The sequence below is a fragment of the Lissotriton helveticus genome, chromosome 7, assembly GCF_964261635.1.
Source record: "Lissotriton helveticus chromosome 7, aLisHel1.1, whole genome shotgun sequence".
NCBI lineage: Eukaryota > Metazoa > Chordata > Amphibia > Caudata > Salamandridae > Lissotriton > Lissotriton helveticus.
The window spans coordinates 338417785-338561963 of NC_136068.1; positions in this window are offsets into that span (position 1 = coordinate 338417785).

The window sequence follows — 144179 nt, forward strand, 5'->3', positions numbered from 1 at the left end:
TTACTTGTATTTAACTGTTTTTTACTTGTTCTCATCACCTCAAATAATGTAGTGCGGGAGTGTTTGTTGTAGCACTTCTATTCTACTTTATCTAAAAGTAACTGATGCCCTCTTACATTATCAAAAATATGTGGCAACACTTTTACAAACTATAGCAGAAAAAACGAGGGTATGGCCACGCTTAACTGATATTTTATGAAATTGCATTTTTTATTGTAATCCCTTTCATATATACAGCATCAGTTTCTGGAGAAAGTTTATTTGTATTTGCTAAATAAAAACTGTTTCAAACCTAGACTGAAATTTTTGCTGCGCAACCACACCTCCCCATCAGAAAAGTAAACACCACATTATTAGTAAATAGTGCTCCTGGGAAGTATCCTACCGGCACACTTGATAAAAAAACACCGCAAGGCACTGTAGTTTTTCGGGAGTGATTGGTACACCACACAGCAATTATATAAATGGCCCTTTAAACATATAAAAACAATTTTTACCTTCATAATCCCTGTCCACCACCTTGTGACTACTGTACAGAGTTAATACTGAACCTAAACTCCCCTCTACTACTTTCTTTTCCCCTACTCCTTTGCAAGTGCGTCACAAAATCACTAACAACAGTGAACCGTTCCCACCCAATAAGAAGCAAACTTGTGCTCAAAACACTTTAGCCAATAAAATGTCAATGTTGTTCCGCAGCGGAGAACGGAAAGACTGCCAAAACTTCTACTTTTAATGCTTCATGTCCAATGAACATTAAGCTTTGTAAGGTCCTGCTTTGAACACGTTACCCAATGAAATGTCCCTAATACTCCGCGAAGAGGGAAGGAATCGCTGACAACAATTCTACGTTCAACAGTTTTCAGCCAATCAACATTAAGCTTAGGAAAGTCCTCCTTACAACATGTAAGCCAATTAGATGTCCCTGCTACTCTCCGGAGCACAAGTCAATTGCAGAAAACACTTCTACTTTCAATAGTTCGCACCCAATGAACATTAAGCTTGTTGTTGGAACACGTTAGCCAATTAAACATTACATTTGTTCCATGCACACATACAGAACACGCCGTCCTACATATTAATACATTTCCTGTAACAAAGTGACTCTATCCATAACAAAAGTGAACACTGCCTAATAAATAAACATTATTCCGCATTACATTAAAGAAAAGCTGCATTGTTATTTTCCCAATATAATTTAAACAGCCTACTGCACCCCCTTCCCAACATGAGTGAAGCCCCGGGACTGTGGGGCCCCAGCGAACCACTGCTATTATTTTTATTATATTTTCCACTGGCTTCTTCTACAACTAACGATTCCTATGGAAAACTTTTAAAACTCCAGCACAATAACTTTTTTTGATTAGCAACATAGTGTGGTGAACTTCTAACCTCTGTGCTCCCTTAAGCGTTCCATGAACTGTTACTATGGTAACAGGCAGAAAGCCGTTTGGGGGTAGGGTTGAAAGGTACTGGCTGTACAGAAACCGTTATATTTACCCAGGATCCTCTACATGACAGAAAGGAAAGCAAAGTAAAACAGAACACTGTGTACCAGATTTACAACCCCCTTGCGCCACTTTCGCGTCACTTTTCACATCTTAAAAGTAATGCAATAGTAACACAATGAACTTGTAAATCTGCCCCTATGCACATTACGAGCAAAATAAGTACACAACTCATTCAATTCTTTATCGATCAAAATTAGACAGTGTTGCTTCACGATTCACAAGGAACTTCAATAAATACTTCCTGCCTATTTAAATGGAAGACAAGATTGTCGACATTACAAAACTTAGTGGCATATTTACAAAGACTGAGTTAAAATTGTCATCGCTTTAATGCCTGCAAACTACAACAAAAACACAGAAAATGGACTTTAAAATCCTTTGTTATCTTACCGGAAGATTTTCTCAACATTGCTGTTTCCTAAAGACTGAGAGCCACCCCCGGAGCTATAAACAATTGGTTGTGGGGGGTTCCAAGGCCCCCCCTGCAAAATACGAAGTGTGGGGACCTCAACGACCCCCCTCAAGCCCCGGGAACCACCACCCCCGGGTATTTGTATATTATGGGAAGCAGACTGCGTGGTCCTACGCCTGGACCCCTCGAAGGCCCTGGAGACCGCCACGCCCCAGGGCCGACTCCTGCAGTGTCCCGGGGTGCCTACCCCCGGGACACTGCTGTTTGCTATGAGAGGGCGGGAGTCCGCAGGGGCAGCGGCGGTCCCTCTGTGCAAATTAGGATGTGACCGCCACCCTGGCGTTCACATCCTGTATTTTTAACATTGCGGCGGGTGCTGCTTCAAGCAGCACCTGCCGCAATGTTAAAAAATGCATGTATTACATTTACACGCACAAAGCGGCAGGCATCGTGCGGTGCCTGCCGCTTTGTGCATGTAAATGTTGGGGCGTACCATGGGTACCCCCCATGTGCACCCCCCACCCCTGACACCCTGGGGGCCCGCAACGGGCCCCCAAAGCCAAAGGCCACATGCTTTTCCATGGCGGAAAAACCGCCGCGGAAAAGCATGTCTCCGTGAACATCCTAATTTGGCTGACGGTGTCTTTCAGACACCGTCACCAAATGGCCCTTCCCACCTAGCGGATCAGCGGAGGAGGGACCTGCCGTCCGCCGCTGGTCCAACCGCAATCCTACCGCCATCCTAATCTGGCGATAGGTGTTGTATGTGGCTGCGGCGGTTAATCCGCATCCTCCAGGCCGGCGGTGGCTTCCGCCGGCCCGGGGGATGCGCATTAACCGCCATCCTAATCGGCCCCATAGTTTGCATTTTGAAAGGCACAGCAGTGAAATCTGTTCTCACTTTCAAAATTCAAACCAGATTGCTTTTCCACATGCAAGTTAGCATCTCCCTATGCGGAAAAGCAATGCCAGCTCCCAAAGAACGCAGGGAGCTGGCGGGACCGTGGGGGCATTATGGCTCCCCCCACAGTCCCCAACATTTTTTATAAGACCCGGGGGATAGGGTCCCCAGGAATATTAGAAATTACTGATAGGGGCCATTTTTTACGGTAAAATTAAAAGTCGCGCACCCAGCGCAGCGCTCAGTGCGGCCCCCTGGTGTGCATGCGCTGGATGCATGACTCATAATCTGTGGGGTGGGCGACTCCAGTGCCTTTGGTGCACAACTTCTACGCGTTTGGGAGCCGGCATTGCTTTTCGACATGGAGACCTACTAACATGCAGCTCTCCATGTGGAAAAGCAATCTGATTTAGATTTTGAAAGAGGGAACAGATTTCCTTGCTATGGGAGGGCAGGATGGACACCCCAGGACATTGCAAGAGCCTGCCCTCCCACAATACATAAAGCCCCAGGGAGTGGTGGTCCCCGGGACTTTGGAGACCTTGCAGCCCTCCAACTAACTGAGCCCTCCAGTGCTCCAGGAGGGGGGCCATGCAGTCCCCCTCCCACAATACATAAAACCCCGTGGGTGGTGGTCCCTGCGGCTTTGGGGACCTTGGACCCCTCCCCCACCATTTTTTTCTTTTTAGCCCAGGGGGTGACGATCCCCGAGGCTGAGGAGCTCCTCTGGGCCCCACATAAAATTTAATGATTTTGCCAATGGTATTTAACCCCCGGGGACTAATTATAAAAAAAACTCTGTTTTATTTTATTTATTTTATGGCACAGTCCGCGCACCCTACACGCATCTGCCGGGTTTAAAAAAAAAATCGTGGGACCCCCCAAGCAGGTCTAAAGGGTAAAATAATTTCTACCCTGCCCCTTTCTCTGTTTTACACACATATTCCACTGACTTCCTCAGCCCCGCTTCTACCGAGGCACAAAATGGCTGCCAACAGTTCCTGGTTTCAAATGTTGACAACCACTTGACAGCCAATTAGCATTCAGCGCGTGATCGGAAGGGTGCGCTTATGGTACGATGACAATCTTCGCACACTCCGCGGATCCACCGCGCCCATAGATATGTAAATGACTTTAACTGTAATTTTCTCACGAACTACTGAACCGATTGACACCATTTAAACAAAAGGCACACGTCTGAACTGAGGACTACCTCTTTGCCAAATTTGATGTAATTCCTTTCAGCCGTTCGGGCTGTAGCTGTGGCTACAGATCCCATGGGAAAGTGCATGGGGAAAACACGTTTTGGGACCCCCAGGGCTGGCCAAAAGTTTGGAAAATTTCGCAAAGATTCATCAATCGGCGCCAAAGTTATTGGGAATAGAATGTTGCGGATTTTGTATGCATAATAGATCCTAACTATAACTACCTACTTGCGACCACCAGTAGGTAATATATATCTTAAGCTTTATTCGATCGAAAAAACAAACCATAAAAGCATCACAATATTACATATAGCTCATTTAACCATTCCATTCCATATTAGAAACACATAACACTAAACTAAATTAAGAACCAGTCAAATTATGCATTAAATAATGTTTCAGTGAAGATCACATACTTGGTATATATCCAAAGTTAGGAACTGAATAATCTTAAACAAATTCATTATGTTTCCTATGTTATTCATAGTGTCTCTGAGATTGTAAACAGAAGAAAAAAACATGGCAATCCTAAAACAAATATTCTCATCAGTCAGATCATACAGGTACTTAAGCCTGCCAATAATAAAAAATTGTTTAATCTAAAAAAGAGGTCTGAGTTGAGCCGAATAAAACCTGCAGAAAAGTACAATCTATCTATCTATCTATCTATCTATCTATCTATCTATCTATCTATCTATCTATCTATCTATCTATCTATCTATCTATCTATCTATCTACAATAAGGACAAAAAAGGGCATACACAGTGTATTACGTATTGCATGATGCATGTTTTGTGATCACATAAGGTTTACACTCAGCTGATAGTTTGCATTCCCTTCTGTTTTTGCAATTTTTGCAAGCCTTACAACTTTTACATGTATAAAATCCCTGTATCCCTGTCATTCTGGATGCTGTTGGTTCTACTGCATTACAGAGGATGTCTTTCAGGGATTTGGCTCTTTTATAAGTGATCTGTGGGAAACTTCCTATGCTGCTTGCCAGATCTTTATCAGTACTTAGTACTGGCCAAAATCTATTAAGGCTTTTACGAACCTTGTGTGCCTGTCTGTTATTTATTGTTATAAACCGTATAGTCTGCGTCTATTCCTTCTCTTGTATTTTGAACTTTTCAACAAGTAGCCACTTCATTTTTAGCTTTATTGATGTTTGATTGTGCATAACCTCTTTCTAAAAATCTTTTTGTCATGATAGTCACTTCTTTTTGATAGTTGTCCACTGTGCTACAATTTCTCTTCGCTCGTAAGAGCTCTCCTAATAGTATACTCTGGATCAGTGCACTAGAGTGGCAACTTCTGGCATGCAGGAGACTATTTCCTGCTGCGCTTTTCCTAAACAATGAACTTCCCAGTTTATTGTTTTGGATGATTAATTGTAAATCCAAGAATTCAAGTGTATCTTTAGACCATTTAAGTGGATAACAACACCCGTACTGCTGTCCACTGTGTAGTAATGGACAGCATGTCCCAGAATGCACTGTTCCGGTTCCGGGAGATGATGGGATGAGGAGAAACCAGGTAGCTAGATGGATCTGTGCAGGCGAGTCAGGGAGATGGACACTGCTGATATCCTGATGCGTCCAAAGAAACAAAGCACCCCCTCGAGTCCCCTCTTCGCATCAACCTTGCGTCCGAGAGTCTATCAAGCGAGGGCTCAAATGACAGTACAAAAGGCACGGTGTGAGGCAGAATAGCCTCAGCATCGCTTCTCTTCTTCCCGGATTGTGAAGGTGGGGTCTGGTTAATCCGATACCTCGGCAGACACCACAGGAGCAACCGTATTTGCCCACGCCAATGAAAACCAGAGCCAACTTGTGATGTAGGGGCTTCCGAATACGTGTCACTGGCCAACACGTTGAAGAAATCCACAAATACCTCCTATGCAAGAAAAGAGCGGAAGCTGCAGTGGGAGAACATCAAGGAGGTCGCTTTATTTCAGGAAATCACAGATGGCAAATGCATTTTGGCCGTTAAGCCTTCTTCAGTGACAGGTAAGTATTGCAGGAGGCATGCCCATATATAAATTCCTTTACTCCACACACACACACATATGTATATGTGTGTATATATATATATATATATATCCAAGGCGAGATTCACTCCAACAGGAAAGAACCGGAGGGACACAAGCGGGGATCCAAGGAGAAAACCTTTATTCCAGCACAGGCGGCATTTTTGCAAGCCCTGCGCTGTTCCGGCGTACGGCAGACCAGACCCCTCCACTAACGCTCCGAGGGGGAGCCTCATTGCTACCGGTCGCAGGCGTACTCGTTGGTGGTGTGCAGGTCACTGGTCTAGTTGTCAGCATGTCACAGCCACTCCCTAAGGGCAGGTTTGAACGCCCACCGCACCCATATGGCACAGGCGTCACATGCCGTGTGACCCCTCAAATATGATGGGCCGACAACCTCACATACCCCTCTGCCGGTGGTGACTGGATGACGGACCCGAGGCCTTGAGGCCGGCACAGGCCTACCACCACTTGGCGCTGACTGGGGTTAAACAGGGTTTATGGCACACACTGCATTGTGGCCGGCACAGTCACCCAGTCTCTGGAGGGTGACTTTGGGTGCACTGAGTCATTGGCACCTTAAGCTGCTGAGCGGGTGTGCAGCCTGCGTTGATGCCACGTCCCGGCGGTCTGGACTGCTCAGGATTTGTGTGCCTTGCTGGACCGCAGTGTAGGCTGAGCAAGCGGGCTGCGTGGGCCTACCGCCACGTGGCCTCACTTCGGGGATCACAGAGTGAGTGGCACCCATTGGGCTGAGTGGGTTTGCAGCCCTGGTATGTCCTATGCCATGGAGTAATCAAGACCCAGCACCAGACGTGAGACCTGGTGGCCTGCGCAGCGTGGCTGCATGGTGTGGAGGGTGCCATGTCCACAGGCTCTGGGATTGTGGCTTGCAGCAGCACGTGGTGGGACATCCTGTCTTCACGACAGTGGTAGAAGGTGAGCTGTGAGGCCCGGTGTGCATGGACGGGCATGCTCCTATGTGTCGCGGGAGGAGCTGGGGTGCCTCTGCCTGGGTGTGCATCAGCAGGTGGGCGATGTTGTCTTGTGCAAGTGTGTGTACTGTGCCAGTCATGTATCTGGACTCTGTGTCAGATGACGGTTCTGACTCTGATGTGTGACCTAGTGTAGTGCTATACATACCGGCAAGTGGTTGGAGACATACTAGTGACAGCAGGTGAGCAGTGCGGCCGGGGTGCGCAGGGGCGGCATTCTCTCTTTCTCTACCCCTCTCTTCTTCTCTCTCGCCCCCTCTCTTCTTCTTCTCTCTCTCTCTCCTCCTCTCATCTTCTCTCTCTCTCTCTCCCCTCTCTTCTTCTCTCTCTCCCCCTCTCTACTTCTCTCTCTCCCCCTCTCATCGTCTCTCTCTCTCCCCCTCTCATCGTCTCACTCTCTCCCTCTCCCTCTCTTCTTCTCTCTCTCTCCTTTGCTCTCTCTCTGTCCTTTGATGTGTGCAGGACACACCTTTTCATCATGTTGTTTGTCTTGCAGGCCGTGACCTACTGATTGTGTCGAGGAGAGCTGCCATGTGTCTTCATTTCATTTCAGTGTTCATTTCGAAAAAGTTTCATTGGTTGCTTCGAAAGTGAATGTGTGATTCCGTGATGACACATGCATGTCACTAGTTGTGATTGTGCGATATCAGGCAGAATATTTCGTACATGTTTAAGTGTAGCTATGTGGCATGTCATGTTTTTGGGGGGTCCCAGGGAGGGGTGGTCCTGGGTGTGGTATTGGTGGGTGTTGTGGCCCTCTTGGGTGTCCGTGCTGCATGTTCAGTTGCTCCATGTCATTTGTTTGTCTTCAGGTGTGGCTCTGGGCTGTGCTCCCTTTTGTGGTGCAGACGGTGGTCTGACTTTACACCAGGCCAGAGCAGGTGCTAATGTGCCTTATCACGTGTTTTGTGTTCTTATAGACAATCTGGCTGGTCGTTGTGAATGTTGAGGTGTTGTGTTGTCGCGGCTTTTGGCACAGGAACGCCTACTCTGCATCTCATTAGTGATAGTTGCGTGGGTTCTCCATGGCGATGTTTTTTAAGGCTGCTATCGCGGATAAACTGGTGCTGTGGGCTGTTAGCACCAGCTTGCGAATGGGGCGGTAAATTTATCATGACTTTGGCTGCGATAAAGTGCTGTTAATTCGGTGATAGCTCCTTGTGAATATGCCCCTAAGCGTGCTGCCAATGTGACTTTCATTACTAGCAGTTTGTCTCCTGTAGGTGTATTCCCTTTATCACAAAATGTCCTTTTTGTGAAGTCATCTATATATTTCAGTTTCTAATGTTATGACTGTGGATTATAGAATTATGAAAATATAGGTTATATATTATTTATAATACTAATTAATGTTATATATGTTATTTCATTTATAACATATATTTTACTTTATGTACTAGAACTTTATTTTTGTTTTTTTATTCTTCTTTGGGTTGTTGGTTCTTCTGGTGGTTGAAGATTTTAGTTTTCCCTTTTTTTTGTCTTATTGTTAGTTTTACAGTTGAAAAGAATATGTACATTTGTTTCTGTTGTTTATAGTTATTGTTTTATTTTATTGTGATTTATGCAGTCAATTTTTCATTTTCAACTTAAAAAAGGTTTGCAATTATTTTTGTATGTATACGTTTTATAGTACACACAAGACGCACCATGACACAGACCCTCATTACCAGCCAACTGGACTACATCAATACCCTCTATGTAGGGATTGCCAAAGATCTCCTACAGAGACTTCAGACGATATAGAACACCGCAGCCAGACTCATCCTCTGCCTTCCCTGATGAACCCATATCACAACCTACTTCAGGCAACTGCATAGAGAAGAGATGGCAATTCTAGCTGCTGACCCATTTACACAAGGTTCTACACAACTAGGGACCTACCTATTTTATCATAACACCTATAGAGAACCGGGGGTCTTATCAAAAAGCCAAATGTGCTAAACTATATAGCAGGCGCACTGTTATCAAATCAGTTGAGGATACAAAATTCCAGTAAAGCCTTTATATGAAGAACACAACAGTGAACCATAATAAAAATCACAAGTGATTGCTAGTTAGAAAATATCTAAGTGAGTAATGGATTCCCATCAAATGTCATATAATGATCTATTTTCTCATGTGGTCATCCAAAGTCATGGGGCGGTCTGTCTCTAGATCATTGATACCTTTTTCCACACCCAATCTATAGAATATTCAATGAGTCCAAGCTCCCAAACACTGTGCTGACCATGAGGAAGATAAAGTCATATGGGAATATGTGCAGTGCAAAAAATGAAAAAGTGGTGAAATAAAATAGAGTGGAGAGACAAGGAAAAAATGTTTTATTGAAAATGTTGTCTTTCCCTCTAATTAAAATCAAGAACAGTACAATAAGACAGTCGCAAACAAACATTCATCTGTCACCAGGGGGCCCCCTGGTGACAGTTGAATATTTGTTTGAGATTTTTTTGCACTGCACATATTCCGATATGACTTTATCTTCCTCATGGTCAGCACAGTGTCTGTGAGCTTGGACTCATTGAATATTCTATAGATTGGGTGTGGAAAAAGGTCTCAATGATCTAGAGACAGACCGCCCCATGACTTTGGATGACCACATGAGAAAATAGATCATTATATGACATTTGATGGGAATCCAGTACTCACTTAGATATTTTCTGAGTCTCACTAGCAATCACTTGTGATTTTTATTATGGTTCACTGTTGTGTTCTTCATATAAAGACTTTACAGGAATTTTGTATCCTCAACTGATTTGATAACAGTTGCGCCTGCTTTATAGTTTAGCACATTTGGCTTTTTGATAAGACCCCCGGTTCTCTATAGGTGTTATGATTTGATTGTTGGGGATACGAACCAGGGCAGGTCTGAAAATATCCCTTGGACCCCATTCTCTCTGTGGTGTTATGGTACCTACCTATTTTAACCATCGCCTGAACTTCCACCAACAGTCGAGAAGACTATGCTCTGCCTCCCTCTCACTTGCACATACTCCCTGCATCCACCGAAGCAAACGTGGATGACAATCCTCTCACATCACAGTCAAGACCTGGAACAGCCTCTCCAGGCACCTCTGGACCATCACCTCACTTCAGTAAATTCTAAATGGCCCTCAAGACCTGGCTGTTCCAATAAACCTCCGGGACCTGCAAGTGCCTGGATACCCTATTGAGTGATTAGCCATGCTTTATTAATCCTGATTGATTGGTTGATTGACCATACATCTGTGGCTCTAAATTTCATACCATGCTCCAGTCAAGTCCATTACAGATGTTCCATTTCCATCATACTAACCCTCTTTCATACTCTGGGTATTCACTTGAAAATGGGTTTCCATCTCCATTACTGAGCTATATTGGGGAGAAAGTTTGGGATTAGCATTGAAGATCTGAATGCAAAACACCAATCCTGACACCAAGCAAGTTAGGTTCAGTACAATTTGCAGAGTAGCAAAAAGATTTTTTAAATAGTGCAAAACCCTATAGAGTGGGGAGAAAAAAAGGCATGTTCTAGATTGAGCGATGTTCCACAGGTCAATGTTGTATAATCAATAGATGATAGAAAATCTGCAGTATTGGTGGCAAAAGGTTCACTAGTAAACAAGACCATTGAATTGTCATCTGTATTGCCAAGAGAGTGATTCATTCCCTTTTTGAAAGCTTTTTAAGACACACGCCAGGACTAGGAAAGTAACAGAAATACCAAGAACGAATGCAAGTTCCACAAAGATAAAAGTACATGAAGGTAATCCAGGAATTAATATTATAAAAGAAGACCAACTTGGCCTGCTTGATAAGTGAAGTTTCCAAATGTGCCAGTCTACGACTAGATAATTTTTAGATAAAAGACACATAAAAGCCTCCTGGAGAAGGGGCTTGCTTATTCCAATTTTCAAAAGGGGAATACTGGAGACTTCTGGACTTAGAGATCAAGCACATTAGTAGCTATTGCTAATAAGAGGTACTCCAAGAGGATACTGGGCTGGTTCAAAGTGAAAAGAGGTATATCTTTAGCTTTCATCAACAAGGTTTCTCAGAAAGCATTCTCACCTTAGACCACTAAATAAGTCAAAGGACTCTGGTAGAAAGAAATATAAAATAAAAAGAGAATTGCAGCTATGCTGCATACCTTTGACTTGCATATGCTTTCAAACCAAAAAGACAAACTCCATTATATAATGACATCGTCATGACTGTCAAACTTGACCTAGGGGCACACTCAACCAGCCTTTTAAAGACCAGTATATGGTAAATGAAAAGTGCCTACTTCCCATTGTTCATTTTATGTTGTATATTATTGACTTTCCTAGTGGCAAGCATAAGTGGAATAATGCTGTGCCAAAGCTCAGCAACCAAAAAAGCAGATTCTTGTATACGTATTTATGGTGTGCATTCTGAATATTGAAACATAACAATATTGATGGCACCAAATATGGAGAACAAAGCATGTAAAATAAGAAATCGACAGATAAGTACGTTTTCTATACCTAACCCCGTACATAGGTACCTCGATGATATATCAATGTTCAAGGTACGTAGATATGGGGTTAGAAAAAGTAAATCAATACTTCCCTTTATGCACTTACCTTCCGATATTTTACCCATTGTATTCTGTCTTCGACATCCTATCAGCACAATATTCTGTTGGTCGATATTCAGTAGTACAATCCATATTGATGAACACAGGTGCATGCAATTCGCTTAATTTGCTTGTGCCTACTTATGTAAAATTTGTGCACAATTACATAAAAACAGATGTAAGTATGTGAAATGCAAAACTCATATTTGGCACCATATTTTAGAGTGAAATGCGTCCTCGTATTCACTTTGGTCGCAAGCACTCTTTTTGCGCTTTAAAAAAAGCGGAAAAAAACAAAAGCATCAAGAACAGCTGCTTGTGCTCTGTCATTCGTATTGGTCTTTTCAATTTACAGTATATTTTTACATTAAAAGGCACATAATTACATGATGGATGCTGTAGCATATTTTCTGGACTGTAGTGTAACAAGAGTGATGCGAAATTAACACCTGCATAACGGAAAGTTTGCTCTGGCCTACTGATTGTACATCAATGAGGGACTACAAATGTACTGAATAAACATGTATTAGTATTTGAGGTAAGTCTATTCAAATTTCATTCAAACATTTCCAACCACAAAAACGTCAAAGTGAAAACTTAGAGATACACAACTCAGCTAATTTTTCCTTTGAGGATGATTAATACTAAAAAGAAGAAGAACTTGAATAGAATAGAGCTTTTGAATATAATTGCTTGGGTCAAATGCACTGATAGGTGACCTCGCCAGATTTTATTCAAAGCACAGGGGACGAATGCGGTTAAAATCCTAGCTGATGTTTGACAATAAGCTAAAAGAAGTTACTAATTGTAGTACTGAGGCTTAGGATATGGGATAGAATTAGTGTTTAGAAAATGATCAGAATAGGTTTTTACTAACATTGTAGGAGTTCCATATCACAACAATGCCATTTTAAGACTCAAAACTTATATAAGATCCAAGACCTTGTGTATCCAGGGTTTTACAACCTTAAGTTATCTGATTATCCTAGCTAGGGAAGTTGTATTAAAGAAGTGGAGTCCTCATACAGATATGTGTTACAAATATTAGAGTTGTAGGAACAACACGAAATTCTGGCTTATGGTTTTAAAGTGTAATTGATTAAGTTGCCCTCTGAGAGCTAAGGGAATTCCACAAACAACTTCTTCTTACAAATGATTCTGAAAAGTAAGAGGTCAGAGATACAAGTAATTTAGCCCACGTGTTCCAGACGTGTTCCAAGTTTGTTTAAAATTGGCAAATTATTTTTGCTATTTTAAATACCATGTTAAATACAGGCATTAGGTATAGACCATCAGTCTTTATTCTTTAAGTTTCACAATTTGAGATTAAGTAAAAACCATGTACAGTTATGCTAATCTCAGTGGACTTCATGACCCGTTGTCACAAAGAGTAAAGATGTATAAGAAACGTCACCAGTTTCTGGTTTTGAGTCTGTTTCCCCCTTTTGCTCATTTACTGTGAATATATATATTATAATTTTCACAGTCATGATCTCAGAGGAGTTTATGACCCGTCGCCACGAAGATCAAACTTTTTGACCTACTGGAGAAAAGAAGCTGAGAAAATAATTACCACTCGAAAGTATTTCGTTATGGATGTTCTGTTAAATAGATAACTTTATTTTCCTTTTCTTTTTACTGTAACAATGGTATCAATCGTTATATTGTAATAAATGGTCCTATTGTTACATAAGAGGAATAGGAGATTTTTCGGCGCCATCTGTAATACAGCTTAGAAAACATTACAACGTACTTGATCAGATATTTTTTTCAGGCAGCATATTTTACAAAATTGCAGAATAAAAAATATAGCTTGCATACATACTTTGTTACTTTAAATATTTGATTAACCCTACATTTCTGAATGTTATTTTCTAATTTCTATTTTTCTCATTTGCGGTTCCTATTCACCTTCTCCCTAAAGAATATAAAGGACCAGTTCTGTATATTATAATAGTATCATCCTATATATTCTTAAGTGACTATGTGATTTGTTAGCGGAACAGTGGGCGACCTCTAAGCACTACGACAGAACATTCCTGAATTCTACAGAATACAAATTTGAAAAATAATAATGCATACATTTCTATGTAATATGAAGTTACTTGTATTTAACTGTTTTTTACTTGTTCTCATCACCTCAAATAATGTAGTGCGGGAGTGTTTGTTGTAGCACTTCTATTCTACTTTATCTAAAAGTAACTGATGCCCTCTTACATTATCAAAAATATGTGGCAACACTTTTACAAACTATAGCAGAAAAAACGAGGGTATGGCCACGCTTAACTGATATTTTATGAAATTGCATTTTTTATTGTAATCCCTTTCATATATACAGCATCAGTTTCTGGAGAAAGTTTATTTGTATTTGCTAAATAAAAACTGTTTCAAACCTAGACTGAAATTTTTGCTGCGCAACCACACCTCCCCATCAGAAAAGTAAACACCACATTATTAGTAAATAGTGCTCCTGGGAAGTATCCTACCGGCACACTTGATAAAAAAACACCGCAAGGCACTGTAGTTTTTCGGGAGTGATTGGTACACCACACAGCAATTATATAAATGGCCCTTTAAACATATAAAAACAATTTTTACCTTCATAATCCCTGTCCACCACCTTGTGACTACTGTACAGAGTTAATACTGAACCTAAACTCCCCTCTACTACTTTCTTTTCCCCTACTCCTTTGCAAGTGCGTCACAAAATCACTAACAACAGTGAACCGTTCCCACCCAATAAGAAGCAAACTTGTGCTCAAAACACTTTAGCCAATAAAATGTCAATGTTGTTCCGCAGCGGAGAACGGAAAGACTGCCAAAACTTCTACTTTTAATGCTTCATGTCCAATGAACATTAAGCTTTGTAAGGTCCTGCTTGGAACACGTTACCCAATGAAATGTCCCTAATACTCCGCGAAGAGGGAAGGAATCGCTGACAACAATTCTACGTTCAACAGTTTTCAGCCAATCAACATTAAGCTTAGGAAAGTCCTCCTTACAACATGTAAGCCAATTAGATGTCCCTGCTACTCTCCGGAGCACAAGTCAATTGCAGAAAACACTTCTACTTTCAATAGTTCGCACCCAATGAACATTAAGCTTGTTGTTGGAACACGTTAGCCAATTAAACATTACATTTGTTCCATGCACACATACAGAACACGCCGTCCTACATATTAATACATTTCCTGTAACAAAGTGACTCTATCCATAACAAAAGTGAACACTGCCTAATAAATAAACATTATTCCGCATTACATTAAAGAAAAGCTGCATTGTTATTTTCCCAATATAATTTAAACAGCCTACTGCACCCCCTTCCCAACATGAGTGAAGCCCCGGGACTGTGGGGCCCCAGCGAACCACTGCTATTATTTTTATTATATTTTCCACTGGCTTCTTCTACAACTAACGATTCCTATGGAAAACTTTTAAAACTCCAGCACAATAACTTTTTTTGATTAGCAACATAGTGTGGTGAACTTCTAACCTCTGTGCTCCCTTAAGCGTTCCATGAACTGTTACTATGGTAACAGGCAGAAAGCCGTTTGGGGGTAGGGTTGAAAGGTACTGGCTGTACAGAAACCGTTATATTTACCCAGGATCCTCTACATGACAGAAAGGAAAGCAAAGTAAAACAGAACACTGTGTACCAGATTTACAACCCCCTTGCGCCACTTTCGCGTCACTTTTCACATCTTAAAAGTAATGCAATAGTAACACAATGAACTTGTAAATCTGCCCCTATGCACATTACGAGCAAAATAAGTACACAACTCATTCAATTCTTTATCGATCAAAATTAGACAGTGTTGCTTCACGATTCACAAGGAACTTCAATAAATACTTCCTGCCTATTTAAATGGAAGACAAGATTGTCGACATTACAAAACTTAGTGGCATATTTACAAAGACTGAGTTAAAATTGTCATCGCTTTAATGCCTGCAAACTACAACAAAAACACAGAAAATGGACTTTAAAATCCTTTGTTATCTTACCGGAAGATTTTCTCAACATTGCTGTTTCCTAAAGACTGAGAGCCACCCCCGGAGCTATAAACAATTGGTTGTGGGGGGTTCCAAGGCCCCCCCTGCAAAATACGAAGTGTGGGGACCTCAACGACCCCCCTCAAGCCCCGGGAACCACCACCCCCGGGTATTTGTATATTATGGGAAGCAGACTGCGTGGTCCTACGCCTGGACCCCTCGAAGGCCCTGGAGACCGCCACGCCCCAGGGCCGACTCCTGCAGTGTCCCGGGGTGCCTACCCCCGGGACACTGCTGTTTGCTATGAGAGGGCGGGAGTCCGCAGGGGCAGCGGCGGTCCCTCTGTGCAAATTAGGATGTGACCGCCACCCTGGCGTTCACATCCTGTATTTTTAACATTGCGGCGGGTGCTGCTTCAAGCAGCACCTGCCGCAATGTTAAAAAATGCATGTATTACATTTACACGCACAAAGCGGCAGGCATCGTGCGGTGCCTGCCGCTTTGTGCATGTAAATGTTGGGGCGTACCATGGGTACCCCCCATGTGCACCCCCCACCCCTGACACCCTGGGGGCCCGCAACGGGCCCCCAAAGCCAAAGGCCACATGCTTTTCCATGGCGGAAAAACCGCCGCGGAAAAGCATGTCTCCGTGAACATCCTAATTTGGCTGACGGTGTCTTTCAGACACCGTCACCAAATGGCCCTTCCCACCTAGCGGATCAGCGGAGGAGGGACCTGCCGTCCGCCGCTGGTCCAACCGCAATCCTACCGCCATCCTAATCTGGCGATAGGTGTTGTATGTGGCTGCGGCGGTTAATCCGCATCCTCCAGGCCGGCGGTGGCTTCCGCCGGCCCGGGGGATGCGCATTAACCGCCATCCTAATCGGCCCCATAGTTTGCATTTTGAAAGGCACAGCAGTGAAATCTGTTCTCACTTTCAAAATTCAAACCAGATTGCTTTTCCACATGCAAGTTAGCATCTCCCTATGCGGAAAAGCAATGCCAGCTCCCAAAGAACGCAGGGAGCTGGCGGGACCGTGGGGGCATTATGGCTCCCCCCACAGTCCCCAACATTTTTTATAAGACCCGGGGGATAGGGTCCCCAGGAATATTAGAAATTACTGATAGGGGCCATTTTTTACGGTAAAATTAAAAGTCGCGCGCCCAGCGCAGCGCTCAGTGCGGCCCCCTGGTGTGCATGCGCTGGATGCATGACTCATAATCTGTGGGGTGGGCGACTCCAGTGCCTTTGGTGCACAACTTCTACGCGTTTGGGAGCCGGCATTGCTTTTCGACATGGAGACCTACTAACATGCAGCTCTCCATGTGGAAAAGCAATCTGATTTAGATTTTGAAAGAGGGAACAGATTTCCTTGCTATGGGAGGGCAGGATGGACACCCCAGGACATTGCAAGAGCCTGCCCTCCCACAATACATAAAGCCCCAGGGAGTGGTGGTCCCCGGGACTTTGGAGACCTTGCAGCCCTCCAACTAACTGAGCCCTCCAGTGCTCCAGGAGGGGGGCCATGCAGTCCCCCTCCCACAATACATAAAACCCCGTGGGTGGTGGTCCCTGCGGCTTTGGGGAAGAACCGGAGGGACACAAGCGGGGACACAAGCGGGGATCCAAGGAGAAAACCTTTATTCCAGCACAGGCGGCATTTTTGCAAGCCCTGCGCTGTTCCGGCGTACGGCAGACCAGACCCCTCCACTAACGCTCCGAGGGGGAGCCTCATTGCTACCGGTCGCAGGCGTACTCGTTGGTGGTGTGCAGGTCACTGGTCTAGTTGTCAGCATGTCACAGCCACTCCCTAAGGGCAGGTTTGAACGCCCACCGCACCCATATGGCACAGGTGTCACATGCCGTGTGACCCCTCAAATATGATGGGCCGACAACCTCACATACCCCTCTGCCGGTGGTGACTGGATGACGGACCCGAGGCCTTGAGGCCGGCACAGGCCTACCACCACTTGGCGCTGACTGGGGTTAAACAGGGTTTATGGCACACACTGCATTGTGGCCGGCACAGTCACCCAGTCTCTGGAGGGTGACTTTGGGTGCACTGAGTCATTGGCACCTTAAGCTGCTGAGCGGGTGTGCAGCCTGCGTTGATGCCACGTCCCGGCGGTCTGGACTGCTCAGGATTTGTGTGCCTTGCTGGACCGCAGTGTAGGCTGAGCAAGCGGGCTGCGTGGGCCTACCGCCACGTGGCCTCACTTCGGGGATCACAGAGTGAGTGGCACCCATTGGGCTGAGTGGGTTTGCAGCCCTGGTATGTCCTATGCCATGGAGTAATCAAGACCCAGCACCAGACGTGAGACCTGGTGGCCTGCGCAGCGTGGCTGCATGGTGTGGAGGGTGCCATGTCCACAGGCTCTGGGATTGTGGCTTGCAGCAGCACGTGGTGGGACATCCTGTCTTCACGACAGTGGTAGAAGGTGAGCTGTGAGGCCCGGTGTGCATGGACGGGCATGCTCCTATGTGTCGCGGGAGGAGCTGGGGTGCCTCTGCCTGGGTGTGCATCAGCAGGTGGGCGATGTTGTCTTGTGCAAGTGTGTGTACTGTGCCAGTCATGTATCTGGACTCTGTGTCAGATGACGGTTCTGACTCTGATGTGTGACCTAGTGTAGTGCTATACATACCGGCAAGTGGTTGGAGACATACTAGTGACAGCAGGTGAGCAGTGCGGCCGGGGTGCGCAGGGGCGGCATTCTCTCTTTCTCTACCCCTCTCTTCTTCTCTCTCGCCCCCTCTCTTCTTCTTCTCTCTCTCTCTCCTCCTCTCATCTTCTCTCTCTCTCTCTCCCCTCTCTTCTTCTCTCTCTCCCCCTCTCTACTTCTCTCTCTCCCCCTCTCATCGTCTCTCTCTCTCCCCCTCTCATCGTCTCACTCTCTCCCTCTCCCTCTCTTCTTCTCTCTCTCTCCTTTGCTCTCTCTCTGTCCTTTGATGTGTGCAGGACACACCTTTTCATCATGTTGTTTGTCTTGCAGGCCGTGACCTACTGATTGTGTCGAGGAGAGCTGCCATGTGTCTTCATTTCATTTCAGTGTTCATTTCGAAAAAGTTTCATTGGTTGCTTCGAAAGTGAATGTGTGATTCCGTGATGACACATGCATGTCACTAGTTGTGATTGTGCGATATCAGGCAGAATATTTCGTACATGTTTAAGTGTAGCTATGTGGCATGTCATGTTTTTGGGGGGTCCCAGGGAGGGGTGGTCCTGGGTGTGGTATTGGTGGGTGTTGTGGCCCTCTTGGGTGTCCGTGCTGCATGTTCAGTTGCTCCATGTCATTTGTTTGTCTTCAGGTGTGGCTCTGGGCTGTGCTCCCTTTTGTGGTGCAGACGGTGGTCTGACTTTACACCAGGCCAGAGCAGGTGCTAATGTGCCTTATCACGTGTTTTGTGTTCTTATAGACAATCTGGCTGGTCGTTGTGAATGTTGAGGTGTTGTGTTGTCGCGGCTTTTGGCACAGGAACGCCTACTCTGCATCTCATTAGTGATAGTTGCGTGGGTTCTCCATGGCGATGTTTTTTAAGGCTGCTATCGCGGATAAACTGGTGCTGTGGGCTGTTAGCACCAGCTTGCGAATGGGGCGGTAAATTTATCATGACTTTGGCTGCGATAAAGTGCTGTTAATTCGGTGATAGCTCCTTGTGAATATGCCCCTAAGCGTGCTGCCAATGTGACTTTCATTACTAGCAGTTTGTCTCCTGTAGGTGTATTCCCTTTATCACAAAATGTCCTTTTTGTGAAGTCATCTATATATTTCAGTTTTTAATGTTATGACTGTGGATTATAGAATTATGAAAATATAGGTTATATATTATTTATAATACTAATTAATGTTATATATGTTATTTCATTTATAACATATATTTTACTTTATGTACTAGAACTTTATTTTTGTTTTTTTATTCTTCTTTGGGTTGTTGGTTCTTCTGGTGGTTGAAGATTTTAGTTTTCCCTTTTTTTTGTCTTATTGTTAGTTTTACAGTTGAAAAGAATATGTACATTTGTTTCTGTTGTTTATAGTTATTGTTTTATTTTATTGTGATTTATGCAGTCAATTTTTCATTTTCAACTTAAAAAAGGTTTGCAATTATTTTTGTATGTATACGTTTTATAGTACACACAAGACGCACCATGACACAGACCCTCATTACCAGCCAACTGGACTACATCAATACCCTCTATGTAGGGATTGCCAAAGATCTCCTACAGAGACTTCAGACGATATAGAACACCGCAGCCAGACTCATCCTCTGCCTTCCCTGATGAACCCATATCACAACCTACTTCAGGCAACTGCATAGAGAAGAGATGGCAATTCTAGCTGCTGACCCATTTACACAAGGTTCTACACAACTAGGGACCTACCTATTTTATCATAACACCTATAGAGAACCGGGGGTCTTATCAAAAAGCCAAATGTGCTAAACTATATAGCAGGCGCACTGTTATCAAATCAGTTGAGGATACAAAATTCCAGTAAAGCCTTTATATGAAGAACACAACAGTGAACCATAATAAAAATCACAAGTGATTGCTAGTTAGAAAATATCTAAGTGAGTAATGGATTCCCATCAAATGTCATATAATGATCTATTTTCTCATGTGGTCATCCAAAGTCATGGGGCGGTCTGTCTCTAGATCATTGATACCTTTTTCCACACCCAATCTATAGAATATTCAATGAGTCCAAGCTCCCAAACACTGTGCTGACCATGAGGAAGATAAAGTCATATGGGAATATGTGCAGTGCAAAAAATGAAAAAGTGGTGAAATAAAATAGAGTGGAGAGACAAGGAAAAAATGTTTTATTGAAAATGTTGTCTTTCCCTCTAATTAAAATCAAGAACAGTACAATAAGACAGTCGCAAACAAACATTCATCTGTCACCAGGGGGCCCCCTGGTGACAGTTGAATATTTGTTTGAGATTTTTTTGCACTGCACATATTCCGATATGACTTTATCTTCCTCATGGTCAGCACAGTGTCTGTGAGCTTGGACTCATTGAATATTCTATAGATTGGGTGTGGAAAAAGGTCTCAATGATCTAGAGACAGACCGCCCCATGACTTTGGATGACCACATGAGAAAATAGATCATTATATGACATTTGATGGGAATCCAGTACTCACTTAGATATTTTCTGAGTCTCACTAGCAATCACTTGTGATTTTTATTATGGTTCACTGTTGTGTTCTTCATATAAAGACTTTACAGGAATTTTGTATCCTCAACTGATTTGATAACAGTTGCGCCTGCTTTATAGTTTAGCACATTTGGCTTTTTGATAAGACCCCCGGTTCTCTATAGGTGTTATGATTTGATTGTTGGGGATACGAACCAGGGCAGGTCTGAAAATATCCCTTGGACCCCATTCTCTCTGTGGTGTTATGGTACCTACCTATTTTAACCATCGCCTGAACTTCCACCAACAGTCGAGAAGACTATGCTCTGCCTCCCTCTCACTTGCACATACTCCCTGCATCCACCGAAGCAAACGTGGATGACAATCCTCTCACATCACAGTCAAGACCTGGAACAGCCTCTCCAGGCACCTCTGGACCATCACCTCACTTCAGTAAATTCTAAATGGCCCTCAAGACCTGGCTGTTCCAATAAACCTCCGGGACCTGCAAGTGCCTGGATACCCTATTGAGTGATTAGCCATGCTTTATTAATCCTGATTGATTGGTTGATTGACCATACATCTGTGGCTCTAAATTTCATACCATGCTCCAGTCAAGTCCATTACAGATGTTCCATTTCCATCATACTAACCCTCTTTCATACTCTGGGTATTCACTTGAAAATGGGTTTCCATCTCCATTACTGAGCTATATTGGGGAGAAAGTTTGGGATTAGCATTGAAGATCTGAATGCAAAACACCAATCCTGACACCAAGCAAGTTAGGTTCAGTACAATTTGCAGAGTAGCAAAAAGATTTTTTAAATAGTGCAAAACCCTATAGAGTGGGGAGAAAAAAAAGCATGTTCTAGATTGAGCGATGTTCCACAGGTCAATGTTGTATAATCAATAGATGATAGAAAATCTGCAGTATTGGTGGCAAAAGGTTCACTAGTAAACAAGACCATTGAATTGTCATCTGTATTGCCAAGAGAGTGATTCATTCCCTTTTTGAAAGCTTTTTAAGACACACGCCAGGACTAGGAAAGTAACAGAAATACCAAGAACGAATGCAAGTTCCACAAAGATAAAAGTACATGAAGGTAATCCAGGAATTAATATTATAAAAGAAGACCAACTTGGCCTGCTTGATAAGTGAAGTTTCCAAATGTGCCAGTCTACGACTAGATAATTTTTAGATAAAAGACACATAAAAGCCTCCTGGAGAAGGGGCTTGCTTATTCCAATTTTCAAAAGGGGAATACTGGAGACTTCTGGACTTAGAGATCAAGCACATTAGTAGCTATTGCTAATAAGAGGTACTCCAAGAGGATACTGGGCTGGTTCAAAGTGAAAAGAGGTATATCTTTAGCTTTCATCAACAAGGTTTCTCAGAAAGCATTCTCACCTTAGACCACTAAATAAGTCAAAGGACTCTGGTAGAAAGAAATATAAAATAAAAAGAGAATTGCAGCTATGCTGCATACCTTTGACTTGCATATGCTTTCAAACCAAAAAGACAAACTCCATTATATAATGACATCGTCATGACTGTCAAACTTGACCTAGGGGCACACTCAACCAGCCTTTTAAAGACCAGTATATGGTAAATGAAAAGTGCCTACTTCCCATTGTTCATTTTATGTTGTATATTATTGACTTTCCTAGTGGCAAGCATAAGTGGAATAATGCTGTGCCAAAGCTCAGCAACCAAAAAAGCAGATTCTTGTATACGTATTTATGGTGTGCATTCTGAATATTGAAACATAACAATATTGATGGCACCAAATATGGAGAACAAAGCATGTAAAATAAGAAATCGACAGATAAGTACGTTTTCTATACCTAACCCCGTACATAGGTACCTCGATGATATATCAATGTTCAAGGTACGTAGATATGGGGTTAGAAAAAGTAAATCAATACTTCCCTTTATGCACTTACCTTCCGATATTTTACCCATTGTATTCTGTCTTCGACATCCTATCAGCACAATATTCTGTTGGTCGATATTCAGTAGTACAATCCATATTGATGAACACAGGTGCATGCAATTCGCTTAATTTGCTTGTGCCTACTTATGTAAAATTTGTGCACAATTACATAAAAACAGATGTAAGTATGTGAAATGCAAAACTCATATTTGGCACCATATTTTAGAGTGAAATGCGTCCTCGTATTCACTTTGGTCGCAAGCACTCTTTTTGCGCTTTAAAAAAAGCGGAAAAAAACAAAAGCATCAAGAACAGCTGCTTGTGCTCTGTCATTCGTATTGGTCTTTTCAATTTACAGTATATTTTTACATTTAAAGGCACATAATTACATGATGGATGCTGTAGCATATTTTCTGGACTGTAGTGTAACAAGAGTGATGCGAAATTAACACCTGCATAACGGAAAGTTTGCTCTGGCCTACTGATTGTACATCAATGAGGGACTACAAATGTACTGAATAAACATGTATTAGTATTTGAGGTAAGTCTATTCAAATTTCATTCAAACATTTCCAACCACAAAAACGTCAAAGTGAAAACTTAGAGATACACAACTCAGCTAATTTTTCCTTTGAGGATGATTAATACTAAAAAGAAGAAGAACTTGAATAGAATAGAGCTTTTGAATATAATTGCTTGGGTCAAATGCACTGATAGGTGACCTCGCCAGATTTTATTCAAAGCACAGGGGACGAATGCGGTTAAAATCCTAGCTGATGTTTGACAATAAGCTAAAAGAAGTTACTAATTGTAGTACTGAGGCTTAGGATATGGGATAGAATTAGTGTTTAGAAAATGATCAGAATAGGTTTTTACTAACATTGTAGGAGTTCCATATCACAACAATGCCATTTTAAGACTCAAAACTTATATAAGATCCAAGACCTTGTGTATCCAGGGTTTTACAACCTTAAGTTATCTGATTATCCTAGCTAGGGAAGTTGTATTAAAGAAGTGGAGTCCTCATACAGATATGTGTTACAAATATTAGAGTTGTAGGAACAACACGAAATTCTGGCTTATGGTTTTAAAGTGTAATTGATTAAGTTGCCCTCTGAGAGCTAAGGGAATTCCACAAACAACTTCTTCTTACAAATGATTCTGAAAAGTAAGAGGTCAGAGATACAAGTAATTTAGCCCACGTGTTCCAGACGTGTTCCAAGTTTGTTTAAAATTGGCAAATTATTTTTGCTATTTTAAATACCATGTTAAATACAGGCATTAGGTATAGACCATCAGTCTTTATTCTTTAAGTTTCACAATTTGAGATTAAGTAAAAACCATGTACAGTTATGCTAATCTCAGTGGACTTCATGACCCGTTGTCACAAAGAGTAAAGATGTATAAGAAACGTCACCAGTTTCTGGTTTTGAGTCTGTTTCCCCCTTTTGCTCATTTACTGTGAATATATATATTATAATTTTCACAGTCATGATCTCAGAGGAGTTTATGACCCGTCGCCACGAAGATCAAACTTTTTGACCTACTGGAGAAAAGAAGCTGAGAAAATAATTACCACTCGAAAGTATTTCGTTATGGATGTTCTGTTAAATAGATAACTTTATTTTCCTTTTCTTTTTACTGTAACAATGGTATCAATCGTTATATTGTAATAGATGGTCCTATTGTTACATAAGAGGAATAGGAGATTTTTCGGCGCCATCTGTAATACAGCTTAGAAAACATTACAACGTACTTGATCAGATATTTTTTTCAGGCAGCATATTTTACAAAATTGCAGAATAAAAAATATAGCTTGCATACATACTTTGTTACTTTAAATATTTGATTAACCCTACATTTCTGAATGTTATTTTCTAATTTCTATTTTTCTCATTTGCGGTTCCTATTCACCTTCTCCCTAAAGAATATAAAGGACCAGTTCTGTATATTATAATAGTATCATCCTATATATTCTTAAGTGACTATGTGATTTGTTAGCGGAACAGTGGGCGACCTCTAAGCACTACGACAGAACATTCCTGAATTCTACAGAATACAAATTTGAAAAATAATAATGCATACATTTCTATGTAATATGAAGTTACTTGTATTTAACTGTTTTTTACTTGTTCTCATCACCTCAAATAATGTAGTGCGGGAGTGTTTGTTGTAGCACTTCTATTCTACTTTATCTAAAAGTAACTGATGCCCTCTTACATTATCAAAAATATGTGGCAACACTTTTACAAACTATAGCAGAAAAAACGAGGGTATGGCCACGCTTAACTGATATTTTATGAAATTGCATTTTTTATTGTAATCCCTTTCATATATACAGCATCAGTTTCTGGAGAAAGTTTATTTGTATTTGCTAAATAAAAACTGTTTCAAACCTAGACTGAAATTTTTGCTGCGCAACCACACCTCCCCATCAGAAAAGTAAACACCACATTATTAGTAAATAGTGCTCCTGGGAAGTATCCTACCGGCACACTTGATAAAAAAACACCGCAAGGCACTGTAGTTTTTCGGGAGTGATTGGTACACCACACAGCAATTATATAAATGGCCCTTTAAACATATAAAAACAATTTTTACCTTCATAATCCCTGTCCACCACCTTGTGACTACTGTACAGAGTTAATACTGAACCTAAACTCCCCTCTACTACTTTCTTTTCCCCTACTCCTTTGCAAGTGCGTCACAAAATCACTAACAACAGTGAACCGTTCCCACCCAATAAGAAGCAAACTTGTGCTCAAAACACTTTAGCCAATAAAATGTCAATGTTGTTCCGCAGCGGAGAACGGAAAGACTGCCAAAACTTCTACTTTAATGCTTCATGTCCAATGAACATTAAGCTTTGTAAGGTCCTGCTTGGAACACGTTACCCAATGAAATGTCCCTAATACTCCGCGAAGAGGGAAGGAATCGCTGACAACAATTCTACGTTCAACAGTTTTCAGCCAATCAACATTAAGCTTAGGAAAGTCCTCCTTACAACATGTAAGCCAATTAGATGTCCCTGCTACTCTCCGGAGCACAAGTCAATTGCAGAAAACACTTCTACTTTCAATAGTTCGCACCCAATGAACATTAAGCTTGTTGTTGGAACACGTTAGCCAATTAAACATTACATTTGTTCCATGCACACATACAGAACACGCCGTCCTACATATTAATACATTTCCTGTAACAAAGTGACTCTATCCATAACAAAAGTGAACACTGCCTAATAAATAAACATTATTCCGCATTACATTAAAGAAAAGCTGCATTGTTATTTTCCCAATATAATTTAAACAGCCTACTGCACCCCCTTCCCAACATGAGTGAAGCCCCGGGACTGTGGGGCCCCAGCGAACCACTGCTATTATTTTTATTATATTTTCCACTGGCTTCTTCTACAACTAACGATTCCTATGGAAAACTTTTAAAACTCCAGCACAATAACTTTTTTTGATTAGCAACATAGTGTGGTGAACTTCTAACCTCTGTGCTCCCTTAAGCGTTCCATGAACTGTTACTATGGTAACAGGCAGAAAGCCGTTTGGGGGTAGGGTTGAAAGGTACTGGCTGTACAGAAACCGTTATATTTACCCAGGATCCTCTACATGACAGAAAGGAAAGCAAAGTAAAACAGAACACTGTGTACCAGATTTACAACCCCCTTGCGCCACTTTCGCGTCACTTTTCACATCTTAAAAGTAATGCAATAGTAACACAATGAACTTGTAAATCTGCCCCTATGCACATTACGAGCAAAATAAGTACACAACTCATTCAATTCTTTATCGATCAAAATTAGACAGTGTTGCTTCACGATTCACAAGGAACTTCAATAAATACTTCCTGCCTATTTAAATGGAAGACAAGATTGTCGACATTACAAAACTTAGTGGCATATTTACAAAGACTGAGTTAAAATTGTCATCGCTTTAATGCCTGCAAACTACAACAAAAACACAGAAAATGGACTTTAAAATCCTTTGTTATCTTACCGGAAGATTTTCTCAACATTGCTGTTTCCTAAAGACTGAGAGCCACCCCCGGAGCTATAAACAATTGGTTGTGGGGGGTTCCAAGGCCCAAGGACTAAGAAACAACAAATAACTGTGGGTCTAATGATACATTCAAAACATGCTACGTACGTCTGGCTATGTGTCTGCTGCTACTGTTTTAAGCAGAGGACAGACTGGACAGTCAACCACTGTGAAAAATGTCCATCAGTTACTCATTTTTGGGCTCCCAGTACATCATTTGGTCTACTCCACAGTAGTATGACCACCACTCCATCCCCATAGATGTATATCGGAGAAGTAAAGTGAATGTCTGGTAGGTTTTTTTAAATTATTTGTGAGTAACGGACAGCAGTGCATAAAAAATAAGTGCGAAGGGGAAAATATAAGATTAGATAGTGCATACAAACATTACTTTATTCTAAGGTCATGCACCTCCAATGTTAAAAACGACAATAGTGCAAAAAAGTCAGATGATTCAAACAAATAACTTCTGACTGGGCTATCTGGTCGACATGTTTCTGCGGGTAAAGGTCATTGATTGAACCAACCGCTTCCTCAGGACCCATAAACTTAATTGCTACTGCATAATGTGATAATGTGTGAAAACAACAGGACATTTGTGAACAGAAAAAAGTGTCACCTGTACACTTCCATTTTCCTCCTTAATTTGTAAGGGGAATTGCCTCACCTCACCTGGCAAACAGCTCAGGAAAATGAAGCCCCGCTCTCTCCGTCGGTACTTCCAACAGTCAGCCGAGCTGTTTGGGCCCCCCCTGCAAAATACGAAGTGTGGGGACCTCAACGACCCCCCTCAAGCCCCGGGAACCACCACCCCCGGGTATTTGTATATTATGGGAAGCAGACTGCGTGGTCCTACGCCTGGACCCCTCGAAGGCCCTGGAGACCGCCACGCCCCAGGGCCGACTCCTGCAGTGTCCCGGGGTGCCTACCCCCGGGACACTGCTGTTTGCTATGAGAGGGCGGGAGTCCGCAGGGGCAGCGGCGGTCCCTCTGTGCAAATTAGGATGTGACCGCCACCCTGGCGTTCACATCCTGTATTTTTAACATTGCGGCGGGTGCTGCTTCAAGCAGCACCTGCCGCAATGTTAAAAAATGCATGTATTACATTTACACGCACAAAGCGGCAGGCATCGTGCGGTGCCTGCCGCTTTGTGCATGTAAATGTTGGGGCGTACCATGGGTACCCCCCATGTGCACCCCCCACCCCTGACACCCTGGGGGCCCGCAACGGGCCCCCAAAGCCAAAGGCCACATGCTTTTCCATGGCGGAAAAACCGCCGCGGAAAAGCATGTCTCCGTGAACATCCTAATTTGGCTGACGGTGTCTTTCAGACACTGTCACCAAATGGCCCTTCCCACCTAGCGGATCAGCGGAGGAGGGACCTGCCGTCCGCCGCTGGTCCAACCGCAATCCTACCGCCATCCTAATCTGGCGATAGGTGTTGTATGTGGCTGCGGCGGTTAATCCGCATCCTCCAGGCCGGCGGTGGCTTCCGCCGGCCCGGGGGATGCGCATTAACCGCCATCCTAATCGGCCCCATAGTTTGCATTTTGAAAGGCACAGCAGTGAAATCTGTTCTCACTTTCAAAATTCAAACCAGATTGCTTTTCCACATGCAAGTTAGCATCTCCCTATGCGGAAAAGCAATGCCAGCTCCCAAAGAACGCAGGGAGCTGGCGGGACCGTGGGGGCATTATGGCTCCCCCCACAGTCCCCAACATTTTTTATAAGACCCGGGGGATAGGGTCCCCAGGAATATTAGAAATTACTGATAGGGGCCATTTTTTACGGTAAAATTAAAAGTCGCGCACCCAGCGCAGCGCTCAGTGCGGCCCCCTGGTGTGCATGCGCTGGATGCATGACTCATAATCTGTGGGGTGGGCGACTCCAGTGCCTTTGGTGCACAACTTCTACGCGTTTGGGAGCCGGCATTGCTTTTCGACATGGAGACCTACTAACATGCAGCTCTCCATGTGGAAAAGCAATCTGATTTAGATTTTGAAAGAGGGAACAGATTTCCTTGCTATGGGAGGGCAGGATGGACACCCCAGGACATTGCAAGAGCCTGCCCTCCCACAATACATAAAGCCCCAGGGAGTGGTGGTCCCCGGGACTTTGGAGACCTTGCAGCCCTCCAACTAACTGAGCCCTCCAGTGCTCCAGGAGGGGGGCCATGCAGTCCCCCTCCCACAATACATAAAACCCCGTGGGTGGTGGTCCCTGCGGCTTTGGGGACCTTGGACCCCTCCCCCACCATTTTTTTCTTTTTAGCCCAGGGGGTGACGATCCCCGAGGCTGAGGAGCTCCTCTGGGCCCCACATAAAATTTAATGATTTTGCCAATGGTATTTAACCCCCGGGGACTAATTATAAAAAAAACTCTGTTTTATTTTATTTATTTTATGGCACAGTCCGCGCACCCTACACGCATCTGCCGGGTTTAAAAAAAAAATCGTGGGACCCCCCAAGCAGGTCTAAAGGGTAAAATAATTTCTACCCTGCCCCTTTCTCTGTTTTACACACATATTCCACTGACTTCCTCAGCCCCGCTTCTACCGAGGCACAAAATGGCTGCCAACAGTTCCTGGTTTCAAATGTTGACAACCACTTGACAGCCAATTAGCATTCAGCGCGTGATCGGAAGGGTGCGCTTATGGTACGATGACAATCTTCGCACACTCCGCGGATCCACCGCGCCCATAGATATGTAAATGACTTTAACTGTAATTTTCTCACGAACTACTGAACCGATTGACACCATTTAAACAAAAGGCACACGTCTGAACTGAGGACTACCTCTTTGCCAAATTTGATGTAATTCCTTTCAGCCGTTCGGGCTGTAGCTGTGGCTACAGATCCCATGGGAAAGTGCATGGGGAAAACACGTTTTGGGACCCCCAGGGCTGGCCAAAAGTTTGGAAAATTTCGCAAAGATTCATCAATCGGCGCCAAAGTTATTGGGAATAGAATGTTGCGGATTTTGTATGCATAATAGATCCTAACTATAACTACCTACTTGCGACCACCAGTAGGTAATATATATCTTAAGCTTCATTCGATCGAAAAAACAAACCATAAAAGCATCACAATATTACATATAGCTCATTTAACCATTCCATTCCATATTAGAAACACATAACACTAAACTAAATTAAGAACCAGTCAAATTATGCATTAAATAATGTTTCAGTGAAGATCACATACTTGGTATATATCCAAAGTTAGGAACTGAATAATCTTAAACAAATTCATTATGTTTCCTATGTTATTCATAGTGTCTCTGAGATTGTAAACAGAAGAAAAAAACATGGCAATCCTAAAACAAATATTCTCATCAGTCAGATCATACAGGTACTTAAGCCTGCCAATAATAAAAAATTGTTTAATCTAAAAAAGAGGTCTGAGTTGAGCCGAATAAAACCTGCAGAAAAGTACAATCTATCTATCTATCTACCTATCTATCTATCTATCTATCTATCTATCTATCTATCTATCTATCTATCTATCTATCTATCTATCTATCTATCTATCTATCTATCTATCTATCTATCTACAATAAGGACAAAAAAGGGCATACACAGTGTATTACGTATTGCATGATGCATGTTTTGTGATCACATAAGGTTTACACTCAGCTGATAGTTTGCATTCCCTTCTGTTTTTGCAATTTTTGCAAGCCTTACAACTTTTACATGTATAAAATCCCTGTATCCCTGTCATTCTGGATGCTGTTGGTTCTACTGCATTACAGAGGATGTCTTTCAGGGATTTGGCTCTTTTATAAGTGATCTGTGGGAAACTTCCTATGCTGCTTGCCAGATCTTTATCAGTACTTAGTACTGGCCAAAATCTATTAAGGCTTTTACGAACCTTGTGTGCCTGTCTGTTATTTATTGTTATAAACCGTATAGTCTGCGTCTATTCCTTCTCTTGTATTTTGAACTTTTCAACAAGTAGCCACTTCATTTTTAGCTTTATTGATGTTTGATTGTGCATAACCTCTTTCTAAAAATCTTTTTGTCATGATAGTCACTTCTTTTTGATAGTTGTCCACTGTGCTACAATTTCTCTTCGCTCGTAAGAGCTCTCCTAATAGTATACTCTGGATCAGTGCACTAGAGTGGCAACTTCTGGCATGCAGGAGACTATTTCCTGCTGCGCTTTTCCTAAACAATGAACTTCCCAGTTTATTGTTTTGGATGATTAATTGTAAATCCAAGAATTCAAGTGTATCTTTAGACCATTTAAGTGGATAACAACACCCGTACTGCTGTCCACTGTGTAGTAATGGACAGCATGTCCCAGAATGCACTGTTCCGGTTCCGGGAGATGATGGGATGAGGAGAAACCAGGTAGCTAGATGGATCTGTGCAGGCGAGTCAGGGAGATGGACACTGCTGATATCCTGATGCGTCCAAAGAAACAAAGCACCCCCTCGAGTCCCCTCTTCGCATCAACCTTGCGTCCGAGAGTCTATCAAGCGAGGGCTCAAATGACAGTACAAAAGGCACGGTGTGAGGCAGAATAGCCTCAGCATCGCTTCTCTTCTTCCCGGATTGTGAAGGTGGGGTCTGGTTAATCCGATACCTCGGCAGACACCACAGGAGCAACCGTATTTGCCCACGCCAATGAAAACCAGAGCCAACTTGTGATGTAGGGGCTTCCGAATACGTGTCACTGGCCAACACGTTGAAGAAATCCACAAATACCTCCTATGCAAGAAAAGAGCGGAAGCTGCAGTGGGAGAACATCAAGGAGGTCGCTTTATTTCAGGAAATCACAGATGGCAAATGCATTTTGGCCGTTAAGCCTTCTTCAGTGACAGGTAAGTATTGCAGGAGGCATGCCCATATATAAATTCCTTTACTCCACACACACACACATATGTATATGTGTGTATATATATATATATATATATCCAAGGCGAGATTCACTCCAACAGGAAAGAACCGGAGGGACACAAGCGGGGATCCAAGGAGAAAACCTTTATTCCAGCACAGGCGGCATATATTCCCCGTGAATCGACGCACCTGGATGAGTTGGTTGTGCGGTCTTTGGGGGGCGCGAGGAGTCCTTTTCCTGTGGCTGGCAACGCGGGACATCAGACACAGCGCTTTCTTCCAGCCCTGCCATTCCCCGCCAAGACACGACGATCCCAGCAGAATACTGCATGCTGGGATTTGCAGTTCCTATCCACTTGGATTTCCTCAGCAGGTGACACTGATCATCGCTAGGGGGAGGAGCTGAACTATGTACTTACTTCAAAAGGTGGGGCAGAACTGTGAGAGGCGTTTCCTGTTTCCATGCTGGGCGCTGAGGAGGCCACACACGGCCGAAATGCATACGCCCGCCCGCTTTCATATGCCTGTGCTGCAATAAAGGTGCTCCGCTGTTTGTTCCCCCCAAGCGGCCTCAGACTCTTCTTTGTTGAAGACCCCTGTACATATATTTGCACTATCTTGCCAGTTTAGTGCTTCTGGGGCCCCCGCACGTTTGCAGGCTTGAGCTCTACTGGCTGCGATGTGCTCCGGCGCATCTTACCTTGTCTCCGAGGCTTCGGATTGCATCAAGCCCATCATCGCATCCAGGAGGAAGAAACACGGTGGCGGAGTCACTGCACTCTACTTTGGGCTCGGCGCACTGTCGCACGGGTCCCCGTGAATCGACGCACCTGGATGAGTTGGTTGTGCGGTCTTTGGGGGGCGCGAGGAGTCCTTTTCCTGTGGCTGGCAACGCGGGACATCAGACACAGCGCTTTCTTCCAGCCCTGCCATTCCCCGCCAAGACACGACGATCCCAGCAGAATACTGCATGCTGGGATTTGCAGTTCCTATCCACTTGGATTTCCTCAGCAGGTGACACTGATCATGGCTAGGGGGAGGAGCTGAACTATGTACTTACTTCAAAAGGTGGGGCAGAACTGTGAGAGGCGTTTCCTGTTTCCATGCTGGGCGCTGAGGAGGCCACACACGGCCGAAATGCATACGCCCGCCCGCTTTCATATGCCTGTGCTGCAATAAAGGTGCTCCGCTGTTTGTTCCCCCCAAGCGGCCTCAGACTCTTCTTTGTTGAAGACCCCTGTACATATATATATATATATATATATATATATATATATATATATATTAATTACCTACTGGCGGTCGCCAGTAGGTAGTTATAGTTAAAACCTGGTTTCCATAGGAAATTCGCAACATACTATGTGGAATAACTTTGCCGCCGGTCGATGAATCTTTCCGAAATTCTCCAAGAAGATGGCCCGCTCCACTCAGCTCCTTCCCTGAAAGTTTCGGGGTGATTCGTGAAGCCGGGGCCGGGAAAAAACGGGGTCCCAAAACATGTTTTCCCCATGCAATTTTCCATAGGGACCGTTAGACACGGCTACAGCCGGAACTGCTGAACGGAATGACACCAAATTTGACAAAAAGGTAGAGTTTGGTCCGTAGATTGTGCTTTTTGTTAAATGGTATATATCCGTTCAGTAGTTCCTGAGAAAATCAAAAGTAAAATCATAGATATATATGTGAAGTTGTACCGTACGTGTACTGTCCGAGGCCTTTTCGCGTACCATTACGAGCACGAGCTGCATGTTAATTGGTTGTAAACTGTCTGTCAACACTCCAAACCAGGAAGTGTTGGCAGCCATCTTGTGCCTCGTTAGAACCAAGGCACAAGAAAACAGAAAAAGAAACGTGAAAAACGCGGAAAGGGGGCAGGGTAGAAACACCCTGACCCATTAGGGCTGCTTAGGGGTCCCACAAGGACCCCCAAGGCCAATTTCTTTTAAAATCGCGGGATACCAGTAGGGTACGCGCACCCTGCAGATGAAAAATATGATGGATTGCACCACTCTGCAAACGCGCCCCCTGGTGTGTTTGCAGAGGGGGAACTAATTCCCCTTGAATACTGGGGGTCCCTGGGAGCCAACTAGCCCACCAGGTACCTCCAGTAAGCGCCACGGAGCTGCGTTGCAGAGTGTTTTAAAAAGGGGCGTGGCCTCATTACACATCTCTGCAACGCAGCCCCCTGGCGCATACTGGAGGTTCCTGGTGGGCTAGTTGGTCCCCAGGGACCCTCAGTATGCAAGGGCAATTAGTTCCCCATCTGCAAACGCGCCAGGGTGCTGCATTGCAGAGAGGTATAAAAAGGGGCGTGGCCTCCGAACACCTCTTTGCAACGCAGCCCCCTGGCACATACTGGAGGTTCCTGGTGGGCTAGTTGGCCCCCAGGGACCCCCAGTATGCAAGTGGAATTAGTTGCCCCTCTGCAAATACGCCAGGGGGCTGCGTTGCAGAGTGGTGTAAAAAAGGGGTGTGGCCTCATTACACCACTCTGCAACGCAGCACTCTGGCGCATACTGGAGGTTCCTGGTGGGCTAGTTGGCCCCCATGTACCCCCAGTATGCAAGGGGAATTAGTTCCCACTCTGCAAACGCGCCAGGGGGCTGCGTTGTAGAGAGGTGTAAAAAGGGGCGTGGCCTCATTACACCTCTCTGCAATGCAGCACCCTGGCACATACTGGAGGTTTGTGGTGGGCTAGTTGGCCCCCAGGGACCCCCAGTGTGCAAGGGGAATTAGTTCCCCCTCTGCAAACGTGCCAGGGGGCTGTGTTGCAGAGAGGTGTAATGAGGCCTCGCCTCTTTTTACACCTCTCTGCAATGCAGCCCCCTGGTGCATACTTGACGTTACTGGTGCGCTTGTTGGCCCCAAGGGACCCCCAGTATGCAAGGGGAATTAGTTCCCCTCTGGAAACACGCCAGGGGGCTGCGTTGCAGAGAGGTGTAATGAGGCCACGCCCCTTTTTACACCTCTCTGCAACGCAGCCACCTGGCGCATACTGTAGGTCCTGGTGGGCTAGTTGGCCCCCAGGGACCCCCAGTATGCAAGGGGACTTAATCCCCCAACTTACAACATGCTACGGGCGCGTTTGCACATTGGTGAAGGAGGGGGGCGGGGCTTAAGGTGATATGTGTGACACATGCCCTGTGGCGCGTTTTAAGTTGGGGAATTAATTCCTCTTCAATCCAGAGGTCCCCTAGGGGCCAATTAGTCCAACAGGTACCTCCAGTAAGTGCCACGGAGCTGCATTGCAGAGTGTTGTAAAAAGGGGGCATGCCCTCTGAACTCCTCTCTGCAGGTACCTGGTGGGCTAGTTGGCTCACAGGGGACCTCAGGATTGAAGAGGAATTAATTTCCCAACCTAAAACGCGCCACAGGGCGTGTTTGCACACATGTCGCCTCAGGCCCCACCCCCTTCCTTCACTATTGTGCACAATATTCCGCTAAAATCAGCGGAACTACAAATTCCGATTTACTCACCTGTTATCACGAGACGTCAGTGCTGCATCTTTGAGCCCAGTACGGACCCTGAGAAGTAAATCTAAACGTACTTCCCAGTAACTTGTATTTCCTTCCATAGGAATCTAGTGTGTGGTTTTCACCAGAAAAGTTTCTGTGTCTATTTTTGAAACGTACAAATATTCCTCTAAAATCAGCCAGACTACGAATTCCGATTTACTCACCTGTTATCAGGAGAGACCTCAGTGCTGCATCTTTCAGCCCACTACTGATCCTGAAAAATAATTCCAATCATAGTTTCAGTAACTTGAATTTCCTTCCATAGGCTAACATTGACTGGTTTCACTTGGAAATTCTTCTAAGTGTGGAGTTTTGGAACTTAAAAAAATTCCTCTAAAATCAGCCAAACTACAAATTACAATTTACTCACCTGTTATCAGGAGATACCTCAGTGCTGCATCTTTCAGCCCACTATTGATCCTGAAAAGTAATTCTAATCATAGTTACAGTAACTTGAATTTCGTTCCATAGGCTAACATTGACTGGTTTCACTTGAAAATTATTCTAAGTGTGGAGTTTCGGAACTTTAAAAAATTCCTTCAAAATCAGTCGAATTACGAATTCTGATTTACTCACCTGTTATCAGGAGAGACCTCAGTGCTGCATCTTTCAGCTCACTACTGTCCCTGAAAAGTAATTTTAACCGTACTTACCAGTAACTGAATTTCCTTCCATAAGATGTCATTGTCTGCTATATAAAATATATATAAATTTAAAAAATATAAAATAAAAAATATATATTACAATTTCAATATTTTTAAAAACTGTTTTTACAATTTATATTAAAAATGTGCAATGTAAATTAAAAAATAAAATATCTAAAAATAAATACTTTAAAACAATGTAGTAAATCAGTATAAAAAATATAACAATTAATACATTTAAAGATTATCACTTACATAACCTTTGAAATTCACTGAAAAAAACATAGGTTTCAGCCACGTTATAGTTAGGAATTAGCATTTAAAAAACCTTAGAAATTCACTGAAAAAACCGTAGGTTTCAGCCACGTTATAGTTAGGAATTAGCATTTAAAAAAACCATAACAATTCACTGAAAAAACCATAGGTTTCACACATGTTATAGTTAGCTGGACATTTCACTCATACCAAACCATTGAAATTCCCCCGTTATAGTTAGTTCAGCTAACTATAACTCGCGCGCCCGCAATGCACTGCTGATGACGTCACATATTACATTACTCATGACATGGTCAGTGACATCACTCATGACATCTCAAATGACATAGTGCTTCGCTTTCAGGGGGCCCAGAGCAGTGAGGTATTGAAACCTCGTTTTGGACATTTGTGCTTCCCGCACTTTGGTCCCTGTATGTGGGACCCGCTGTCTGTGAGGCTGTGGCGTTATAAGGGGACTCGAGGATGGGCACGCTGGTTCTGGGGCAGTGAAAGACTTTTCCACCGCATCCTGCTCTGTGACCGCAGTCAAGATTATCTGTACACCCTCCATTATTTCACTGACTCGAGTTGCCATGAACATGAGGCTTCTTGGGAGTTGCAGTCCTGATATGCAAACGGACTACAACAGGTGTGCCTAATTGCCAGGGGGAGGAGCGGCTCACACAAGCAACACATGAAATACAGCAGGAATGATTTTACACGGATGAGGGCTTCCGGTGTTGGGCGCTGAAGAAGGCGTCATGCCGAAATGCATCCGCCGCCACTGGGACTGCCTTTTTGCCAATAAAGCTCGTCTTACCTGTTCCCCTTGGGCTCCTGCTTCATTCTTTGGAAGGAAGGAACTTTGTGGTGAATAAAAGAACCTTTGATCACATCCACGGAGTCGGTGCCTGTTCTTCTATAATCAAAGCCAGGATTGGGAGAATATATATATATATATATATATATATATATATATATATATATATATATATATATCACCTCGGACCCCCTGGGCTCACGTAGTCACCACATATATATATATATATTCCAAATCAAGCCAGAACAGGGTCCTTCCTGAATCACTCCCAAAGTCAGGTGGCGCAAACAGCCGGCAGAGCCCCAACGCCGGTAACCATTAATTCCAAAACCACAAAGGATTCCAATGCGCACTCAGAGATTTCAAAAGATTTCACCAGTTTATTCCAAAATTATCGCTACGCGTTTCGACACCCGGCGGTGTCTTGATGACGATCGTGTGATCAAGACACCGCCGCGATAATTTTGGAATAAACGGGTGAAATCTTTTCCTTCTCCGAGTGCGCATTGGAATCCTTTGTGGTTTTGGAATATATATATATATATATATATGTATAACAAACGAAGAAGCACCAGACTTGGAGAGCCCTACGCCAAGTGTTAATGTTCATTTCATGCCAGGCAGTCCCGCTGTCACTCACTTCAAGTTCAGAGATTAATTAGCCAGCATTTCCTAACGCGTTTCAAGCGTCCATGCGCCCTTGTTCACAGGTGTTGGCCGATGGGTGTGAGCAGCAATACGCCTTCAAACATCCCTAAATAGTCCCGCCCAGCTGGGCGTGTCAGCATAGTGCATGCTGGGATATGAAGTCTGTTGACAAGGTGTGTACCTGTGGCCGCCGTCACTCCATCAAATTCAATACCACAGTGGGTTTCTGTACCTGTTACGAGTGGCTGCAGGGCTGTGATTATCCCTCCACTTTGCCAGAGTCCTGTGATCAAGGGCGCAGGGACGCCCGAAACGCGTAAGGAGAAACTCACCGGCATGATAAACATTTGTGCTTTTACAGTGTTCGAGCTTTGTTGCCTTATTGGAGTAAAGAGCCCTACCAAGTGCGTGGCCTCCCAAGTCTGGTCTCTTCTTTGTCATATATATATATATATATATATATATATATATATTTAATGCAATAAATTAATTTACTCCACACACACAAACACACATATATATATATAAATAAATATATATATGTGATCAAGGGCATCCGCCCGAAACGCGTCAGTCCGCTGAGTGCTTTTTTGAAAATTGGTGCAATAAAATAAACATGTTGCCTTACTTTGGGATTCGCTGGTCTTTGTTCGCCACTGGTTGGAGGTTCAAGATCATTACTTGGATTTATATATATATATATATATATATATATATATATATTACCTACTGGCGGTCGCCAGTAGGTATATATAGTTAGGATTTTTTCTCTATGGGTTTTTTGAAAATTCTATGTCTAATAACTTTGGCGTTTGTGGACGGAATTGGCTGAAATTTTCAGGAAAATGGCACATTTTGTTTCTGAGCAGCCCTTGAAAATTTGGGGGGGGTTCGTCCAGTGGGGGCCGAGAAAAAAGGGGGGTCCCAAAACGTGTTTTTAACATTGAGTTTTCCATAGGGCGGTTGGCCTCACTTTTAGCCCGAACGGCTGAATGGATTTGCACGAAACTTGGCAAAATTGTAGGGACTGGTAGCCCGATGTGCCTTTTGTAGGTCTCAATATATGTGCTCCAGTGGATTTTGAGAAATTAACGTTTAAAAAAAGATATATATCTGTAACAGCGGACCGGGCAGCGCTCTGGTTCGCGGACTTTTCGCGCAACGGAGCTTTGTGAAGCGAAGCTGATTGGTTCTCCGGCGTCTGTCAACATTCCAAACAGTCCGTAGCGGCCGCCATCTTGTCTCTCGGTAGGATCGAGAGACAAGAGGAGGTCAAAACAAAGGGGGAAATAACTATAAGGGGGCATAGTAGATCCTCGCTGACCCCCTAGGTTTGATGTGGAGGTTTTAAAAGGGCCCCGCGGGGCAAAAAAAAAAAAAAATAATAATAATCGAACGGCTGAATGGATTTGCACGAAACTTGGCAAAATTGTAGGGACTGGTAGCCCGATGTGCCTTTGCTAGGTCTCAATATATGTGCTTCAGTGGATTTTGAGAAATTAACGTTCAAAAAAAGATATATATCTGTAACAGCGCACCGCTTCGCGTACTTTTCGCGTTACGGAGCTTTGCGAAGCGAAGCTGATTGGCTCTCCGGTGTCTGTAAACATTCCAAACAGTACGTAGCGGCCGCCATCTTGTCTCTCGGTAGGATCGAGAGACAAGAGGAGGCCAAAGCGAAGGGGCAAATGACCATAAGGGGGCATAGTAGATCCTCGCTGACCCCCTAGGTTTGATGTGGAGGTTTTAAAAGGGCCCCGCGGGGCAAAAAAAAAAAATAATAATAATAATCGAACGGCTGAATGGATTTGCACGAAACTTGGTAAAATATTAGGGACTGGTAGCCCGATGTGCCTTTGCTATGTCTCAATATATGTGCTTCAGTGCATTTTGAGAAATTAACGTTCAAAAACAAGATATATATCTGTAACAGCGCTCCGCTTCGCGGAGATAAAATTATATCTGTATTACCTAGCTGTTGCTAACACCAGTTAGCGACGGCTAGTAGGAGATAGCGACCATCTTGGGTCCCACTTTGCATGTGAGTGATATTTATCACTAATGACATGCAAAGTGGGCATGCCAAGATGTTAGCGACTGGAAACAGTCGCTAACATCGCTATCTCCTATTATCAACTTTTGGAAATATTCGAGGTAAGCGCGAATATCTCCAAAAAGTAACAGCTGCCCTGAGCAGTTCTTAGCCATGTTATCCAATGGGAGGTGGATAACATGGCTAAGAGCATTAGCTCGGTAATGCATGAATATTGCGGAGTTTTCAGCGATATTAATGCATTGTGCTAGTTTTTTATCGTATTTGCGATAAACCTTGATAATAGCAAGGTTTATCTGCGATAATTTCTGACGGTAAAAAAATCTTTGCAATGCATCGTTAGGGATAAATATCGCTTAACTTTGGTAATATGCCCCAACGTCTGTTAACGTTCGATTCGAAGGAAATCAGGAATTGTTGAAAAACATTGTGTGCGCCATCTTGTCTTTTTTCAAATGCCACACTTTTGTCGTGCACGGCAGCCATTTTAGATGCCTTGACCAGACCCACTCTGTGCACGCTGTCGATCCTTAGCATGGCTCCCCACCCTCGCAAGCATCTCACCCAGGCAGTGGTCACCCCCGCTCTCTGTCTTATGCATGGGTAATAAACCTCCCACCATCTGCGCTGCTCTTCCCTGAGAATCACACCCTGTGCCCGCCCGACACCTCCCTTTCACCCTATTCACTACCGCACCCTCTGACACTCCTTTTCCTCTGTGTCCGATTGTCCAGGCCGGTCCCAGGCTATCAGCTAGCCCTGCAGATGTAGTTTATGGCCACAGCTGTAAAGAATCACCCCTCTTCAAAGGAGTTATAGTAGATCAAGGCCCACACTCGATGAGATCCGTCACAGCAGAAGCGTTGCTATTATCTGAAAACCATCCTGTATTGTGATTGGGGAGGGGACCGAGCGTGAAGCGGAAGATTCCAGGGATGACTCTTTGTACATCAAAGTTTTTACAATTATGTGTCACATTAAAAATATATAGCACTCCGACAAAGTAGTAAGATTATAAAACTTTAATAATTTATAAATATATACAAGAAAACAAAAATAGTAATAACATATAAACATTTTTAGAGAAAAACAACGAAGTAGCGGTCGGCTGTGCGAATAGTCCCAACGCAGCACAACGTCCAGATTTCCGGCGTGGGGCGTCGCGGGGGGTGGGTCATCAGTAGCAAACTGTTGTGCGAATAGTTCCAAGGCAGCAGAACGCGCCGAAATCTAGATGACACGAAAGTGATGTCTAGTAAGTTGCCACCCAGCAAATAACGGCGTGGGGCGTCGCGGGGGGTGGGTCATCAGTAGCAAACTGTTGTGCGAATAATTCCAAGGCAGCAGAACGATGGCACCAAGGTGATGTCCAGTAAGTTGCCGCACTGGTTTTGGTATCCTACAATGCTGCTCCGAATAACGGCGTGGAGCGCCCCGGGGGAGGCGGCGTGAACGGGCCTCTCCAGGTGGAGTCTCATCTGTTTTAGTGGGGCGCCCCTTTACCGTTTCAGTTGCCATTCCGTCCGTTTTTGGTCCACTGTGTCAAAAGCCGCAATTCAGCTGAGTTGCGCCCACTCTTGCGGTGCAGCGATAGGCGGCTGCCACAGGACTCTCAAAATGGCGGCAGGCTCTTTCCTTTTTGGGCGTGGTCCACTGAAATGGCCCTGGGACACCTTGGAAATCGGACGCTTGTCTGCTAGGTCTTGGACCCCATTCTCGAAAGCGTCCCCTCCGCCTTGAGAATTCATCAAAAGTTTTGGGGGCCCCGACTCCTGCAGGCTTCTGGTGGGGAGCGGCTGCCATGATTGCTCGCGGAATGACCACGACGGAGCTACGAGATGGTGGTGCTCTCATGCTGACGCCAGGTTAGTCTGAAACATCCAGAAACAAGGTGGGGCTTTCATCGTTTGGGGGAAAAAAAAAGTTTTCATCCAATGAAAAGTGTTGTTTTTAGGTCATATGATCAAGCCTTCCATCATTCGGAAACCAAAAGTAAAATGAACCAATGAAAAGTTTTATAAACAAGTCACATGACCTGTTATGCGGCATAGGGTATAAAATGCGGAGAAAATACGTTGGCACGTGAGGCGGCGTCAGTAGCGGACCGATGTGCGAATAGGCCGAAGGCAATACAACGCGCCAAGATCCGGATGGCACCGAGGTGGTGTCATAGTTGAGAGTTCTGAGCAGCGGTTGTAACACTGTCTGAGGCTTATTTGCAGCTGCTGCAGCTTCACTACGCGCCAAGATCCGGATGGCACCGAGGTGGTGTGTAGCAAGTTGCCGCACTGGTGTGGCCATCCTACAATGCTGAAAGTCGGCGTGGGGCGCCCCGTTGGCCTGTGAGTTTGCGTCAGTAGCGGACCGATGTGCGAATAGGCCGAAGGCAGCACAACGCGCCAAGATCCGGATGGCACCGAGGTGGTGTCTAGTAAGTTGTCGCACTTCTGTGGCCATCCTACAATGTTGAAAGTCGGCGTGGGGCGCCCCGTTGGCCTGTGAGATGGCGTCAGTAGCGGACCGATGTGCGAATAGGCCGAAGGCAGCACAACAATATTTTCTGACTGACACCACAAGGCGCTGAGATGCCAAGATCCGGATGGCACCGAGGTGATGTCTAAGTTGCGGACTGATGTGCGAATGGGGCCAAAGGCAGCGTAACAATATTTTTTGTATGGAAGATACCACTAGGCGTTGAGATGCCAAGATTCGGATGGCACTGAGGTGATGTCTAGCAAGTTGGTGTGGTCATCCTACAATGCTGAAACTCGGCGTGGGTCGCCCCATTAGCCTGTGAGATGGCGTCAGTAGCGGACCGATGTGCGAATAGGCCGAAGGCAGCACAACGCGCCAAGATCCGGATGTCACCGTGGTGGTTTCATAGTTGAGAGGCACTTCATCTGCAGTGGGGCGCCGAGATCCGGATGGCACCGAGGTGATGTCTAGCAAGTTGCTGTACTGGTGTGGTCATCCTACAATGCTGAAACTCGGCGTGGGTCGCCCCATTAGCCTGTGAGATGGCGTCAGTAGCGGACCGATGTGCGAATAGGACGAAGGCAGCACAACGCGCCAAGATCCGGATGTCACCGTGGTGGTTTCATAGTTGAGAGGCACTTCATCTGCAGTGGGGCGCCGAGATCCGGATGGCACCGAGGTGATGTCTAGCAAGTTGCTGTACTGGTGTGGTCATCCTACAATGCTGAAACTCGGCGTGGGTCGCCCCATTAGCCTGTGAGATGGCGTCAGTAGCGGACCGATGTGCGAATAGGCCGAAGGCAGCACAACGCGCCAAGATCCGGATGTCACCGTGGTGGTTTCATAGTTGAGAGGCACTTCATCTGCAGTGGGGCGCCGAGATCCGGATGGCACCGAGGTGATGTCTAGCAAGTTGCTGTACTTGTGTGGTCATCCTACAATGCTGAAACTCGGCGTGGGTCGCCCCATTAGCCTGTGAGATGGCTGTTCTTTGGATTTGGGCCTGGTCCACCAAAATGGCCCTGGGACACCTTAGAACTCGGACGCTCGATTTTTTTTTCCTTTCCTGTACATGCAAAAAAAGGTAAATGCCCGGTACGTTACACGCTTCATCTGCCACGATGAACTCTCCAGAGGAACCGAAAAAAAATATAGTTGTGGTAACTATACCATGCATCGTCATATGGAGAGGTGGCACCAATTAATTATAGTGCTGCATAAAAGAGAGATTTGGAGGAGAACCCCTGACCTGCTAGTACATTCATCAAAGAAGTGGCACTGAGAGCTTCAGAGGCAAGGGAAACGGTCCCAAATATTTAGAAGAACTTTGGAAAGATTAAAATGACATGTTTAGATTGTGGCAAATTAATTTCATGTGGACAGATGAGTGTTACTCTAATAAATACAGCATATGAACATCATCATAGTCGATGGTTGGTAGAGACATTTTGACTATATCCTGGACCTGCCCGTCCTCGCCTAAAATGGCGCCGGAATAAATGGGACTCGTAACTCCTTGTTGTGTACTGGTTGCAGAACCTTGAAATCACGAGATACGTATGCAGTTTTGAAGCACATGGCGGGCGGGGACGAGAATTGATTGAATATTTCGACATCCCTATTGATATTAAGTTCTGATGTGTTATTGATTACTGTACTGTTGAAAGTTCGAATTAACGTCACCCATGGTACTTGCCCGCAAATGTATATCTAGATAATTTTATTGTAACTGGCCCTGTCGTATTTTAATTATAAAATGTACGTCCACCGATTCCGTAACTGTTAGACACCTTAGTTCTTGCAACCTAATGGCCCGCCCGTTACGTTCCTCTACAGTGTAAATGTCTATTCATCATATACGATTACAGTTTGCTCTGTGGCAGGCCCACGTGGTTATAGGCTCGTATTTGTATAATGACATTTTCACAATAAAGGTTTTTAAAAGAAAACATGGTAGTAGTATATACATTGGTAAAGTTTTTAATAATAGTGACTGTTTTAGAATCATTAAAAGGCAAGTGAAATAAAGCAGACCAATTACATGAAGGGTAAAAGGTATAATACGAAGGAACGCAGTAAAGATAAATGGTCAAGGGCTGTTGTGTTTTCTATTCCTGCAACATAAAGTGATCGATAAGAATCTCATATTCAGGCGTATCGGCGACTAAGACAGCAGGTCGACCCTCTTTTGCTCAACGGCTCCGTCATGGGACGAAGAAACGCTCTTTTTCTCGAAAAAAGAATATATTTTACTTGCAGGACAGTTGTAAAATTTCCGGGAAAGTACATTAGCCTGGAACATTATAACATATATTTAAGAAAAAATAATGTTCGGAAGTAATGAAAAGCGTAATTTTTAGGTCATATGACCAAGCCTTTCATCATTACAATAAGAAAAGTAAAATGAACCAATGAAAAGTTTTATTAACAAGTCACATGACTTGTTATGCTTACGTTACGCGCTGCGCGCCCCGGATGACTTCCGGATGCGCTAACGCGGCGCGTCATATGACGCATTACGCGACAACGCAGGTACAGAATATAGTCAAAATGTCTCCACCAACCAGCGGTCGGAACACAACCCCTTTCAGCAGGCTAAATAGTTATGTTAAATGACAACAGAAGGGACAGGCAACAAGAACCATCAGTCAAAGAGGGGAGAGCTAGTTCTTCTCTACCGGGTTACATTGGGGCGCTACCGGAACTGATCGAATTGGTAGTCTACAGTGTTTCTGGATGTTTCAGACTGAAGCTGGGGTTAGCATGAGAGCAGCACCATTTCGTAGCTCCGTCGTGGTCATTCCGCAACCAATCATGGCAGCCGTTCTTTATCGTTATTTTGGGCGGGGTGGGTGGCGGAGCCGAGCTGTTTTGCAGCCATCATTGTGTGGAGTTCAGTTCATCTCACTAGTTTTGTATTTGTCATGAGGGGTTGTTCCTAATGTTTCTATTTTAGCGAGGTCAAAAAGAGATCCCATTAGTGGCCTACTGATTTTGCTCGATTCCTTTTCTTTTTTTTTTACACGATTTTTCGTTATCTGCAAAGACTAAACAGAGTATTGCGACTCTGTGTTTGTTTGTAAATAGAGAATGAACCAAAGAGAACTAATTCTAAAACAGTAAATACTTGGATAACAATCAATCAAATGGAGAGAGAAGCAGGCACGACGGATTACAATGGGGGCAAAGACCTGCGTTAACTACCTTTCACTATCTGCAAAGAGAGAGTACTCCTAATAGAAATGAGGGGGGGGGGCACCATTCAAAGCAGATCAGTGTGCATAAACACGAAAATGTTTTCACTTACCACGTACTTGACATTCGACAGCTTATGATATTTGCTATTAAAAAACCATTGAAATTCACTGAAAAAACCATAGGTTATAGACCATATATAGTTAGGAATTAGCATATACAAAACCTTGAAAATTCACTGAAAAAACCATAGGTTATAGACCATATATAGTTAGGAATTAGCATTTAAAAAACCTTATTTTACTCACACAAAACCATTGAAATTCCATATATAGTTAGTTGCACTAACTATATATCGCGCACCCGCAATCCACTGCTGATCATGTCACATATTACATCATTCATGACATGGTCAGTGACATCACTGATGACATCACTGATGACATCTCAAATGACATCACTGATGACATCACTGATGACATCTCATTTGACATCATTCTTGTGCTAATACGATAAACCTCTTCAGACTCTAATATTACCTTAGATACACTCAGTGTATACAGACACTCACACACTGCCACTCATCCATGGAGTTACTCACACACCCAGTCAGTCATGCAAAGAAACAATCTCACCTCCATTTCTTCAACTATACAGTTAAACACACCTTACTTATTGAAACATATACTAACACATATTTACTCTCTTATACAATCCCTGATACAAGTTCACAATGATCGATACAACTACTCACTCATTCAGTGGCTCTCATGCACAGTTATTTATATATGCCAACTCTCACATGTACTGTGTTTTACATATGTACTTACTATGACATGTAGCATTGAGATATCCATTCACTCATCAATACACTCATGCACACAGTCAACTGCCCATGTAGCTGTTTCCACATGCACTCTTGAACTCATACACCTAGTGAATAAACTGCTCACACATCTATGCATAGAGTCACACACCTTCCAGCCACCCCTACACAAACTCAATCTCCCATAGAAATACTTGGGCAACCAATTAATAACACATATAGCCTCTCGTATAGCTAATGATCAACACATGCAGCAGTTTACAGAACAACAGACATAATGATGCACAAATTAAGACAGTTTAGTCACTAACCCATGCATTCAGTGAGACACATTTAATCACTCACTCATACAGTCAGTCACGCACCTACTAAATCCTTCATCCAGACACTTATACATCCACTCATTCTTCAATATGTAAAACATATTTAAACTTTACAAAAACACACAGACACTAGATGATGTCATCAGTGATGTCATTTGAGATGTCATCAGTGATGTCATTTGAGATGTCATCAGTGATGTCATCAGTGATGTCACTGACCATGTCATGAATGATGTAATATGTGACATGATCAGCAGTGGATTGCGGGTGCGCGATATATAGTTAGTGCAACTAACTATATATGGAATTTCAATGGTTTTGTGTGAGTAAAATAAGGTTTTTTAAATGCTAATTCCTAACTATATATGGTCTATAACCTATGGTTTTTTCAGTGAATTTTCAAGGTTTTGTAAATGCTAATTCCTAACTATATATGGTCTATAACCTATGGTTTTTTCAGTGAATATATATATATATATATATATATATATATATATATATATATATATATATATATCTCCAACTACTTTCTGTCTCTCCAGCACGGCACCACAGAAATAACGGACCACCAGGCAGCATAGAGTATTCGGGTAGGTTTATTATCCCTTAATTATTTCAAACAACAGAGGAGTGACTTCTCTGGAGAACTAGTCACCATTCGAGAAAGAAACGTGAAAAATAAATAAACAATAGTGAATGTGCAAAAAAGAGAAAAACAAAATTGTTTGTTTTTAGAACCCTCACTCACCCGTCTAGTGGGTGACATGCTTCATCATTGGGTTTTTGTTCACCAGGCGGGCCGAATGCCTGCCTGGTGTGCTACAACACCTGCAATTGCAGTGGAGCTGGTTTGAAGTGACCAGTGCAAAAAAAACTGTGGTATAAGTGGAAGTTAAAAGAGTGCTGATTCTGGCCGAAATTAGACTTTAATAGAGGTCAGGAAAAGCACACATTAAAAAACAAATGTGGACTTATTTGACTTTAAATTTGAGTCAAAGAGTCCCATATATATCTCGTAGGGTCGACATGTTTCTGCTCATAGTTAGCCAATTTGGCTGAGCTTTCCTCAGGACCGAGATTTTTGATTAGTACAGACACTGGGCGGTGTACGCACCCTAAGGCGCACCCTAACCTCAGTGTTTTTTAACAGCGAGAAGTGGTTCAAGACTCAAGATTCTTGTATCGGATCACCCTACTGTTTGCAGGTGTCCGTAACGTGAGAGCAGGCTTTGCCTCACTTCCTGGGACCGGTGGTGGGGGTTACTTCATACCGGAGAATACTCACTCTCGATGACTCCCCACATGTAACCTAGTTTGGTACACATCCACCGCCCGAATGATGGTTTATTATCCCTCCTTTCCACTCAGCATGACGCGTTTCGGGTAACAAGTACCCTTGTTCACATAACGGGCATGCAATACATATCGGCATATATATACTTGTTTTTTTACATTTCAAACACCACGTGACCGTAGATAGTTAAAAAATACTTGTGTGCAAATAAGGCAATGTTATGGATTCCACTTTCTTCCTTTGTGTATGTATTATATATCCTTTACATTTTCTGACAGCATGTAAACATATCCATATTACTATTTTCGGTTCATAGCAGCATAAATGCTTAATTTGAGTGTGCAAAATATGCAATAAATATTGTTTATAAAATTAAATAATAAACAATTCACAGGTTTAGCACATATTTGCAAACACCAAATTTAAAATCACATTTGGAATTTTTGCAACATACCCAATTATTCTTTCTTTTGTTAAAATCACATTGATGGCTCTATGTGCAAATAACAGCTTCAATGCTGACGCGTTGTGCAAATCAAGCTACATTTTCAAAGAACTCATTTAATATCACCAATGAGATCATTATTCTGTGAAAAAATATATTGGTGCAATATTACTGCCTTAATGCAGTCGCATTTGTGTAAAAATAAGCTTATGTATTAATAGCTGCCAAGATTATCTCAGAATTTTCAAGTATTTATAGTTTTACATTGTCAAGATTAAAACACTATTTTTTCGTCAATACTTGATCCCAAGTATAAAATCCTAAAAAATCGTTCCATTTAAACTTGCCAAATTGCTTAGTGCTGATCCTGAGTGCAAAATTAATAATGATAAAAAAATCCTTTAAAACCAATGAATTATAGTTAGAAGCATAGACTGTATGTGGGGGCTTAATTGCATGTAACTCTTCAAATGCCCATATATAATTATATTCCCCAGTAGCCAATATGTCGGGAGACCACACTCTACAAGCTTGTAGGAGTAGACTAAAGATTTATAGATTTCATAAATGGTTCCTTTAAATCATCACAAGTGATAAAATCAAGTCAGATATTCTAGAGGAACTTATGTAAGTCTTCCGTATTATTGAGACCATTTGGATATTTACTATCCAAATTTAAAATGTACCTCGTTTCTAATTGTCTCAATCATTTTTCTCTATTGCCCCCTCTACGTGGCATAGGAACAGAAGCAATAACATAATATGATAGACAATTAATATCTTTATTAACGACAGATTTAAAATGTCTTGTGACTGGATAAGTCGGATCGCAGTTTATAATGGCTCTAATATGTTGTAGTATTCTCACGTGCACCTGGAGCTTCGTACTTCCCACATACCTTAGCCCACAGGTGCACGTGAGAACATAAACTGCAAAATCCGTGCGGCAATTGAATTTGCCCTTAATGTCAAGTTCATTCTCTCTGAAAGGTGTGCTGTATTTAGTGGTGTTTACATCCAAACTTACAAGCACGACATGTAATGCATTTGAAGAAGCCCTGTTTAGTTGTTAACCAGGTATTCGTCAAGGCCCCTTCCACTTTAGTTCTGGACAAGTGGGCTGCCATGGATTTACATTTTCTAAAAGTTACAACCGGTTTGACTGGTAGCATTTCATTAAGAATGCTATCTGTCAAAACTATCGGCCAATTTCTATTTAAAATGGCTCTAATTTTGCGTTCTTGCATGCTGTATGTTGTAATCAGTCTAGGTGCTTCTTCTCCCTAGTTTCTTTTTCTATTTCTCTTTCCGTTGGCAGTAGAGATATTCTAGGTTTCGCACTGGCTTTTAAAACTGCATTAGCTAGGATTTTATCTGTGTACCCTCTCCTTCTCATTCTGTCCAGGGCTTCCTCCTGACACTTTTTAAATTCTTCCGGTGTACTACAGATACGTTTTAATATATATATATATATATCGTAACTCCTCACGCCGAGTAAAAACTGCCACATCACCATAGCAAAGGGTGCGTCATCGTTCACAGCGTGACTGGGCAAAATCCGTAATTAATTCCAGAAACTTCTATACCAAGGTACAGGGAGAAAACGCTATGTCTTGTATAGAAAAAGCTATTTATTCACAAACGGCTGCTGAACGCATTTCGCCTGACAAGCAGGCTTGTTCACCACAATGTGATTAAAGTTTGCCACCATTTAAAACTTACACAGCACAGTGTCACGTGATCGGAACTACACGATAAGTGAAATAGACAACAGACTTGTAGTTTCACATATAATACTGCTTAAAATGCGTCAAATTCATTTCCGACATGGTTTCAAATAATTGAAAAAGGAGTGGACATGTTAATTTTCAAAAATAGCATTGCAGTGCATACACTATTATTGCATAACCCAACTGTTCTTACATTTATGCACGCTGACAATTGTATATCGTCATATGTCAGTGTCCCACATCTTGTAATCATGCATTGAAAAAGTTTGAAGACAAGTGGCTAAATTCTACTGATAACACTGAAACAAATTAAAGCCAGCGTTTGGGCACTCTTATTCTCACAAGCGGACAATCACGCTTAGATCATAAACAGCCACTCCAGAAAATTCCAAATAAAGCCCAAGTGGGCGATTCAAATCTATTAATAAATAGCGTGTCTACCTATGTGACACTGTAGACTGTTTGTATACCACACCAAAACATAGTGCAATTATCAAATAGTTAAAAACATAAAGCAAACTGGGACGGAGGATTCCTTATAATCAATACTTTACAGATGAGTGTGTAAATCTTCTTCCATATTCAAACTTCCCGGGGTTTTACTACTGAGCTTGATTATATACATTGATTCCAATTTTCTCAATTTCTTCTCACGATTCCCACCCCGTTCATTTGGTTTGACTGCATCGATGACATAATACAATAAACCAGCTATACTTTTTTGATGATGTTTGTCAAAGTGTCGTGCCACTGGATAAGACCTTTCTCCATTCTTGATGGCTCTCAAATGTTACAAAATACGTAAATGTACCGGCAAGATTGTGCTACCCACGTACTTCAGGCCACAAGGGCACTGAAGTACGTAGACTCCGTGATCAGTTTTGCATGTATAATGGCCTTTGATCTTGAATTCTTTATCTGCCAAATTGGAAGTATAAACAGAGGTATTTTTTCCATGCAAACATGCTTTACATTTGGAGTATTTGATATAACCTTCCTTCTTACACAGCCACATAGAGGTTGGTCTCTTCAAGGGGGGAGCTTTCAATGTGTTACTCACTAGCATTTGTTTAAAGCTTCTTGCTTTCCTGAATGTTAATTGAGGTCTCCTGGCTACAATTTTACCCAAGACTGGATCACTTCGTATTAAGTGCCAGTGTTTGGTTAAAATACTTCTCACCTGGTTATGTTGAGTGTTAAATGTGGTAATCATTCTACACTCACTTTTTCCATCACTTTCTTTTCTCTTTCTGCTGTTGCTCTTACGAAAGAGAACTTCTTCTCTAGTACGTTTATTGGCTTTGACAATTGCAGAATTAACACAGGTTTCGGTGTAACCTCTAGCTTTGAAGCGTGTTTTTAATGTGAGTAAAGCTTCCTCACAGCTCTCCTTATTGCTGCAGTTACGGATGGTTCTTAAGCTCTCCCCATATGGGATGCTCATGATAAGTTTTTGAGGATGAAAACTCTTGACGTGCATCAATTTGTTGCCAGCCGTTGGCTTGCGGTAAAGTGCAGTCTCAAGTTTGCCATTTTGAATGTAAACTGTTAAGTCCAAGAAGTTCACCTCAATACTACTGAAGGTGCTGGTAACTTTAGATTCAAATCATTAATTTGAAGCATTTTTATGAAGTTCACCAACTGCACTTCCGGACCTTTCCATACAATGAAAAGGTCGTCGTTTAACCTGCTCCAGTGCACGATGTTATCCTGCCAAATGTCTGGGTACTGCTTCTGGACCACCCGCTCCTCCCACCAGCCCATATGCAAATTAGCAAAGCTGGGGGCGAAGCAGGTGCCCATCGCAGTACCACAGACTTGGTGAAATAGTTCACCATTGAATAAAAAGTAGTCGTTTTTCAGACATAAAGACGTCATTTCTATTAATATTTGTGTTTGTGCCCAGTATTTCAAAGGTTTATTCCCTAGGAAATGTTTAACCGCATTTAAACCATCATTGTGAGATATACGGGGGTAAAGACTTGTCACATCCACGGTTGCTAACAAAAAATCGTCCTCCCAGGGCAGATCATATACCTTTTTGAGAAAGTCCCCCGTATCTTGAATATAAGAAGGAAGGGACTTTGTCAGTGGGCACAAGAAAGAGTCTATGAATTTGGAAGTATTGGAAAAAGCACTTTGGATGGCAGAAATAATATATATATATATATATATTTGATGCAATAAATTCCTTTACTCGAAGAAAAAGACTGGCACTCTGAAAGTTGAATCCACTCGAAATTCTTATTTGATAGTGATGGCATATCAATGTGTTTTTGACTGCTGCCTGCAGTCTTGGTCATGATATAAAATAACATTTTTTCCGTGCTTACATACAAATACAATTTTACCCATCAAAGGAGGGGCAAAGGACAAAAAGTTTTCATAGAAAGAGGCCAACTCTTAATGTGTATGTGAGGTATTTGGACTAAACAATTATGGCGCCATATTAGAACATGTTCATTTTGTTTTACAATGGCTAACAGGTAATGGAAATACTATTATAGTTTTCAGAATTGGTCCCAATTACTCACATGGAATTCATTTAAATCTTACTATGTACATATATGGAATATTACATGTAACTACAACAATAAAAGACCAATTCACACCTAAATATTCAACAATTAGTGACAAGGTTAAAATAAGTTCCCTTTTCTCCACTAGAGTGCTGTTGTGCTTCGAATTACAAAGCAATTATATTGCCCATAATACGGGTAGTTTTTTCTATTTTGATTGTACATCTTTCAAATACACTCCTTGTTCTATATAATTCATGTATCAGAGAATATTCAGAGTCTAATGTTACCAACTTGAAAGCAGCGCGAGATATAAAATAACAATGCCCATCCGACATAAAGTGCCTTATTGCTAATGGTTCCTTAAGCTGCCTATGTGTTTTAATCACTCATAATTAGTGACTAACCTCCTCTTCATACCTCTCATAAAGTGCTAATGAATATTTAATGTACTCCCTTCTTACATATAACATTATTAATGTGCAAATGCTGTGCTAATATTTAACAAAGTGCTAGTGCTCATGTCCTCCATGTAAAAATATTTTTTTATAAAACATTTTAAAAATGTCTCTCTTGAATGTGCAGTGTGTACTTAATAAAGGCATGTGAACAGTTCCTCGTCGTGAACAGTTCCTCGTCCACATTTAGTCCATTCTGCTCCATACTATCTAACTCTAAGATATAATTAGTTTTTTCCAATTTCCCCAACTCTTTCTCTCTATTGCCTCCCCTTTTCTTCTTGGGTACTTCAGCTATGCAGCTATAGCGCAATACTCTAGGACCACTATATATATATATATATATATATATATATATTACATATGTTATTGTGTTATGTGTTTCTAATATGGAATGGAATGGTTAAATGAGCTATATGTAATATTGTGATGCCTTTATGTTTAGTTTTTTCGATCGAATAAAGCTTAAGATATATTTTACCTACTAGCGGTCGCCAGTAAGTAGTTATAGTTACAACATATTATCCATAGGAAATCTGCAACATTCTATTGCCAATAACTTTGGCACTGATTGATGAATCTTCTTAAAATTTTCCAAACATTTGGCCTGCACAGTTCCGCTCCTTCCCTGGAAGTTTGAGGGTGATTGGTGAAGTGGGGGCCGAGAAAAAAGGGGGTCCCAAAACGTGTTTTCCCCATGCAATTTCCCAAATTTGGCAGAGGTAGTCCTCAGTTCAGACTTGTGCCTTTTGCTTATATGGTGTCAATCTGTTCAGTAGTTCCTGAGAAAATTATGGTTAAAGTCATTTATATATCAATGGGCGCGTGGAGCCACGGATTGTGCGAGGAGTGGCATTGCACCATAAGCGCACCGTCCCGATCACGCGGTCAATGCTAATTGGCAGTCGAGCGGTTGTAAAAATTTGAAACCAAGAACTGTTGGCAGCCATTTTGTGCCTTGGTAAAAGCGAGGCTGAGGAAGTCAGTGGAATATGTGTTCAAAACGGAGAAAGGGGGCAGGGTAGAAATAATTTTATCCTCTAGACCTGCTTAGGGGATCCCAGAAGGACCCCCAGGGCTCTCCTTTAAAAAAAAAAAAAACACTCCCGGGGCTTTATTCATTGTGGGAGGGCCGGTTCCTGCAGTGTCCTGGGGTGTCTAATCCACCCTCCCATAGCAAGAAAATCTTTTCTCTCTTTCAAAATGTAAATGAGATTGCTTTTCCACATGACAAGCTGCATGTTAGTAGGTCTCCATGTGGAAAAGCAATGCCAGCTCCCAAACACGTAGAACTTGTGCAAGAAAGGCGCTGGAGTCGTGCACCCTACAGATTATGAGTCGTGCATCCAGCGCCTGCACACCAGGGGGCCGGCAGGTCGCTCCCCACGCCACCACACCTCTGCCAGCTACCTTGTACCTGCTCCCTGCCGCCCCCCTATTTTCCGCCGTTTCCCGCTCCTTCCCACCACTGTGTCCCAGTGGCCCTGCCCCCCTGCTCCCCATTGGCCACCCCGCTCCCGCCTCCCAGCTGCTCCTCCCCCCTATCCTCCCTCTTATGGAGGCCGCGCAGCGGGCACGCTGCTGGCACGCCGAAGGCGCACCAAAGGCAAGCCCGTCTGCGCCCGTCCGTGCCTAGACCGCACCCAGCGCCAGACCCCCTGGACCCCGTGAATGCCACAACACCAGACTCAGCTACGATGCCAGCACCCTCTATGCACTCAACGCCGGGTAAAACCACACCTGCTTCCAAGCCGCCCCGAAACTGACTCACGGACCTTTCTCCTGCCACGCAAGGACTGGACCCAACCACCTCCGCTGCATACTCCTCAAGACCCGATCCACACACAAACATGCCGTCAGGCTCTGGGATCTGCTCGACACCTCTGCCCCAGAAGTTTAAGACCGAGACCTGGTGGAACGACTCCTCGGCGCCCGACATCGCCATAGCCATCCCGTACGGCTACAAGATCACCCGCAGGGATTGCGCCAATGGAATCGGAGGAGGAATAGCCATCATCCACAAGTCCACCCTCAAGGTCGCCACCCACGCAGACGACATCCTCAACACCGCTGAACACCTGCACTTCCGGATCCACACCGACCCCAACACCACCCTTAGAGGAACACTCTTCTACAGACCCCCCGGACCCAGAGCTCAATTCAGCGACTCAATCGCAGACCTAGCCAGCACCCACTCACTCACCTCCACGGACTACATCCTCCTCGGGGACCTGAATTTCCACCTCGAGAACAACAGCAATGCCAACTCTGCCACCCTGATCGACAACCTCGCCAACCTCAGCCTCACACAACTCATCAACACACCCACCCATGCCACTGGCCACACGCTGGACCCCGTCTTTTCCACAGGCACCCACGTCACCTTCGACCACACCACTGAACTCCACTGGACCGACCACCGCTGTATCCATTTCACCTTCAATAAACCAACCATGCACCACTGCACCCAACAGCTACCTCGCCGCTGCAGGAGCAAAGTCACCGAAGACCAGCTGGTCACCACCCTCGCCCAAAACCCACCCACTGACCCCACCATCCCAGACACCGCAGCCCACAACCTCAGACAGTGGATCGACGACTGCGCCAACACCCTCACCCCACTCAAGAAACCCTCCAACAACCACACCAGCAAGAGAGCCACCTGGTTCACCGACGAGCTGCAGACCTCCAAACGCGCATGCAGGAAACTGGAGAAGATATGGCTCCATGAACGTACTCCGGACAACCATGCAGCCCACAAGGACGCCACCCGCAGACATCACCATCTCATCAGATTATACAAGAGATCCTCCTTCAAAGACCGCCTGGATAACAACGCACACAACAGCAAAGAGCTTTTCAGCATCGTAAAGGAACTCTCCAACCCCAGCGCCAATGCCAATGACATACCGCACTCACAAGAACTGTGCAACTCACTTGCCATCTCCTTCCACCGCAAGATCACTAACATCCATGGCAGCTTCAACAACATGACCACCCTGACTACGCCAGACCCCACCTCCCCTGTGAACACCACCAGCGCCAACCGCCTGACCTCCTGGTCCAACGTCAATGACGACGAGACACGCAAGGTCATGAACTCCATCCACTCAGGATCTCCGTCAGACCTGTGGACACACCACGTATTCAACAAAGCAGACGCTGCCATCGCACCCCAACTACGGAAGGTAATCAACATCTCCTTCGAAACAGGGGAAAACATGGCGGCCAGCTAGGTAGTCGGTCGCGAGTGCCCGGGGAGGAGGAGCAGCGTTTTTTTTTTTTGACAATCAAACAGCCTGTTACGCGTCCAACATGCGGGCGCCCAGCTTTCTTACCTGATTTCACGGTGTCGGCTTTTTTGGCTTTTTCGAGCGTGTTAGGTTCTTTCCAGTGTTGAAAGCGGCAAGCGGAGGGGAGTGAAGGGCGGCGGCAGCCGGAGGCGGTGCATGGTGGCGGGAGACAAGGAGCGATTACCCAGGCAGAGGTAAGGGGAGGAGGAGCCTCCGGCGGAATCACTGGAGGAGCAGTCTGTCGGTGGAGGAGAACGCTGGGGGAGAGCGGCTGCTGAGCTGGGTAGAGGTAGGAAAGCAGCAGCCAGGCTTCAATATAGTGCGGGAGGGGCTATTGGTCGTGGAGCTGGGGGCTTGAAGGGAGAAAGTAAAGTGGAGGTAGGAGAAGCCTTAGTGTTGCAGGCACATTTCAGCCCTAAAGTGAGCGCCTCTGGGGTGGGGGGTGAGAATACAGGCAGAGGGGGTAAGGAGAGGGGGGCACGATTAAAGGTCTCTCAAATTACTTCCAGTGAGAGAAAAAAGGGCTCAGTGCATATTAAGAAGGAGGAAAATAAAGAGGTTACAGGATATGCTTTGAGGAGCACGAGACAGGGAGGAGAGGAAAAACAGGCCAATACACAGAATATCTATAAAAAAGATCTAGGCTCAAATCTCAGGAATAACAGTAAAAAGCACAATAGGCAAAACAACAGAGCAGGATTATTAGGTAAAAACTTATCAATAAACCCCTCTTTGAATGCATACTTTAAACGACTGCCCAAAACTCTAATATTTTCAAAGGATTCTATCCCAGACAGCGATAGATTGAATAAGAGTAGGTATTTGAAGGAAGAACAGACGAAGGGGGTGAGACTTGAAGCTGCTACTGGGTTGAAAACGCCTGGGATAGAAAATAGCTTGACAGATTGGGCAGATCAACTAAGCCCGAATAGATATCAGGTCTTAGAGATGGAGGATGTAACTCAAGATAATCAAGATACAATAGATGTCGAGCAGGAGTTAGGACAGGAGGTTAATGCTGCACCTACTAGCCTAGGGGAAAGCGAGCCCCCTTTGACAGAAGAACCGGGCACTAGAGAGGAAGTAGAGGGCGAGGGAGGAGGTAGTGAAAGTTTATCTGAGGTTGAGAATTTAGATAGTACGGTTATAGCCCTTTTAAGAAAACTCGATTTGGATGTACATAGGGGGTTTGAAGAGTCAAAGGCGAATCAGGAGGGAATCAGGGAGGTATGTGGAATTTTGGAAGCTAAGTTTGATGACTTGAGCAAGCGTACAGAATTTCTTGAATTAGAGGTTCAGGAGATTAGAGACAAGGTAGAGGAAAATAGCAAAGAACTGGAAGAGGTTAGATCCAGGGAGAGGGCGCATGAAGATAGGCTGGAAAGATTGGAGAACATGCAACGGAGAAACAATTTAAAAATTTTGAAATTGCCAGAAGGGAAAGAAGGTGAAAATATAAAGGGTTATATTGTCCATTTATTGAAAACAGAACTGCAGGTAGAAGAAACGGAGGAGGAGATCTCTCTGGATATTCAGAGAATACATCGTGATCCCTTCAGATTAAATCCAAACCGCTCAAAACCCAGAAGGATTTTGATTAACTTCCTGACATATAGTTTAAAGGAAAAACTTCTGGCCGCGGCTCTGAAGAAAGGAGCCTTGATGGTACATAACTCTAGAGTTGAGGTCAGGTCGGACTTATCGGTGGTAACAGCAAACAGACAATGGGAGCTGGGCAAAAGGATCGAGCCATTAAGAAGTATGGGAGCTACTGTGCAACTGAAATTTCCGGCTTTTTTTAAAAGTCATGTGGAAGAATAGAATGCATACTTTTAGGTTTGTCGAGGATGTTGATGCTTTTCTGGATCAATGTCAGGCAGGAAATGTGTAATTGGAAAAGGCTCTAGAAGAATGGGTATGCACTGGACGCATAGAGGCTTATTTTTCGTGCATAAGAAAGATAGTGAAGAAAAACGCCATACCTCCCGTAACGGGTACTCGAAAGGCCTTGGTAGGGCCTAAGGAAGTTGGTTGGGTTTTCCAGGGAGGGGGGACTGGGGGGAAGTGGGAGGAAGGCAGGGGAGGGGGTTGGGGAGAGGGGAGTAGGGAAGAAAAAATTAAAAAATGTTCTCATAAGCTATTTTCTCACCTGGGTGTTAGTGAGTTCCGAGGGGATATGTGAGGATGGGAGGTAGTGTTGCAGAGCTGACCTTGACTTCGTGGAATATAAATGGTTTAAGAGTAAAGTCTAGGAGGGACTTGATAATGAAGTACCTAAGGGATATTTCAGTACATATTATGATTCTACAGGAGACTCATTTAACCGGGGAGGAGAGCAAGAAATATTTTGCATCACAGCGATGGCTGAAGCATGTCTTTTATACTCCACAATCGGCGGTAACAAAAGGGATTGCCTTGTTGGTTAGACAGGGGGTAGACTGTATTATTGAGGGGGAGGTAGCTGACACTAAAGGAAGATGGCTGATTATTACCATGAAAATTAGTGGCCTCGTATATAACATCATAGGGTATTGTGGTCCAAATCAGGACGATGTGGGGACTTTGGATGAATTAACTAAAGAGATGGTAGGTCTTACAGGTAATATTATTCTTGCTGGAGATTTTAACACGGTACTGGATCATAAACTGGACAGATCTTCAAACAGTAGGGCGCAGGTAAACAGCAAAATGTCAAATAGGGTTAAGGGGGTGATAGATCCGTTTGGTTTATGCGATGTGTGGAGACACAGGTCAGGTCAAGCACTAGGCTACACCTATTACAATAAAAAATACCGTCATAGATCACGGATTGATTATATCTTAATAGATTTAAGACTGTTGGAGAGAGCGAAACAGATTTTTCATGTTGGTGTACACCTCTCAGACCATTCAGCAGTTACTTTAGTGGTCAAGATAGGGGTGAGCGGTTTGGGTTCGGTCTGGATGCTGGATCGAACCATATTGTATGACTCTGAGTTGATAGAGAATCTCAGGCAGGAAATAGATGGATTTGTAGAACACAATGTGAGGTCAGCGGAAATTGATGTTGTTTGGGAGGCTTGTAAAGCTTTTCTCCGAGGGAGATTGGGAGCTTTGGCGGTTAGTAAAAGAAGAGCATACTTCAGTAGGGTAGAATCTTTGTAATAAGAGGTCCGTCAAAAGGAGAGAGGGCTAGTGGATGCAGTGAGTAGCGAGACTAAAGAAAAGATTGTTTAAGATTTGGAAGAATTAAAAAGAGAAATTGTTGCCGTGGTTTCTAATAGGGTTAGGGAAAAATATGAGGCTAGTCAATTAGCGCATTTTGAATATGGTGAGGCTACAAGTAAATTATTAGCCTGGAAAACTAGGAGTGAGCGGGTACGTAGCATAATTAAAGAAGTGAAAGATGGTGAACAAGGACAATTTGTTACTTGTACAAAGAATATTGCGGAGGCTTTCTATAGATATTTTGAAGAGGTGTATAGGGAGGACCTTGTTCCGGCTAAACATGCAACAGATAATTGGGTGAAGGTTTTAAAACCATTGACGGAAGACCTTCAGGAACTATTAGATCAAGAGATAACGTTGGGAAAAGTTGAGAGGGCTATAAGTAATGTGAAAAAAGGGAAGGCGCCAGGACCAGACGGGCTTCCTGCCGAGGTCTACAAGGCAGTGGCAGGGAGCGTAGCACCCCTATTAACAAAGCTCTTAATGATATTTTCTTAGGTGATGCGGTCCTCCCAGCGTCATGGAATGGATCTTTATATAGAACCTTTAGCGTGTCGAATAAGAGAGGCAGAGTTGATTCCTCCTTTTGAGTTTCAAGGTTGGGCCAGAAAGATTGGGCTATATGCGGACGATATAGTCATTTTAACCCCTAAACTACATCAATCATTGAGTTGTATAGAAACCATAACAAAGGAATTTGGTGAGGTTTCTGGATATCGTTTAAATAGGGATAAAACGGAGATTATGTCCTGGAACTTAAATGCAGGAGTCACAGTATGCAAAACAGAGATAAGATATTTAGGGGTGCAAATAACACAAAACATTAAGGATCTTACTAAAGTAAATTTTGCTAAAGTAAGGAAAGAAATTTCTCAGGCCATGAGAGGTTGGTCATATTTGCCGCTAACACTATACGGCCGAGTTAATCTCGTGAAAATGATGGTGCTACCCAAGTTAACTTTTCTCTTTGACTCTATCCCACTTATGTTCGAGAAGGAGGAGATTAGAAAGCTGCAAAGTGAGATTGGGTCTTTTATTTGGGCATCTAAGGGATCACGTTTATCCTGGAAAAAAATGAGGAGAAAACTTTTGAAAGGAGGTTTGGCAGCCCCGGACCTACAGATTTACTCTTGGGCTTTTTTGTTAAAGAACTGCAGAATGCTTTTGGGAACCCCAGGGACTTCAGACATTGGCATACTACTCTCAGCACTGTTAAGAATGGAGAAGACTAATTAAAGCGCTTTTATGTACAAATTTGCCGACCCGAAATACTTTAAGAAAATAAGGTTAAAGGTTTTGAAAGACCTAGCAATGCTATGGTATAGAGTTAGGAGGGCAACGAAGATACCATACTTTAGTGCAATGGCACCAATTTGAGATACACCAGGAGCTCCGAGTTGGACCGAAGATGCTCTGGCAACAACATTAAAAATAGTAGGACCTCAGAGATGGGGGGATTTGTTTTTAGAAGGGAGTTTAGTACCGTGGAGGTACTGTGAACAGAAGTGGGGCAATAAATTCTCTAAATTTAAGTACCTGCAGATACAAAGCTGGGCTGCAGGGAAGGAAAATTTACTCGGGCACTATAACGTTTTTGAAGAGAAACTGGCTTTGAGAACCCTGATTAAAAAAGAGGTGGCGATGTGGTATTGGTCGATAGTGGACTTAGAAGATGGACCCTTCGTATTGCCGGAGACCCTGTGGGGAGAGTGCTTGCCGAGGATTGCGACAGAGGATATATGGCAAGTATCTATGTTGATTCTATACAAGGTGGTTAAACCTGCGAATTTAAGGAGAAACCACTTGTTCACTCTCCACAGGGCGTATTGGACACCAAAAAAACTGGCGAAATTCAAAGACGGCGGTACAGTGAGGTGCTCCAAATGCAATAGCCCGAACGAAGACGACTTACACATGTTTGTTACATGCCCAGGGATAGAAGATTTCTGGAAAGCAGTGAGTAAATGCTTGTCCACTGTATCAGGCCAACAATTGGAGGTAAGCCCTGAACTTGTTATGACGGGAAAGGCAGACCTACAAGGTAAGGGCTATAATGATAAAGTGAAGTTGGTGTTTTATGGTATCTTGGTTGCTCGAAGGGAAATTTGCAGAATTTGGATATCTGTGGACCCTCCGTCCGAGCTGACTTGGTTAAGAGCAATGAGAGCTATAGCAAAGCTAGATATGGCTGGTCGGAATAAGAAGAGATGCAAATTCTGGACTCCGTTCTTACAACACTATGGGTGATGGTGGGGGGATAAAGACTTAGATGTAAATATAGTCCTATGATTAAGCTTCTCTAGAATCTCGGTGGAGGTTTTGTTGTAAGGAGGAAGGGCGAACGAGATACATTTTACTCCTTAATAACACTACGCCCGCTATATGAGATGAAACAACCCCAGGGTGGATCCGCGACAATATCGGGGGAGGAAAGGCGTATGAGGACAAAAAAAAAAAAAATCTCCTTCGAAACAGCAACATTCCCGGAAAGTTGGAAACACCCCGAAATCAACGCACTCCTGAAGAAGCCCAAGGCGGACCTCAAGGACCTCAAGAACTTCCGGCCCATCTCCCTGCTCCCATTCCCGGTGAAGGTCATCGAGAAAATCGTCAACATGCAACTGGCTCGCCACCTGGAAGACAACAACATCTTGGACCCGTCCCATTCCGGGTTCAGACGAAACCACAGCACCGAGACAGCCCACATCACTGCCACAGACGACATCAGGCGCCAACTAGACAATGGCAATACATCAGCCCTCATCCTCCTGGACCTGTCAGCCGCCTTCGACACGGTCTGCCATCGCACTCTAAAGACACACCTCCTAGAAGCCAGAATCCAAGAGAAGGCCCTTGACTGGACCACGTCCTTCCTCTCTGGCAGAACCCAGAGCGTCCGCCTCCCGCCCTTCCGATCCAAGGCCACGACATCATCTGCGGAGTCCCCCAGGGCTCATCCCTCAGCCCGACGCTGTTCAACGTCTACATGGCCCCCCTCGCACAAGTGGCCCGCCAACACGACCTCAATATCATCTCCTATGCTGACGACACCCAGCTCATCCTCTCCCTCACCAAGGACCCGCACACCACCAAAACCAACCTCCACGAGGGAATGAAGGCTGTCACCGACTGGATGAGGAACAGCCGTCTGAAGCTGAAGTCGGACAAGATGGAGGTACTCATCCTCTGACCCACCCCCTCAGCCTGGGATTACTCCTGGTGGCCGACCACACTGGGAACAGCACCGACACCCACCCACCATGCACGCAACCTAGGATTCATCCTCGACTCCTCCCTCTCCATGTCTAAACAGGTCAACGCCATCTCCTCCTCCTGCTACAACAACACCCACCGCATGCTCCACAGGATCTGCAAGTGGATCCCGACCGAAACAAGAACGGTGACACAGGCCCTCGTCAGCAGCAGACTGGACTACGGTAATGCACTCTACGCAGGAATCCCAGCCAAACACCTACGACGACTACAACACATCCAAAACGCCTCCACCGGACTGATCTTCAACATCTCCCGCCGCAGCCACATCACGCCCCACCTGAGAGACCTACACTGGCTCCCCATCGACAAGAGGATCACCTTCAAGCTCCTCACCCACGCACACAAAGCACTCCACAACGCCGGACCAGCCTACTAGAACAGCAGACTCAGCTTCTACACCCCCACCCACCAGCTCCGCTCCGCTCCTCCAGCCTCGCCCTTGCCGCTGTTCCCCGCATCCAACGAACAACCTCCGGCGGAAGAACCTTCTCCTACCTCGCCGCCAAGACCTGGAACACCCTCCCTACCCACCTACGGCAGACCCAAGACCTACTCGCCTTCAGAAGACTCCTCAAGACCTGTCTCTTCGAGCAGTAGCGACAACCCCTCCCCTCAGCACCTTGAGACCCTCACGGATAAGTAGCCTGCTTTACAAGTACTCTGATTGATTGATTGATTTATTGATTGATTGATTGATTGGGTGCGCGTCTTATAATTTTACTGTAAAAAAATAGCCCCTATCAGTCATTTTTAATATTCCCGGGGACACCATCCCCGGGTCTTATAAAAAAATGTTGGGGACCGTGGGGGGGAGCCACAATGCCCCCACGCTCCCGCCGGCTTTCCGGGTTCTTCAGGAGCCGGCATTGCTTTACCACTTGGGGAGATGCTGTCTTGCATGTGGAAAAGCAATCTGGTTTGGATTTTGAAAGTGAGAACAGATTTCGCTGTTGTGTCTTTCAAAATGCAAACTAAGTTTGCTATGGGAGGGCGGAAGGCGCAAGACTCATACCCTCTCATAGCAAACAGCAGTGTCCCGGGGGTAGGCACCCCGGGACATTGCAGGAGCTGGCCCCGGGGCGTGGCGGTCTCCAGGGCCTTCGAGGGGTCTAGGCATAGGATGACGCAGTCTGCCTCTCACAATACACTAAAACCCAGGGGTGGTGGTTCCCGGGGATTGAGGGGGGTCGTTGAGGTCCCCACACTTTTAATTTTGAAGGGGAGCGTTGGAGCCCCCCACAACCATTTATTTTATTGCCTTGGGTGGTGGCTGTCAGTTTTGTATAGGAAACAGCAATGTTGAGAAAATCTTCGGGTAAGATAACAAAGGATTTTGAAGTCCATTTTCAGTGTTTTTTTGGTACCTTGCAGGCATTAAAGCGACAACAATTTTAACTCTGTCTTTGTAAATATGCCACTAAGTTTTGTAATGTCGACAAACTCGTCTTCCATTTAAATAGGCACAAAGTATTTATTAAAGTTCATTGTGAATCGTGAAACAACACTGTCTAATTGTGAGCGTTAAAGAAGTGAATGAGTTGTGTACTTGTTTTGCTCGTAATGTGCATAGGGGTAGATTTACAAGTTCATTGTGTCACTTTTAAGATGGGAAAAGTGACGTGAAAGTGGTGCAAGGGTGTTGTAAATCTGGTTTGGATTTTGAAATAGAGAGTAGAGTGCATCAGTAGGGTAAGTGCAGGTTAGTGTAGCGGTAACAATTACTATTCTAACGCCAGGGGGGTGCATCTGTACGGAATGTGCTGGATAGTGTATTACTAAAAAAAAATATTCCAACCCCAAGGTGTTGTATCTGTAGGGTTTGTGCTGAATATTGTATGAGTAACAATCACTATTGCAAATCCAGGGGGATGTATCAGTGGGGTATTTGTAGGGTAGTGTATGAGTAACAATTACTATGAAAAAGAAAGGAGTTAAAGGAGAAGGAGACACGCATTTTCGCGGTGAACGTGGAAGAAGAGAAAGTGGCGAGAGATGATTTGTGATGTGTTTAGGCTTGAGAGCCTGGATAATCATTAAATGGGGTCTGGCAGTGAAGTGCGTACTTATTCTGGAAGAAGCCTTTCGGGGTCTTGCGAAAGCAAGTCATCTTGAATAATTGCCTCTCGCTGCGTGCACTTGCAAGGTTATCTGATTTGCTTGTATGTTAAAAACAGAAACTTTCTACACCTCTTTTTAATAGGTTGTGAAGCATTGTAAGAAGACGTATTAGCGACCAATCCCTTTCCTTGCACAGATTTTGAAAAACATTTGATTGGCTGTTGTGTGGTTAAGTCTGCCTTACTGATCCTAATGTTGATTGGCTTGTTTTTTCTATGTGACGTTACGATACACTCACCATGTACGTAGCCCATTTTGTGATGCACTTTATTATACTATGCGTTTCAAAAACTAGTTGTGGTAGGGTGTTTGTAACTTAAACTGTGTACTGTGCTTTTTGAGTTTGTTGACTGTAAAGGTATTTAAAAATATGATTCTATTTTCTATTCTATCATAATTGTGATGACTTTTCTCCTTTAGCGTGTAGTACTATTTTCTTTTATAGAATGTATAATTCTTCAAACCATCCTTGAAAAAAAAATGCTCATGTTTTCAAAATATTTTTATTGAGTCTTTTTTATTCATCATATGGGTGAAATGCAAAAATTCTTTTACATTCATTGGTATCACACGTTGGACCACATTTATTTTATTTTATCATAAGCACTCATTCCTTATTTTTATATTATATAAGTGTTGCCCCATCATCTTTTTATAAATGTTTGGGCTTTTTTTACTTTCAGATAAAGTAGAATAGAAGTGCTACGACAAACACTCCCTCATTACTTCATCTTTATTTTTTTATGTACATTTCATGTCATTATTACATTTAACAAACATTTTTAGAAATGGAAAGAATTATTAATATTTGAAGCCACAATTATTTTACTTTTTTTTCAAAAAAAGTGCTTGCGAGGATAATCCTCTTGTTCTTCACGATGAAAATTGGGAAAAGCACTACTCAATATAAGTACTTTTAGCCCATTTTCACTCTAGAAAATAAAGAGTATTCTTTTTTATTCCAAAGTATTTCGTTGTTTCGTCGATAGTTTATTAATAGTACATTTTTCAATCATTAAGAAATACTTGCATACTAAAAAACTATTATTTATTAATGTATGAAATTCTCGGTTGTAAGTCATCCAACTCCAGTTGAAGGATCATAAAGATATATAAATTAAAATATACATTAACGATATGATCCCTCTGTGGAAAGAAAGATAAATTGAAGATCATGACATCGCTCCCAATCATTACTTTGCACGTAGTAATTCCTTAAATAACCTATTTTTTTGTAATGGTTCTGTAGTCAACTCGTTATTATATTATATTTAAACGTAATTATACCACATTCTATAATCATTTAAATATTTTTGCTTTCTTTTTAAATATATAAAACATATACCCATTAAGATAATTTACCTCTCTTCGATATACCTTCCTTCCTCTGTCGAAATTCATCCAACTTCTCTGGAGGGGACATAATGTTTTATGTATTTTTAAATATACATTAACAATAAGTTCCCTCTGAGGAAATGAAAGATATACAAAAGGGGATGATGGACGGAGCGTTTGAGCAAATCAAACACTCACCCCTAGTCAACTGATCTGGGTTTAATCCATCACCATTCTTTAGCCCACTCAGCCACCCCAGTTCAGACATTGGCATATGCAAATCAGTCTGACCCTGTGCCTCATGGGAACAGACCAGCCCTACCTGCCAAGCCATGTCTTCCCTGGAACGGAAACAAACATCCTGGGACCGGATTCGGATTCATAATCCTCATCAGCCAGGCTATCTTGAATCCAATGGCCAAGTGAGCAAGGGACTAACGTCTGAGCATACCCTGCCAACTTAGGGCGAACAAAGCGATACAAAAGGGGATGATGGACGGAGCATTTGAGCAAATCAAACACTCACCCCCAGTCAACTGATCTGGGTTTAATCCATCACCATTCTTTAGCCCACTCAACCACCCCAGTTCAGACATTGGCATATGCAAATCAGTCTGACCCTGTGCCTCATGGGAACAGACCAGCCCTACCTGCCAAGCCATGTCTTCCCTGGAACGGAAACAAACATCCTGGGACCGGATTCGGATTCATAATCCTCATCAGCCAGGCTATCTTGAATCCAATGGCCAAGTGAGCAAGGGACTAACGTCTGAGCATACCCTGCCAACTTAGGGCGAACAAAGCGATACAAAAGGGGATGATGGACGGAGCATTTGAGCAAATCAAACACTCACCCCCAGTCAACTGATCTGGGTTTAATCCATCACCATTCTTTAGCCCACTCAACCACCCCAGTTCAGACATTGGCATATGCAAATCAGTCTGACCCTGTGCCTCATGGGAACAGTCCAGCCCAAACTGCCAAGCCATGTCTTCTATGGACCGGAAACAAGCATCCTGCGACCGGTTTCGGATTAATAATCCTCATCAGCCAGGCTATCTTGAATCCAGTGGCCAAGTGAGCAAGGGACTCACGTCTGAGCATACCCTGCCAACTTAGGACGAACAAAGCGATACAAAAGGGGATGATGGATGGAGCGTTTGAGCAAATCAAACGCTCACCCCCAGTCAAATGATCTGGGTTTAATCCATCACCATTCTTTAGCCCACTCAGCCACCCCAGTTCAGACATTGGCATATGCAAATCAGTCTGACCCTGTGCCTCATGGGAACAGTCCAGCCCGAACTGCCAAGCCATGTCTTCCCTGGACCGGAAACAAGCATCCTGGGACCGGTTTTGGATTCATAATCCTCATCAGCCAGGTTATCTTGAATCCAGTGGCCAAGTGAGCAAGGGACTCACGTCTGAGCATACCCTGCCAACTTAGGGCGAACAAAGCGATACAAAAGGGGATGATGGATGGAGCGTTTGAGCAAATCAAACACTCACCCCCAGTCAACTGATCTGGGTTTAATCCATCACCATTCTTTAGCCCACTCAGCCACCCCAGTTCAGACATTGGCATATGCAAATCAGTCTGACCCTGTGCCTCATGGGAACAGTCCAGCCCGAACTGCCAAGCCATGTCTTCCCTGGACCGGAAACCAGCATCCTGGGACCGGTTTCGGATTCATAATCCTCATCAGCCAGGCTACCTTAAATCCAGTGGCCAAGTGAGCAAGGGACTCACGTCTGAGCATACCCTGCCAACTTAGGGCGAACAAAGCGATACAAAAAGGGATGATGGATGGAGCGCTTGAGCAAATCAAACACTCACTTCCAGTCAACTGACCTGGGTTTAATCCATCACCATTCTTTAGCCCACTGAGCCACCCCAGTTCAGACTTTAGCATATGCAAATCAGTCTGACCCTGTGCCTCATGGGAACAGTCCAGCCCGAACTGCCAAGCCATGTCTTCCCTGGACCGGGAACAAGCATCCTGGGACCGGTTTCAGATTCATAATCCTCATCAGCCAGGCTATCTTGAATCCAGTGGCCAAGTGAGCAAGGGACTTACGTCTGAGCATACCCTGCCAACGTAGGACGAACAAAGCGATACAAAAGGGGATGATGGACGGAGCGTTTGAGCAAATCAAACACTCACCCCCAGTCAACTGATCTGGGTTTAATCCATCACCATTCTTTAGCCCACTCAGCCACCCCAGTTCAGACATTGGCATATGCAAATCAGTCTGACCCTGTGCCTCATGGGAACAGTCCAGCCCGAACTGCCAAACCATGTTTTCCCTGGACCGGAAACAAGCATCCTGGGACCGGTTTCGGATTCATAATCCTCATCAGCCAGGCTATCTTGAATCCAGTTGCCAAGTGAGCAAGGGACCCACGTCTGAGCATACCCTGCCAACTTAGGGCGAACAAAGCGATACAAAAGGGGATGATGGACGGAGCGTTTGAGCAAATCAAACACTCACCCCCAGTCAACTGATCTGGGTTTAATTCATCACCATTCTTTAGCCCACTCAGCCACCCCAGTTCAGACATTGGCATATGCAAATCAGTCTGACCCTGTGCCTCATGGGAACAGTCCAGCCCGGACTGCCAAGCCATGTCTTCCCTGGACCGGAAACAAGCATCTTGGGACCAGTTTCGGATTCATAATCCTCATCAGCCAGGCTATCTTGAATCCAGTGGCCAAGTGAGCAAGGCACTCACGTCTGAGCATACCCTGCCAATTTAGGGCGGACATAGGGATACAAAGGGGGATGATGGACGGAGCGTTTGAGCAAATCAAACACTCACCCGCAGTCAACTGATCTGGGTTTAATCCATCACCATTCTTTAGCCCACTCAGCCACCCCAGATCAGACATTGGCATATGCAAATCAGTCTGACCCTGTGCCTCATGGGAACAGTCCAGCCCGAACTGCCAAGCCATATCTTCCCTGGACCGGAAACAAGCATCCTGGGACAGGTTTCGGATTCATAATCCTCATCAGCCAGGCTATCTTGAATCCAGTGGTCAAGTGAGCAAGGGATTCACGTCTGAGCATACCCTGCCAACTTAGGGCGAACAAAGCGATACAATAGGGGATGATGGACGGAGCGTTTGAGCAAATCAAACACTCACCCCCAGTCAACTGATCTGGGTTTAATCCATCACCATTCTTTAGCCCACTCAGCCACCCCAGTTCAGACATTGGCATATGCAAATCAGTCTGACCCTGTGCCTCATGGGAACAGTCCAGCCCGAACTGCCAAGCCATATCTTCCCTGGACCGGAAACAAGCATCCTGGGACAGGTTTCGGATTCATAATCCTCATCAGCCAGGCTATCTTGAATCCAATGGCCAAGTGAGCAAGGGACTAACGTCTGAGCATACCCTGCCAACTTAGGGCGAACAAAGCGATACAAAAGGGGATGATGGACGGAGCATTTGAGCAAATCAAACACTCACCCCCAGTCAACTGATCTGGGTTTAATCCATCACCATTCTTTAGCCCACTCAACCACCCCAGTTTAGACATTGGCATATGCAAATCAGTCTGACCCTGTGCATCATGGGAACAGTCCAGCACGAACTGCAAAGCCATAGCTTCCCTGGAGCGGAAACAAGCATCCAGGGACCGGTTTCAGATTCATAATCCTCATCAGCCAGGCTATCTTGAATCCAGTGGCCAAGTGATCAAGGGACTCACGTCTGAGCATACCCTGCCAACTTAGGGCGAACAAAGCGATACAAAAGGGGATGATGGACGGAGCGTTTGAGCAAATCAAACACTCACCCCCAGTCAACTGATCTGGGTTTAATCCATCACCATTCTTTAGCCCACTCAGCCACCCCAGTTCAGACATTGGCATATGCAAATCAGTCTGACCCTGTGCCTCATGGGAATAGTCCAGCCCGAACTGCCAAGCCATGTCTTCCCTGGACCGGAAACAAGCATCCTGGGACCGGTTTTCGATTCATACTCCTCATCAGCCAGGTTATCTTGAATCCAGTGGCCAAGTGAGCAAGGGACTCTTTTCTGAGCATACCCTGCCAACTTAGGGCGAACAAAGCGATCCAAAGGGGATGATGGATGGAGCGTTTGAGCAAATCAAACACTCACCCCCAGTCAACTGATCTGGGTTTAATCCATCACCATTTTTTAGCCCACTCAGCCACCCCAGTTCAGACATTGGCATATGCAAATCAGTCTGACCCTGTGCCTCATGGGAACAGTCCAGCCCGAACGGCTAAGCCATGTCTTCCCTGGACCGGAAACAAGCATCCTGGGACCGGTTTCGGATTCATAATCCTCATAAGCCAGGCTACCTTAAATCCAGTGGCCAAGTGAGCAAGGGACTCATGTCTGAGCATACCCTGCCAACTTAGGGCGAACAAAGCGATACAAAAGGGGATGATGGACGGAGCGTTTGAGCAAATCAAACACTCACCCCCAGTCAAGTGATCTGGGTTTAATCCATCACCATTCTTTAGCCCACTCAGCCACCCCAGTTCAGACATTGGCATATGCAAATCAGTCTGACCCTGTGCCTCATGGGAACAGACCAGCCCGACCTGCCAAGCCATGTCTTCCCTGGAACGGAAGCAAGCATCCTGGGACCGGTTTGGGATTCATAATCCTCATCAGCCAGGCTATCTTGAATCCAATGGCCAAGTGAGCAAGGGACTAATGTCTGAGCATACCCTGCCAACTTAGAGCGAACAAAGCGATACAAAAGGGGATGATGGACGGAGCATTTGAGCAAATCAAACACTCACCCCCAGTCAACTGATCTGGGTTTAATCCATCACCATTCTTTAGCCCACTCAGCCACCCCAGTTCATACATTGGCATATGCAAATCAGTCTGACCCTGTGCCTCATGGGAACAGTCCAGCCCGAACTGCCAAGCCATGTCTTCCCTGTTCCGGAAACAAGCATCCTGGGACCGTTTTCGGATTCATAATCCTCATCAGCCAGGCTATCTTGAATCCAGTGGCCAAGTGAGCAAGGGACTCACGTCTGAGCATACCCTGCCAATTTAGGGCGAACAAAGCGATACAAAAGGGGATGATGGATGGAGCGCTTGAGCAAATCAAACACTCACTGCCAGTCAACTGACCTGGGTTTAAACCATCACCATTATTTAGCCCACTCAGCCACCCCAGTTCAGACATTGGCATATGCAAATCAGTCTGACCCTGTGCCTCATGGGAACAGTCCAGCCCGAACTGCCAAACCATGTCTTCCCTGGACCGGAAACAAGCATCCTGGGACCGGTTTCGGATTCATAATCCTCATCAGCCAGGCTATCTTGAATCCAGTTGCCAAGTGAGCAAGGGACCCACGTCTGAGCATACCCCGCCAACTTAGGGCGAACAAAGCGATACAAAAGGGGATGATGGACGGAGCGTTTGAGCAAATCAAACACTCACCCCCAGTCAACTGATCTGGGTTTAATCCATCACCATTCTTTAGCCCACTCAGCCACCCCAGTTCAGACATTGGCATATGCAAATCAGTCTGACCCTGTGCCTCATGGGAACAGTCCAGCCCGAACTGCCAAGCCATATCTTTCCTGGACCGGAAACAAGCATCCTGGGACAGGTTTCGGATTCATAATCCTCATCAGCCAGGCTATCTTGAATCCAGTGGCCAAGTGAGCAAGGGACTAACGTCTGAGCATACCCTGCCAACTTAGGGCGAACAAAGCGATACAAAAGGGGATGATGGACGGAGCATTTGAGCAAATCAAACACTCACCCCCAGTCAACTGATCTGGGTTTAATCCATCACCATTCTTTAGCCCACTCAACCACCCCAGTTCAGACATTGGCATATGCAAATCAGTCTGACCCTGTGCCTCATGGGAACAGACCAGCCCTACCTGCCAAGCCATGTCTTCCCTGGAACGGAAACAAACATCCTGGGACCGGATTCGGATTCATAATCCTCATCAGCCAGGCTATCTTGAATCCAATGGCCAAGTGAGCAAGGGACTAACGTCTGAGCATACCCTGCCAACTTAGGGCGAACAAAGCGATACAAAAGGGGATGATGGACGGAGCATTTGAGCAAATCAAACACTCACCCCCAGTCAACTGATCTGGGTTTAATCCATCACCATTCTTTAGCCCACTCAACCACCCCAGTTCAGACATTGGCATATGCAAATCAGTCTGACCCTGTGCCTCATGGGAACAGTCCAGCCCAAACTGCCAAGCCATGTCTTCTATGGACCGGAAACAAGCATCCTGCGACCGGTTTCGGATTAATAATCCTCATCAGCCAGGCTATCTTGAATCCAGTGGCCAAGTGAGCAAGGGACTCACGTCTGAGCATACCCTGCCAACTTAGGACGAACAAAGCGATACAAAAGGGGATGATGGATGGAGCGTTTGAGCAAATCAAACGCTCACCCCCAGTCAAATGATCTGGGTTTAATCCATCACCATTCTTTAGCCCACTCAGCCACCCCAGTTCAGACATTGGCATATGCAAATCAGTCTGACCCTGTGCCTCATGGGAACAGTCCAGCCCGAACTGCCAAGCCATGTCTTCCCTGGACCGGAAACAAGCATCCTGGGACCGGTTTTGGATTCATAATCCTCATCAGCCAGGTTATCTTGAATCCAGTGGCCAAGTGAGCAAGGGACTCACGTCTGAGCATACCCTGCCAACTTAGGGCGAACAAAGCGATACAAAAGGGGATGATGGATGGAGCGTTTGAGCAAATCAAACACTCACCCCCAGTCAACTGATCTGGGTTTAATCCATCACCATTCTTTAGCCCACTCAGCCACCCCAGTTCAGACATTGGCATATGCAAATCAGTCTGACCCTGTGCCTCATAGGAACAGTCCAGCCCGAACTGCCAAGCCATGTCTTCCCTGGACCGGTAACCAGCATCCTGGGACCGGTTTCGGATTCATAATCCTCATCAGCCAGGCTACCTTAAATCCAGTGGCCAAGTGAGCAAGGGACTCACGTCTGAGCATACCCTGCCAACTTAGGGCGAACAAAGCGATACAAAAAGGGATGATGGATGGAGCGCTTGAGCAAATCAAACACTCACTTCCAGTCAACTGACCTGGGTTTAATCCATCACCATTCTTTAGCCCACTGAGCCACCCCAGTTCAGACTTTAGCATATGCAAATCAGTCTGACCCTGTGCCTCATGGGAACAGTCCAGCCCGAACTGTCAAGCCATGTCTTCCCTGGACCGGGAACAAGCATCCTGGGACCGGTTTCAGATTCATAATCCTCATCAGCCAGGCTATCTTGAATCCAGTGGCCAAGTGAGCAAGGGACTTACGTCTGAGCATACCCTGCCAACGTAGGACGAACAAAGCGATACAAAAGGGGATGATGGACGGAGCGTTTGAGCAAATCAAACACTCACCCCCAGTCAACTGATCTGGGTTTAATCCATCACCATTCTTTAGCCCACTCAGCCACCCCAGTTCAGACATTGGCATATGCAAATCAGTCTGACCCTGTGCCTCATGGGAACAGTCCAGCCCGAACTGCCAAACCATGTTTTCCCTGGACCGGAAACAAGCATCCTGGGACCGGTTTCGGATTCATAATCCTCATCAGCCAGGCTATCTTGAATCCAGTTGCCAAGTGAGCAAGGGACCCATGTCTGAGCATACCCTGCCAACTTAGGGCGAACAAAGCGATACAAAAGGGGATGATGGACGGAGCGTTTGAGCAAATCAAACACTCACCCCCAGTCAACTGATCTGGGTTTAATTCATCACCATTCTTTAGCCCACTCAGCCACCCCAGTTCAGACATTGGCATATGCAAATCAGTCTGACCCTGTGCCTCATGGGAACAGTCCAGCCCGGACTGCCAAGCCATGTCTTCCCTGGACCGGAAACAAGCATCTTGGGACCAGTTTCGGATTCATAATCCTCATCAGCCAGGCTATCTTGAATCCAGTGGCCAAGTGAGCAAGGCACTCACGTCTGAGCATACCCTGCCAATTTAGGGCGGACATAGGGATACAAAGGGGGATGATGGACGGAGCGTTTGAGCAAATCAAACACTCACCCGCAGTCAACTGATCTGGGTTTAATCCATCACCATTCTTTAGCCCACTCAGCCACCCCAGATCAGACATTAGCATATGCAAATCAGTCTGACCCTGTGCCTCATGGGAACAGTCCAGCCCGAACTGCCAAGCCATATCTTCCCTGGACCGGAAACAAGCATCCTGGGACAGGTTTCGGATTCATAATCCTCATCAGCCAGGCTATCTTGAATCCAGTGGTCAAGTGAGCAAGGGATTCACGTCTGAGCATACCCTGCCAACTTAGGGCGAACAAAGCGATACAATAGGGGATGATGGACGGAGCGTTTGAGCAAATCAAACACTCACCCCCAGTCAACTGATCTGGGTTTAATCCATCACCATTCTTTAGCCCACTCAGCCACCCCAGTTCAGACATTGGCATATGCAAATCAGTCTGACCCTGTGCCTCATGGGAACAGTCCAGCCCGAACTGCCAAGCCATATCTTCCCTGGACCGGAAACAAGCATCCTGGGACAGGTTTCGGATTCATAATCCTCATCAGCCAGGCTATCTTGAATCCAATGGCCAAGTGAGCAAGGGACTAACGTCTGAGCATACCCTGCCAACTTAGGGCGAACAAAGCGATACAAAAGGGGATGATGGACGGAGCATTTGAGCAAATCAAACACTCACCCCCAGTCAACTGATCTGGGTTTAATCCATCACCATTCTTTAGCCCACTCAACCACCCCAGTTTAGACATTGGCATATGCAAATCAGTCTGACCCTGTGCATCATGGGAACAGTCCAGCACGAACTGCAAAGCCATAGCTTCCCTGGAGCGGAAACAAGCATCCAGGGACCGGTTTCAGATTCATAATCCTCATCAGCCAGGCTATCTTGAATCCAGTGGCCAAGTGATCAAGGGACTCACGTCTGAGCATACCCTGCCAACTTAGGGCGAACAAAGCGATACAAAAGGGGATGATGGACGGAGCGTTTAGGCAAATCAAACACTCACCCCCAGTCAACTGATCTGGGTTTAATCCATCACCATTCTTTAGCCCACTCAGCCACCCCAGTTCAGACATTGGCATATGCAAATCAGTCTGACCCTGTGCCTCATGGGAATAGTCCAGCCCGAACTGCCAAGCCATGTCTTCCCTGGACCGGAAACAAGCATCCTGGGACCGGTTTTCGATTCATACTCCTCATCAGCCAGGTTATCTTGAATCCAGTGGCCAAGTGAGCAAGGGACTCTTTTCTGAGCATACCCTGCCAACTTAGGGCGAACAAAGCGATCCAAAGGGGATGATGGATGGAGCGTTTGAGCAAATCAAACACTCACCCCCAGTCAACTGATCTGGGTTTAATCCATCACCATTTTTTAGCCCACTCAGCCACCCCAGTTCAGACATTGGCATATGCAAATCAGTCTGACCCTGTGCCTCATGGGAACAGTCCAGCCCGAACGGCTAAGCCATGTCTTCCCTGGAACGGAAACAAGCATCCTGGGACCGGTTTCGGATTCATAATCCTCATAAGCCAGGCTACCTTAAATCCAGTGGCCAAGTGAGCAAGGGACTCATGTCTGAGCATACCCTGCCAACTTAGGGCGAACAAAGCGATACAAAAGGGGATGATGGACGGAGCGTTTGAGCAAATCAAACACTCACCCCCAGTCAAGTGATCTGGGTTTAATCCATCACCATTCTTTAGCCCACTCAGCCACCCCAGTTCAGACATTGGCATATGCAAATCAGTCTGACCCTGTGCCTCATGGGAACAGACCAGCCCGACCTGCCAAGCCATGTCTTCCCTGGAACGGAAGCAAGCATCCTGGGACCGGTTTGGGATTCATAATCCTCATCAGCCAGGCTATCTTGAATCCAATGGCCAAGTGAGCAAGGGACTAATGTCTGAGCATACCCTGCCAACTTAGAGCGAACAAAGCGATACAAAAGGGGATGATGGACGGAGCATTTGAGCAAATCAAACACTCACCCCCAGTCAACTGATCTGGGTTTAATCCATCACCATTCTTTAGCCCACTCAGCCACCCCAGTTCATACATTGGCATATGCAAATCAGTCTGACCCTGTGCCTCATGGGAACAGTCCAGCCCGAACTGCCAAGCCATGTCTTCCCTGTTCCGGAAACAAGCATCCTGGGACCGTTTTCGGATTCATAATCCTCATCAGCCAGGCTATCTTGAATCCAGTGGCCAAGTGAGCAAGGGACTCACGTCTGAGCATACCCTGCCAATTTAGGGCGAACAAAGCGATACAAAAGGGGATGATGGATGGAGGGCTTGAGCAAATCAAACACTCACTGCCAGTCAACTGACCTGGGTTTAAACCATCACCATTATTTAGCCCACTCAGCCACCCCAGTTCAGACATTGGCATATGCAAATCAGTCTGACCCTGTGCCTCATGGGAACAGTCCAGCCCGAACTGCCAAACCATGTCTTCCCTGGACCGGAAACAAGCATCCTGGGACCGGTTTCGGATTCATAATCCTCATCAGCCAGGCTATCTTGAATCCAGTTGCCAAGTGAGCAAGGGACCCACGTCTGAGCATACCCCGCCAACTTAGGGCGAACAAAGCGATACAAAAGGGGATGATGGACGGAGCGTTTGAGCAAATCAAACACTCACCCCCAGTCAACTGATCTGGGTTTAATCCATCACCATTCTTTAGCCCACTCAGCCACCCCAGTTCAGACATTGGCATATGCAAATCAGTCTGACCCTGTGCCTCATGGGAACAGTCCAGCCCGAACTGCCAAGCCATATCTTTCCTGGACCGGAAACAAGCATCCTGGGACAGGTTTCGGATTCATAATCCTCATCAGCCAGGCTATCTTGAATCCAGTGGCCAAGTGAGCAAGGGACTCACGTCTGAGCATACCCTGCCAACTTAGGTCGAACAAAGCGATACAAAAGGGGATGATGGACAGAGCGTTTGAGCAAATCAAACACTCACCCGCAGTCAACTGATCTGGGTTTAATCCATCAGCATTCTTTAGCCCACTCAGCCACCCCAGTTCAGACATTGGCATATGCAAATCAGTCTGACCCTGTGCCTCATAGGAACAGTCTAGCCCGAACAGCCAAGCCATGTCTTCCCTGGACCGGAAACAAGTATCCTGGGACCGGTTTCGGATTCATAATCCTCATCAGCCAGGCTATCTTGAATCCAGTGGCCAAGTGAGCAAGGGACTCACGTCTGAGCATACCCTGCCAACTTAGGGCGAACAAAGCGATACAAAAGGGGATGATGGACGGAGCGTTTGAGCAAATCAAACACTGACCCCCAGTCAACTGATCTGGGTTTAATCCATCACCATTCTTTAGCCCACTCAGCCACCCCAGTTCAGACATTGGCATATGCAAATCAGTCTGACCCTGTGCCTCATGGGAACAGACCAGCCAGAACTGCCAAGCCATGTCTTCCCTGGACCGGAAACAAGCATCCTGGGACCGGTTTCGGATTCATAATCCTCATCAGCCAGGCTATCTTGAATCCAGTGGCCAAGTGAGCAAGGGACTCACGTCTGAGCATACCCTGCCAACTTAGGTCGAACAAAGCGTTACAAAAGGGGATGATGGACGGAGCGTTTGAGCAAATCAAACACTCACCCGCAGTCAACTGATCTAGGTTTAATTCATCACCATTCTTTAACACCACTCAGCCACCCCAGTTCAGACATTGGCATATGCAAATCAGTCTGACCCTGTGCCTCACAGAAACAGTCCAGCCCGAACTGCCAAGCCATGTCTTCCCTGGACCGGAAACAAGCATCCTGGGACCGGTTTCGGATTCATAATCCTCATCAGCCAGGCTATCTTGAATCCAGTTGCCAAGTGAGCAAGGGACCCACGTCTGAGCATACCCTGCCAACTTAGGGCGAACAAAGCGATACAAAAGGGGATGATGGACGGAGCGTTTGAGCAAATCAAACACTCGCCCCCAGTCTACTGATCTGGGTTTAATCCATCACCATTCTTTAGCCCACTCAGCCACCCCAGTTCAGACATTGGCATATGCAAATCAGTCTGACCCTGTGCCTCATGGGAACATTCCAGCCCTAACTGCCAAGCCATGTCTTCCCTGGACCGGAAACAAGCATCCTGGGACCGGTTTCGGATTCATAATCCTCATCAGTCAGGCTATCTTGAATACAGTGGCCAAGTGAGCAAGGGACTCACGTCTGAGCATACCCTGCCAACTTAGGGCGAACAAAGCGATACAAAAGGGGATGATGGATGGAGCGCTTGAGCAAATCAAACACTCACTGCCAGTCAACTGACCTGGGTTTAAACCATCACCATTATTTAGCCCACTCAGCCACCCCAGTTCAGACATTGGCATATGCAAATCAGTCTGACCCTGTGCCTCATGGGAACAGTCCAGCCCGAACTGCCAAACCATGTCTTCCCTGGACCGGAAACAAGCATCCTGGGACCGGTTTCGGATTCATAATCCTCATCAGCCAGGCTATCTTGAATCCAGTTGCCAAGTGAGCAAGGGACCCACGTCTGAGCATACCCCGCCAACTTAGGGCGAACAAAGCGATACAAAAGGGGATGATGGACGGAGCGTTTGAGCAAATCAAACACTCACCCCCAGTCAACTGATCTGGGTTTAATCCATCACCATTCTTTAGCCCACTCAGCCACCCCAGTTCAGACATTGGCATATGCAAATCAGTCTGACCCTGTGCCTCATGGGAACAGTCCAGCCCGAACTGCCAAGCCATATCTTTCCTGGACCGGAAACAAGCATCCTGGGACAGGTTTCGGATTCATAATCCTCATCAGCCAGGCTATCTTGAATCCAGTGGCCAAGTGAGCAAGGGACTCACGTCTGAGCATACCCTGCCAACTTAGGTCGAACAAAGCGATACAAAAGGGGATGATGGACAGAGCGTTTGAGCAAATCAAACACTCACCCGCAGTCAACTGATCTGGGTTTAATCCATCACCATTCTTTAGCCAACTCAGCCACCGCAGTTCAGACATTGGCATATGCAAATCAGTCTGACCCTGTGCCTCACAGAAACAGTCCAGCCCGAACTGCCAAGCCATGTCTTCCCTGGACCGGAAACAAGCATCCTGGGACCGGTTTCGGATTCATAATCCTCATCAGCCAGGCTATCTTGAATCCATTTGCCAAGTGAGCAAGGGACCCACGTCTGAGCATACCCTGCCAACTTAGGGCGAACAAAGCGATACAAAAGGGGATGATGGACGGAGCGTTTGAGCAAATCAAACACTCACCCCCAGTCAACTGATCTGGGTTTAATCCATCAACATTCTTTAGCCCACTCAGCCACCCCAGTTCAGACATTGGCATATGCAAATCAGTCTGACCCTGTGCCCCATGGGAACAGTCCAGCCCGAACTGCAAAGCCATATCTTCCCTGGACTGGAAACAAGCATTCTGGGACCAGTTTCGGATTCATAATCCTCATCAGCCAGGCTATCTTGAATCCAGTGGCCAAGTGAGCAATGGACTCACGTCTGAGCATACCCTGCCAACTTAGGGCGAACAAAGCGATACAAAAGGGGATAATGGACGGAGCGTTTGAGCAAATCAAACACTCACCCTCAGTCTACTGATCTGGGTTTAATCCATCACCATTCTTTAGCCCACTCAGCCACCCCAGTTCAGACATTGGCATATGCAAATCAGTCTGACCCTGTGCCTCATGGGAACAGTCCAGCCCTAACTGCCAAGCCATGTCTTCCCTGGACCGGAAACAAGCATCCTGGGACCGGTTTCGGATTCATAATCCTCATCAGCCAGGCTATCTTGAATCCAGTGGCCAAGTGAGCAAGGGACTCACGTCTGAGCATACCCTGCCAACTTAGGTCGAACAAAGCGATACAAAAGGGGATGATGGACGGAGCGTTTGAGCAAATCAAGCACTCACCCGCAGTCAACTGATCTGGGTTTAATCCATCAGCATTCTTTAGCCCACTCAGCCACCCCAGTGCAGACATTGGCATATGCAAATCAGTCTGACCCTGTGCCTCATAGGAACAGTCTAGCCCGAACAGCCAAGCCATGTCTTCCCTGGACCGGAAACAAGTATCCTGGGACCGGTTTCGGATTCATAATCCTCATCAGCTAGGCTATCATGAATCCAGTGGCCAAGTGAGCAAGGGACTCACGTCTGAGCATACCCTGCCAACTTAGGGCGAACAAAGCGATACAAAAGGGGATGATGGACGGAGCGTTTGAGCAAATCAAACACTGACCCCCAGTCAACTGATCTGGGTTTAATCCATCACCATTCTTTAGCCCACTCAGCCACCCCAGTTCAGACATTGGCATATGCAAATCAGTCTGACCCTGTGCCTCATGGGAACAGACCAGCCAGAACTGCCAAGCCATGTCTTCCCTGGACCGGAAACAAGCATCCTGGGACCGGTTTCGGATTCATAATCCTCATCAGCCAGGCTATCTTGAATCCAGTGGCCAAGTGAGCAAGGGACTCACGTCTGAGCATACCCTGCCAACTTAGGTCGAACAAAGCGTTACAAAAGGGGATGATGGACGGAGCGTTTGAGCAAATCAAACACTCACCCGCAGTCAACTGATCTAGGTTTAATTCATCACCATTCTTTAACACCACTCAGCCACCCCAGTTCAGACATTGGCATATGCAAATCAGTCTGACCCTGTGCCTCACAGAAACAGTCCAGCCCGAACTGCCAAGCCATGTCTTCCCCTGACCGGAAACAAGCATCCTGGGACCGGTTTCGGATTCATAATCCTCATCAGCCAGGCTATCTTGAATCCAGTTGCCAAGTGAGCAAGGGACCCACGTCTGAGCATACCCTGCCAACTTAGGGCGAACAAAGCGATACAAAAGGGGATGATGGACGGAGGGTTTGAGCAAATCAAACACTCGCCCCCAGTCTACTGATCTGGGTTTAATCCATCACCATTCTTTAGCCCACTCAGCCACCCCAGTTCAGACATTGGCATATGCAAATCAGTCTGACCCTGTGCCTCATGGGAACAGTCCAGCCCTAACTGCCAAGCCATGTCTTCCCTGGACCGGAAACAAGCATCCTGGGACCGGTTTCGGATTCATAATCCTCATCAGTCAGGCTATCTTGAATACAGTGGCCAAGTGAGCAAGGGACTCACGTCTGAGCATACCCTGCCAACTTAGGGCGAACAAAGCGATACAAAAGGGGATGATGGACGGAGCGTTTGAGCAAATCAAACACTCACCCCCAGTCAACTGATCTGGGTTTAATCCATCACCATTCTTTAGCCCACTCAACCATCCCAGTTTAGACATTGGCATATGCAAATCAGTCTGACCCTGTGCCTCATGGGAACAGTCCAGCACGAACTGCAAAGCCACAGCTTCCCTGGAGCGGAAACAAGCATCCAGGGACCGGTTTCAGATTCATAATCCTCATCAGCCAGGCTATCTTGAATCCAGTGGCCAAGTGATCAAGGGACTCACGTCTGAGCATACCCTGCCAACTTAGGGCGAACAAAGCGATACAAAAGGGGATGATGGACGGAGCGTTTGAGCAAATCAAACACTCACCCCCAGTCAACTGATCTGGGTTTAATCCATCACCATTCTTTAGCCCACTCAGCCACCCCAGTTCAGACATTGGCATATGCAAATCAGTCTGACCCTGTGCCTCATGGGAACAGTCCAGCCCGAACTGCCAAGCCATGTCTTCCCTGGACCGGAAACAAGCATCCTGGGACCGGTTTCGGATTCATAATCCTCATCAGCCAGGCTACCTTAAATCCAGTGGCCAAGTGAGCAAGGGACTCACGTCTGAGCATACCCTGCCAACTTAGGGCGAACAAAGCGATACAAAAGGGGATGATGGATGGAGCGCTTGAGCAAATCAAACACTCACTTCCAGTCAACTGACCTGGGTTTAATCCATCACCATTCTTTAGCCCACTGAGCCACCCCAGTTCAGACTTTGGCATATGCAAATCAGTCTGACCCTGTGCCTCATGGGAACAGTCCAGCCCAAACTGCCAAGCCATGTCTTCCCTGGACCGGGAACAAGCATCCTGGGACCGGTTTCAGATTCATAATCCTCATCAGCCAGGCTATCTTGAATCCAGTGGCCAAGTGAGCAAGGGACTCACGTCTGAGCATACCCTGCCAACGTAGGACGAACAAAGCGATACAAAAGGGGATGATGGACGGAGCGTTTGAGCAAATCAAACACTCACCCCCAGTCAACTGATCTGGGTTTAATCCATCACCATTCTTTAGCCCACTCAGCCACCCCAGTTCAGACATTGGCATATGCAAATCAGTCTGACCCTGTGCCTCATGGGAACAGTCCAGCCCGAACTGCCAAACCATGTTTTCCCTGGACCGGAAACAAGCATCCTGGGACCGGATTCGGATTCATAATCCTCATCAGCCAGGCTATCTTGAATCCAGTTGCCAAGTGAGCAAGGGACCCACGTCTGAGCATACCCTGCCAACTTAGGGCGAACAAAGCGATACAAAAGGGGATGATGGACGGAGCGTTTGAGCAAATCAAACACTCACCCCCAGTCAACTGATCTGGGTTTAATTCATCACAATTCTTTAGCCCACTCAGCAACCCCAGTTCAGACATTGGCATATGCAAATCAGTCTGACCCTGTGCCTCATGGGAACAGTCCAGCCCGGACTGCCAAGCCATGTCTTCCCTGGACCGGAAACAAGCATCTTGGGACCGGTTTCGGATTAATAATCCTCATCAGCCAGGCTATCTTGAATCCAGTGGCCAAGTGACCAAGGCACTCACGTCTGAGCATACCCTGCCAATTTAGGGCGGACATAGGGATACAAAGGGGGATGATGGACGGAGCGTTTGAGCAAATCAAACACTCACCCGCAGTCAACTGATCTGGGTTTAATCCATCACCATTCTTTAGCCCACTCAGCCACCCCAGATCAGACATTGGCATATGCAAATCAGTCTGACCCTGTGCCTCATGGGAACAGTCCAGCCCGAACTGCCAAGCCATATCTTCCCTGGACCGAAACAAGCATCCTGGGACAGGTTTCGGATTCATAATCCTCATCAGCCAGGCTATCTTGAATCCAGTGGCCAAGTGAGCAAGGGATTCACGTCTGAGCATACCCTGCCAACTTAGGGCGAACAAAGCGATACAATAGGAGATGATGGACGGAGCGTTTGAGCAAATCAAACACTCACCCCCAGTCAACTGATCTGGGTTTAATCCATCACCAATCTTTAGCCCACTCAGCCACCCCAGTTCAGACATTGGCATATGCAAATCAGTCTGACCCTGTGCCTCATGGGAACAGTCCAGCCCGAACTGCCAAGCCATATCTTCCCTGGACCGGAAACAAGCATCCTGGGACAGGTTTCGGATTCGTAATCCTCATCAGCCAGGCTATCTTGAATCCAATGGCCAAGTGAGCAAGGGACTAACGTCTGAGCATACCCTGCCAACTTAGGGCGAACAAAGCGATACAAAAGGGGATGATGGACGGAGCATTTGAGCAAATCAAACACTCACCCCCAGTCAACTGATCTGGGTTTAATCCATCACCATTCTTTAGCCCACTCAACCACCCCAGTTTAGACATTGGCATATGCAAATCAGTGTGACCCTGTGCCTCATGGGAATAGTCCAGCACGAACTGCAAAGCCATAGCTTCCCTGGAGCGGAAACAAGCATCCAGGGACCGGTTTCAGATTCATAATCCTCATCAGCCAGGCTATCTTGAATCCAGTGGCCAAGTGATCAAGGGACTCACGTCTGAGCATACCCTGCCAACTTAGGGCGAACAAAGCGATACAAAAGGGGATGATGGACGGAGCGTTTGAGCAAATCAAACACTCACCCCCAGTCAACTGATCTGGGTTTAATCCATCACCATTCTTTAGCCCACTCAGCCACCCCAGTTCAGACATTGGCATATGCAAATCAGTCTGACCCTGTGCCTCATGGGAATAGTCCAGCCCGAACTGCCAAGCCATGTCTTCCCTGGACCGGAAACAAGCATCCTGGGACCGGTTTTCGATTCATAATCCTCATCAGCCAGGTTATCTTGAATCCAGTGGCCAAGTGAGCAAGGGACTCTTTCCTGAGCATACCCTGCCAACTTAGGGCGAACAAAGCGATCCAAAGGGGATGATGGATGGAGCGTTTGAGCAAATCAAACACTCACCCCCAGTCAACTGATCTGGGTTTAATCCATCACCATTTTTTAGCCCACTCAGCCACCCCAGTTCAGACATTGGCATATGCAAATCAGTCTAACCCTGTGCCTCATGGGAACAGTCCAGCCCGAACGGCTAAGCCATGTCTTCCCTGGACCGGAAACAAGCATCCTGGGACCGGTTTCGGATTCATAATCCTCATAAGCCAGGCTACCTTTAATCCAGTGGCCAAGTGAGCAAGGGACTCATGTCTGAGCATACCCTGCCAACTTAGGGCGAACAAAGCGATTCAAAAGGGGATGATGGACGGAGCGTTTGAGCAAATCAAACACTCACCCCCAGTCAACTGATCTGGGTTTAATCCATCACCATTCTTTAGCCCACTCAGCCACCCCAGTTCAGACATTGGCATATGCAAATCAGTCTGACCCTGTGCCTCATGGGAACAGACCAGCCCGACCTGCCAAGCCATGTCTTCCCTGGAACGGAAGCAAGCATCCTGGGACCGGTTTCGGATTCGTAATCCTCATCAGCCAGGCTATCTTGAATCCAATGGCCAAGTGAGCAAGGGACTAATGTCTGAGCATACCCTGCCAACTTAGAGCGAACAAAGCGATACAAAAGGGGATGATGGACGGAGCATTTGAGCAAATCAAACACTCACCCCCAGTCAACTGATCTGGGTTTAATCCATCACCATTCTTTAGCCCACTCAGCCACCCCAGTTCATACATTGGCATATGCAAATCAGTCTGACCCTGTGCCTCATGGGAACAGTCCAGCCCGAACTGCCAAGCCATGTCTTCCCTGTTCCGGAAACAAGCATCCTGGGACCGTTTTCGGATTCATAATCCTCATCAGCCAGGCTATCTTGAATCCAGTGGCCACGTGAGCAAGGGACTCACGTCTGAGCATACCCTGCCAATTTAGGGCGAACAAAGCGATACAAAAGGGGATGATGGATGGAGCGCTTGAGCAAATCAAACACTCACTGCCAGTCAACTGACCTGGGTTTAAACCATCACCATTATTTAGCCCACTCAGCCACCCCAGTTCAGACATTGGCATATGCAAATCAGTCTGACCCTGTGCCTCATGGGAACAGTCCAGCCCGAACTGCCAAACCATGTCTTCCCTGGACCGGAAACAAGCATCCTGGGACCGGTTTCGGATTCATAATCCTCATCAGCCAGGCTATCTTGAATCCAGTTGCCAAGTGAGCAAGGGACCCACGTCTGAGCATACCCCGCCAACTTAGGGCGAACAAAGCGATACAAAAGGGGATGATGGACGGAGCGTTTGAGCAAATCAAACACTCACCCCCAGTCAACTGATCTGGGTTTAATCCATCACCATTCTTTAGCCCACTCAGCCACCCCAGTTCAGACATTGGCATATGCAAATCAGTCTGACCCTGTGCCTCATGGGAACAGTCCAGCCCGAACTGCCAAGCCATATCTTTCCTGGACCGGAAACAAGCATCCTGGGACAGGTTTCGGATTCATAATCCTCATCAGCCAGGCTATCTTGAATCCAGTGGCCAAGTGAGCAAGGAACTCACGTCTGAGCATACCCTGCCAACTTAGGTCGAACAAAGCGATACAAAAGGGGATGATGGACAGAGCGTTTGAGCAAATCAAACATTCACCCGCAGTCAACTGATCTGGGTTTAATCCATCACCATTCTTTAGCCCACTCAGCCACCGCAGTTCAGACATTGGCATATGCAAATCAGTCTGACCCTGTGCCTCACAGAAACAGTCCAGCCCGAACTGCCAAGCCATGTCTTCCCTGGACCGGAAACAAGCATCCTGGGACCGGTTTCGGATTCATAATCCTCATCAGCCAGGCTATCTTGAATCCATTTGCCAAGTGAGCAAGGGACCCACGTCTGAGCATACCCTGCCAACTTAGGGCAAACAAAGCGATACAAAAGGGGATGATGGACGGAGCGTTTGAGCAAATCAAACACTCACCCCCAGTCAGCTGATCTGGGTTTAATCCATCAACATTCTTTAGCCCACTCAGCCACCCCAGTTCAGACATTGGCATATGCAAATCAGTCTGACCCTGTGCCCCATGGGAACAGTCCAGCCCGAACTGCAAAGCCATATCTTCCCTGGACCGGAAACAAGCATCCTGGGACCAGTTTCGGATTCATAATCCTCATCAGCCAGGCTATCTTGAATCCAGTGGCCAAGTGAGCAATGGACTCACGTCTGAGCATACCCTGCCAACTTAGGGCGAACAAAGCGATACAAAAGGGGATAATGGACGGAGCGTTTGAGCAAATCAAACACTCACCCTCAGTCTACTGATCTGGGTTTAATACATCACCATTCTTTAGCCCACTCAGCCACCCCAGTTCAGACATTGGCATATGCAAATCAGTCTGACCCTGTGCCTCATGGGAACAGTCCAGCCCTAACTGCCAAGCCATGTCTTCCCTGGACCGGAAACAAGCATCCTGGGACCGGTTTCGGATTCATAATCCTCATCAGCCAGGCTATCTTGAATCCAGTGGCCAAGTGAGCAAGGGACTCACGTCTGAGCATACCCTGCCAACTTAGGTCGAACAAAGCGATACAAAAGGGGATGATGGACGGAGCGTTTGAGCAAATCAAGCACTCACCCGCAGTCAACTGATCTGGGTTTAATCCATCAGCATTCTTTAGCCCACTCAGCCACCCCAGTGCAGACATTGGCATATGCAAATCAGTCTGACCCTGTGCCTCATAGGAACAGTCTAGCCCGAACAGCCAAGCCATGTCTTCCCTGGACCGGAAACAAGCATCCTGGGACCGGTTTCGGATTCATAATCCTCATCGGCCAGGCTATCTTGAATCCAGTGGCCAAGTGAGCAAGGGACTCACGTCTGAGCATACCCTGCCAACTTAGGGCGAACAAAGCGATACAAAAGGGGATGATGGACGGAGCGTTTGAGCAAATCAAACACTGACCCCCAGTCAACTGATCTGGGTTTAATCCATCACCATTCTTTAGCCCACTCAGCCACCCCAGTTCAGACATTGGCATATGCAAATCAGTCTGACCCTGTGCCTCATGGGAACAGACCAGCCCGACCTGCCAAGCCATGTCTTCCCTGGAACGGAAGCAAGCATCCTGGGACCGGTTTCGGATTCATAATCCTCATCAGCCAGGCTATCTTGAATCCAATGGCCAACTGAGCAAGGGACTAATGTCTGAGCATACCCTGCCAACTTAGAGCGAACAAAGCGATACAAAAGGGGATGATGGACGGAGCATTTGAGCAAATCAAACACTCACCCCCAGTCAACTGATCTGGGTTTAATCCATCACCATTCTTTAGCCCACTCAGCCACCCCAGTTCATACATTGGCATATGCAAATCAGTCTGACCCTGTGCCTCATGGGAACAGTCCAGCCCGAACTGCCAAGCCATGTCTTCCCTGTTCCGGAAACAAGTATCCTGTGACCGTTTTCGGATTCATAATCCTCATCAGCCAGGCTATCTTGAATCCAGTGGCCAAGTGAGCAAGGGACTCACGTCTGAGCATACCCTGCCAATTTAGGGCGAACAAAGCGATACAAAAGGGGATGATGGATGGAGCGCTTGAGCAAATCAAACACTCACTGCCAGTCAACTGACCTGGGTTTAAACCATCACCATTATTTAGCCCACTCAGCCACCCCAGTTCAGACATTGGCATATGCAAATCAGTCTGACCCTGTGCCTCATGGGAACAGTCCAGCCCGAACTGCCAAGCCATGTCTTCCCTGGACCGGAAACAAGCATCCTGGGACCGGTTTCGGATTCATAATCCTCATCAGCCAGGCTACCTTAAATCCAGTGGCCAAGTGAGCAAGGGACTCACGTCTGAGCATACCCTGCCAACTTAGGGCGAACAAAGCGATACAAAAGGGGATGATGGATGGAGCGCTTGAGCAAATCAAACACTCACTTCCAGTCAACTGACCTGGGTTTAATCCATCACCATTCTTTAGCCCACTGAGCCACCCCAGTTCAGACTTTGGCATATGCAAATCAGTCTGACCCTGTGCCTCATGGGAACAGTCCAGCCCAAACTGCCAAGCCATGTCTTCCCTGGACCGGGAACAAGCATCCTGGGACCGGTTTCAGATTCATAATCCTCATCAGCCAGGCTATCTTGAATCCAGTGGCCAAGTGAGCAAGGGACTCACGTCTGAGCATACCCTGCCAACGTAGGACGAACAAAGCGATACAAAAGGGGATGATGGACGGAGCGTTTGAGCAAATCAAACACTCACCCCCAGTCAACTGATCTGGGTTTAATCCATCACCATTCTTTAGCCCACTCAGCCACCCAAGTTCAGACATTGGCATATGCAAATCAGTCTGACCCTGTGCCTCATGGGAACAGTCCAGCCCGAACTGCCAAACCATGTTTTCCCTGGACCGGAAACAAGCATCCTGGGACCGGATTCGGATTCATAATCCTCATCAGCCAGGCTATCTTGAATCCAGTTGCCAAGTGAGCAAGGGACCCACGTCTGAGCATACCCTGCCAACTTAGGGCGAACAAAGCGATACAAAAGGGGATGATGGACGGAGCGTTTGAGCAAATCAAACACTCACCCCCAGTCAACTGATCTGGGTTTAATTCATCACAATTCTTTAGCCCACTCAGCAACCCCAGTTCAGACATTGGCATATGCAAATCAGTCTGACCCTGTGCCTCATGGGAACAGTCCAGCCCGGACTGCCAAGCCATGTCTTCCCTGGACCGGAAACAAGCATCTTGGGACCGGTTTCGGATTAATAATCCTCATCAGCCAGGCTATCTTGAATCCAGTGGCCAAGTGACCAAGGCACTCACGTCTGAGCATACCCTGCCAATTTAGGGCGGACATAGGGATACAAAGGGGGATGATGGACGGAGCGTTTGAGCAAATCAAACACTCACCCGCAGTCAACTGATCTGGGTTTAATCCATCACCATTCTTTAGCCCACTCAGCCACCCCAGATCAGACATTGGCATATGCAAATCAGTCTGACCCTGTGCCTCATGGGAACAGTCCAGCCCGAACTGCCAAGCCATATCTTCCCTGGACCGAAACAAGCATCCTGGGACAGGTTTCGGATTCATAATCCTCATCAGCCAGGCTATCTTGAATCCAGTGGCCAAGTGAGCAAGGGATTCACGTCTGAGCATACCCTGCCAACTTAGGGCGAACAAAGCGATACAATAGGAGATGATGGACGGAGCGTTTGAGCAAATCAAACACTCACCCCCAGTCAACTGATCTGGGTTTAATCCATCACCAATCTTTAGCCCACTCAGCCACCCCAGTTCAGACATTGGCATATGCAAATCAGTCTGACCCTGTGCCTCATGGGAACAGTCCAGCCCGAACTGCCAAGCCATATCTTCCCTGGACCGGAAACAAGCATCCTGGGACAGGTTTCGGATTCGTAATCCTCATCAGCCAGGCTATCTTGAATCCAATGGCCAAGTGAGCAAGGGACTAACGTCTGAGCATACCCTGCCAACTTAGGGCGAACAAAGCGATACAAAAGGGGATGATGGACGGAGCATTTGAGCAAATCAAACACTCACCCCCAGTCAACTGATCTGGGTTTAATCCATCACCATTCTTTAGCCCACTCAACCACCCCAGTTTAGACATTGGCATATGCAAATCAGTGTGACCCTGTGCCTCATGGGAATAGTCCAGCACGAACTGCAAAGCCATAGCTTCCCTGGAGCGGAAACAAGCATCCAGGGACCGGTTTCAGATTCATAATCCTCATCAGCCAGGCTATCTTGAATCCAGTGGCCAAGTGATCAAGGGACTCACGTCTGAGCATACCCTGCCAACTTAGGGCGAACAAAGCGATACAAAAGGGGATGATGGACGGAGCGTTTGAGCAAATCAAACACTCACCCCCAGTCAACTGATCTGGGTTTAATCCATCACCATTCTTTAGCCCACTCAGCCACCCCAGTTCAGACATTGGCATATGCAAATCAGTCTGACCCTGTGCCTCATGGGAATAGTCCAGCCCGAACTGCCAAGCCATGTCTTCCCTGGACCGGAAACAAGCATCCTGGGACCGGTTTTCGATTCATAATCCTCATCAGCCAGGTTATCTTGAATCCAGTGGCCAAGTGAGCAAGGGACTCTTTCCTGAGCATACCCTGCCAACTTAGGGCGAACAAAGCGATCCAAAGGGGATGATGGATGGAGCGTTTGAGCAAATCAAACACTCACCCCCAGTCAACTGATCTGGGTTTAATCCATCACCATTTTTTAGCCCACTCAGCCACCCCAGTTCAGACATTGGCATATGCAAATCAGTCTAACCCTGTGCCTCATGGGAACAGTCCAGCCCGAACGGCTAAGCCATGTCTTCCCTGGACCGGAAACAAGCATCCTGGGACCGGTTTCGGATTCATAATCCTCATAAGCCAGGCTACCTTTAATCCAGTGGCCAAGTGAGCAAGGGACTCATGTCTGAGCATACCCTGCCAACTTAGGGCGAACAAAGCGATTCAAAAGGGGATGATGGACGGAGCGTTTGAGCAAATCAAACACTCACCCCCAGTCAACTGATCTGGGTTTAATCCATCACCATTCTTTAGCCCACTCAGCCACCCCAGTTCAGACATTGGCATATGCAAATCAGTCTGACCCTGTGCCTCATGGGAACAGACCAGCCCGACCTGCCAAGCCATGTCTTCCCTGGAACGGAAGCAAGCATCCTGGGACCGGTTTCGGATTCGTAATCCTCATCAGCCAGGCTATCTTGAATCCAATGGCCAAGTGAGCAAGGGACTAATGTCTGAGCATACCCTGCCAACTTAGAGCGAACAAAGCGATACAAAAGGGGATGATGGACGGAGCATTTGAGCAAATCAAACACTCACCCCCAGTCAACTGATCTGGGTTTAATCCATCACCATTCTTTAGCCCACTCAGCCACCCCAGTTCATACATTGGCATATGCAAATCAGTCTGACCCTGTGCCTCATGGGAACAGTCCAGCCCGAACTGCCAAGCCATGTCTTCCCTGTTCCGGAAACAAGCATCCTGGGACCGTTTTCGGATTCATAATCCTCATCAGCCAGGCTATCTTGAATCCAGTGGCCACGTGAGCAAGGGACTCACGTCTGAGCATACCCTGCCAATTTAGGGCGAACAAAGCGATACAAAAGGGGATGATGGATGGAGCGCTTGAGCAAATCAAACACTCACTGCCAGTCAACTGACCTGGGTTTAAACCATCACCATTATTTAGCCCACTCAGCCACCCCAGTTCAGACATTGGCATATGCAAATCAGTCTGACCCTGTGCCTCATGGGAACAGTCCAGCCCGAACTGCCAAACCATGTCTTCCCTGGACCGGAAACAAGCATCCTGGGACCGGTTTCGGATTCATAATCCTCATCAGCCAGGCTATCTTGAATCCAGTTGCCAAGTGAGCAAGGGACCCACGTCTGAGCATACCCCGCCAACTTAGGGCGAACAAAGCGATACAAAAGGGGATGATGGACGGAGCGTTTGAGCAAATCAAACACTCACCCCCAGTCAACTGATCTGGGTTTAATCCATCACCATTCTTTAGCCCACTCAGCCACCCCAGTTCAGACATTGGCATATGCAAATCAGTCTGACCCTGTGCCTCATGGGAACAGTCCAGCCCGAACTGCCAAGCCATATCTTTCCTGGACCGGAAACAAGCATCCTGGGACAGGTTTCGGATTCATAATCCTCATCAGCCAGGCTATCTTGAATCCAGTGGCCAAGTGAGCAAGGAACTCACGTCTGAGCATACCCTGCCAACTTAGGTCGAACAAAGCGATACAAAAGGGGATGATGGACAGAGCGTTTGAGCAAATCAAACATTCACCCGCAGTCAACTGATCTGGGTTTAATCCATCACCATTCTTTAGCCCACTCAGCCACCGCAGTTCAGACATTGGCATATGCAAATCAGTCTGACCCTGTGCCTCACAGAAACAGTCCAGCCCGAACTGCCAAGCCATGTCTTCCCTGGACCGGAAACAAGCATCCTGGGACCGGTTTCGGATTCATAATCCTCATCAGCCAGGCTATCTTGAATCCATTTGCCAAGTGAGCAAGGGACCCACGTCTGAGCATACCCTGCCAACTTAGGGCGAACAAAGCGATACAAAAGGGGATGATGGACGGAGCGTTTGAGCAAATCAAACACTCACCCCCAGTCAGCTGATCTGGGTTTAATCCATCAACATTCTTTATCCCACTCAGCCACCCCAGTTCAGACATTGGCATATGCAAATCAGTCTGACCCTGTGCCCCATGGGAACAGTCCAGCCCGAACTGCAAAGCCATATCTTCCCTGGACCGGAAACAAGCATCCTGGGACCAGTTTCGGATTCATAATCCTCATCAGCCAGGCTATCTTGAATCCAGTGGCCAAGTGAGCAATGGACTCACGTCTGAGCATACCCTGCCAACTTAGGGCGAACAAAGCGATACAAAAGGGGATAATGGACGGAGCGTTTGAGCAAATCAAACACTCACCCTCAGTCTACTGATCTGGGTTTAATACATCACCATTCTTTAGCCCACTCAGCCACCCCAGTTCAGACATTGGCATATGCAAATCAGTCTGACCCTGTGCCTCATGGGAACAGTCCAGCCCTAACTGCCAAGCCATGTCTTCCCTGGACCGGAAACAAGCATCCTGGGACCGGTTTCGGATTCATAATCCTCATCAGCCAGGCTATCTTGAATCCAGTGGCCAAGTGAGCAAGGGACTCACGTCTGAGCATACCCTGCCAACTTAGGTCGAACAAAGCGATACAAAAGGGGATGATGGACGGAGCGTTTGAGCAAATCAAGCACTCACCCGCAGTCAACTGATCTGGGTTTAATCCATCAGCATTCTTTAGCCCACTCAGCCACCCCAGTGCAGACATTGGCATATGCAAATCAGTCTGACCCTGTGCCTCATAGGAACAGTCTAGCCCGAACAGCCAAGCCATGTCTTCCCTGGACCGGAAACAAGCATCCTGGGACCGGTTTCGGATTCATAATCCTCATCGGCCAGGCTATCTTGAATCCAGTGGCCAAGTGAGCAAGGGACTCACGTCTGAGCATACCCTGCCAACTTAGGGCGAACAAAGCGATACAAAAGGGGATGATGGACGGAGCGTTTGAGCAAATCAAACACTGACCCCCAGTCAACTGATCTGGGTTTAATCCATCACCATTCTTTAGCCCACTCAGCCACCCCAGTTCAGACATTGGCATATGCAAATCAGTCTGACCCTGTGCCTCATGGGAACAGACCAGCCCGACCTGCCAAGCCATGTCTTCCCTGGAACGGAAGCAAGCATCCTGGGACCGGTTTCGGATTCATAATCCTCATCAGCCAGGCTATCTTGAATCCAATGGCCAAGTGAGCAAGGGACTAATGTCTGAGCATACCCTGCCAACTTAGAGCGAACAAAGCGATACAAAAGGGGATGATGGACGGAGCATTTGAGCAAATCAAACACTCACCCCCAGTCAACTGATCTGGGTTTAATCCATCACCATTCTTTAGCCCACTCAGCCACCCCAGTTCATACATTGGCATATGCAAATCAGTCTGACCCTGTGCCTCATGGGAACAGTCCAGCCCGAACTGCCAAGCCATGTCTTCCCTGTTCCGGAAACAAGTATCCTGGGACCGTTTTCGGATTCATAATCCTCATCAGCCAGGCTATCTTGAATCCAGTGGCCAAGTGAGCAAGGGACTCACGTCTGAGCATACCCTGCCAATTTAGGGCGAACAAAGCGATACAAAAGGGGATGATGGATGGAGCGCTTGAGCAAATCAAACACTCACTGCCAGTCAACTGACCTGGGTTTAAACCATCACCATTATTTAGCCCACTCAGCCACCCCAGTTCAGACATTGGCATATGCAAATCAGTCTGACCCTGTGCCTCATGGGAACAGTCCAGCCCGAACTGCCAAACCATGTCTTCCCTGGACCGGAAACAAGCATCCTGGGACCGGTTTCGGATTCATAATCCTCATCAGCCAGGCTATCTTGAATCCAGTTGCCAAGTGAGCAAGGGACCCACGTCTGAGCATACCCCGCCAACTTAGGGCGAACAAAGCGATACAAAAGGGGATGATGGACGGAGCGTTTGAGCAAATCAAACACTCACCCCCAGTCAACTGATCTGGGTTTAATCCATCACCATTCTTTAGCCCACTCAGCCACCCCAGTTCAGACATTGGCATATGCAAATCAGTCTGACCCTGTGCCTCATGGGAACAGTCCAGCCCGAACTGCCAAGCCATATCTTTCCTGGACCGGAAACAAGCATCCTGGGACAGGTTTCGGATTCATAATCCTCATCAGCCAGGCTATCTTGAATCCATTTGCCAAGTGAGCAAGGGACCCACGTCTGAGCATACCCTGCCAACTTAGGGCGAACAAAGCGATACAAAAGGGGATGACGGACGGAGCGTTTGAGCAAATCAAACACTCACCCCCAGTCAACCGATCTGGGTTTAATCCATCAACATTCTTTAGCCCACTCAGCCACCCCAGTTCAGACATTGGCATATGCAAATCAGTCTGACCCTGTGCCCCATGGGAACAGTCCAGCCCGAACTGCAAAGCCATATCTTCCCTGGACCGGAAACAAGCATCCTGGGACCAGTTTCGGATTCATAATCCTCATCAGCCAGGCTATCTTGAATCCAGTGGCCAAGTGAGCAAGGGACTCACGTCTGAGCATACCCTGCCAACGTAGGACGAACAAAGCGATACAAAAGGGGATGATGGACGGAGCGTTTGAGCAAATCAAACACTCACCCCCAGTCAACTGATCTGGGTTTAATCCATCACCATTCTTTAGCCCACTCAGCCACCCAGTTCAGACATTGGCATATGCAAATCAGTCTGACCCTGTGCCTCATGGGAATAGTCCAGCCCGAACTGCCAAGCCATGTCTTCCCTGGACCGGAAACAAGCATCCTGGGACCGGTTTTCGATTCATAATCCTCATCAGCCAGGTTATCTTGAATCCAGTGGCCAAGTGAGCAAGGGACTCTTTTCTGAGCATACCCTGCCAACTTAGGGCGAACAAAGCGATCCAAAGGGGATGATGGATGGAGCGTTTGAGCAAATCAAACACTCACCCCCAGTCAACTGATCTGGGTTTAATCCATCACCATTTTTTAGCCCACTCAGCCACCCCAGTTCAGACATTGGCATATGCAAATCAGTCTGACCCTGTGCCTCATGGGAACAGTCCAGCCCGAACGGCTAAGCCATGTCTTCCCTGGACCGGAAACAAGCATCCTGGGACCGGTTTCGGATTCATAATCCTCATAAGCCAGGCTACCTTAAATCCAGTGGCCAAGTGAGCAAGGGACTCATGTCTGAGCATACCCTGCCAACTTAGGACGAACAAAGCGATACAAAAGGGGATGATGGACGGAGCGTTTGAGCAAATCAAACACTCACCCCCAGTCAACTGATCTGGGTTTAATCCATCACCATTCTTTAGCCCACTCAGCCACCCCAGTTCAGACATTGGCATATGCAAATCAGTCTGACCCTGTGCCTCATGGGAACAGACCAGCCCGACCTGCCAAGCCATGTCTTCCCTGGAACGGAAGCAAGCATCCTGGGACCGGTTTCGGATTCATAATCCTCATCAGCCAGGCTATCTTGAATCCAATGGCCAAGTGAGCAAGGGACTAATGTCTGAGCATACCCTGCCAACTTAGAGCGAACAAAGCGATACAAAAGGGGATGATGGACGGAGCATTTGAGCAAATCAAACACTCACCCCCAGTCAACTGATCTGGGTTTAATCCATCACCATTCTTTAGCCCACTCAGCCACCCCAGTTCATACATTGGCATATGCAAATCAGTCTGACCCTGTGCCTCATGGGAACAGTCCAGCCCGAACTGCCAAGCCATGTCTTCCCTGTTCCGGAAACAAGCATCCTGGGACCGTTTTCGGATTCATAATCCTCATCAGCCAGACTATCTTGAATCCAGTGGCCAAGTGAGCAAGGGACTCACGTCTGAGCATACCCTGCCAATTTAGGGCGAACAAAGCGATACAAAAGGGGATGATGGATGGAGCGCTTGAGCAAATCAAACACTCACTGCCAGTCAACTGACCTGGGTTTAAACCATCACCATTATTTAGCCCACTCAGCCACCCCAGTTCAGACATTGGCATATGCAAATCAGTCTGTCCCTGTGCCTCATGGGAACAGTCCAGCCCGAACTGCCAAACCATGTCTTCCCTGGACCAGAAACAAGCATCCTGGGACCGGTTTCGGATTCATAATCCTCATCAGCCAGGCTATCTTGAATCCAGTTGCCAAGTGAGCAAGGGACCCACGTCTGAGCATACCCTGCCCACTTAGGGCAAACAAAGCGATACAAAAGGGGATGATGGACGGACCGTTTGAGCAAATCAAACACTCACCCCCAGTCAACTGATCTGGGTTTAATCCATCACCATTCTTTAGCCCACTCAGCCACCCCAGTTCAGACATTGGCATATGCAAATCAGTCTGACCCTGTGCCTCATGGGAACAGTCCAGCCCGAACTGCCAAGCCATATCTTTCCTGGACCGGAAACAAGCATCCTGGGAAAGGTTTCGGATTCATAATCCTCATCAGCCAGGCTATCTTGAATCCAGTGGCCAAGTGAGCAAGGAACTCACGTCTGAGCATACCCTGCCAACTTAGGTCGAACAAAGCGATACAAAAGGGGATGATGGACAGAGCGTTTGAGCAAATCAAACACTCACCCGCAGTCAACTGATCTGGGTTTAATCCATCACCATTCTTTAGCCCACTCAGCCACCGCAGTTCAGACATTGGCATATGCAAATCAGTCTGACCCTGTGCCTCACAGAAACAGTCCAGCCCGAACTGCCAAGCCATGTCTTCCCTGGACCGGAAACAAGCATCCTGGGACCGGTTTCGGATTCATAATCCTCATCAGCCAGGCTATCTTGAATCCATTTGCCAAGTGAGCAAGGGACCCACGTCTGAGCATACCCTGCCAACTTAGGGCGAACAAAGCGATACAAAAGGGGATGATGGACGGAGCGTTTGAGCAAATCAAACACTCACCCCCAGTCAACTGATCTGGGTTTAATCCATCAACATTCTTTAGCCCACTCAGCCACCCCAGTTCAGACATTGGCATATGCAAATCAGTCTGACCCTGTGCCCCATGGGAACAGTCCAGCCCGAACTGCAAAGCCATATCTTCCCTGGACCGGAAACAAGCATCCTGGGACCAGTTTCGGATTCATAATCCTCATCAGCCAGGCTATCTTGAATCCAGTGGCCAAGTGAGCAATGGACTCACGTCTGAGCATACCCTGCCAACTTAGGGCGAACAAAGCGATACAAAAGGGGATAATGGACGGAGCGTTTGAGCAAATGAAACACTCACCCTCAGTCTACTGATCTGGGTTTAATCCATCACCATTCTTTAGCCCACTCAGCCACCCCAGTTCAGACATTGGCATATGCAAATCAGTCTGACCCTGTGCCTCATGGGAACAGTCCAGCCCTAACTGCCAAGCCATGTCTTCCCGGGACCGGAAACAAGCATCCTGGGACCGGTTTCGGATTCATAATCCTCATCAGCCAGGCTATCTTGAATCCAGTGGCCAAGTGAGCAAGGGACTCACGTCTGAGCATACCCTGCCAACTTAGGTCGAACAAAGCGATACAAAAGGGGATGATGGACGGAGCGTTTGAGCAAATCAAGCACTCACCCGCAGTCAACTGATCTGGGTTTAATCCATCAGCATTCTTTAGCCCACTCAGCCACCCCAGTGCAGACATTGGCATATGCAAATCAGTCTGACCCTGTGCCTCATAGGAACAGTCTAGCCCGAACAGCCAAGCCATGTCTTCCCTGGACCGGAAACAAGCATCTTGGGACCGGTTTCGGATTCATAATCCTCATCAGCCAGGCTATCTTGAATCCAGTGGCCAAGTGAGCAAGGGACTCACGTCTGAGCATACCCTGCCAACTTAGGGCGAACAAAGCGATACAAAAGGGGATGATGGACGGAGCGTTTGAGCAAATCAAACACTGACCCCCAGTCAACTGATCTGGGTTTAATCCATCACCATTCTTTAGCCCAATCAGCCACCCCAGTTCAGACATTGGCATATGCAAATCAGTCTGACCCTGTGCCTCATGGGAACAGACCAGCCAGAACTGCCAAGCCATGTCTTCCCTGGACCGGAAACAAGCATCCTGGGACCGGTTTCGGATTCATAATCCTCATCAGCCAGGCTATCTTGAATCCAGTGGCCAAGTGAGCAAGGGACTCACGTCTGAGCATACCCTGCCAACTTAGGTCGAACAAAGCGTTACAAAAGGGGATGATGGACGGAGCGTTTGAGCAAATCAAACACTCACCCGCAGTCAACTGATCTAGGTTTAATTCATCACCATTCTTTAACACCACTCAGCCACCCCAGTTCAGACATTGGCATATGCAAATCAGTCTGACCCTGTGCCTCACAGAAACAGTCCAGCCCGAACTGCCAAGCCATGTCTTCCCTGGACCGGAAACAAGCATCCTGGGACCGGTTTCGGATTCATAATCCTCATCAGCCAGGCTATCTTGAATCCAGTTGCCAAGTGAGCAAGGGACCCACGTCTGACCATACCCTGCCAACTTAGGGCGAACAAAGCGATACAAAAGGGGATGATGGACGGAGTGTTTGAGCAAATCAAACACTCGCCCCCAGTCTACTGATCTGGGTTTAATCCATCACCATTCTTTAGCCCACTCAGCCACCCCAGTTCAGACATTGGCATATGCAAATCAGTCTGACCCTGTGCCTCATGGGAACAGTCCAGCCCTAACTGCCAAGCCATGTCTTCCCTGGACCGGAAACAAGCATCCTGGGACCGGTTTCGGATTCATAATCCTCATCAGTCAGGCTATCTTGAATACAGTGGCCAAGTGAGCAAGGGACTCACGTCTGAGCATACCCTGCCAACTTAGGGCGAACAAAGCGATACAAAAGGGGATAATGGACGGAGCGTTTGAGCAAATCAAACACTCACCCTCAGTCTACTGATCTGGGTTTAATCCATCACCATTCTTTAGCCCACTCAGCCACCCCAGTTCAGACATTGGCATATGCAAATCAGTCTGACCCTGTGCCTCATGGGAACAGTCCAGCCCTAACTGCCAAGCCATGTCTTCCCTGGACCGGAAACAAGCATCCTGGGACCGGTTTCGGATTCATAATCCTCATCAGCCAGGCTATCTTGAATCCAGTGGCCAAGTGAGCAAGGGACTCACGTCTGAGCATACCCTGCCAACTTAGGTCGAACAAAGCGATACAAAAGGGGATGATGGACGGAGCGTTTGAGCAAATCAAGCACTCACCCGCAGTCAACTGATCTGGGTTTAATCCATCAGCATTCTTTAGCCCACTCAGCCACCCCAGTGCAGACATTGGCATATGCAAATCAGTCTGACCCTGTGCCTCATAGGAACAGTCTAGCCCGAACAGCCAAGCCATGTCTTCCCTGGACCGGAAACAAGCATCTTGGGACCGGTTTCGGATTCATAATCCTCATCAGCCAGGCTATCTTGAATCCAGTGGCCAAGTGAGCAAGGGACTCACGTCTGAGCATACCCTGCCAACTTAGGGCGAACAAAGCGATACAAAAGGGGATGATGGACGGAGCGTTTGAGCAAATCAAACACTGACCCCCAGTCAACTGATCTGGGTTTAATCCATCACCATTCTTTAGCCCAATCAGCCACCCCAGTTCAGACATTGGCATATGCAAATCAGTCTGACCCTGTGCCTCATGGGAACAGACCAGCCAGAACTGCCAAGCCATGTCTTCCCTGGACCGGAAACAAGCATCCTGGGACCGGTTTCGGATTCATAATCCTCATCAGCCAGGCTATCTTGAATCCAGTGGCCAAGTGAGCAAGGGACTCACGTCTGAGCATACCCTGCCAACTTAGGTCGAACAAAGCGTTACAAAAGGGGATGATGGACGGAGCGTTTGAGCAAATCAAACACTCACCCGCAGTCAACTGATCTAGGTTTAATTCATCACCATTCTTTAACACCACTCAGCCACCCCAGTTCAGACATTGGCATATGCAAATCAGTCTGACCCTGTGCCTCACAGAAACAGTCCAGCCCGAACTGCCAAGCCATGTCTTCCCTGGACCGGAAACAAGCATCCTGGGACCGGTTTCGGATTCATAATCCTCATCAGCCAGGCTATCTTGAATCCAGTTGCCAAGTGAGCAAGGGACCCACGTCTGACCATACCCTGCCAACTTAGGGCGAACAAAGCGATACAAAAGGGGATGATGGACGGAGTGTTTGAGCAAATCAAACACTCTCCCCCAGTCTACTGATCTGGGTTTAATCCATCACCATTCTTTAGCCCACTCAGCCACCCCAGTTCAGACATTGGCATATGCAAATCAGTCTGACCCTGTGCCTCATGGGAACAGTCCAGCCCTAACTGCCAAGCCATGTCTTCCCTGGACCGGAAACAAGCATCCTGGGACCGGTTTCGGATTCATAATCCTCATCAGTCAGGCTATCTTGAATACAGTGGCCAAGTGAGCAAGGGACTCACGTCTGAGCATACCCTGCCAACTTAGGTCGAACAAAGTGATACAAAAGGGGATGATGGACGGAGCATTTGAGCAAATCAAGCATTCACCCGCAATCAACTGATCTGGGTTTAATCCATCGGCATTCTTTAGCCCACTCAGCCACCCCAGTTCAGACATTGGCATATGCAAATCAGTCTGACCCTGTGCCTCATAGGAACAGTCCAGCCCGAACTGCCAAGCCATGTCTTCCCTGGACCGGAAACAAGCATCCTGGGACAGGTTTCGGATTCATAATCCTCATCAGCCAGACTATCTTGAATCCAATGGCCAAGTGAGCAAAGGACTAACGTCTGAGCATACCCTGCCAACTTAGGGCGAACAAAGCGATACAAAAGGGGATGATGGACGGAGCATTTGAGCAAATCAAACACTCACCCCAGTCAACTGATCTGGGTTTAATCCATCACCATTCTTTAGCCCACTCAACCACCCCAGTTTAGACATTGGCATATGCAAATCAGTCTGACCCTGTGCCTCATGGGAACAGTCCAGCACGAACTGCAAAGCCACAGCTTCCCTGGAGCGGAAACAAGCATCCAGGGACCGGTTTCAGATTCATAATCCTCATCAGCCAGGCTATCTTGAATCCAGTGGCCAAGTGATCAAGGGACTCACGTCTGAGCATACCCTGCCAACTTAGGGCGAACAAAGCGATACAAAAGGGGATGATGGACGGAGCGTTTGAGCAAATCAAACACTCACCCCCAGTCAACTGATCTGGGTTTAATTCATCACCATTCTTTAGCCCACTCAGCCACCCCAGTTCAGACATTGGCATATGCAAATCAGTCTGACCCTGTGCCTCATGGGAATAGTCCAGCCCGAACTGCCAAGCCATGTCTTCCCTGGACCGGAAATAAGCATCCTGGGACCGGTTTTCGATTCATAATCCTCATCAGCCAGGTTATCTTGAATCCAGTGGCCAAGTGAGCAAGGGACTCTTTTCTGAGCATACCCTGCCAACTTAGGGCGAACAAAGCGATCTAAAGGGGATGATGGATGGAGCGTTTGAGCAAATCAAACACTCACCCCCAGTCAACTGATCTGGGTGTAATCCATCACCATTTTTTAGCCCACTCAGCCACCCCAGTTCAGACATTGGCATATGCAAATCAGTCTGACCCTGTGCCTCATGGGAACAGTCCAGCCCGAACTACTAAGCCATGTCTTCCCTGGACCGGAAACAAGCATCCTGGGACCGGTTTCGGATTCATAATCCTCATAAGCCAGGCTACCTTAAATCCAGTGGCCAAGTGAGCAAGGGACTCACGTCTGAGCATACCCTGCCAACTTAGGGCGAACAAAGCGATACAAAAGGGGATGATGGACGGAGCGTTTGAGCAAATCAAACACTCACCCCCAGTCAACTGATCTGGGTTTAATCCATCGCCATTCTTTAGCCCACTCAGCCACCCCAGTTCATACATTGGCATATGCAAATCAGTCTGACCCTGTGCCTCATGGGAACAGTCCAGCCCTAACTGCCAAGCCATGTCTTCCCTGGACCGGAAACAAGCATCCTGGGACCGGTTTCGGATTCATAATCCTCATCAGCCAGGCTATCTTGAATCCAGTGGCCAAGTGAGCAAGGGACTCACGTCAGAGCATACCCTGCCAACTTAGGTCGAACAAAGCGATACAAAAGGGGATGATGGACGGAGCGTTTGAGCAAATCAAGCACTCACCCGTAGTCAACTGATCTGGGTTTAATCCATCAGCATTCTTTAGCCCACTCAGCCACCCCAGTTCAGACATTGGCATATGCAAATCAGTCTGACCCTGTGCCTCATAGGAACAGTCTAGCCCGAACAGCCAAGCCATGTCTTCCCTGTACCGGAAACAAGCATCCTGGGACCGGTTTCGGATTCATAATCCTCATCAGCCAGGCTATCTTGAATCCAGTGGCCAAGTGAGCAAGGGACTCACGTCTGAGCATACCCTGCCAACTTAGGGCGAACAAAGCGATACAAAAGGGGATGATGGACGGAGCGTTTGAGCAAATCAAACACTCATCCCCAGTCAACTGATCTGGGTTTAATCCATCACCATTCTTTAGCCCACTCAGCCACCGCAGTTCAGACATTGGCATATGCAAATCAGTCTGACCCTGTGCCTCATGGGAACAGACCAGCCAGAACTGCCAAGCCATGTCTTCCCTGGACCGGAAACAAGCATCCTGGGACCGGTTTCGGATTCATAATCCTCATCAGCCAGGCTATCTTGAATCCAGTGGCCAAGTGAGCAAGGGACTCATGTCTGAGCATACCCTGCCAATTTAGGTCGAACAAAGCGATACAAAAGGGGATGATGGACGGAGCGTTTGAGCAAATCAAACACTCACCCGCAGTCAACTGATCTAGGTTTAATCCATCACCATTCTTTAGCCCACTCAGCCACCCCAGTTCAGACATTGGCATATGCAAATCAGTCTGACCCTGTGCCTCACAGAAACAGTCCAGCCCGAACTGCCAAGCCATGTCTTCCCTGGACTGGAAACAAGCATCCTGGGAACGGTTTCGGATTCATAATCCTCATCAGCCAGGCTATCTGGAATCCAGTTGCCAAGTGAGCAAGGGACCCACGTCTGAGCATACCCTGCCAACTTAGGGCAAACAAAGCGATACAAAAGGGGATGATGGACGGAGCGTTTGAGCAAATCAAACACTCGCCCCCAGTCTACTGATCTGGGTTTAATCCATCACCATTCTTTAGCCCACTCAGCCACCCCAGTTCAGACATTGGCATATGCAAATCAGTCTGACCCTGTGCCTCATGGGAACAGTCCAGCCCTAACTGCCAAGCCATGTCTTCCATGGACCGGAAACAAGCATCCTGGGACCGGTTTCGGATTCATAATCCTCATCAGTCAGGCTATCTTGAATACAGTGGCCAAGTGAGCAAGGGACTCACGTCTGAGCATACCCTGCCAACTTAGGTCGAACAAAGCGATACAAAAGGGGATGATGGACGAAGCGTTAGAGCAAATCAAGCACTCACCCGCAGTCAACTGATCTGGGTTTAATCCATCGGCATTCTTTAGCCCACTCAGCCACCCCAGTTCAGACATTGGCATATGCAAATCAGTCTGACCCTGTGCCTCATAGGAACAGTCCAGCCCGAACTGCCAAGCCATGTCTTCCCTGGCCCGGAAACAAGCATCCTGGGACCGTTTTCGGATTCATAATCCTCATCAGCCAGGCTATCTTGAATCCAGTGGCCAAGTGAGCAAGGGACTCACGTCTGAGCATACCCTGCCAATTTAGGGCGAACAAAGCGATACAAAAGGGGAAGATGGATGGAGCGCTTGAGCAAATCAAACACTCACTGCCAGTCAACTGACCTGGGTTTAATCCATCACCATTATTTAGCCCACTCAGCCAACCCAGTTCAGACATTGGCATATGCAAATCAGTCTGACCCTGTGCCTCATGGGAACAGTCCAGCCCGAACTGCCAAACCATGTCTTCCCTGGACCGGAAACAAGCATCCTGGGACCGGTTTCGGATTCATAATCCTCATCAGCCAGGCTATCTTGAATCCAGTTGCCAAGTGAGCAAGGGACCCACGTCTGAGCATACCCCGCCAACTTAGGGCGAACAAAGCGATACAAAAGGGGATGATGGACGGAGCGTTTGAGCAAATCAAACACTCACCCCCAGTCAACTGATCTGGGTTTAATCCATCACCATTCTTTAGCCCACTCAGCCACCCCAGTTCAGACATTGGCATATGCAAATCAGTCTGACCCTGTGCCTCATGGGAACAGTCCAGCCCGAACTGCCAAGCCATATCTTTCCTGGACCGGAAACAAGCATCCTGGGACAGGTTTCGGATTCATAATCCTCATCAGCCAGGCTATCTTGAATCCAGTGGCCAAGTGAGCAAGGAACTCACGTCTGAGCATACCCTGCCAACTTAGGTCGAACAAAGCGATACAAAAGGGGATGATGGACAGAGCGTTTGAGCAAATCAAACATTCACCCGCAGTCAACTGATCTGGGTTTAATCCATCACCATTCTTTAGCCCACTCAGCCACCGCAGTTCAGACATTGGCATATGCAAATCAGTCTGACCCTGTGCCTCACAGAAACAGTCCAGCCCGAACTGCCAAGCCATGTCTTCCCTGGACCGGAAACAAGCATCCTGGGACCGGTTTCGGATTCATAATCCTCATCAGCCAGGCTATCTTGAATCCATTTGCCAAGTGAGCAAGGGACCCACGTCTGAGCATACCCTGCCAACTTAGGGCGAACAAAGCGATACAAAAGGGGATGATGGACGGAGCGTTTGAGCAAATCAAACACTCACCCCCAGTCAGCTGATCTGGGTTTAATCCATCAACATTCTTTAGCCCACTCAGCCACCCCAGTTCAGACATTGGCATATGCAAATCAGTCTGACCCTGTGCCCCATGGGAACAGTCCAGCCCGAACTGCAAAGCCATATCTTCCCTGGACCGGAAACAAGCATCCTGGGACCAGTTTCGGATTCATAATCCTCATCAGCCAGGCTATCTTGAATCCAGTGGCCAAGTGAGCAATGGACTCACGTCTGAGCATACCCTGCCAACTTAGGGCGAACAAAGCGATACAAAAGGGGATAATGGACGGAGCGTTTGAGCAAATCAAACACTCACCCTCAGTCTACTGATCTGGGTTTAATACATCACCATTCTTTAGCCCACTCAGCCACCCCAGTTCAGACATTGGCATATGCAAATCAGTCTGACCCTGTGCCTCATGGGAACAGTCCAGCCCTAACTGCCAAGCCATGTCTTCCCTGGACCGGAAACAAGCATCCTGGGACCGGTTTCGGATTCATAATCCTCATCAGCCAGGCTATCTTGAATCCAGTGGCCAAGTGAGCAAGGGACTCACGTCTGAGCATACCCTGCCAACTTAGGTCGAACAAAGCGATACAAAAGGGGATGATGGACGGAGCGTTTGAGCAAATCAAGCACTCACCCGCAGTCAACTGATCTGGGTTTAATCCATCAGCATTCTTTAGCCCACTCAGCCACCCCAGTGCAGACATTGGCATATGCAAATCAGTCTGACCCTGTGCCTCATAGGAACAGTCTAGCCCGAACAGCCAAGCCATGTCTTCCCTGGACCGGAAACAAGCATCCTGGGACCGGTTTCGGATTCATAATCCTCATCGGCCAGGCTATCTTGAATCCAGTGGCCAAGTGAGCAAGGGACTCACGTCTGAGCATACCCTGCCAACTTAGGGCGAACAAAGCGATACAAAAGGGGATGATGGACGGAGCGTTTGAGCAAATCAAACACTGACCCCCAGTCAACTGATCTGGGTTTAATCCATCACCATTCTTTAGCCCACTCAGCCACCCCAGTTCAGACATTGGCATATGCAAATCAGTCTGACCCTGTGCCTCATGGGAACAGACCAGCCCGACCTGCCAAGCCATGTCTTCCCTGGAACGGAAGCAAGCATCCTGGGACCGGTTTCGGATTCATAATCCTCATCAGCCAGGCTATCTTGAATCCAATGGCCAAGTGAGCAAGGGACTAATGTCTGAGCATACCCTGCCAACTTAGAGCGAACAAAGCGATACAAAAGGGGATGATGGACGGAGCATTTGAGCAAATCAAACACTCACCCCCAGTCAACTGATCTGGGTTTAATCCATCACCATTCTTTAGCCCACTCAGCCACCCCAGTTCATACATTGGCATATGCAAATCAGTCTGACCCTGTGCCTCATGGGAACAGTCCAGCCCGAACTGCCAAGCCATGTCTTCCCTGTTCCGGAAACAAGTATCCTGGGACCGTTTTCGGATTCATAATCCTCATCAGCCAGGCTATCTTGAATCCAGTGGCCAAGTGAGCAAGGGACTCACGTCTGAGCATACCCTGCCAATTTAGGGCGAACAAAGCGATACAAAAGGGGATGATGGATGGAGCGCTTGAGCAAATCAAACACTCACTGCCAGTCAACTGACCTGGGTTTAAACCATCACCATTATTTAGCCCACTCAGCCACCCCAGTTCAGACATTGGCATATGCAAATCAGTCTGACCCTGTGCCTCATGGGAACAGTCCAGCCCGAACTGCCAAACCATGTCTTCCCTGGACCGGAAACAAGCATCCTGGGACCGGTTTCAGATTCATAATCCTCATCAGCCAGGCTATCTTGAATCCAGTTGCCAAGTGAGCAAGGGACCCACGTCTGAGCATACCCCGCCAACTTAGGGCGAACAAAGCGATACAAAAGGGGATGATGGACGGAGCGTTTGAGCAAATCAAACACTCACCCCCAGTCAACTGATCTGGGTTTAATCCATCACCATTCTTTAGCCCACTCAGCCACCCCAGTTCAGACATTGGCATATGCAAATCAGTCTGACCCTGTGCCTCATGGGAACAGTCCAGCCCGAACTGCCAAGCCATATCTTTCCTGGACCGGAAACAAGCATCCTGGGACAGGTTTCGGATTCATAATCCTCATCAGCCAGGCTATCTTGAATCCATTTGCCAAGTGAGCAAGGGACCCACGTCTGAGCATACCCTGCCAACTTAGGGCGAACAAAGCGATACAAAAGGGGATGACGGACGGAGCGTTTGAGCAAATCAAACACTCACCCCCAGTCAACCGATCTGGGTTTAATCCATCAACATTCTTTAGCCCACTCAGCCACCCCAGTTCAGACATTGGCATATGCAAATCAGTCTGACCCTGTGCCCCATGGGAACAGTCCAGCCCGAACTGCAAAGCCATATCTTCCCTGGACCGGAAACAAGCATCCTGGGACCAGTTTCGGATTCATAATCCTCATCAGCCAGGCTATCTTGAATCCAGTGGCCAAGTGAGCAAGGGACTCACGTCTGAGCATACCCTGCCAACGTAGGACGAACAAAGCGATACAAAAGGGGATGATGGACGGAGCGTTTGAGCAAATCAAACACTCACCCCCAGTCAACTGATCTGGGTTTAATCCATCACCATTCTTTAGCCCACTCAGCCACCCAGTTCAGACATTGGCATATGCAAATCAGTCTGACCCTGTGCCTCATGGGAATAGTCCAGCCCGAACTGCCAAGTCATGTCTTCCCTGGACCGGAAACAAGCATCCTGGGACCGGTTTTCGATTCATAATCCTCATCAGCCAGGTTATCTTGAATCCAGTGGCCAAGTGAGCAAGGGACTCTTTTCTGAGCATACCCTGCCAACTTAGGGCGAACAAAGCGATCCAAAGGGGATGATGGATGGAGCGTTTGAGCAAATCAAACACTCACCCCCAGTCAACTGATCTGGGTTTAATCCATCACCATTTTTTAGCCCACTCAGCCACCCCAGTTCAGACATTGGCATATGCAAATCAGTCTGACCCTGTGCCTCATGGGAACAGTCCAGCCCGAACGGCTAAGCCATGTCTTCCCTGGACCGGAAACAAGCATCCTGGGACCGGTTTCGGATTCATAATCCTCATAAGCCAGGCTACCTTAAATCCAGTGGCCAAGTGAGCAAGGGACTCATGTCTGAGCATACCCTGCCAACTTAGGACGAACAAAGCGATACAAAAGGGGATGATGGACGGAGCGTTTGAGCAAATCAAACACTCACCCCCAGTCAACTGATCTGGGTTTAATCCATCACCATTCTTTAGCCCACTCAGCCACCCCAGTTCAGACATTGGCATATGCAAATCAGTCTGACCCTGTGCCTCATGGGAACAGACCAGCCCGACCTGCCAAGCCATGTCTTCCCTGGAACGGAAGCAAGCATCCTGGGACCGGTTTCGGATTCATAATCCTCATCAGCCAGGCTATCTTGAATCCAATGGCCAAGTGAGCAAGGGACTAATGTCTGAGCATACCCTGCCAACTTAGAGCGAACAAAGCGATACAAAAGGGGATGATGGACGGAGCATTTGAGCAAATCAAACACTCACCCCCAGTCAACTGATCTGGGTTTAATCCATCACCATTCTTTAGCCCACTCAGCCACCCCAGTTCATACATTGGCATATGCAAATCAGTCTGACCCTGTGCCTCATGGGAACAGTCCAGCCCGAACTGCCAAGCCATGTCTTCCCTGTTCCGGAAACAAGCATCCTGGGACCGTTTTCGGATTCATAATCCTCATCAGCCAGACTATCTTGAATCCAGTGGCCAAGTGAGCAAGGGACTCACGTCTGAGCATACCCTGCCAATTTAGGGCGAACAAAGCGATACAAAAGGGGATGATGGATGGAGCGCTTGAGCAAATCAAACACTCACTGCCAGTCAACTGACCTGGGTTTAAACCATCACCATTATTTAGCCCACTCAGCCACCCCAGTTCAGACATTGGCATATGCAAATCAGTCTGTCCCTGTGCCTCATGGGAACAGTCCAGCCCGAACTGCCAAACCATGTCTTCCCTGGACCAGAAACAAGCATCCTGGGACCGGTTTCGGATTCATAATCCTCATCAGCCAGGCTATCTTGAATCCAGTTGCCAAGTGAGCAAGGGACCCACGTCTGAGCATACCCTGCCCACTTAGGGCAAACAAAGCGATACAAAAGGGGATGATGGACGGACCGTTTGAGCAAATCAAACACTCACCCCCAGTCAACTGATCTGGGTTTAATCCATCACCATTCTTTAGCCCACTCAGCCACCCCAGTTCAGACATTGGCATATGCAAATCAGTCTGACCCTGTGCCTCATGGGAACAGTCCAGCCCGAACTGCCAAGCCATATCTTTCCTGGACCGGAAACAAGCATCCTGGGACAGGTTTCGGATTCATAATCCTCATCAGCCAGGCTATCTTGAATCCAGTGGCCAAGTGAGCAAGGAACTCACGTCTGAGCATACCCTGCCAACTTAGGTCGAACAAAGCGATACAAAAGGGGATGATGGACAGAGCGTTTGAGCAAATCAAACACTCACCCGCAGTCAACTGATCTGGGTTTAATCCATCACCATTCTTTAGCCCACTCAGCCACCGCAGTTCAGACATTGGCATATGCAAATCAGTCTGACCCTGTGCCTCACAGAAACAGTCCAGCCCGAACTGCCAAGCCATGTCTTCCCTGGACCGGAAACAAGCATCCTGGGACCGGTTTCGGATTCATAATCCTCATCAGCCAGGCTATCTTGAATCCATTTGCCAAGTGAGCAAGGGACCCACGTCTGAGCATACCCTGCCAACTTAGGGCGAACAAAGCGATACAAAAGGGGATGATGGACGGAGCGTTTGAGCAAATCAAACACTCACCCCCAGTCAACTGATCTGGGTTTAATCCATCAACATTCTTTAGCCCACTCAGCCACCCCAGTTCAGACATTGGCATATGCAAATCAGTCTGACCCTGTGCCCCATGGGAACAGTCCAGCCCGAACTGCAAAGCCATATCTTCCCTGGACCGGAAACAAGCATCCTGGGACCAGTTTCGGATTCATAATCCTCATCAGCCAGGCTATCTTGAATCCAGTGGCCAAGTGAGCAATGGACTCACGTCTGAGCATACCCTGCCAACTTAGGGCGAACAAAGCGATACAAAAGGGGATAATGGACGGAGCGTTTGAGCAAATGAAACACTCACCCTCAGTCTACTGATCTGGGTTTAATCCATCACCATTCTTTAGCCCACTCAGCCACCCCAGTTCAGACATTGGCATATGCAAATCAGTCTGACCCTGTGCCTCATGGGAACAGTCCAGCCCTAACTGCCAAGCCATGTCTTCCCGGGACCGGAAACAAGCATCCTGGGACCGGTTTCGGATTCATAATCCTCATCAGCCAGGCTATCTTGAATCCAGTGGCCAAGTGAGCAAGGGACTCACGTCTGAGCATACCCTGCCAACTTAGGTCGAACAAAGCGATACAAAAGGGGATGATGGACGGAGCGTTTGAGCAAATCAAGCACTCACCCGCAGTCAACTGATCTGGGTTTAATCCATCAGCATTCTTTAGCCCACTCAGCCACCCCAGTGCAGACATTGGCATATGCAAATCAGTCTGACCCTGTGCCTCATAGGAACAGTCTAGCCCGAACAGCCAAGCCATGTCTTCCCTGGACCGGAAACAAGCATCTTGGGACCGGTTTCGGATTCATAATCCTCATCAGCCAGGCTATCTTGAATCCAGTGGCCAAGTGAGCAAGGGACTCACGTCTGAGCATACCCTGCCAACTTAGGGCGAACAAAGCGATACAAAAGGGGATGATGGACGGAGCGTTTGAGCAAATCAAACACTGACCCCCAGTCAACTGATCTGGGTTTAATCCATCACCATTCTTTAGCCCAATCAGCCACCCCAGTTCAGACATTGGCATATGCAAATCAGTCTGACCCTGTGCCTCATGGGAACAGACCAGCCAGAACTGCCAAGCCATGTCTTCCCTGGACCGGAAACAAGCATCCTGGGACCGGTTTCGGATTCATAATCCTCATCAGCCAGGCTATCTTGAATCCAGTGGCCAAGTGAGCAAGGGACTCACGTCTGAGCATACCCTGCCAACTTAGGTCGAACAAAGCGTTACAAAAGGGGATGATGGACGGAGCGTTTGAGCAAATCAAACACTCACCCGCAGTCAACTGATCTAGGTTTAATTCATCACCATTCTTTAACACCACTCAGCCACCCCAGTTCAGACATTGGCATATGCAAATCAGTCTGACCCTGTGCCTCACAGAAACAGTCCAGCCCGAACTGCCAAGCCATGTCTTCCCTGGACCGGAAACAAGCATCCTGGGACCGGTTTCGGATTCATAATCCTCATCAGCCAGGCTATCTTGAATCCAGTTGCCAAGTGAGCAAGGGACCCACGTCTGACCATACCCTGCCAACTTAGGGCGAACAAAGCGATACAAAAGGGGATGATGGACGGAGTGTTTGAGCAAATCAAACACTCGCCCCCAGTCTACTGATCTGGGTTTAATCCATCACCATTCTTTAGCCCACTCAGCCACCCCAGTTCAGACATTGGCATATGCAAATCAGTCTGACCCTGTGCCTCATGGGAACAGTCCAGCCCTAACTGCCAAGCCATGTCTTCCCTGGACCGGAAACAAGCATCCTGGGACCGGTTTCGGATTCATAATCCTCATCAGTCAGGCTATCTTGAATACAGTGGCCAAGTGAGCAAGGGACTCACGTCTGAGCATACCCTGCCAACTTAGGGCGAACAAAGCGATACAAAAGGGGATAATGGACGGAGCGTTTGAGCAAATCAAACACTCACCCTCAGTCTACTGATCTGGGTTTAATCCATCACCATTCTTTAGCCCACTCAGCCACCCCAGTTCAGACATTGGCATATGCAAATCAGTCTGACCCTGTGCCTCATGGGAACAGTCCAGCCCTAACTGCCAAGCCATGTCTTCCCTGGACCGGAAACAAGCATCCTGGGACCGGTTTCGGATTCATAATCCTCATCAGCCAGGCTATCTTGAATCCAGTGGCCAAGTGAGCAAGGGACTCACGTCTGAGCATACCCTGCCAACTTAGGTCGAACAAAGCGATACAAAAGGGGATGATGGACGGAGCGTTTGAGCAAATCAAGCACTCACCCGCAGTCAACTGATCTGGGTTTAATCCATCAGCATTCTTTAGCCCACTCAGCCACCCCAGTGCAGACATTGGCATATGCAAATCAGTCTGACCCTGTGCCTCATAGGAACAGTCTAGCCCGAACAGCCAAGCCATGTCTTCCCTGGACCGGAAACAAGCATCTTGGGACCGGTTTCGGATTCATAATCCTCATCAGCCAGGCTATCTTGAATCCAGTGGCCAAGTGAGCAAGGGACTCACGTCTGAGCATACCCTGCCAACTTAGGGCGAACAAAGCGATACAAAAGGGGATGATGGACGGAGCGTTTGAGCAAATCAAACACTGACCCCCAGTCAACTGATCTGGGTTTAATCCATCACCATTCTTTAGCCCAATCAGCCACCCCAGTTCAGACATTGGCATATGCAAATCAGTCTGACCCTGTGCCTCATGGGAACAGACCAGCCAGAACTGCCAAGCCATGTCTTCCCTGGACCGGAAACAAGCATCCTGGGACCGGTTTCGGATTCATAATCCTCATCAGCCAGGCTATCTTGAATCCAGTGGCCAAGTGAGCAAGGGACTCACGTCTGAGCATACCCTGCCAACTTAGGTCGAACAAAGCGTTACAAAAGGGGATGATGGACGGAGCGTTTGAGCAAATCAAACACTCACCCGCAGTCAACTGATCTAGGTTTAATTCATCACCATTCTTTAACACCACTCAGCCACCCCAGTTCAGACATTGGCATATGCAAATCAGTCTGACCCTGTGCCTCACAGAAACAGTCCAGCCCGAACTGCCAAGCCATGTCTTCCCTGGACCGGAAACAAGCATCCTGGGACCGGTTTCGGATTCATAATCCTCATCAGCCAGGCTATCTTGAATCCAGTTGCCAAGTGAGCAAGGGACCCACGTCTGACCATACCCTGCCAACTTAGGGCGAACAAAGCGATACAAAAGGGGATGATGGACGGAGTGTTTGAGCAAATCAAACACTCTCCCCCAGTCTACTGATCTGGGTTTAATCCATCACCATTCTTTAGCCCACTCAGCCACCCCAGTTCAGACATTGGCATATGCAAATCAGTCTGACCCTGTGCCTCATGGGAACAGTCCAGCCCTAACTGCCAAGCCATGTCTTCCCTGGACCGGAAACAAGCATCCTGGGACCGGTTTCGGATTCATAATCCTCATCAGTCAGGCTATCTTGAATACAGTGGCCAAGTGAGCAAGGGACTCACGTCTGAGCATACCCTGCCAACTTAGGTCGAACAAAGTGATACAAAAGGGGATGATGGACGGAGCATTTGAGCAAATCAAGCATTCACCCGCAATCAACTGATCTGGGTTTAATCCATCGGCATTCTTTAGCCCACTCAGCCACCCCAGTTCAGACATTGGCATATGCAAATCAGTCTGACCCTGTGCCTCATAGGAACAGTCCAGCCCGAACTGCCAAGCCATGTCTTCCCTGGACCGGAAACAAGCATCCTGGGACAGGTTTCGGATTCATAATCCTCATCAGCCAGGCTATCTTGAATCCAATGGCCAAGTGAGCAAAGGACTAACGTCTGAGCATACCCTGCCAACTTAGGGCGAACAAAGCGATACAAAAGGGGATGATGGACGGAGCATTTGAGCAAATCAAACACTCACCCCAGTCAACTGATCTGGGTTTAATCCATCACCATTCTTTAGCCCACTCAACCACCCCAGTTTAGACATTGGCATATGCAAATCAGTCTGACCCTGTGCCTCATGGGAACAGTCCAGCACGAACTGCAAAGCCACAGCTTCCCTGGAGCGGAAACAAGCATCCAGGGACCGGTTTCAGATTCATAATCCTCATCAGCCAGGCTATCTTGAATCCAGTGGCCAAGTGATCAAGGGACTCACGTCTGAGCATACCCTGCCAACTTAGGGCGAACAAAGCGATACAAAAGGGGATGATGGACGGAGCGTTTGAGCAAATCAAACACTCACCCCCAGTCAACTGATCTGGGTTTAATTCATCACCATTCTTTAGCCCACTCAGCCACCCCAGTTCAGACATTGGCATATGCAAATCAGTCTGACCCTGTGCCTCATGGGAATAGTCCAGCCCGAACTGCCAAGCCATGTCTTCCCTGGACCGGAAATAAGCATCCTGGGACCGGTTTTCGATTCATAATCCTCATCAGCCAGGTTATCTTGAATCCAGTGGCCAAGTGAGCAAGGGACTCTTTTCTGAGCATACCCTGCCAACTTAGGGCGAACAAAGCGATCTAAAGGGGATGATGGATGGAGCGTTTGAGCAAATCAAACACTCACCCCCAGTCAACTGATCTGGGTGTAATCCATCACCATTTTTTAGCCCACTCAGCCACCCCAGTTCAGACATTGGCATATGCAAATCAGTCTGACCCTGTGCCTCATGGGAACAGTCCAGCCCGAACTACTAAGCCATGTCTTCCCTGGACCGGAAACAAGCATCCTGGGACCGGTTTCGGATTCATAATCCTCATAAGCCAGGCTACCTTAAATCCAGTGGCCAAGTGAGCAAGGGACTCACGTCTGAGCATACCCTGCCAACTTAGGGCGAACAAAGCGATACAAAAGGGGATGATGGACGGAGCGTTTGAGCAAATCAAACACTCACCCCCAGTCAACTGATCTGGGTTTAATCCATCGCCATTCTTTAGCCCACTCAGCCACCCCAGTTCATACATTGGCATATGCAAATCAGTCTGACCCTGTGCCTCATGGGAACAGTCCAGCCCGAACTGCCAAGCCATATCTTTCCTGGACCGGAAACAAGCATCCTGGGACAGGTTTCGGATTCATAATCCTCATCAGCCAGGCTATCTTGAATCCAGTGGCCAAGTGAGCAAGGAACTCACGTCTGAGCATACCCTGCCAACTTAGGTCGAACAAAGCGATACAAAAGGGGATGATGGACAGAGCGTTTGAGCAAATCAAACACTCACCCGCAGTCAACTGATCTGGGTTTAATCCATCACCATTCTTTAGCCCACTCAGCCACCGCAGTTCAGACATTGGCATATGCAAATCAGTCTGACCCTGTGCCTCACAGAAACAGTCCAGCCCGAACTGCCAAGCCATGTCTTCCCTGGACCGGAAACAAGCATCCTGGGACCGGTTTCGGATTCATAATCCTCATCAGCCAGGCTATCTTGAATCCATTTGCCAAGTGAGCAAGGGACCCACGTCTGAGCATACCCTGCCAACTTAGGGCGAACAAAGCGATACAAAAGGGGATGATGGACGGAGCGTTTGAGCAAATCAAACACTCACCCCCAGTCAACTGATCTGGGTTTAATCCATCAACATTCTTTAGCCCACTCAGCCACCCCAGTTCAGACATTGGCATATGCAAATCAGTCTGACCCTGTGCCCCATGGGAACAGTCCAGCCCGAACTGCAAAGCCATATCTTCCCTGGACCGGAAACAAGCATCCTGGGACCAGTTTCGGATTCATAATCCTCATCAGCCAGGCTATCTTGAATCCAGTGGCCAAGTGAGCAATGGACTCACGTCTGAGCATACCCTGCCAACTTAGGGCGAACAAAGCGATACAAAAGGGGATAATGGACGGAGCGTTTGAGCAAATGAAACACTCACCCTCAGTCTACTGATCTGGGTTTAATCCATCACCATTCTTTAGCCCACTCAGCCACCCCAGTTCAGACATTGGCATATGCAAATCAGTCTGACCCTGTGCCTCATGGGAACAGTCCAGCCCTAACTGCCAAGCCATGTCTTCCCGGGACCGGAAACAAGCATCCTGGGACCGGTTTCGGATTCATAATCCTCATCAGCCAGGCTATCTTGAATCCAGTGGCCAAGTGAGCAAGGGACTCACGTCTGAGCATACCCTGCCAACTTAGGTCGAACAAAGCGATACAAAAGGGGATGATGGACGGAGCGTTTGAGCAAATCAAGCACTCACCCGCAGTCAACTGATCTGGGTTTAATCCATCAGCATTCTTTAGCCCACTCAGCCACCCCAGTGCAGACATTGGCATATGCAAATCAGTCTGACCCTGTGCCTCATAGGAACAGTCTAGCCCGAACAGCCAAGCCATGTCTTCCCTGGACCGGAAACAAGCATCTTGGGACCGGTTTCGGATTCATAATCCTCATCAGCCAGGCTATCTTGAATCCAGTGGCCAAGTGAGCAAGGGACTCACGTCTGAGCATACCCTGCCAACTTAGGGCGAACAAAGCGATACAAAAGGGGATGATGGACGGAGCGTTTGAGCAAATCAAACACTGACCCCCAGTCAACTGATCTGGGTTTAATCCATCACCATTCTTTAGCCCAATCAGCCACCCCAGTTCAGACATTGGCATATGCAAATCAGTCTGACCCTGTGCCTCATGGGAACAGACCAGCCAGAACTGCCAAGCCATGTCTTCCCTGGACCGGAAACAAGCATCCTGGGACCGGTTTCGGATTCATAATCCTCATCAGCCAGGCTATCTTGAATCCAGTGGCCAAGTGAGCAAGGGACTCACGTCTGAGCATACCCTGCCAACTTAGGTCGAACAAAGCGTTACAAAAGGGGATGATGGACGGAGCGTTTGAGCAAATCAAACACTCACCCGCAGTCAACTGATCTAGGTTTAATTCATCACCATTCTTTAACACCACTCAGCCACCCCAGTTCAGACATTGGCATATGCAAATCAGTCTGACCCTGTGCCTCACAGAAACAGTCCAGCCCGAACTGCCAAGCCATGTCTTCCCTGGACCGGAAACAAGCATCCTGGGACCGGTTTCGGATTCATAATCCTCATCAGCCAGGCTATCTTGAATCCAGTTGCCAAGTGAGCAAGGGACCCACGTCTGACCATACCCTGCCAACTTAGGGCGAACAAAGCGATACAAAAGGGGATGATGGACGGAGTGTTTGAGCAAATCAAACACTCGCCCCCAGTCTACTGATCTGGGTTTAATCCATCACCATTCTTTAGCCCACTCAGCCACCCCAGTTCAGACATTGGCATATGCAAATCAGTCTGACCCTGTGCCTCATGGGAACAGTCCAGCCCTAACTGCCAAGCCATGTCTTCCCTGGACCGGAAACAAGCATCCTGGGACCGGTTTCGGATTCATAATCCTCATCAGTCAGGCTATCTTGAATACAGTGGCCAAGTGAGCAAGGGACTCACGTCTGAGCATACCCTGCCAACTTAGGGCGAACAAAGCGATACAAAAGGGGATAATGGACGGAGCGTTTGAGCAAATCAAACACTCACCCTCAGTCTACTGATCTGGGTTTAATCCATCACCATTCTTTAGCCCACTCAGCCACCCCAGTTCAGACATTGGCATATGCAAATCAGTCTGACCCTGTGCCTCATGGGAACAGTCCAGCCCTAACTGCCAAGCCATGTCTTCCCTGGACCGGAAACAAGCATCCTGGGACCGGTTTCGGATTCATAATCCTCATCAGCCAGGCTATCTTGAATCCAGTGGCCAAGTGAGCAAGGGACTCACGTCTGAGCATACCCTGCCAACTTAGGTCGAACAAAGCGATACAAAAGGGGATGATGGACGGAGCGTTTGAGCAAATCAAGCACTCACCCGCAGTCAACTGATCTGGGTTTAATCCATCAGCATTCTTTAGCCCACTCAGCCACCCCAGTGCAGACATTGGCATATGCAAATCAGTCTGACCCTGTGCCTCATAGGAACAGTCTAGCCCGAACAGCCAAGCCATGTCTTCCCTGGACCGGAAACAAGCATCTTGGGACCGGTTTCGGATTCATAATCCTCATCAGCCAGGCTATCTTGAATCCAGTGGCCAAGTGAGCAAGGGACTCACGTCTGAGCATACCCTGCCAACTTAGGGCGAACAAAGCGATACAAAAGGGGATGATGGACGGAGCGTTTGAGCAAATCAAACACTGACCCCCAGTCAACTGATCTGGGTTTAATCCATCACCATTCTTTAGCCCAATCAGCCACCCCAGTTCAGACATTGGCATATGCAAATCAGTCTGACCCTGTGCCTCATGGGAACAGACCAGCCAGAACTGCCAAGCCATGTCTTCCCTGGACCGGAAACAAGCATCCTGGGACCGGTTTCGGATTCATAATCCTCATCAGCCAGGCTATCTTGAATCCAGTGGCCAAGTGAGCAAGGGACTCACGTCTGAGCATACCCTGCCAACTTAGGTCGAACAAAGCGTTACAAAAGGGGATGATGGACGGAGCGTTTGAGCAAATCAAACACTCACCCGCAGTCAACTGATCTAGGTTTAATTCATCACCATTCTTTAACACCACTCAGCCACCCCAGTTCAGACATTGGCATATGCAAATCAGTCTGACCCTGTGCCTCACAGAAACAGTCCAGCCCGAACTGCCAAGCCATGTCTTCCCTGGACCGGAAACAAGCATCCTGGGACCGGTTTCGGATTCATAATCCTCATCAGCCAGGCTATCTTGAATCCAGTTGCCAAGTGAGCAAGGGACCCACGTCTGACCATACCCTGCCAACTTAGGGCGAACAAAGCGATACAAAAGGGGATGATGGACGGAGTGTTTGAGCAAATCAAACACTCTCCCCCAGTCTACTGATCTGGGTTTAATCCATCACCATTCTTTAGCCCACTCAGCCACCCCAGTTCAGACATTGGCATATGCAAATCAGTCTGACCCTGTGCCTCATGGGAACAGTCCAGCCCTAACTGCCAAGCCATGTCTTCCCTGGACCGGAAACAAGCATCCTGGGACCGGTTTCGGATTCATAATCCTCATCAGTCAGGCTATCTTGAATACAGTGGCCAAGTGAGCAAGGGACTCACGTCTGAGCATACCCTGCCAACTTAGGTCGAACAAAGTGATACAAAAGGGGATGATGGACGGAGCATTTGAGCAAATCAAGCATTCACCCGCAATCAACTGATCTGGGTTTAATCCATCGGCATTCTTTAGCCCACTCAGCCACCCCAGTTCAGACATTGGCATATGCAAATCAGTCTGACCCTGTGCCTCATAGGAACAGTCCAGCCCGAACTGCCAAGCCATGTCTTCCCTGGACCGGAAACAAGCATCCTGGGACAGGTTTCGGATTCATAATCCTCATCAGCCAGGCTATCTTGAATCCAATGGCCAAGTGAGCAAAGGACTAACGTCTGAGCATACCCTGCCAACTTAGGGCGAACAAAGCGATACAAAAGGGGATGATGGACGGAGCATTTGAGCAAATCAAACACTCACCCCAGTCAACTGATCTGGGTTTAATCCATCACCATTCTTTAGCCCACTCAACCACCCCAGTTTAGACATTGGCATATGCAAATCAGTCTGACCCTGTGCCTCATGGGAACAGTCCAGCACGAACTGCAAAGCCACAGCTTCCCTGGAGCGGAAACAAGCATCCAGGGACCGGTTTCAGATTCATAATCCTCATCAGCCAGGCTATCTTGAATCCAGTGGCCAAGTGATCAAGGGACTCACGTCTGAGCATACCCTGCCAACTTAGGGCGAACAAAGCGATACAAAAGGGGATGATGGACGGAGCGTTTGAGCAAATCAAACACTCACCCCCAGTCAACTGATCTGGGTTTAATTCATCACCATTCTTTAGCCCACTCAGCCACCCCAGTTCAGACATTGGCATATGCAAATCAGTCTGACCCTGTGCCTCATGGGAATAGTCCAGCCCGAACTGCCAAGCCATGTCTTCCCTGGACCGGAAATAAGCATCCTGGGACCGGTTTTCGATTCATAATCCTCATCAGCCAGGTTATCTTGAATCCAGTGGCCAAGTGAGCAAGGGACTCTTTTCTGAGCATACCCTGCCAACTTAGGGCGAACAAAGCGATCTAAAGGGGATGATGGATGGAGCGTTTGAGCAAATCAAACACTCACCCCCAGTCAACTGATCTGGGTGTAATCCATCACCATTTTTTAGCCCACTCAGCCACCCCAGTTCAGACATTGGCATATGCAAATCAGTCTGACCCTGTGCCTCATGGGAACAGTCCAGCCCGAACTACTAAGCCATGTCTTCCCTGGACCGGAAACAAGCATCCTGGGACCGGTTTCGGATTCATAATCCTCATAAGCCAGGCTACCTTAAATCCAGTGGCCAAGTGAGCAAGGGACTCACGTCTGAGCATACCCTGCCAACTTAGGGCGAACAAAGCGATACAAAAGGGGATGATGGACGGAGCGTTTGAGCAAATCAAACACTCACCCCCAGTCAACTGATCTGGGTTTAATCCATCGCCATTCTTTAGCCCACTCAGCCACCCCAGTTCATACATTGGCATATGCAAATCAGTCTGACCCTGTGCCTCATGGGAACAGTCCAGCCCTAACTGCCAAGCCATGTCTTCCCTGGACCGGAAACAAGCATCCTGGGACCGGTTTCGGATTCATAATCCTCATCAGCCAGGCTATCTTGAATCCAGTGGCCAAGTGAGCAAGGGACTCACGTCAGAGCATACCCTGCCAACTTAGGTCGAACAAAGCGATACAAAAGGGGATGATGGACGGAGCGTTTGAGCAAATCAAGCACTCACCCGTAGTCAACTGATCTGGGTTTAATCCATCAGCATTCTTTAGCCCACTCAGCCACCCCAGTTCAGACATTGGCATATGCAAATCAGTCTGACCCTGTGCCTCATAGGAACAGTCTAGCCCGAACAGCCAAGCCATGTCTTCCCTGTACCGGAAACAAGCATCCTGGGACCGGTTTCGGATTCATAATCCTCATCAGCCAGGCTATCTTGAATCCAGTGGCCAAGTGAGCAAGGGACTCACGTCTGAGCATACCCTGCCAACTTAGGGCGAACAAAGCGATACAAAAGGGGATGATGGACGGAGCGTTTGAGCAAATCAAACACTCATCCCCAGTCAACTGATCTGGGTTTAATCCATCACCATTCTTTAGCCCACTCAGCCACCGCAGTTCAGACATTGGCATATGCAAATCAGTCTGACCCTGTGCCTCATGGGAACAGACCAGCCAGAACTGCCAAGCCATGTCTTCCCTGGACCGGAAACAAGCATCCTGGGACCGGTTTCGGATTCATAATCCTCATCAGCCAGGCTATCTTGAATCCAGTGGCCAAGTGAGCAAGGGACTCATGTCTGAGCATACCCTGCCAATTTAGGTCGAACAAAGCGATACAAAAGGGGATGATGGACGGAGCGTTTGAGCAAATCAAACACTCACCCGCAGTCAACTGATCTAGGTTTAATCCATCACGATTCTTTAGCCCACTCAGCCACCCCAGTTCAGACATTGGCATATGCAAATCAGTCTGACCCTGTGCCTCACAGAAACAGTCCAGCACGAACTGCCAAGCCATGTCTTCCCTGGACCGGAAACAAGCATCCTGGGAACGGTTTCGGATTCATAATCCTCATCAGCCAGGCTATCTGGAATCCAGTTGCCAAGTGAGCAAGGGACCCACGTCTGAGCATACCCTGCCAACTTAGGGCGAACAAAGCGATACAAAAGGGGATGATGGACGGAGCGTTTGAGCAAATCAAACACTCGCCCCCAGTCTACTGATCTGGGTTTAATCCATCACCATTCTTTAGCCCACTCAGCCACCCCAGTTCAGACATTGGCATATGCAAATCAGTCTGACCCTGTGCCTCATGGGAACAGTCCAGCCCTAACTGCCAAGCCATGTCTTCCATGGACCGGAAACAAGCATCCTGGGACCGGTTTCGGATTCATAATCCTCATCAGTCAGGCTATCTTGAATACAGTGGCCAAGTGAGCAAGGGACTCACGTCTGAGCATACCCTGCCAACTTAGGTCGAACAAAGCGATACAAAAGGGGATGATGGACGAAGCGTTAGAGCAAATCAAGCACTCACCCGCAGTCAACTGATCTGGGTTTAATCCATCGGCATTCTTTAGCCCACTCAGCCACCCCAGTTCAGACATTGGCATATGCAAATCAGTCTGACCCTGTGCCTCATAGGAACAGTCCAGCCCGAACTGCCAAGCCATGTCTTCCCTGGCCCGGAAACAAGCATCCTGGGACCGTTTTCGGATTCATAATCCTCATCAGCCAGGCTATCTTGAATCCAGTGGCCAAGTGAGCAAGGGACTCACGTCTGAGCATACCCTGCCAATTTAGGGCGAACAAAGCGATACAAAAGGGGAAGATGGATGGAGCGCTTGAGCAAATCAAACACTCACTGCCAGTCAACTGACCTGGGTTTAATCCATCACCATTATTTAGCCCACTCAGCCAACCCAGTTCAGACATTGGCATATGCAAATCAGTCTGACCCTGTGCCTCATGGGAACAGTCCAGCCCGAACTGCCAAACCATGTCTTCCCTGGACCGGAAACAAGCATCCTGGGACCGGTTTCGGATTCATAATCCTCATCAGCCAGGCTATCTTGAATCCAGTTGCCAAGTGAGCAAGGGACCCACGTCTGAGCATACCCCGCCAACTTAGGGCGAACAAAGCGATACAAAAGGGGATGATGGACGGAGCGTTTGAGCAAATCAAACACTCACCCCCAGTCAACTGATCTGGGTTTAATCCATCACCATTCTTTAGCCCACTCAGCCACCCCAGTTCAGACATTGGCATATGCAAATCAGTCTGACCCTGTGCCTCATGGGAACAGTCCAGCCCGAACTGCCAAGCCATATCTTTCCTGGACCGGAAACAAGCATCCTGGGACAGGTTTCGGATTCATAATCCTCATCAGCCAGGCTATCTTGAATCCAGTGGCCAAGTGAGCAAGGAACTCACGTCTGAGCATACCCTGCCAACTTAGGTCGAACAAAGCGATACAAAAGGGGATGATGGACAGAGCGTTTGAGCAAATCAAACACTCACCCGCAGTCAACTGATCTGGGTTTAATCCATCACCATTCTTTAGCCCACTCAGCCACCGCAGTTCAGACATTGGCATATGCAAATCAGTCTGACCCTGTGCCTCACAGAAACAGTCCAGCCCGAACTGCCAAGCCATGTCTTCCCTGGACCGGAAACAAGCATCCTGGGACCGGTTTCGGATTCATAATCCTCATCAGCCAGGCTATCTTGAATCCATTTGCCAAGTGAGCAAGGGACCCACGTCTGAGCATACCCTGCCAACTTAGGGCGAACAAAGCGATACAAAAGGGGATGATGGACGGAGCGTTTGAGCAAATCAAACACTCACCCCCAGTCAACTGATCTGGGTTTAATCCATCAACATTCTTTAGCCCACTCAGCCACCCCAGTTCAGACATTGGCATATGCAAATCAGTCTGACCCTGTGCCCCATGGGAACAGTCCAGCCCGAACTGCAAAGCCATATCTTCCCTGGACCGGAAACAAGCATCCTGGGACCAGTTTCGGATTCATAATCCTCATCAGCCAGGCTATCTTGAATCCAGTGGCCAAGTGAGCAATGGACTCACGTCTGAGCATACCCTGCCAACTTAGGGCGAACAAAGCGATACAAAAGGGGATAATGGACGGAGCGTTTGAGCAAATCAAACACTCACCCTCAGTCTACTGATCTGGGTTTAATCCATCACCATTCTTTAGCCCACTCAGCCACCCCAGTTCAGACATTGGCATATGCAAATCAGTCTGACCCTGTGCCTCATGGGAACAGTCCAGCCCTAACTGCCAAGCCATGTCTTCCCTGGACCGGAAACAAGCATCCTGGGACCGGTTTCGGATTCATAATCCTCATCAGCCAGGCTATCTTGAATCCAGTGGCCAAGTGAGCAAGGGACTCACGTCTGAGCATACCCTGCCAACTTAGGTCGAACAAAGCGATACAAAAGGGGATGATGGACGGAGCGTTTGAGCAAATCAAGCACTCACCCGCAGTCAACTGATCTGGGTTTAATCCATCAGCATTCTTTAGCCCACTCAGCCACCCCAGTGCAGACATTGGCATATGCAAATCAGTCTGACCCTGTGCCTCATAGGAACAGTCTAGCCCGAACAGCCAAGCCATGTCTTCCCTGGACCGGAAACAAGCATCCTGGGACCGGTTTCGGATTCATAATCCTCATCAGCCAGGCTATCTTGAATCCAGTGGCCAAGTGAGCAAGGGACTCACGTCTGAGCATACCCTGCCAACTTAGGGCGAACAAAGCGATACAAAAGGGGATGATGGACGGAGCGTTTGAGCAAATCAAACACTGACCCCCAGTCAACTGATCTGGGTTTAATCCATCACCATTCTTTAGCCCAATCAGCCACCCCAGTTCAGACATTGGCATATGCAAATCAGTCTGACCCTGTGCCTCATGGGAACAGACCAGCCAGAACTGCCAAGCCATGTCTTCCCTGGACCGGAAACAAGCATCCTGGGACCGGTTTCGGATTCATAATCCTCATCAGCCAGGCTATCTTGAATCCAGTGGCCAAGTGAGCAAGGGACTCACGTCTGAGCATACCCTGCCAACTTAGGTCGAACAAAGCGTTACAAAAGGGGATGATGGACGGAGCGTTTGAGCAAATCAAACACTCACCCGCAGTCAACTGATCTAGGTTTAATTCATCACCATTCTTTAACACCACTCAGCCACCCCAGTTCAGACATTGGCATATGCAAATCAGTCTGACCCTGTGCCTCACAGAAACAGTCCAGCCCGAACTGCCAAGCCATGTCTTCCCTGGACCGGAAACAAGCATCCTGGTACCGGTTTTGGATTCATAATCCTCATCAGCCAGGCTATCTTGAATCCAGTTGCCAAGTGAGCAAGGGACCCACGTCTGACCATACCCTGCCAACTTAGGGCGAACAAAGCGATACAAAAGGGGATGATGGACGGAGTGTTTGAGCAAATCAAACACTCGCCCCCAGTCTACTGATCTGGGTTTAATCCATCACCATTCTTTAGCCCACTCAGCCATCCCAGTTCAGACATTGGCATATGCAAATCAGTCTGACCCTGTGCCTCATGGGAACAGTCCAGCCCTAACTGCCAAGCCATGTCTTCCCTGGACCGGAAACAAGCATCCTGGGACCGGTTTCGGATTCATAATCCTCATCAGTCAGGCTATCTTGAATACAGTGGCCAAGTGAGCAAGGGACTCACGTCTGAGCATACCCTGCCAACTTAGGTCGAACAAAGCGATACAAAAGGGGATGATGGACGGAGCATTTGAGCAAATCAAGCATTCACCCGCAATCAACTGATCTGGGTTTAATCCATCGGCATTCTTTAGCCCACTCAGCCACCCCAGTTCAGACATTGGCATATGCAAATCAGTCTGACCCTGTGCCTCATAGGAACAGTCCAGCCCGAACTGCCAAGCCATGTCTTCCCTGGACCGGAAACAAGCATCTTGGGACAGGTTTCGGATTCATAATCCTCATCAGCCAGGCTATCTTGAATCCAATGGCCAAGTGAGCAAGGGACTAACGTCTGAGCGTACCCTGCCAACTTAGGGCGAACAAAGCGATACAAAAGGGGATGATGGACGGAGCATTTGAGCAAATCAAACACTCACCCCAGTCAACTGATCTGGGTTTAATCCATCACCATTCTTTAGCCCACTCAACCACCCCAGTTTAGACGTTGGCATATGCAAATCAGTCTGACCCTGTGCCTCATGGGAACAGTCCAGCACGAACTGCAAAGCCACAGCTTCCCTGGAGCGGAAACAAGCATCCAGGGACCGGTTTCAGATTCATAATCCTCATCAGCCAGGCTATCTTGAATCCAGTGGCCAAGTGATCAAGGGACTCACGTCTGAGCATACCCTGCCAACTTAGGGCGAACAAAGCGATACAAAAGGGGATGATGGACGGAGCGTTTGAGCAAATCAAACACTCACCCCCAGTCAACTGATCTGGGTTTAATCCATCACCATTCTTTAGCCCACTCAGCCACCCCAGTTCAGACATTGGCATATGCAAATCAGTCTGACCCTGTGCCTCATGGGAATAGTCCAGCCCGAACTGCCAAGCCATGTCTTCCCTGGACCGGAAATAAGCATCCTGGGACCGGTTTTCGATTCATAATCCTCATCAGCCAGGTTATCTTGAATCCAGTGGCCAAGTGAGCAAGGGACTCTTTTCTGAGCATACCCTGCCAACTTAGGGCGAACAAAGCGATCTAAAGGGGATGATGGATGGAGCGTTTGAGCAAATCAAACACTCACCCCCAGTCAACTGATCTGGGTGTAATCCATCACCATTTTTTAGCCCACTCAGCCACCCCAGTTCAGACATTGGCATATGCAAATCAGTCTGACCCTGTGCCTCATGGGAACAGTCCAGCCCGAACTACTAAGCCATGTCTTCCCTGGACCGGAAACAAGCATCCTGGGACCGGTTTCGGATTCATAATCCTCATAAGCCAGGCTACCTTAAATCCAGTGGCCAAGTGAGCAAGGGACTCACGTCTGAGCATACCCTGCCAACTTAGGGCGAACAAAGCGATACAAAAGGGGATGATGGACGGAGCGTTTGAGCAAATCAAACACTCACCCCCAGTCAACTGATCTGGGTTTAATCCATCGCCATTCTTTAGCCCACTCAGCCACCCCAGTTCATACATTGGCATATGCAAATCAGTCTGACCCTGTGCCTCATGGGAACAGTCCAGCCCTAACTGCCAAGCCATGTCTTCCCTGGACCGGAAACAAGCATCCTGGGACCGGTTTCGGATTCATAATCCTCATCAGCCAGGCTATCTTGAATCCAGTGGCCAAGTGAGCAAGGGACTCACGTCTGAGCATACCCTGCCAACTTAGGTCGAACAAAGCGATACAAAAGGGGATGATGGACGGAGCGTTTGAGCAAATCAAGCACTCACCCGCAGTCAACTGATCTGGGTTTAATCCATCAGCATTCTTTAGCCCACTCAGCCACCCCAGTTCAGACATTGGCATATGCAAATCAGTCTGACCCTGTGCCTCATAGGAACAGTCTAGCCCGAACAGCCAAGCCATGTCTTCCCTGTACCGGAAACAAGCATCCTGGGACCGGTTTCGGATTCATAATCCTCATCAGCCAGGCTATCTTGAATCCAGTGGCCAAGTGAGCAAGGGACTCACGTCTGAGCATACCCTGCCAACTTAGGGCAAACAAAGCGATACAAAAGGGGATGATGGACGGAGCGTTTGAGCAAATCAAACACTCATCCCCAGTCAACTGATCTGGGTTTAATCCATCACCATTCTTTAGCCAACTCAGCCACCGCAGTTCAGACATTGGCATATGCAAATCAGTCTGACCCTGTGCCTCATGGGAACAGACCAGCCAGAACTGCCAAGCCATGTCTTCCCTGGACCGGAAACAAGCATCCTGGGACCGGTTTCGGATTCATAATCCTCATCAGCCAGGCTATCTTGAATCCAGTGGCCAAGTGAGCAAGGGACTCACGTCTGAGCATACCCTGCCAATTTAGGTCGAACAAAGCGATACAAAAGGGGATGATGGACGGAGCGTTTGAGCAAATCAAACACTCACCCGCAGTCAACTGATATAGGTTTAATCCATCACCATTCTTTAGCCCACTCAGCCACCCCAGTTCAGACATTGGCATATGCAAATCAGTCTGACCCTGTGCCTCACAGAAACAGTCCAGCCCGAACTGCCAAGCCATGTCTTCCCTGGACCGGAAACAAGCATCCTGGGAACGGTTTCGGATTCATAATCCTCATCAGCCAGGCTATCTGGAATCCAGTTGCCAAGTGAGCAAGGGACCCACGTCTGAGCATACCCTGCCAACTTAGGGCGAACAAAGCGATACAAAAGGGGATGATGGACGGAGCGTTTGAGCAAATCAAACACTCGCCCCCAGTCTACTGATCTGGGTTTAATCCATCACCATTCTTTAGCCCACTCAGCCACCCCAGTTCAGACATTGGCATATGCAAATCAGTCTGACCCTGTGCCTCATGGGAACAGTCCAGCCCTAACTGCCAAGCCATGTCTTCCATGGACCGGAAACAAGCATCCTGGGACCGGTTTCGGATTCATAATCCTCATCAGTCAGGCTATCTTGAATACAGTGGCCAAGTGAGCAAGGGACTCACGTCTGAGCATACCCTGCCAACTTAGGGCGAACAAAGCGATACAAAAGGGGATGATGGATGGAGCGTTTGAGCAAATCAAACACTCACCCCCAGTCAACTGATCTGGGTGTAATCCATCACCATTTTTTAGCCCACTCAGCCACCCCAGTTCAGACATTGGCATATGCAAATCAGTCTGACCCTGTGCCTCATGGGAACAGTCCAGCCCGAACTACTAAGCCATGTCTTCCCTGGACCGGAAACAAGCATCCTGGGACCGGTTTCGGATTCATAATCCTCATCAGTCAGGCTATCTTGAATACAGTGGCCAAGTGAGCAAGGGACTCACGTCTGAGCATACCCTGCCAACTTAGGGCGAACAAAGCGATACAAAAGGGGATAATGGACGGAGCGTTTGAGCAAATCAAACACTCACCCTCAGTCTACTGATCTGGGTTTAATCCATCACCATTCTTTAGCCCACTCAGCCACCCCAGTTCAGACATTGGCATATGCAAATCAGTCTGACCCTGTGCCTCATGGGAACAGTCCAGCCCTAACTGCCAAGCCATGTCTTCCCTGGACCGGAAACAAGCATCCTGGGACCGGTTTCGGATTCATAATCCTCATCAGCCAGGCTATCTTGAATCCAGTGGCCAAGTGAGCAAGGGACTCACGTCTGAGCATACCCTGCCAACTTAGGTCGAACAAAGCGATACAAAAGGGGATGATGGACGGAGCGTTTGAGCAAATCAAGCACTCACCCGCAGTCAACTGATCTGGGTTTAATCCATCAGCATTCTTTAGCCCACTCAGCCACCCCAGTGCAGACATTGGCATATGCAAATCAGTCTGACCCTGTGCCTCATAGGAACAGTCTAGCCCGAACAGCCAAGCCATGTCTTCCCTGGACCGGAAACAAGCATCTTGGGACCGGTTTCGGATTCATAATCCTCATCAGCCAGGCTATCTTGAATCCAGTGGCCAAGTGAGCAAGGGACTCACGTCTGAGCATACCCTGCCAACTTAGGGCGAACAAAGCGATACAAAAGGGGATGATGGACGGAGCGTTTGAGCAAATCAAACACTGACCCCCAGTCAACTGATCTGGGTTTAATCCATCACCATTCTTTAGCCCAATCAGCCACCCCAGTTCAGACATTGGCATATGCAAATCAGTCTGACCCTGTGCCTCATGGGAACAGACCAGCCAGAACTGCCAAGCCATGTCTTCCCTGGACCGGAAACAAGCATCCTGGGACCGGTTTCGGATTCATAATCCTCATCAGCCAGGCTATCTTGAATCCAGTGGCCAAGTGAGCAAGGGACTCACGTCTGAGCATACCCTGCCAACTTAGGTCGAACAAAGCGTTACAAAAGGGGATGATGGACGGAGCGTTTGAGCAAATCAAACACTCACCCGCAGTCAACTGATCTAGGTTTAATTCATCACCATTCTTTAACACCACTCAGCCACCCCAGTTCAGACATTGGCATATGCAAATCAGTCTGACCCTGTGCCTCACAGAAACAGTCCAGCCCGAACTGCCAAGCCATGTCTTCCCTGGACCGGAAACAAGCATCCTGGGACCGGTTTCGGATTCATAATCCTCATCAGCCAGGCTATCTTGAATCCAGTTGCCAAGTGAGCAAGGGACCCACGTCTGACCATACCCTGCCAACTTAGGGCGAACAAAGCGATACAAAAGGGAATGATGGATGGAGTGTTTGAGCAAATCAAACACTCGCCCCCAGTCTACTGATCTGGGTTTAATCCATCACCATTCTTTAGCCCACTCAGCCACCCCAGTTCAGACATTGGCATATGCAAATCAGTCTGACCCTGTGCCTCATGGGAACAGTCCAGCCCTAACTGCCAAGCCATGTCTTCCCTGGACCGGAAACAAGCATCCTGGGACCGGTTTCGGATTCATAATCCTCATCAGTCAGGCTATCTTGAATACAGTGGCCAAGTGAGCAAGGGACTCACGTCTGAGCATACCCTGCCAACTTAGGTCGAACAAAGTGATACAAAAGGGGATGATGGACGGAGCATTTGAGCAAATCAAGCATTCACCCGCAATCAACTGATCTGGGTTTAATCCATCGGCATTCTTTAGCCCACTCAGCCACCCCAGTTCAGACATTGGCATATGCAAATCAGTCTGACCCTGTGCCTCATAGGAACAGTCCAGCCCGAACTGCCAAGCCATGTCTTCCCTGGACCGGAAACAAGCATCCTGGGACAGGTTTCGGATTCATAATCCTCATCAGCCAGGCTATCTTGAATCCAATGGCCAAGTGAGCAAAGGACTAACGTCTGAGCATACCCTGCCAACTTAGGGCGAACAAAGCGATACAAAAGGGGATGATGGACGGAGCATTTGAGCAAATCAAACACTCACCCCAGTCAACTGATCTGGGTTTAATCCATCACCATTCTTTAGCCCACTCAACCACCCCAGTTTAGACATTGGCATATGCAAATCAGTCTGACCCTGTGCCTCATGGGAACAGTCCAGCACGAACTGCAAAGCCACAGCTTCCCTGGAGCGGAAACAAGCATCCAGGGACCGGTTTCAGATTCATAATCCTCATCAGCCAGGCTATCTTGAATCCAGTGGCCAAGTGATCAAGGGACTCACGTCTGAGCATACCCTGCCAACTTAGGGCGAACAAAGCGATACAAAAGGGGATGATGGACGGAGCGTTTGAGCAAATCAAACACTCACCCCCAGTCAACTGATCTGGGTTTAATTCATCACCATTCTTTAGCCCACTCAGCCACCCCAGTTCAGACATTGGCATATGCAAATCAGTCTGACCGTGTGCCTCATGGGAATAGTCCAGCCCGAACTGCCAAGCCATGTCTTCCCTGGACCGGAAATAAGCATCCTGGGACCGGTTTTCGATTCATAATCCTCATCAGCCAGGTTATCTTGAATCCAGTGGCCAAGTGAGCAAGGGACTCTTTTCTGAGCATACCCTGCCAACTTAGGGCGAACAAAGCGATCTAAAGGGGATGATGGATGGAGCGTTTGAGCAAATCAAACACTCACCCCCAGTCAACTGATCTGGGTGTAATCCATCACCATTTTTTAGCCCACTCAGCCACCCCAGTTCAGACATTGGCATATGCAAATCAGTCTGACCCTGTGCCTCATGGGAACAGTCCAGCCCGAACTACTAAGCCATGTCTTCCCTGGACCGGAAACAAGCATCCTGGGACCGGTTTCGGATTCATAATCCTCATAAGCCAGGCTACCTTAAATCCAGTGGCCAAGTGAGCAAGGGACTCACGTCTGAGCATACCCTGCCAACTTAGGGCGAACAAAGCGATACAAAAGGGGATGATGGACGGAGCGTTTGAGCAAATCAAACACTCACCCCCAGTCAACTGATCTGGGTTTAATCCATCGCCATTCTTTAGCCCACTCAGCCACCCCAGTTCATACATTGGCATATGCAAATCAGTCTGACCCTGTGCCTCATGGGAACAGTCCAGCCCTAACTGCCAAGCCATGTCTTCCCTGGACCGGAAACAAGCATCCTGGGACCGGTTTCGGATTCATAATCCTCATCAGCCAGGCTATCTTGAATCCAGTGGCCAAGTGAGCAAGGGACTCACGTCTGAGCATACCCTGCCAACTTAGGTCGAACAAAGCGATACAAAAGGGGATGATGGACGGAGCGTTTGAGCAAATCAAGCACTCACCCGTAGTCAACTGATCTGGGTTTAATCCATCAGCATTCTTTAGCCCACTCAGCCACCCCAGTTCAGACATTGGCATATGCAAATCAGTCTGACCCTGTGCCTCATAGGAACAGTCTAGCCCGAACAGCCAAGCCATGTCTTCCCTGTACCGGAAACAAGCATCCTGGGACCGGTTTCGGATTCATAATCCTCATCAGCCAGGCTATCTTGAATCCAGTGGCCAAGTGAGCAAGGGACTCACGTCTGAGCATACCCTGCCAACTTAGGGCGAACAAAGCGATACAAAAGGGGATGATGGACGGAGCGTTTGAGCAAATCAAACACTCATCCCCAGTCAACTGATCTGGGTTTAATCCATCACCATTCTTTAGCCCACTCAGCCACCGCAGTTCAGACATTGGCATATGCAAATCAGTCTGACCCTGTGCCTCATGGGAACAGACCAGCCAGAACTGCCAAGCCATGTCTTCCCTGGACCGGAAACAAGCATCCTGGGACCGGTTTCGGATTCATAATCCTCATCAGCCAGGCTATCTTGAATCCAGTGGCCAAGTGAGCAAGGGACTCACGTCTGAGCATACCCTGCCAATTTAGGTCGAACAAAGCGATACAAAAGGGGATGATGGACGGAGCGTTTGAGCAAATCAAACACTCACCCGCAGTCAACTGATCTAGGTTTAATCCATCACCATTCTTTAGCCCACTCAGCCACCCCAGTTCAGACATTGGCATATGCAAATCAGTCTGACCCTGTGCCTCACAGAAACAGTCCAGCCCGAACTGCCAAGCCATGTCTTCCCTGGACCGGAAACAAGCATCCTGGGAACGGTTTCGGATTCATAATCCTCATCAGCCAGGCTATCTGGAATCCAGTTGCCAAGTGAGCAAGGGACCCACGTCTGAGCATACCCTGCCAACTTAGGGCGAACAAAGCGATACAAAAGGGGATGATGGACGGAGCGTTTGAGCAAATCAAACACTCGCCCCCAGTCTACTGATCTGGGTTTAATCCATCACCATTCTTTAGCCCACTCAGCCACCCCAGTTCAGACATTGGCATATGCAAATCAGTCTGACCCTGTGCCTCATGGGAACAGTCCAGCCCTAACTGCCAAGCCATGTCTTCCATGGACCGGAAACAAGCATCCTGGGACCGGTTTCGGATTCATAATCCTCATCAGTCAGGCTATCTTGAATACAGTGGCCAAGTGAGCAAGGGACTCACGTCTGAGCATACCCTGCCAACTTAGGTCGAACAAAGCGATACAAAAGGGGATGATGGACGAAGCGTTAGAGCAAATCAAGCACTCACCCGCAGTCAACTGATCTGGGTTTAATCCATCGGCATTCTTTAGCCCACTCAGCCACCCCAGTTCAGACATTGGCATATGCAAATCAGTCTGACCCTGTGCCTCATAGGAACAGTCCAGCCCGAACTGCAAAGCCATGTTTTCCCTGGCCCGGAAACAAGCATCCTGGGACCGTTTTCGGATTCATAATCCTCATCAGCCAGGCTATCTTGAATCCAGTGGCCAAGTGAGCAAGGGACTCACGTCTGAGCATACCCTGCCAATTTAGGGCGAACAAAGCGATACAAAAGGGGATGATGGATGGAGCGCTTGAGCAAATCAAACACTCACTGCCAGTCAACTGACCTGGGTTTAATCCATCACCATTATTTAGCCCACTCAGCCAACCCAGTTCAGACATTGGCATATGCAAATCAGTCTGACCCTGTGCCTCATGGGAACAGTCCAGCCCGAACTGCCAAACCATGTCTTCCCTGGACCGGAAACAAGCATCCTGGGACCGGTTTCGGATTCATAATCCTCATCAGCCAGGCTATCTTGAATCCAGTTGCCAAGTGAGCAAGGGACCCACGTCTGAGCATACCCCGCCAACTTAGGGCGAACAAAGCGATACAAAAGGGGATGATGGACGGAGCGTTTGAGCAAATCAAACACTCACCCCCAGTCAACTGATCTGGGTTTAATCCATCACCATTCTTTAGCCCACTCAGCCACCCCAGTTCAGACATTGGCATATGCAAATCAGTCTGACCCTGTGCCTCATGGGAACAGTCCAGCCCGAACTGCCAAGCCATATCTTTCCTGGACCGGAAACAAGCATCCTGGGACAGGTTTCGGATTCATAATCCTCATCAGCCAGGCTATCTTGAATCCAGTGGCCAAGTGAGCAAGGAACTCACGTCTGAGCATACCCTGCCAACTTAGGTCGAACAAAGCGATACAAAAGGGGATGATGGACAGAGCGTTTGAGCAAATCAAACACTCACCCGCAGTCAACTGATCTGGGTTTAATCCATCACCATTCTTTAGCCCACTCAGCCACCGCAGTTCAGACATTGGCATATGCAAATCAGTCTGACCCTGTGCCTCACAGAAACAGTCCAGCCCGAACTGCCAAGCCATGTCTTCCCTGGACCGGAAACAAGCATCCTGGGACCGGTTTCGGATTCATAATCCTCATCAGCCAGGCTATCTTGAATCCATTTGCCAAGTGAGCAAGGGACCCACGTCTGAGCATACCCTGCCAACTTAGGGCGAACAAAGCGATACAAAAGGGGATGATGGACGGAGCGTTTGAGCAAATCAAACACTCACCCCCAGTCAACTGATCTGGGTTTAATCCATCAACATTCTTTAGCCCACTCAGCCACCCCAGTTCAGACATTGGCATATGCAAATCAGTCTGACCCTGTGCCCCATGGGAACAGTCCAGCCCGAACTGCAAAGCCATATCTTCCCTGGACCGGAAACAAGCATCCTGGGACCAGTTTCGGATTCATAATCCTCATCAGCCAGGCTATCTTGAATCCAGTGGCCAAGTGAGCAATGGACTCACGTCTGAGCATACCCTGCCAACTTAGGGCGAACAAAGCGATACAAAAGGGGATAATGGACGGAGCGTTTGAGCAAATCAAACACTCACCCTCAGTCTACTGATCTGGGTTTAATCCATCACCATTCTTTAGCCCACTCAGCCACCCCAGTTCAGACATTGGCATATGCAAATCAGTCTGACCCTGTGCCTCATGGGAACAGTCCAGCCCTAACTGCCAAGCCATGTCTTCCCTGGACCGGAAACAAGCATCCTGGGACCGGTTTCGGATTCATAATCCTCATCAGCCAGGCTATCTTGAATCCAGTGGCCAAGTGAGCAAGGGACTCACGTCTGAGCATACCCTGCCAACTTAGGTCGAACAAAGCGATACAAAAGGGGATGATGGACGGAGCGTTTGAGCAAATCAAGCACTCACCCGCAGTCAACTGATCTGGGTTTAATCCATCAGCATTCTTTAGCCCACTCAGCCACCCCAGTGCAGACATTGGCATATGCAAATCAGTCTGACCCTGTGCCTCATAGGAACAGTCTAGCCCGAACAGCCAAGCCATTTCTTCCCTGGACCGGAAACAAGCATCCTGGGACCGGTTTCGGATTCATAATCCTCATCAGCCAGGCTATCTTGAATCCAGTGGCCAAGTGAGCAAGGGACTCACGTCTGAGCATACCCTGCCAACTTAGGGCGAACAAAGCGATACAAAAGGGGATGATGGACGGAGCGTTTGAGCAAATCAAACACTGACCCCCAGTCAACTGATCTGGGTTTAATCCATCACCATTCTTTAGCCCAATCAGCCACCCCAGTTCAGACATTGGCATATGCAAATCAGTCTGACCCTGTGCCTCATGGGAACAGACCAGCCAGAACTGCCAAGCCATGTCTTCCCTGGACCGGAAACAAGCATCCTGGGACCGGTTTCGGATTCATAATCCTCATCAGCCAGGCTATCTTGAATCCAGTGGCCAAGTGAGCAAGGGACTCACGTCTGAGCATACCCTGCCAACTTAGGTCGAACAAAGCGTTACAAAAGGGGATGATGGACGGAGCGTTTGAGCAAATCAAACACTCACCCGCAGTCAACTGATCTAGGTTTAATTCATCACCATTCTTTAACACCACTCAGCCACCCCAGTTCAGACATTGGCATATGCAAATCAGTCTGACCCTGTGCCTCACAGAAACAGTCCAGCCCGAACTGCCAAGCCATGTCTTCCCTGGACCGGAAACAAGCATCCTGGGACCGGTTTTGGATTCATAATCCTCATCAGCCAGGCTATCTTGAATCCAGTTGCCAAGTGAGCAAGGGACCCACGTCTGACCATACCCTGCCAACTTAGGGCGAACAAAGCGATACAAAAGGGGATGATGGACGGAGTGTTTGAGCAAATCAAACACTCGCCCCCAGTCTACTGATCTGGGTTTAATCCATCACCATTCTTTAGCCCACTCAGCCACCCCAGTTCAGACATTGGCATATGCAAATCAGTCTGACCCTGTGCCTCATGGGAACAGTCCAGCCCTAACTGCCAAGCCATGTCTTCCCTGGACCGGAAACAAGCATCCTGGGACCGGTTTCGGATTCATAATCCTCATCAGTCAGGCTATCTTGAATACAGTGGCCAAGTGAGCAAGGGACTCACGTCTGAGCATACCCTGCCAACTTAGGTCGAACAAAGCGATACAAAAGGGGATGATGGACGGAGCATTTGAGCAAATCAAGCATTCACCCGCAATCAACTGATCTGGGTTTAATCCATCGGCATTCTTTAGCCCACTCAGCCACCCCAGTTCAGACATTGGCATATGCAAATCAGTCTGACCCTGTGCCTCATAGGAACAGTCCAGCCCGAACTGCCAAGCCATGTCTTCCCTGGACCGGAAACAAGCATCTTGGGACAGGTTTCGGATTCATAATCCTCATCAGCCAGGCTATCTTGAATCCAATGGCCAAGTGAGCAAGGGACTAACGTCTGAGCGTACCCTGCCAACTTAGGGCGAACAAAGCGATACAAAAGGGGATGATGGACGGAGCATTTGAGCAAATCAAACACTCACCCCAGTCAACTGATCTGGGTTTAATCCATCACCATTCTTTAGCCCACTCAACCACCCCAGTTTAGACGTTGGCATATGCAAATCAGTCTGACCCTGTGCCTCATGGGAACAGTCCAGCACGAACTGCAAAGCCACAGCTTCCCTGGAGCGGAAACAAGCATCCAGGGACCGGTTTCAGATTCATAATCCTCATCAGCCAGGCTATCTTGAATCCAGTGGCCAAGTGATCAAGGGACTCACGTCTGAGCATACCCTGCCAACTTAGGGCGAACAAAGCGATACAAAAGGGGATGATGGACGGAGCGTTTGAGCAAATCAAACACTCACCCCCAGTCAACTGATCTGGGTTTAATCCATCACCATTCTTTAGCCCACTCAGCCACCCCAGTTCAGACATTGGCATATGCAAATCAGTCTGACCCTGTGCCTCATGGGAATAGTCCAGCCCGAACTGCCAAGCCATGTCTTCCCTGGACCGGAAATAAGCATCCTGGGACCGGTTTTCGATTCATAATCCTCATCAGCCAGGTTATCTTGAATCCAGTGGCCAAGTGAGCAAGGGACTCTTTTCTGAGCATACCCTGCCAACTTAGGGCGAACAAAGCGATCTAAAGGGGATGATGGATGGAGCGTTTGAGCAAATCAAACACTCACCCCCAGTCAACTGATCTGGGTGTAATCCATCACCATTTTTTAGCCCACTCAGCCACCCCAGTTCAGACATTGGCATATGCAAATCAGTCTGACCCTGTGCCTCATGGGAACAGTCCAGCCCGAACTACTAAGCCATGTCTTCCCTGGACCGGAAACAAGCATCCTGGGACCGGTTTCGGATTCATAATCCTCATAAGCCAGGCTACCTTAAATCCAGTGGCCAAGTGAGCAAGGGACTCACGTCTGAGCATACCCTGCCAACTTAGGGCGAACAAAGCGATACAAAAGGGGATGATGGACGGAGCCTTTGAGCAAATCAAACACTCACCCCCAGTCAACTGATCTGGGTTTAATCCATCGCCATTCTTTAGCCCACTCAGCCACCCCAGTTCATACATTGGCATATGCAAATCAGTCTGACCCTGTGCCTCATGGGAACAGTCCAGCCCTAACTGCCAAGCCATGTCTTCCCTGGACCGGAAACAAGCATCCTGGGACCGGTTTCGGATTCATAATCCTCATCAGCCAGGCTATCTTGAATCCAGTGGCCAAGTGAGCAAGGGACTCACGTCTGAGCATACCCTGCCAACTTAGGTCGAACAAAGCGATACAAAAGGGGATGATGGACGGAGCGTTTGAGCAAATCAAGCACTCACCCGCAGTCAACTGATCTGGGTTTAATCCATCAGCATTCTTTAGCCCACTCAGCCACCCCAGTTCAGACATTGGCATATGCAAATCAGTCTGACCCTGTGCCTCATAGGAACAGTCTAGCCCGAACAGCCAAGCCATGTCTTCCCTGTACCGGAAACAAGCATCCTGGGACCGGTTTCGGATTCATAATCCTCATCAGCCAGGCTATCTTGAATCCAGTGGCCAAGTGAGCAAGGGACTCACGTCTGAGCATACCCTGCCAACTTAGGGCAAACAAAGCGATACAAAAGGGGATGATGGACGGAGCGTTTGAGCAAATCAAACACTCATCCCCAGTCAACTGATCTGGGTTTAATCCATCACCATTCTTTAGCCCACTCAGCCACCGCAGTTCAGACATTGGCATATGCAAATCAGTCTGACCCTGTGCCTCATGGGAACAGACCAGCCAGAACTGCCAAGCCATGTCTTCCCTGGACCGGAAACAAGCATCCTGGGACCGGTTTCGGATTCATAATCCTCATCAGCCAGGCTATCTTGAATCCAGTGGCCAAGTGAGCAAGGGACTCACGTCTGAGCATACCCTGCCAATTTAGGTCGAACAAAGCGATACAAAAGGGGATGATGGACGGAGCGTTTGAGCAAATCAAACACTCACCCGCAGTCAACTGATAAAGGTTTAATCCATCACCATTCTTTAGCCCACTCAGCCACCCCAGTTCAGACATTGGCATATGCAAATCAGTCTGACCCTGTGCCTCACAGAAACAGTCCAGCCCGAACTGCCAAGCCATGTCTTCCCTGGACCGGAAACAAGCATCCTGGGAACGGTTTCGGATTCATAATCCTCATCAGCCAGGCTATCTGGAATCCAGTTGCCAAGTGAGCAAGGGACCCACGTCTGAGCATACCCTGCCAACTTAGGGCGAACAAAGCGATACAAAAGGGGATGATGGACGGAGCGTTTGAGCAAATCAAACACTCGCCCCCAGTCTACTGATCTGGGTTTAATCCATCACCATTCTTTAGCCCACTCAGCCACCCCAGTTCAGACATTGGCATATGCAAATCAGTCTGACCCTGTGCCTCATGGGAACAGTCCAGCCCTAACTGCCAAGCCATGTCTTCCATGGACCGGAAACAAGCATCCTGGGACCGGTTTCGGATTCATAATCCTCATCAGTCAGGCTATCTTGAATACAGTGGCCAAGTGAGCAAGGGACTCACGTCTGAGCATACCCTGCCAACTTAGGGCGAACAAAGCGATACAAAAGGGGATGATGGATGGAGCGTTTGAGCAAATCAAACACTCACCCCCAGTCAACTGATCTGGGTGTAATCCATCACCATTTTTTAGCCCACTCAGCCACCCCAGTTCAGACATTGGCATATGCAAATCAGTCTGACCCTGTGCCTCATGGGAACAGTCCAGCCCGAACTACTAAGCCATGTCTTCCCTGGACCGGAAACAAGCATCCTGGGACCGGTTTCGGATTCATAATCCTCATAAGCCAGGCTACCTTAAATCCAGTGGCCAAGTGAGCAAGGGACTCACGTCTGAGCATACCCTGCCAACTTAGGGCGAACAAAGCGATACAAAAGGGGATGATGGACGGAGCGTTTGAGCAAATCAAACACTCACCCCCAGTCAACTGATCTGGGTTTAATCCATCGCCATTCTTTAGCCCACTCAGCCACCCCAGTTCATACATTGGCATATGCAAATCAGTCTGACCCTGTGCCTCATGGGAACAGTCCAGCCCTAACTGCCAAGCCATGTCTTCCCTGGACCGGAAACAAGCATCCTGGGACCGGTTTCGGATTCATAATCCTCATCAGCCAGGCTATCTTGAATCCAGTGGCCAAGTGAGCAAGGGACTCACGTCTGAGCATACCCTGCCAACTTAGGTCGAACAAAGCGATACAAAAGGGGATGATGGACGGAGCGTTTGAGCAAATCAAGCACTCACCCGCAGTCAACTGATCTGGGTTTACTCCATCAGCATTCTTTAGCCCACTCAGCCACCCCAGTTCAGACATTGGCATATGCAAATCAGTCTGACCCTGTGCCTCATAGGAACAGTCTAGCCCGAACAGCCAAGCCATGTCTTCCCTGTACCGGAAACAAGCATCCTGGGACCGGTTTCGGATTCATAATCCTCATCAGCCAGGCTATCTTGAATCCAGTGGCCAAGTGAGCAAGGGACTCACGTCTGAGCATACCCTGCCAACTTAGGGCAAACAAAGCGATACAAAAGGGGATGATGGACGGAGCGTTTGAGCAAATCAAACACTCATCCCCAGTCAACTGATCTGGGTTTAATCCATCACCATTCTTTAGCCCACTCAGCCACCGCAGTTCAGACATTGGCATATGCAAATCAGTCTGACCCTGTGCCTCATGGGAACAGACCAGCCAGAACTGCCAAGCCATGTCTTCCCTGGACCGGAAACAAGCATCCTGGGACCGGTTTCGGATTCATAATCCTCATCAGCCAGGCTATCTTGAATCCAGTGGCCAAGTGAGCAAGGGACTCACGTCTGAGCATACCCTGCCAATTTAGGTCGAACAAAGCGATACAAAAGGGGATGATGGACGGAGCGTTTGAGCAAATCAAACACTCACCCGCAGTCAACTGATAAAGGTTTAATCCATCACCATTCTTTAGCCCACTCAGCCACCCCAGTTCAGACATTGGCATATGCAAATCAGTCTGACCCTGTGCCTCACAGAAACAGTCCAGCCCGAACTGCCAAGCCATGTCTTCCCTGGACCGGAAACAAGCATCCTGGGAACGGTTTCGGATTCATAATCCTCATCAGCCAGGCTATCTGGAATCCAGTTGCCAAGTGAGCAAGGGACCCACGTCTGAGCATACCCTGCCAACTTAGGGCGAACAAAGCGATACAAAAGGGGATGATGGACGGAGCGTTTGAGCAAATCAAACACTCGCCCCCAGTCTACTGATCTGGGTTTAATCCATCACCATTCTTTAGCCCACTCAGCCACCCCAGTTCAGACATTGGCATATGCAAATCAGTCTGACCCTGTGCCTCATGGGAACAGTCCAGCCCTAACTGCCAAGCCATGTCTTCCATGGACCGGAAACAAGCATCCTGGGACCGGTTTCGGATTCATAATCCTCATCAGTCAGGCTATCTTGAATACAGTGGCCAAGTGAGCAAGGGACTCACGTCTGAGCATACCCTGCCAACTTAGGGCGAACAAAGCGATACAAAAGGGGATGATGGATGGAGCGTTTGAGCAAATCAAACACTCACCCCCAGTCAACTGATCTGGGTGTAATCCATCACCATTTTTTAGCCCACTCAGCCACCCCAGTTCAGACATTGGCATATGCAAATCAGTCTGACCCTGTGCCTCATGGGAACAGTCCAGCCCGAACTACTAAGCCATGTCTTCCCTGGACCGGAAACAAGCATCCTGGGACCGGTTTCGGATTCATAATCCTCATAAGCCAGGCTACCTTAAATCCAGTGGCCAAGTGAGCAAGGGACTCACGTCTGAGCATACCCTGCCAACTTAGGGCGAACAAAGCGATACAAAAGGGGATGATGGACGGAGCGTTTGAGCAAATCAAACACTCACCCCCAGTCAACTGATCTGGGTTTAATCCATCGCCATTCTTTAGCCCACTCAGCCACCCCAGTTCATACATTGGCATATGCAAATCAGTCTGACCCTGTGCCTCATGGGAACAGTCCAGCCCTAACTGCCAAGCCATGTCTTCCCTGGACCGGAAACAAGCATCCTGGGACCGGTTTCGGATTCATAATCCTCATCAGCCAGGCTATCTTGAATCCAGTGGCCAAGTGAGCAAGGGACTCACGTCTGAGCATACCCTGCCAACTTAGGTCGAACAAAGCGATACAAAAGGGGATGATGGACGGAGCGTTTGAGCAAATCAAGCACTCACCCGCAGTCAACTGATCTGGGTTTACTCCATCAGCATTCTTTAGCCCACTCAGCCACCCCAGTTCAGACATTGGCATATGCAAATCAGTCTGACCCTGTGCCTCATAGGAACAGTCTAGCCCGAACAGCCAAGCCATGTCTTCCCTGTACCGGAAACAAGCATCCTGGGACCGGTTTCGGATTCATAATCCTCATCAGCCAGGCTATCTTGAATCCAGTGGCCAAGTGAGCAAGGGACTCACGTCTGAGCATACCCTGCCAACTTAGGGCAAACAAAGCGATACAAAAGGGGATGATGGACGGAGCGTTTGAGCAAATCAAACACTCATCCCCAGTCAACTGATCTGGGTTTAATCCATCACCATTCTTTAGCCCACTCAGCCACCGCAGTTCAGACATTGGCATATGCAAATCAGTCTGACCCTGTGCCTCATGGGAACAGACCAGCCAGAACTGCCAAGCCATGTCTTCCCTGGACCGGAAACAAGCATCCTGGGACCGGTTTCGGATTCATAATCCTCATCAGCCAGGCTATCTTGAATCCAGTGGCCAAGTGAGCAAGGGACTCACGTCTGAGCATACCCTGCCAATTTAGGTCGAACAAAGCGATACAAAAGGGGATGATGGACGGAGCGTTTGAGCAAATCAAACACTCACCCGCAGTCAACTGATCTAGGTTTAATCCATCACCATTCTTTAGCCCACTCAGCCACCCCAGTTCAGACATTGGCATATGCAAATCAGTCTGACCCTGTGCCTCACAGAAACAGTCCAGCCCGAACTGCCAAGCCATGTCTTCCCTGGACCGGAAACAAGCATCCTGGGAACGGTTTCGGATTCATAATCCTCATCAGCCAGGCTATCTGGAATCCAGTTGCCAAGTGAGCAAGGGACCCACGTCTGAGCATACCCTGCCAACTTAGGGCGAACAAAGCGATACAAAAGGGGATGATGGACGGAGCGTTTGAGCAAATCAAACACTCGCCCCCAGTCTACTGATCTGGGTTTAATCCATCACCATTCTTTAGCCCACTCAGCCACCCCAGTTCAGACATTGGCATATGCAAATCAGTCTGACCCTGTGCCTCATGGGAACAGTCCAGCCCTAACTGCCAAGCCATGTCTTCCATGGACCGGAAACAAGCATCCTGGGACCGGTTTCGGATTCATAATCCTCATCAGTCAGGCTATCTTGAATACAGTGGCCAAGTGAGCAAGGGACTCACGTCTGAGCATACCCTGCCAACTTAGGTCGAACAAAGCGATACAAAAGGGGATGATGGACGAAGCGTTAGAGCAAATCAAGCACTCACACGCAGTCAACTGATCTGGGTTTAATCCATCGGCATTCTTTAGCCCACTCAGCCACCCCAGTTCAGACATTGGCATATGCAAATCAGTCTGACCCTGTGCCTCATAGGAACAGTCCAGCCCGAACTGCCAAGCCATGTCTTCCCTGGCCCGGAAACAAGCATCCTGGGACCGTTTTCGGATTCATAATCCTCATCAGCCAGGCTATCTTGAATCCAGTGGCCAAGTGAGCAAGGGACTCACGTCTGAGCATACCCTGCCAATTTAGGGCGAACAAAGCGATACAAAAGGGGATGATGGATGGAGCGCTTGAGCAAATCAAACACTCACTGCCAGTCAACTGACCTGGGTTTAATCCATCACCATTATTTAGCCCACTCAGCCAACCCAGTTCAGACATTGGCATATGCAAATCAGTCTGACCCTGTGCCTCATGGGAACAGTCCAGCCCGAACTGCCAAACCATGTCTTCCCTGGACCGGAAACAAGCATCCTGGGACCGGTTTCGGATTCATAATCCTCATCAGCCAGGCTATCTTGAATCCAGTTGCCAAGTGAGCAAGGGACCCACGTCTG